Raw genomic sequence first — 124894 nt, forward strand, 5'->3', positions numbered from 1 at the left:
TTTGCTAAACTGTTCACAGGACTGACTCCATTGTTTTTCTTGAAGCGGCATCATTGGCTCACCAAGCTTTTTCCTAGCCTCTACTAGCTCCTTTCTCAGTTTCTCAATAGTTTCCCGTATTTCTTTCTGCAGAACAATCCACTCCGGCTGGTATCCATTGTCTATCAGGATCCTATTCAGATTGTGGGTCATGGGATCAATATGTGGGCAGTAAGAAAATTTCTCCAGTGGCTTTCCTTTACCACTGAGATTATCAAAGTCTCCTCTGGCCATTGATTCCTGAATGAGGTCCTCTACCAAACGTTCGATTGCTTGTGTGATTTTGATCTTTTTACTCTGTCTCACATCCTTGGCCATCATAGCATTCTCAGCATACTGACGCTCTAATTTCTGCCTCCGAAAGTCCATCACTTGATCGGTAGCACGGTCTACTCTAAATTGCACGTACTGTTTCTCTCTTTGACTAGGGGTTCCAAAACCGACGCCTTCAAAGTTCAGATATTGCCTGTGCTGTGGTACTTTGTGCTTAAATTTTTCTTCCTCATCTTTCTCTTCTGGGTCGTCTTCCTTGGCCAGGTGACTAAGCATAGTTCTGTATGCTTCTTCGATTTGCACAAACTTATTTACATCAGCACTAGGAGAACCACTATCAGGATGATACTGCTTGGCAAGCTTTCTGTAGGAATCTCTAACATCATTTAGGGAACACCCTTCCTGAACATTGAGAAGCCTGTAGCAATCTTTGATGATCTTTTTAGGCTTGTATCCTGAGAATAATCTACAGCCAATTACGTAATGATATAGAAGCCTTTGGAGACTGGCTGAAATCATCATTGAATCTGTACAGATCCAACACCGAGGTTTTAGAGTCAGCGCAGTGAATAGCCACTTCATCGTTCCAATGACGTTCCACAGAAAACACTAAACCTGTAACGTTAAAATCATGTTAAAACTATTTTTGAAAATAATAATGCTAGTGTAGAAATATATATGTATCACTTTGGTACCTGTTTCTTTATTCTTAAAACAATACTCAAATAGTATCTTACAAGCGGTTTCCAAACCTTCCTAGGGAGCATGCAGCCAGTTGGGTTTTCAGGATATCTGCAATGAATATGAATGGATAGAATGGAATGCACTGCCTCCAGTACAGTTTGGGAACTACCGCAGTACATCAATGATGTGGAAATATAACTTTAGTCTTGACTCTCCTGCCCTGGGTGCAGCCAGTTAAAACTCTGCAGAGCCCCCTCCCTACCCATCTTCAAATCATTGCTCAAAGCCCACCTCTTCAATGTCGCTTTCGGCACCTAATCACAACACCTCTACTCAGGAAATCTAGACTACCCCAACTTGACATTTTGTCCTTTAGACTGTAAGCTCTTCTGAGCAGGGACCGTCCTTAGTTATTAATTTGTACAGCGCTGCGTAACCCTAGTAGCACTCTAGAAATGTTAAGTAGTAGTAGTAGCAAGCTGCTCAGGGAGTGCGTTGTTCCGTATGAGATCCAACATGGAGAGGGACAGTCTTGCACTTACCTAGAATGTGCAACCCTCAAAATACAAAGGAATGACCACTACTTAACAGTTATCCTCCTAACAGTGACCGGGGGGGGGGGGGGGGGAGGTACTGTGTGGCATATGGAAAGAGAGTCTACGTTCAGGGAATGTGCAAGAGGAGGAAGGAAGTCCTGCAAAAAAAGAAAAAAAAAAGGACAGATCAACAGATGTTTCTTCTTTGGCCCTTGTGCAAAATTCTGTGCTCATTCTGCATAGAAGGGGAATTCTGTGCAAATTATGCAATGCAAAGCAGCATTTAAAAAAACAAGAAGTGCCATATTGGGTCAGAACAAAGGTCAATCTAGCCCAGTATCCTGTTTCTAACAGCAGTCAATCCAGGTCACAAGCTCCTGGCAGAATCCCCCAAAAGTATGAAGATTCCATGCTACTTAACTCCAGGGATAAGCAGTGGTTTTCCCCAGGTACCTTAATAACAGTTTATGGCCTTTTTTTCCAAGAGTAGCCTAGTGGTTAGTGCAGCGGACTTTGAAACCGGGGAACTGGGTTCGATTCTCACTGCTAGTGACTCTGGGCAAGTCACTAAGAGGCAGATGCAGCAACCAAACGTAAAAAAATCTAAATCGTTAAAGTCCCTAACGATTTTAAAATAACGAAAAATGCACCAAAAAAAAAAGTCACACATGCTGAGATCGGTATTGAAACGTACAATGTATCAAAGAATCACAATACACATCGTTAATCGGCCCCCAAATCATGCGCAGAGCAGCCAAGCGTTATGTTAGCTGCTCTGCGCATGCCACAAACAGTCAAAACACAGTCAAATCACAAGCACATGGCTCCCAAATCAAAACAAAAATTTAAAAAAAAGGGTCGGGAGGGGGCAAGGGCGCTCATCAGGAGCGTCCTGTATGGGCGGCCTTGCCCCCCCCCCCCCGCTGCTCCCCACTTTCCGCCGCTCCCCCCACCCCGAAAAAGCAAAATTCTAGCAGCCCCTGCCCCCCTCCCTTCCTCGCTACTCTGTCTCACCTCAGCTCCGCCTCCTGACATCCTCCGCCCTGTGCCCCGCCCCCTCTTGGGGTTGTCGCCGCCATTCCCCTCCTCCATCGGGCCCCCCTCCCTCTTACCGGGCCCGTGCAGCGCCTCTCTCCTCTGTCCGAAGGCGCTGCACGGGCAAGAAGAAAGCTGATGCCTGCCTTCGCCCAGCTTCGGTCGCGCGTCTCTCTCCTGCTGCGTCCGCCCCTGTCTGACGTCAGTAACCTACGTAGGTTACCGACATCAGACAGGGGCGGGCCCAGGAGGAGAGAGACGCGCGACAGAAGCTGGACGAAGGCAGGCATCAGCTTTCTTCTTGCCCGTGCAGCGCCTTCGGACAGAGGAGAGAGGCGCTGCACGGGCCCGGTAAGAGGGAGGGGGGCCCGATGGAGGAGGGGAATGGCGGCGACGACCCCGAGGGGGCGGGGCACAGGGCGGAGGATGTCAGGAGGCGGAGCTGAGGTGAGACAGAGTAGCGAGGAAGGGAGGGGGGCAGGGGCTGCTAGAATTTTGCTTTTTCGGGGTGGGGGGAGCGGCGGAAAGTGGGGAGCAGCGGGGGGGGGGGGGCAAGGCCGCCCGTACAGGACGCTCCTGATGAGCGCCCTTGCCCCCCCCCGATCCTTTTTTTATTTTTATTTTTTTATGTGTTTTCTGACGTCCTTTGGACCAATCACAGCGCTTTTAGCTCTGCTAATGCACTGGGATTGGCTCAAAGTTTGTTTATTTTTTCACTTAATGATTTTTCCTGGCACAGAGCTGTCCTAACGAGAGGTCCAGACCTCTCGTTACATTTCCTGCCTTTTTCCTGCGTAAAGGCAATCGGAAAAGGTTAGTGCATGTCGTTTCAATGGGGTTTTCACACTAATTGCTCATCTCCATTCCGTTTTCGTTAGCTGCTGGCTTCCTCGGTAAAAGCCCTTTGATGCATGCAACGGATCAAATTTTCCTCGTTGGAGAGTCATTAAAGGCTCATTTAGCTTTAGTGCATCTGCCTCTTAACCTTCCATTGCCCCAGGTACAAATAAGTACCTGTATATACTATATAAACCACTTTTAATATAGTTGCAAAAACCACAGAAAGGCAATATATCAAGTCCTGCTCCCTTTCCTTTAAACCTATACATTACTTTAATCTCTTGCTCTGGCAATGAGTTCCAGAGCTTAATGATGCATTAAATGAAAAATTATTTTCTCCTATTTTGTTTTAAATGTACTTATTATTTATGTACTTATTACTTATCCTTTTTGGTCTGTTTGTCCTGATTTAGATTGTAAGTTCTTTTCAGCAGGGACTGTCTGTCTTTCTTCTTCATGTTCAATTGTAAAGCGCTGCGTACGACTGGTAGCGCTATAAAAGTGATTTATAGTTGTAGTAGTTATTATTTAAAACATTGAAGCTATGATATTTAACAAGCAAGAAACATTCTACATCTTCTATCAATTAAAGTAGTACAAACGTGTGCTAGCCTTTTTCGCATGCGCTAACCATGTAGATGCCCATAATATTCCAATGAGCATCTACACGGTTAGCGCACGCTAAAAACGCTAGCGTGTCTTTGTAAAAGGAGCCCAAAAGTCTATATTGAACTACAGTACTATAGTTACTACAGAACTACCCAGGAAAACAGATCACTGACTCAGATCATTTAAATTAAACTAAATGCTTAAGAGAAACGGCCACCTGGAAACAGCAGCATAAAGGGGGAGGGGGGAAGAAGCCAGACGCTCCAGCAAAGTGCAGAATACAGAAGCTGAAAATTTTCGAGACTCCAATACCAAGCTGCATGCTGCAAAGGCAGAAAATTTCAAGGACTCCAATAAAATATAGGGACATATGGAAAGGGGATGGAATTTGATTTGTCGTTCTGTGGTTTTAAGCTACACTGCTGTCTGCCGTGTTCTAGCCTGACACAGCTGCCACTGTCCTTATGACCATGATCAGGTTTAAAAATAACTCTCTCTCTTTAACAAACGTAAATATTATTTCTGATTTTATTATTTTACTATTATCATCAATATTTGTATACATTACCATAAATGACCCTTGACAATGAATATTCACAGAACCCATTCCTTATAAACGTAATATAAACCATTACTGGATGCTTCCGCCTCCCTGGAGGCAGCCATGTTTCCGCTGTGCCGAAAAGAGTCATAGGAAATGTAGTTTTGCAGATATATTGCTGTTAGGCAGTTGTGTGGACGCCACCTGCAGGCTAAACAGGGAAGCGTCGTGGGTCAAAAAGTAAAAAGACCTGTTCTTTTTTTGGTTCTTATTTTAATTGTTGGCACGAAATTTCCATCCATTCAGATTTTAAAGTATTCATTTTTTAGTAATATCTCAGACACAATTTCTATCCATGCCACCCTTCTAGTTACCCTCTCAGAGTGCGAAAAATTAGAAATCTTACATTTTATTTTAGGAAAAAAGGATGTAGCTTTTCGTGGCTATAACTCCATGTATTTCCAGATGTGGCTAGAGAGCTACGCAATTGTGGGGAAAAGATTTTCTTCAATTAAAAAGCCAAATCTTTGCTGTGGGAGTCTCTGATTTTTGTTTGTTTGAGGTTCACGTACAGGTGGTGTCTGGTTAATTATCAAGGTAGGAAGTATGTGGGGTTTTTTTTTATTCTGCTCAACTTGAGCAATTTCTTGTAGAGAAAGAAGTTTCTTGAAGGGTGGAAATATGATGATGTGGCCCTGGTCGGGTTTGCAAGGTTATTGTAGATTTGTGATCCTTATTACCGTAATAATGTGGTTAGTTGTTCTCTTACCCAGTCCTCATTAATGTGGACTTCATGTATTTCCATTACTTTACTTATGGAAATTAGTTTCAAAAGAAATCCATAAGGCAAGACTTCCCTTAGCTAAATCCATATTGACTTTCATTCATTAAACCATGACCATCTATGTGTTCAGTAACTTTGTTTGCTTTGCATAAAATGTATTGTACTGTTCTGGGATCTTGCCAGGTACTTGTAACCTTGATTGGCCACTATTGGAAACAGGATGCTGGGCTTGTCGGACCTTCGGTCTGTCCTAGCATGACAACGCTTATATTGTTATGAATACTAACAGGTATGTACGTGACACCATTCATGAGCAAAAAAAATCAATACTTGGCACTAATTTACACTTACAAGCGTAACTGCACTTAGTCCCTATTCTAAAATGTCAGCACGCAATTTCTATCGAATGCAACTGCAAGGGGGTGTGTACACTGGGAGGGGCATTGGCAGTGGAGGAGTAGCCCAATGGTTAGTGCAGTGGGCTTAGATTCTGGGGAACTGGGTTTGATTCCCACTGCAGCTCCTTGTGACCCCAGAAGTTACTTAACCCTGGAGTATTGTGTTCAGTACTGGTCTCCGTATCTCAAAAAAGATATAGTAGAATTGGAAAAGGTACAGCGAAGGGCGACGAAAATGATAGTGGGGATGGGACGACTTTCCTACGAAGAGAGGCTGAGAAGGCTAGGGCTTTTCAGCTTGGAGAAGAGACGGCTGAGGGGAGATATGATAGAAGTGTATAAAATAATGAGTGGAATGGATCGGGTGGATGTGAAGCGACTGTTCACGCTATCCAAAAATACTAGGACTAGAGGGCATGAGTTGAAGCTACAGTGTGGTAAATTTAAAACGAATCGGAGAAAATTTTTCTTCACCCAACGTGTAATTAGACTCTGGAATTCATTGCCGGAGAACGTGGTACGGGCGGTTAGCTTGACGGAGTTTAAAAAGGGGTTAGATAGATTCCTAAAGGACAAGTCCATAGACCGCTATTAAATGGACTGGAAAAATTCCTCATTTTTAGGTATAACTTGTCTGGAATGTTTTTACGTTTGGGGAGCGTGCCAGGTGCCCTTGACCTGGATTGGCCACTGTCGGTGACAGGATGCTGGGCTAGATGGACCTTTGGTCTTTCCCAGTATGGCACTACTTATGTACTTATGTACTTATCATTGTGAACCCACTAGGGCCAGAGAAAGTATCTGCATATAATAAGTACAGCACTGCATATGTTTCAAGTTTATTTTACATATTATACGCAAGTCAAAAGGAACCTATCAGAGCGGTGTACAGTATGACCAGAAGCGCTATAGAAAGGATAAGTAGTAGTAAGGTAGGGGGCTAGCACTTATGTGCCAACTTTATAAAATAATGTCATTTACATGCACCAGTGCCGCTGTTAGGACAAGCATTTACACCTGTTGCTGACATGGCCTGCTCATGACTAAAATGTTGGTGCAAATATTTATTTATTTACTAGTAAGAAAGGCCCGTTTCTGTTTTAAAGGAAATGGGCGCTAGCAAGGTTTTCCTCGTAGTGTGTATGTTTGAGAGAGTGTGTGTGTGAGAGTGACTGTGTGTGAGAGAGAGAGAGAGAGAGTGACTGTGCGAGTGTGTGTGTGTGTGTGTCAGAGAGAGAGTGAGACTGGGTGCTAGTGTGTCTGTGGGAGAGTGTGTGTGTGTCAGAATGACAGTGTGTGCGAGTGCATTTGTAAGACACAGTGAGACCCAGAGTTTGTTGAACCCCCTTCCCCTCCCCTCTTCCACCCGTCTGAGTTCCTGAAACCTCTGCCACTTGTTCACATCTGAGTTCCAGGACCCCCCTGCCACTTCTTCCCATCCCCCCTCTCCCCTTCCCACACCTTTCAGGACCCCCTCTGTAGTTTCAGGACCCCCTTCCCCCCCCCATGTCATTCATGACCCCCCCTTCCCTCCCCTGTCATTTCAGGACCCCCCTCCCCACCTCCTACACTTTTTTACCTCCTGCACGTAGGGACGTCGCTTCACACAGCCTCTTCTTTCGCTTCTGTTTCAGCTGTTCCTGTGGTCCCGCCCTCAAGGGCGGGACCACACGAACAGCAGAAACAGAAGCGAAAGAAGAGGCTGCGTGAAGCGGGTGACGTCACTGATCTACCAACGGAAGCAGACCACGGAGCCACGGTCCCAGGAAGCTTTTGAACGTTGGAGGTGAGAATTATTATATAGGATTATGATTTATTTACCGCATTTTTGAAGGAATTCACTCAAGGCGGTGGACAGTAAGAATAGATCAAACATGCTGAATTTTGCTGGTAATTATGTAATTGCCATTAATGAATTTGTGCTTAGTGTGAGACAGTTTGAAGCCTAACTTTAGGTGACTTCTTCAATTGACCCCCTAGATGCTCTAATTCTCCCATCTTATTTTTTAGGCTTCTAGAATTTGTATACAGACATATTTTTTTGTTTGTATCTACAACCTACTTAGCAATTGACAGGGATAATTTGCAATCTTTAATCTCTGCTTTTCTCTTAAAGGCACCTAGCTTACTTTTTTGCTGCTTTATTGCAGCCTCTGAATCGGAATGCCCTAATTTCCCTTTATTGATACTATCGTCAAAGATACCTTACTCTGAACCATGTGCTCCTGAGCAATTTCAGCTTTCCCCCAGGTTCCAGTTTAAAAGCTGCTCTAACTCTTTTTTAAACATCAATGCCAGTAGCCTGGTTCCACCCCAGTTAAGGTGGCGCCCATCTTTTTGGAATAGGCTCCCCCTTCCCTAGAATATGATTTTTTTTTAAATTCCATTATTGTTAGTTCTGATAATGCTACTCTGAATCAGGGGTTCTCAACCCAGTCCTTGGCACACAGTCAGTCAGGTTTTTAGGATACCCACAATGAATATGCATGAGATAGATTTGCATACAATCAGTGGCGTTCCTAGGGTGGCTGACACCCGAGACAGATCGCCGATGTGCCCCCCCCCCCTGGGTGCAGCGTGATCCCCCCCCACCCCCAGCGAAAGGACACCTCCCCCTGGCGAAAGGACACCCCCCCGGGTGCATTTTTACCTGCTGGGGGGGGGGGGTGCCGCGCGCCTCTCGGCTTTGCTCGTTCCATGCTCCCTCTGCCCCGGAACAGGAAGTAACTTGTTCCGGGGCAGAGGGAGCACGGAACGAGCGGAGCCAACAGGCGCGCGGCACCTCCCCAGCGGTGTGCACCCGGGGCGGACCGCCCCCACTGCCCCCCCCCTTGGTACGCCACTGCATACAATGGAAGTAATGCATGCAAATGTATCTTATGTATACTCATTTTGAGCATCCTGAAAACCTGACTGGCTAGGTGTGTCCCTACTACTACTACTACTTAGCATTTCTATAGCGCTGCCAGGGTTATGCAGCGCTGTACAAGTTTAGACAAGGGGAAGGACAGTCCCTGCTCAAGAGAGCTTACAATCTAAAGGTAATAAGCTATGTAGTCAGTGTATGTATCTGGAATGGGGAAGGTGGTTAGGCGCCAAAAGCAAGAGAGAAGAGATGGGCCTTGAGTAAGGACTTGAAAATGGGCAGGGAGGGCGCACGGCGTATGGGCTCAGGAAGTCTGTTCCAGGCATAAGGTGAGGCGAGGCAGAAGGGGCGGAGTCTGGAATTAGCGGTGGTGGAGAAGGGTACAGATAGGAGTGATTTGTCCTGAGAGCGGAGGTTACGGGTGGGAACATATGGGGAGAGGAGGGTAGAGAGGTAATGGGGGGCTGCAGATTGAGTGCACTTGAAGGTCAATAGGAGAAGCTTGAATTGTATACGGTAGTGGATCGGGAGCCAGTGAAGTGACTTGAGGAGAGGGGTGATATGAGAGTATCGGTTCACACGGTAGATAAGACGTGCGGCGGAGTTTTGGACAGATTGAAGGGGGGATAGGTGGCTAAGCGGGAGGCCAGCGAGGAGAAGGTTGCAATAGTCAAGACGAGAGGTAACGAGTGAGTGGACGAGAGTTCGGGTGGTCTGTTCAGAAAGGAATGGGCGAATTTTGCTAATATTATAGAGGAAGAAGCGACAGGTCTTAGCTGTCTGCTGGATATGGGCAGAGAAGGAGAGGGAGGAGTCGAAAATGACTCCAAGATTGCGGGCTGAAGAGACGGGGAGGATGAGGGCATTGTCAACAGAGACGGAGAGTGGGGGAAGAGGAGAAGAGGATTTGGGTGGGAAGACAAGGAGCTCAGTCTTAGCCATGTTCAGTTTCAGATGCCGGTTGGACATCCAGGCAGCGATGTCGGAGAGTCCCAAGGACTGAGTTGAGAACCCCTGCTCTAGATGAAAGACAGACTTAAACAGTAAGAATCATGACATGGAACTAGCATCAGTCAATCAGTGGCCAAGTTCAGTGGGAGTGAGAATCATGGAGGTAGCTTGAAGTCTCCTTACAAAGTACCAGCTTCATGAATTTGTTGTGCTGGTCGTTCTTTTGCCTAAAATATACCAAGTCGAAGCCAGCGCTATGAAAGTTCATTCTGGCGCTTGATATTGAAAGGGACAGTGGAACGATTGTGATTTATATCCGGCTTCTGTAATTGACTCTGAAAATGCAGCTTTTGAATTGATAGGATGGTTGACTGCTCCCAGATGTGCCATTATAGTGAAAGTGGGATGGAATTCTCTGACCATTCATGCAACACATTCTGCCTCAGTAATTTTTATGTGAATCCTACCCAGTGCAACCTATGGGGTTTTCATTCCTTCTTATTCTTGGCTTTTGGATCAGCAAAACGGTGCGGAGAAAACGAGTGAAGCTACCGACAAAAAAAGGAAATAAAACAAGAAAGATTTTGAAAGTATTTGGTAAGTGAGACTGAGAATCTCATATCATGATGCTGCAGGGAGGTTTGCATGGTGATGTCTGGGGAAGTACCTAATGGTTATATTACTAAGGAGCCCTAAAGAAAAATTAAGGGTGCTACTCCTCTTTGGAAAGATACTGTCAGGATTTGTAAAAATGGTAATTTTAAAATCAGTAGTATTTGTTCTCATTTGTGATGCAACACCAAAAATACAGAAATTGGAGCAATGGGATGGTCTCCTGGTATGGAGACAGTTTACATGTTTGTTTGTTTTTTTTTCCTGTTGCTTTATGATCAATAAGAAAGGCTAGCCACTGTGCTGTGGCATACAGGCCAAATTACTAACCTGCAAATGGCTTTGCAAACAATGATAAGATGTGGGAAAAGGGCATATAGCACACATAATTGCATTTCTGAATTTTAACATGGGCTATTTGTCATTTTTTCTGCATAGAAGTTTGCACTTGCAAAACCATCAACAAAAGTTATACAGAATCACCAACGAGCTGAAGAGTCATGCAAATCTGCTAATTTGCAATTTTGGAGTAAGGAAATTCCACATGGAAAAATCACACAAAGCATGATACTCCGTGAAACTTATTTGCACCTCGAGGAGATGTGGAGGCTCATTTTCAAAGCATATAGACTTATAAAGTTACATAGGTTTGAAAATAAGCACCATAGTAACCTCTTTTGGTAGCCGAAAGCAGGAGAGAGGCCAGGTTCACACTCTCACACAGGACGAAGAGGGAGGATGGCAACACGGCGAGCAAATGGCTGCGGCAAGTGTCCAATGTGCAGGAGGCGGGTGAGGGCTCGGGGTCGAGGACCACTGGCGACTTGGAAGCGGGGGGAGGGGGGGAGGAAACAGCACTGCCTACGACTCCAGCGCAGCCGTCATCCCATTCACTGAAAACAAAAGAAGCAAACCTATGACATGCTTCAGGACGTTTAATACACAGGAGTGGAAGTGACCCAAGCAACTGTACGGTAAGGAAGGAAGCCCATTGGTTAATCTCTGTTTCAACTCCCCCACGCAGCCGTCATTGCTATACACTCACAAACAAGCAAACCTAGGAGCTGCTGCTTCACATTGTCGTTTTTAAATTGAGGACAAAAGGAGAGGGGACACAGACAGACCCTGCAACTGGGAGGGGGGACCCTGCAACTGGGAAAAAGGGATGGGGGGAACCCCCCTGGAACTGGGAGGGAGGGGGGAATCCCCCTTGCAACTGCAACTGGGAGACAGACCGGGGGGGGGGGGGGGGAGACCCTGGCACATACTCTCATTCTCACACACACACTCGCACCCAGTCTCACTCTCCCTCTGTCACACACACACACACGCGCGCACATTCACTCTCTGTCACACACTCACTCTCTCAAACATACACACTCCGAGGAAAACTTTGCTAGCGCCCGTTTCATTTCTGTACGAAACGGGCCTTTTTTACTAGTAAATAAATAAATAAAATCATGTGGCAGTAAGGTCTCAGACCCAAAATGGACGCGTGCTAATTTTCATTTTGCCGCGCTTCCATTTTCGCCCCCCCCCCCCAAAAAAAAAGCATTTTCTTACAGGTGCCTTGAAAAATGGATCTGCACACATCCAAAGCATGCACCTACACTAGCGCAGGCCATTTTTCAGTGCGCTTTAGTAAAAGGACCCCTTGGAGGCTCATTTTCAAAGCACTTAGCCTCCCAAAGTTCCATAGAAACCTATGGAACTTAGCCTCCCAAAGTGCTTTGAAAATATGCCTGGTAATTTAAGGATTAATGGTTGAATATGCCTGCACTAAACCAATTGTTTCTTGTTGTCTGGAAAGCCTGACCCTTTGATCAGATTCATTGATTGATTATACGTTTGGGAAGCTTGCCAGGTGCCCTTGGCCTGGATTGGCCGCTGTCGTGGACAGGATGCTGGGCTCGATGGACCCTTGGTCTTTTCCCAGTGTGGCATTACGTATGCACTTATGTATCTGTAGCTGGACTTCTTTGGCTTTGTTGTCTGTTGACATTCTTTTTCATTACCTGTGTAAGTATATTATTAAGAACAACAGTGTCAATTTTGTGTTCTTTGCTCCCTGCTTGTAAAAGGTTTCTCGTTCTAGTCACGTCCCCATTGTTGGTAGTAATGGATTATGCTGATCTGAAGAACAGATATGTCCCGGGTATTTCACACTTGATGCCATTTTTTTCATTTTAATGTATTCCTCTGTACGTTTTCTGTTTAATATCCTTCCCCTTTCTTCTGGTGGACTAATGGGAGGGCAAAATAACAGTGTTAAGAAGTAGCAAATCTCTTTCTTTTCCTTTGTTTTGTTTTGGGTTTTAATGCTGAAATGAATTTTTTTGCCCATATTATTGAAACAAGTGGGCTCATTTTCAAAAGAGAAGGACACTTATCTTTCAACATAAATCGGAAGATGGATGTCCTTCTCACAGGGTCGTCCAAATTGGTATAATCGAAAGCCGATTTTGGATGTCCCCAACTGCTTTCCATTGCAGGGATCGCCAAAGTTCAAGGGGGCGTATCGGAGATGTAGCGAAGGCGGGACTTGGACGTGCCTAACATTTGGATGTCCTTGACCCATAATCGAAAGAAACAAGGACGTCCCTGACAAACACTTGGACGCTTTACCTGGTCATGTTTTTCTTACAACCAATACTATATCACAAAAAACGTTCTTCCTTTAAAATATTTAATTTCTTTTATTACAATACATATATCACATAAAACCACTTATGCTGTGTAAGTTCCGGAACTTGCCCAGTCACACCCTTCACTTCACCACCCATTCACATAAACCTTGTGTGGGCACATTTCTATATATCCATAATCTGTGTACATGCTCCCCAATTGTTGTTTCCTCAATTTCAAATCTTCCACTTGTGTCTTAGATATCGTCCTTAAAGGTTAAAATTATAGTCCTTATAAATCATAAAAATCTTCTAAATCACATCAAGCAGGAGCACAGTGTTCACAACAAAGTCTCTCCAGCACTCTTCTGGAGTAGTGTTAGTTCAGCAGAGTGAATCAGTGCAGTGTGTCAAGGGCTTCCTGGAATTTACCTACTGTTTCCAGACTTTAAGCACCTTCTAACTCTTCACACCTTCTCTCTTTTGTTCCTCGATGCGAGACCGCATTTCGAACATTCCTTCTTCAGGAGGAACATTTCCCTTAGGAATCATGAGTCCAGCACAGGACCCTCTGTGAGCGTCTCAGCAACTTAAATGACTCACAATTTCTTACAACCAAGCCACAAAAAGGTGCCCCAAATGACCAGATGACCACCGGACAGAATCGGGGATGACCTCCCCTTACTCCCCCAGTGGTCACTAACCCCCTCCCACCCTAAAAAAATATCTGTAAAAATATTTTTTGCCAGCCTCAGATGTCATACTCAGCTCCATCACAGCAGTATGCAGGTCCCTGGAGCAGTTTTAGTGGGTGCAGTGCACTTCAGGCAGGTGGACCCAGACCCACCCCCCCCTACCTGTTACGTTTGTGAAGGAAACAGCGAGCTCTCCAAAACCCACCGTACCTACATCTAAGTGCCCCCCCTTCATCCATAAGGGCTATGGTAGTGGTATACAGTTGTGGGGAGTGGGTTTTAGGAGAGGTTTGGGAGGCTCAGCACACAAGGTAAGGGAGCAATGTACCTGGGAGCAATTTATGAAGTCCACTGCAGTGCCCCCTAGGTTGCCCGGTTGGTGTCCTGGCATGTCAGGGGGACCAGTGCATTACAAATGCTGGCTCCTCCCCCGACCAAAGGGCTTGCATTTGGTAGTTTCTGAGATGGACGACCAAGTCTAGGGACAACCAAATTTCAGGATTTGGACGTCCCTGAGCATATTATCGAAACTAAAGATGGACATCCATCTTGTTTCGAAAATACGGGTTTCCCCGCCCCTGGATTGGGACGTTTTGTGAGGCCGTCCTCATCAAAACTTGGACATCCCTTTCGAAAATGCCCCTCAAGATGTTCTCATGAAAAAAGTCCTCACTGTTTATTGGCTGCTGCAATGAGTCAGGAAACAGAAAAAAAACCCATAAAGAATAAGAGCTTTCCCCATTTGTTAATACTTCCTGGACTTGCCTACACCAAATAAAAATATCTATCCTGCAGAAAGTACTTTGCCAGTGCTGTGTGATGTGGGTGAGCACTGGACTAGGTCTTGGAGGCTGTTGAGAGAGAAGTAAAGAGTTTGTTGCTGGTTTTTAAAATTATTGAGTACTATGCCTTCTGTGCGTTGTGACCTGGTTGTATCATGCTATTTCTCTTATGTGTTGCCTTTGGATTGAAGCTTTTGGAGTGAATCTTTAGAGTAAAGTGCTTGTTGCTCTATCCTTTGTCAATTTTATTACTAATGCTAATACAGAAACTTATATACCACAATTACTATCCAGGTTCTATGTGGATCATTAGAACTCTAGCTAGATATTACTAGGATATCACAAACAAAAGTTTAGGAAATTATCCAAACCTTTATTAAACCTTGCTAAGCTAAGTGCTTTTATCACATTCTCTGGCAATGAATTCCAGAGTTTAATTACACATTGAGTGAAGAAATATTTTCTCCGATTTGTTCTAAATTTACTACTTAGTAGCTTCATTGTGTGCCCCCCTAGTCCTTATATTTTTGGAAAGAGTAAACAAGTGATTCACATCTACCATTTTCACTCCATTGAGTATTTTATAGACTTCTCATATCTCCCCTCAGCTGTCTCCTCTCCAAGCTGAAGAGCCACGGGGAGGCATTTTTGATAAAACGTCTAAGTCCGATTTTTGGATGTTTTCCTAGAAATGTCCAAAAATTGAGTAGCGATCATAGCCATTTTTGAACCTGAAAGAGTCTTTTTGGTTTGAAAATGGCCTTTTTCCTAGATGTTTTGCCCCTCACACCCTCGGCCACCACCCCTTCCTCTCCCACATCCCCACTTTCACCCAATTCTTCCACTCCTCCTCCTTCTCACCTCAGTTGATGGTTTAGCCCCCTCTGGAGGCAAGGCAGTGTCTGACCCTGCCCTGTGGACCGCTCACTGGCGTCAGAGTCATCAAGGCAGCCAGCTGCTTCTGCCACCGCTGCAATATTTGGCTACCTGACAGAGCCTGCGGCTTCTCTGCTGCCACTGACCACACCCAGCACTGTACTCTGGGTTGCCCCTGGCCCAGCCTTGCTCTGGGACACACTTGGTGTGAAATCCATTTGCCCAAGGTGGGAATGTTTTGCCAAGATGTACACTGTCACACCACCCTGGTTAGTGGCTGGTCTGTTGGCAGCTGTTGCCTGTGCTGTGGGTGCTACTTCCTTTCTGTTGGCCTCCCTGGTGCCAGGTGGGGGGGGGGGGGGGGGGAGGAGCCCGCTAGGTAGGCCGGGAAGAGGTCTGGGCCTTGGGGTTAGCCTGCATGTCCCTCAAGAAACCTACAAACTGCAGCAACAGGTTGTCTCAAGCTTCCCAGGAGTCCTGCTGCATTTGCCGCAACACTTGCAGGCTGTTCTCCTATGCCTCTGAGCTGTAGTCCTGCACTTCCACGCTATGCTTCTGCAGCTGCACAGCCTGGAGGAGCAGCTCGACCTTTTTGCAGCAATAGTCCACCAGCAGCTGGTCCTGTCACAAGGTTCTGCATGCCAGATTGAACACATGCTATCTGTGGTGGGACGCTCCCCTCTGTGACCCCAATGGCTCCTCATCGTGCTCCTCAGCCTCTGCAGCTCCATCTGCAAACTGTGGGGGAAGGGGGGCACTTCCCACTCCCAAGGGTCCACTGACACCGCCTCCTCCATCTGCAATGGCTACTGGTGCTGCAGGTGGCTGGTCCAGGGCAGCAGGATAGGCTGCTGCAGAAGCCTGGGCAGCAGCTGGATGTTGGCCTGTGTGTGAAGAAAATTTGCATTTCAGTTCCATGCATTCCTACATACATGGCTAGCATAACGGTGCAGCTGGCCAATGCTATGCAGGTACAGGGATAACTGGGGGCTGTGTGTTGTAACCTGGGGTACATGTATGATCTCTATGACCAATGAAATGACATGTTGTTTGTCCCCTGAGAGGCTTGTCTCTACAGGTCCTGGGCCTGCTGGAGGGTAGAGGGTGACCAGCCACTGGCCGGGAATGTTTATGCTAATGTGCTGCTGGAGGGATGGTGCCACGGTTCCATGTTTTTTGGTACATACATTCTTTGTGGGATCTGGGCCATGAGAGGACAGCCTTTAACGTGGCATTTTGTGCTCTGACTGCCTTCTGTGGTTACTGTGCTGTCCTTCTTGCATACTCCTTGTCAGGTATATGAACTGTGTGATGTGTTGGTTAGGGCCATGGCCCCTGTACACACGGGACATGAGTTTGAGTCCCACAGCTGCTTGTTGTGATAGTTTTTTTCCTGCCACAGCTGCTGCAATGTGCTAGGCAGCTATATGTGACATGTAGGGTGTTTATCTTTGCTCACTGAGGGGCACTGACCCACTGCCTTCCCCCCCCCCCCCCCCCCACCCCTTGCCATGTCATCTCATTGGTTTGAGGATGGCAGCAACACATTGCTGGGGCATGGTGGTTTTGGCCACACTATGATGATGGTAGCTGCATACCCAGGCCTTGCTCCTGGACATAGTTGTTATAGTGGTGCAATGTAATTGGTATTTACGTTGGTCCCTAAGTCACTCCCTCACGCGCTGGATCAGTGCGGGATGCTCCCTCCTAATTCTGTGATACTGGCACTGGAAGGCCTCCAGTCCCTATGTAGGCCGAAGCACCTGTAACACATAAGTTGATGGGGACAGGATTCAGGCGATGGCCCTTTTTGCCTTGACAGACCAGGTGTTGCAATGACATGTTGTACAATGTGCCTAAAATAGCCAGTGACAGCCAGGGCCAGTCAGAGGGGCCTTGTTAGGGGGATGGGTAAGCTGTACACAGGTACAGTTGCAGCCTGACATGAGGTGGAAATGAGGGTTGATGATGGTTTGGATACTTTCTCTGTGGCATTTGCACTGTTGCTGGAAGGTGGGGCTGGGCAGTGAGGCATGACAGGTGTAACTTTGGGTGCCTGCCTCTACATTTCAGAACTGCTGCCAACGTTCCCATCACTATCTAGGCATGGAGCAGCAGGCAGGGGCTGGGGGGAGGCTCAGAGATGTGCAGCTCCTCCTTTCATCATGGCATGGTTGGGGGGAGCCCCAAGGGACATGGGGGGATATGTTCTGGGCTGTTCTGCAGATGTGGCCCATGGGAGAGTGGCTGATGGTCTTTCCCCCTCCCCCAACGCACTGTATCAGACTCTGCCTACATATGGTGCTTGCACATAGCTGATGCTGGGCTCCTGGGGGCACTGATTAAAACTCACCTTTCCAGGGTCCTCCTGATAAGGTGCCATACCCTCATGGCCACATTGTGGGTGGCAGGTGGTGGTGGCATTTAAAGATTTCTCTTCTGTGCCTCAGGCTCAGGCAGACAAAGAGCTGGGACTCCTTAGGGGAGAAATTGGGCTCTCTCCTCAGAGACATGTTTACCCAGAATAAAGGAATGCCCTTCCACGTGCAGCACTATATATAGACGTGTTACACATGAGGGGAACATCCTTCCGTCAGCAGACAACATTTTTTGCCAGGAGCCCACTTCCGCATTTAAATGTTTTCTGAAGGTAATTTTCCACCGACAGACACAACTATCTGATGACGTCTATGTCACACTGTGGTGTGTCTTAATTGTGGACGTTTTTAGGGCATATTTTCAAACATTGTAAAACAGTTTTCTTTGCAATCCATTATGGCTGCTGTTTTGTGGCCGTTTTGAGATAGGCTTTTTTTTTTTTTAACTCAGACATCGTATTGAAAATGCCCCTCCACGGATCTCTATGGGGAAGGATATCTTAAGGTTGAAATTAGACAGTAAAATCAGGGGTGTAGCCAGACAGCAGATTTTGGGTGGGCCTAGGCAAGAAGTGGGTGGGCACCAAGTGTTCCCTCCCCCCCCCCCCCCCCACCACCAAAAAATATCTCAGCTGGCGGGACAATGCTTCTCTCCACCTTGGCAGCCTGCAGCAGGCATATGCTGAAAAATGAGAATGCGCAGGTGCCAGTATTGTGGAGAGCAGTGTTTTGGTTACCATCAGGATGAAGTCTTCAGCTGGCGGAGCTTTGGATCCCCAACAGCTACTGCTAAACGTGTGCTACTGATGGGTGGGCCTGAGCCCTAACTGGATGGGCCTTGGCCCACCCAGGCCCACTTGTGGCTACGCCACTGAGTAAAATGTTGCTACTTAGCAATATAATTATATTATTGATTTAATCCTTGTTGAGAATGAATGTGACTATGGTGAGGTCATAATAACACCACCACTCTTCAGACTATTGGCGTTGTGTGATATTATGGCATGATGTAGAACTGCCTATATGTGATAGAAATAGAAACAAATTGTCAACTGCCCTGCATGTGATGCCATTGTTCAATCAAATGAAGGAGTGTAACCTGTACAGAGTGGCAGGTGTGGCTCTGGCCATCTTGCTAGGCAGACTGCAGGTCTTTATCTGCTATCATTTACTGTATTACTGTATTCAAAGAGGTCTCAAATGGAAAAATAATACCATTAATATTTAGACTCCTGTGCAATTTTTCTACTTATTTCTTTAGATTCCTGAAAGACTACTACTACTACTACTACTACTTATCATTTCTATAGCGCTACTAGACATAAGCAGCGCTATACACTTGAACATGAAGAGACAGTCCCTGCTCCACAGAGCTTACAATCTAATTAGGACAGACAAACAGGACAAATACGGGATAAGGACAAAGAGTAGCAAGATTCCGTGCAGAATCCCAAAGAGTAGCAAGATTCAGGAATCCCAAAGACTACTACTACTAATCATTTCTTTAGTGCTACTAGACGTACGCAGCGCTGTACACTTGAACATGAAGAGACAGTCCCTGCTCGACAGAGCTTACAATCTAATTAGGACAGACAAACAGGACAAACAAGAGCTAAGGGAATGTTAAAGTGAGGATGATAAAATAAGGGTTCTGAACAAGTGAATAAGGGTTAGGAGTTAAAAGCAGCATCAAAAAGGTGGGCTTTTAGCTTAGATTTGAAGCCGGTCAGAGATGGAGCTTGACGTACCGGCTCAGGAAGTCTATTCCAGGCATATGGTGCAGCAAGATAAAAGGAACGGAGTCTGGAGTTAGCAGTGTAGGAGAAGGGTGCAGATAAGAGAGATTTACCCAGTGAATGGAGTTCCCGGGGAGGAATGTAGGGAGAGATGAGAGTGGAGAGGTACTGAGAAACTGCAGAGTGAATGCACTTATAGGTCAATAAGAGGAGTTTGAACTGTATGCGGAAACGGATAGGAAGCCAGTGAAGTGACTTGAGGAGAGGGCTAATATGAGCATAACGACACTGCTGGAATATTAGTCGTGCAGCAGAATTTTGAACAGATTCAAGAGGAGAGAGATGGCTAAGTGAGAGGAATGATAGCTTGTAACTGATGTGAAAATGGAACATGAAGGATTGGATGGGCGTGGCAGGAAGGTATGTGAGGAGCCAGAAGATAAGAGTATGGTATGGTGTATGAAAGGGAAGAGAGTAGAGTAGATGGGAGGGGGAGAGAAGTGATGAGTGAATACAGGGGCATAAGTATGAGGAGGAGCAGGTGGGCGATCAGCAGCCATTGCAGGAAGAATTTATTCAGATATGCTGCTTGTGCCAGCGCCATGAGTTTCCCTCTGCTGCATCCTGCCAGTGCAGAAAAAGGAAGTGATGTCATCAGCGAGGGCAGAATGCAGGAAAGAGAAGCCTGTGGGGTCAACACAGGGCAGGCAGCATACATGTTTCACAATTGCCGCCACTGACCTCCAGAGGGCAGCACACATTGTAAGGTAAACTGGGGAGTGGAGGGGGTTCAAAGAGAGGGAAAATTGGCTGGACCGTGGGCAGGGGAGGGGAAGATGCTGGAACCGGGGGTAGGGGAAAGAGAAGCAAGACAGAGGGCGAGTAGAGAGATGCACAGAAATTGGACCAGGGCCAGAGGCGAGGGATTGAGTCGGCCGCTGCTGAAGTGTCGTGGCGGCCTGATTGGCCACCAGACTGGGTGGCCCTGCCTGAACCAAGAATAGTTTGACCTGTACCCACCCAGGTCCACCCTAGTTACTCCACTGGCTGGGACTGCATTCTAGACCATTCCCCAAGAAATCAAGCCCTGCCAGAGCTCGAGGCTAGTGTTAAACATGCTAGAGCCCAAGCCATGAATTTGGAAGAGGACGGCAAACCATCCAATAAACTTTATCTCTATGAGCTTTAGTTAGACTTAGGGCCCCCTGTAACATAAGGGCCCTGGGCAACAGCCTTGTTTGCACCCTCCCTTCCCCCCCCCCCCCCCATGCTGGCCCTGCTAATACTGCTGTCATTTACTAGTCTGATATCAATTAGCAGACAGTGATTTTGAGTTTAATGCCCTACGATTTGAGAGAGGACTGCAGAAGGCCTCATTACTGTAATCAAGCAGATGAAATTTGATTTACCTTGTTGCAGGTGTTCTTCCACAGGGGGCTCAGGACAAAAGGCTCCTTTCCTCTCTACGCTATGCTCCCAGCCTCCTCTCCCACTCCATCCCTAGTTTCAACTGTCCTCAAAACAAACCAAAGTTTTTTCAGCTAAACTGAGTAGTTGCTAGGAGACAAGGACAGCCAATAAGATTGCTTGTTTCAAGGAGCCTATGAGAACACGAATTAGAATCATTCTGTTAACAGACAACAGTGGATGTGTGAAAATCAGTGGCAGAACTGAACACTATAGCTGCTAGTTTCTCAGAGACATTTAGTGGATGATATTGTTCAAGTCTAGTTACAGTCTTATTTTTGAAAGAGAAGGGCGCCCATCTTTCGACACAAATCGGGAGATGGGCATCCTTCTCCCAGGGTCGCCCAAATCGGCATAATTGAAAGCCGATTTTGGGCGTCCTTAACAACAACAACAACAATCATTTCTAAAGCGCTACTAGGGTTACTGCTTTCCGTCGCGGTGAAACAGGTGGGAAATCAGGAGACGAAAGGCAAATTTTGGTTCCAAACAAGGCAACTTTATTGCTAGCAAGTGAACAGTACCGAGTAGCCTCGGGACACTGTGTGTCATAAATCATCTGACGCTTACATTTATACTTCCCTACTGGGCCTGCGCATGTGGCCCCTTACACGTCATACCTGTCATGCGCAGTAAACATTTGTAGTTCTTACAGTACAAAATTGTAGTCCCAGTACGTACACACGTCATAACACTGAAATGATACTGGCAAGAAAAACGAAACTTAGCAGCTTATTCTGTACACACACAATGCTCCTTTCTAGCACAGGAGATAAGGTGCGGCTCAGGAATGCAGGGGGGGGTGTCAGCACCCTCCAAGGTCGCCTATTCAGATGGCGTTGCTACGTGCAAGCTGGTCTTGTATAGGCCTTGCAAACTACTGTTACAAGCTATATATCTAATAGCCCTGCATTCTGTCTGTACATTAGTAAACAGCAAACTTGTCTTGTTAGTAAACAGTAAAACTGGATAAGGCACAAATGTCCAGTGCAGTAATAAGGTGTGGCCAAACAGCCAAAAGCAGAGGTAGAGTGCATAAGTAAAAGTCCATCAGTAGGCACAAAACATGAGGTTGTCCTGTTGCTCATTAGTATTCAGGTAGTACCGGCGTTCCACTCCTTCATTCCCCCCTTTTGATACTTGAACATCCATTCTGGTGGAGAGTATCACCTCCATGAACCCTGAAACGGAAAGAAAGGACAAGGATAGTTAGCGAGGGAGGCAACAAGCGAGCCCTAAGCCCTTGCGCAGCCGTTGGTTGCTTCGCCGGGGTTGAGACGGAGGGCCCCTAGTGGAATCCCCCCCCCTTTGTAGCCGGTCTTTTGCTGGCACAAGGGTGATGGCCCATTGAGTGACTCAGGGGGTTCAAAGTGCACATCAGCCACAAGGTGCTTCATCGTCAGCTTCATCAGACTGGGGAATGGGGGAGTACATCTGGAGAGCCATAAGTTGGGCAGCAGCACGGCGGTCAGCGATGCTTTCCATGGTGGAGCGGAGACACCTGAAAACTAAGGGGAGAGACAAAGGTATTATTAGGCAAGACAGCAAGAACAGGCCACCCATGACGAGGAGGCCTTGCAGGCTCCCAGAGGTTGGGAGCCAGCTGGTGAGGGAGGAAGTCCAATCCCATGCACTGTTCCAGGTCTGGACGGGGACGTGGGCTAGTTTGACCATCCGGTCAGTTATCTCCCTGATGACATGGCTCTGGTCATCAATCTGTAAGCAGCAATTACTGAGGTTAAACTTGCCACACACCCCGCCCTCCTGGGCTAAGAGGTAGTCAAGAGCCAAGCGATTTTGGTAGACGGCGGTAATGAGCTTAGTGTTCTGTCGAGCTAGGATATTGAGGGCCAGGGCAGAATCGTTAGTAAGGATTTCGAGTACGGCCTGTAGGCGAATAATGCGATTCAGCATGTAGATAGGGGTGCGGTACCCGTATGTACCATCTTCAGCCCATGTGGCCGGTCCATAGTAGTGAATGATTCGTTCAGGCGGCCACTCGTTGTCCTTCCAGTCTCCAATCTGGACTCTGGGCTTGATGATTGGGAAAGACCGTTTTCGTCGGGTAGGGTTATCAGGCCCCTTTTCCACGTATAGGGGGATTCCCAAAGTTTCGCCGACTTGTATGGGCAGAAGGAAAAAACTAGGTCGGACCGTGCCCAAGAGGCAGGTACCGTACCAGCGGGTCGGGAGTTGTTCATAGGCCCTGCGTCCGCAGATATAGTAGTAGCCCGCCGGGGCTACCCACTTGAGGGAGGCGTTCCCTCCGTATGTCCATGTCGTGTTCAAGGTGGGTTCTGTCCAGATAGGCTCCGGGGCGGGCAGGTTGTCCGTTTGCCACCAGGTCGTCCGGCTGCCATTATACTGAAGAACCCCCGTACAAGCAGAGTCTCCCACTGGTACAGAGTAACGCTTCGATGGCGCTCGACTAGCGCAGAGGGTACCTATGATATTTGTTCTCAGGGCCCATTCGTACGGCTTCGGCCGTTGGGGAAAGGTAATGTTAGTGGTGTTGAGTGCATCCCATGTGTGTTGTCGGATCTCTCTCGCTTCCCAGGGCCATTGTTCACCCATGTCGGTGCCTCCACAGACGAAACAGTTGGCAATTCCGAGGGAGAGGGCGATGTTTTCAGCCAAATTGAGGAACATATTTCGGGCTTCTGGGGAAATGGGGAATTTAGTCTCGGTCTGCTCAGCACGAGCAATTTCATCAAATACGTCCTGGTAGCCGACAACAGTAGTCTGGTAGTGCGTAGGAGGCTTCGTTTCGAGACTCTGATATATGGTAATATATGTCAACGGATCCATCCCTCCGCCGTCAATGCCGAGGCCCCACGTTCCTCTCCAGGGCATGTCGTGTCCTCGGATGGGCCAGTCTAGGGACACATAGTTACCAGAACCTCGACGAAATTCGCCCAGGCCGGCGCATCCGGCATATCCTCCCCCCGTATAAGCACATACTCGGTCCCAGCCCGAGGCTCGAGTGTCGCCGGCGCATGGGAGCCACACCCACGGGGAGCAGCATCTCATGTCTGGACTGAAGGGGCAGACATACTTGTGGTCCTTAACGTATGCCTCTTGCCAACTTTGGCTACCACACTTGCGAGACCAAGGGTGCTTGTCCATGGCGGCACAGACGTCGAAGGTGAGGGTTGCTACAGTTTGGATGCCACCGACAAGGATACGAGTAGAATTAATGTAATACAGAATGCCATCTCCCTCGACTCCCGGAGGTCCGGCCACATACGCAGGGAGTCCTACGCTGAGGGTGACATTGTAATATCTTGGTTTGGTAGGGCTGTGGCAGATAGTGAGATTTCCTTAGAGGCATCTGTGGAACTGTTGGAGGCCATTCGGAGTGATGAGGGCACAAGTCAGGAGAAACTGGCAATCGCCTTCCGGGGGCTGCGTCTGGTGAATGAGGGTAGTGACTAGGTGATATCCTCCCTCTATACGGTGGCGCACGAGGCGCAAACATTCAGTGCAATTCAGGCTCAGGGTGGCAGGATGATAGCTCGGAACTGCACACAGGAGAAGGAAGATGGTCAGCATTATATATGTGGTGGGAGGTATCCGAGCTTTTGCAGCAAGAAGATAATGAGGCCCACGATGAAGGCTGCGATAAAGAGAGAGCCAAAAACGCAGTGGGTCCAGAAACTGAGTTCCTGTTGCTGGGCAGGCATGAATCTGGTGGTTCACGTCTTTCTTAGAGTCAGCCGTAATGGAGCGTCAGGATGTCGGTGCGCAGTCCAACGCTTCAGGGTGCTGCTAGTGGGAGCAGCAGGCTTCAATCGGGTCCAATGTATCCACACTGGGCTTCCTGCAATTTTAACAGCGGTGGAGGTCGTTAGGAGAACAAGGGAGGGCCCCTTCCATTTTGGCTTTAGGCAGTCAGATTCATCCCACTCTTTTACCCAGACCTCGTCTCCCCCCCTGAACCTGTGCGTAGGATTGGTGAGGACCAAGGGAGCTACTCTTTCAGTGTACTGCTGGATGTCTTGCATTACCTGGTGTAAGGCTCTCATCTGTTTCACTAAGGAACTCTCACCCTGTATCTGCAAGGAGTCGGGAAAGGAGGGTAGTGGTGGTGGCCTAGCATACATCATCTCGTAGGGAGTAAGGCCGGTAGCCTTGGGGGTACACCTAAGATGCAGCAAGGCCAGTGGAAGCAGGTCGGGCCACTTGGCTTTTGCTTCTTGGCATAGCTTGGCTAGCTGGTTCTTCAGGGATCGGTTAGCCCTCTCCACTACTCCACTGCTTTGGGGTCTCCAGGCACAATGCAACTTCCAATCGAGACCCAGCCTTGTACTGAGTTGTTGTGTTACTTCACTAGCGAAGGCGGGGCCGTTGTCAGAGTTTATTTGCTTGGGGAGGCCGTATCTGGGTAGGATTTGATGAAGCAGTAGGGAGGTGACTTCTTTAGCCATTTCCGTTCTAGTAGGCTGGGCTTCAATCCATCCGGTGTAGGTACACACGGCGACGAGGATAGCTTTGTAGCCGCGCGCCGGGGGCATGTGTGTGAAGTCAATCTGGCACACGTGGAAAGGGCTGGTGCCTCGGAGAACATGTCCTGGCATAGGGCCGGGCCCCGTTCGAGGGTTGTTCCGGGCACAAGTCGCGCATCGGCTGGAAGCGTTTTTGGTCCACAGGGATAGTTTGTTGATGTAGTAGGTCTTCTCAAGTAAGCGCCCCAGGGCGTCCCTTCCCAGGTGGGTGCGGTCGTGAGCCTCCTTGGCCACCGTCCAGGCCAAAGCTTCGGGTATCCATATGCGCCCATCCTGTAGTATCCACCAGCCATTGCGTGACTGTAGACCCTCTTGTTGGGCCCATTCCGTTTCTTGGGGGGTGTAAATAGGGGTCTCCGTAGGGAGCTGGACGACGAGTACGGGGTCAGGAGGGTGAGAGGAGTAGGGGAGCTGACTTGCCCTTTTTGCAGCGTCGTCTGCCCGCTGATTTCCCCGGGCGATAGGGTCCGTTCTTCCAGTGTGGGCCCTGCAGTGCATCACAGCCACCTTCTTCGGCTTCCATACCGACTCGAGTAATTGGCAGATCTCAGCGGCATTTGCAAGTCCTTTCCCTTCAGCTGTCAGAAATCCCCTCTCCTTGTACAAGGCTCCGTGCACCTGGAGGGTGAGGAAAGCGTATTTGGAGTCGGTGTAAATGTTGACAACTTTTCCTTCAGCCCACAGGAGGGCTCTGGTGAGGGCGATTAGCTCCGCTTTCTGGGCTGATGTTCCGGGTGTCAGAGCCATAGCCTCGATCACATGGTCCTCAGATACCACCGCATAGCCAGCTCTTCGAATTCCCTCTATCACCTGGCTGCTTCCATCGGTAAAAAGGGTGATGCCCCCTTGCCAGGGTTGATCCTTCAGGTCAGGTCTGCTCGAGTGCACAGTGGCCATTACCTCTTCACAGTCGTGGAGTGGTGGTTCAGGGGCCGGAAGGAGGGTGGCAGGATTGAGGTTGGTCGTGTCCAGGATCCGCACCCCCGGATTTTCGCACAGGAGGGCTTGGTATTTGACCAATCGGGAGTTGGTCATCCATCTGGGTCCGTGGCTCTCGAGTAAGCCGCGGATGGTGTGGGGTGTGGTCACAAAAAGTGTTTGGCCGAATGTGAGTTTATTGGCCTCGTGTATCAGGAGACAAGCAGCCGCAATGCTTCGTAGGCAGCCCGGCCATCCTCGTGCCACGTTGTCCATGCTCTTGGAGAGGTATGCTACAGGGCGTTGCCAGGTACCGACCAGTTGGGTGAGGACTCCAAGTGCCAGTCCCTTCTTTTCGTCGACGAACAAGTGGAACGGCTTAGTCACATCTGGCAGTCCGAGCGCTGGTGGGGCTACAAGGGCCTCCTTGAGGTCCTGAAGGGCTTTCAGTTCGTTTTTCTCCCACTGGAGATCCTGGCCCTCGAGTTCAGGTCCTTTTAGCTTGGCGTACAGATCATGGGTCAGAACAGCGAAGTTGATGATCCATATCCGGCAGTATCCAGCGGCTCCGAGGAATGCCCGTAATTCCTTCTTGTTTGCAGGAGTGGGTTGGTTGCGAATAGCTTGGGTTCGGGGGATACCGAGCCTTCGGGTTCCTTCTCGGAGGCGAAACCCCAGATACTCGACTTCGATCTCGCATATCTGCGCCTTCTTGCGACTGGCCCGGTACCCCTGGGCTTCCAGGGTCTTCAAGAGGTAGAGTGTAGCTTCAGCACATTCGGTGTACGTTTCACGGGCCACCAACAGGTCATCCACGTATTGGACGACCGGCCCATACTCGTCCTGATACGTCTTCAGGTCCTGGGCGAGTTGGTCGCCGAAGAGGGTAGGCGAGTTCTTGAACCCCTGGGGAAGACGGGTCCATGTATATTGCTGCTTGGTTCCCGTCTGCAAGTCTTCCCACGTGAAGGCAAACAACTTTTGGCTGTCGACAGCAAGAGGGATGGAGAAGAAGGCGTCCTTCAAATCAATGACACTGTACCACTTGGTCTGAGATGGCACTTGGGCTAGGATGGAGTATGGATTTGGTACGAGGGCAACTATGTCGGCTACCTGGTTGTTGACTTTCCTCAGGTCCTGGACGGGTCTGTACTCGGATGTTCCTGGTTTCTTAACGGGCAACAATGGGGTGTTCCATGCGGATCTGATTGGTTTAAGGACTCCCTGTTGAAGGAGTTTCTGTAGATGTGTATGCATACTATGCCGGGCTGCATAGGGGATGTGGTATTGTCCTTGGTTGACAACTTGAGCATTTGGTTTGAGCTCAATCCAGATGGGGATAGCGTTAACGGCCAGTCCGCCGGGGTTCAATTCTGCCCATACATCAGGCACTTCATCCATTATGGCTCGCCTCTGCTGGGCGAAAGGGGTGTTCTGGTCGTAACGGCAGTCGCCGGGTCCTACAGTTGGGGGAACGTGTAGTCTCCATTCTTCTCTTACTGGACAGATAAGTGTCACTGGCCGATCTTCAAAGCGAGCTTCCACTTCACCCGTAGTCTTGAACTTCAAGGTGGCCTGGAGCTTACAGAGTAGGTCTCGACCAATCAAGGGGACCGGGCATCCAGGGATGTGTATGAACTGATGGGACACCATCGTCCCTCCGATCTGGACTTGGCGCTCTTTGAGGAGGGGGGCCGCAAGGGATTTCCCGGAGGCTCCCACAATTGGTATAGTTTCTTTCGTGGCTGGGGCTATGGCAGTGGTGATAACAGATCGCTGGGCCCCCGTGTCTAGTAAGGCCTTCATAGATTCTGTCCCCACCCGAATTTCCACCAGAGGGTCAGTGGGGACTCTGCCCTCCCGGTTTCTTCATGCTGTGCCGTCTCGGGTAGCGTCCACAGCCATCTGCCATTCCCTCCGGTCATCCCGTCCTCTCTCTCTTCGGCCCCTTCCACGGCCTCGCCTAGGGGCCCCCGTGCGGTCGCCGGTCTCCTCCTCTCTCTGCCGGTCCCATGATTCCTCTTCTCTCGGGTTGTCCCGTATCTCCTCTGGACAATCAGCCCACCCGTGTCCTTCTTGTCGGCAATTTGCACACTGGTTACGCCCTATGGGGGACCGCGTTCCTCTTGTTCTCCTGCCCCTCCCCTTTGGTCTAGACCTCATTCGTTCTTCCAGCACCGTGGCCAACACATCTGCCTTCTCCCGCATCCGTCTGGTCGATTCCTTCCGGGCCTCCACCTTCTCCTCCTGGTCGCGATATCCGAATACGCGATCAGCTATAGCTTTCAGTTGGCTTAGGCTCATCCCTTCGAACCCCTCCGTTCTCTGTAGCTTTCTTCGTATATCCGGTGCTGACTGGCTAACAAAACTCATAACCACGGTTGGGAGGTTCTTGGGGTCTTCGGGATTTATCGGGCTGTGCCTTCTGAATGCTTCCATAAGTCGTTCAAGGAAGTCCCCTGGACTCTCGTCCTTTTGTTGGACTACACTGTGGATTTTTCCCATGTTGGTAACCTTCTGCTTCCCCTTCTTTAAGGCGGCCAGGTACGCCTGCTGGTATCGGCGGATAAAGGTTTGGCCTTCGGCGGTTCGGTAGTCCCACGTAGGGGCAGCGATGGGCGCCTCCGTTTCTATTAGGTTCTGTAAATTGGCATGGGCCGGATTCGCATCCCGGATGGCTTGCTCCATATTTTGTTGTAAAAGGCGGCGTTCTTCAGAGGTCAGGATGTGGGCGCTCAACTGCCTAAGGTCTGCCCAAGTTGGATTATAGCTGTATATAATGCCTTCCACCAGCTCTATCAGCTGCTCGGGTTTCTGGTCGTAGGACGGCCCATGGAATTTCCAGTTATACAAATCGGCACTTGAGAAGGGAACATGGCTATAAACTGTTGATTCGATGGGCTGGCCCCCCCCTTCCGCCGGGTTAGGGGTATAGGTGGTGGACTGTCGAACTGGGAATAAGTGGGAGGTTCCCCCTTTTCGGTTGGACGGAAGGGCCTGGGCCTGTTGCGGACTCGATTGGGGGAACCGAGTAATGTTCTTCACAACCCGTTTACTCTTCCGTGTGGTTGCGAGGCCAGGTGACTCAGGTGAGGCTGGGCGGGACGTCTCCCCGGCATCCGACTCTGACCCGGAAGTCTCGGCGTCAGCGGGGCCTTCTGCTAGGCCCGTAAGGTCAGGGTACATAGGAGCATAGGGCGGCGGCGCAATGTCGTCTTCGTATGCCTCCACCGTAGCAAGTATCGGGGCTTTTGGAGGCTTCTTCTCGGCCGAACCCTGAACTTTCCCTGCGGTTTTCTTTGGGGGTTTTTTTCTACAAAGTGTGTTGGTGGTACTGGGCGTAGTTCCTGCCTTGACTCTGGTAGCAGGGGGCGTGGTCTCAGTGGCTTCAGTGCTAGGGGCGGTAGGCCGTATGGGGGCGGTCCCTGCGGCCTTCGGGACGGCAGCGGTTGCCGAGCTTTGGAGAGCGAAGGCATGGGTCGGCAGGGTTCTAAGTTTGGTTTTCCGGCCTTTTCTCTGCTTTACCAACATAAGGGCGGCCTTTTCTACCTTCCGTTGGGCCCAAGCCGGCGGATCCCGGACTACATCCAACCACGCTTCTATGTATGGAATGTCCTCGGGACAGCCTGGGTTTCCCTCAATTATAACAATATTCATGACCGCCGCCACTTTTTCATACTCGAATGACCCTTCCGGGGGCCATCCAGCAATTCCTAGCCCTGGCCACATAAATTGACATCTCTGTATCATCCCGGCCCTGCTACATTTATCTAGGTCGAACACTTCGCTAAAGTGTTCCGTCATTAAATCTAACGGTGAGGACCCACCCCCGCCCATCCTAACCTGAGTGCCAAAGGACAGGTGACGGACAAAAGGGGGAAAGGGGAGGTGGAGGAGTAAGGGGTCTCGTTCCACCAGACACAGAAGGGTCAACACTCGGCCTGACCAGGACGCGGTCGCCCGGCCTGGAACTGCAAGCCCATTCACACACTTTCATACGCCACAAGAAACCCTCCCGTTCGCCGCTCGGTTTCGTCGTCGGAGCCTAGTGAGTTTCGGGACCTAGTCGGATACCAATAGTCCGTATTAGTCACTGGCTAAAAGAGGGTGATCACGCCTCTTCTTCGGTCCTTACTGGGCCGGTCACTACGTAGAGTATACTCGCCTGTCCGCCGGGGTCGCAGGCTGCGCCGTCGTACGCTTCTCTCTGAAATGGAAAAAGGTGCCTTGTCGGAACCACACAGCCCCCTCTACAGTCAGGCGGAGTGGATCGGCCCTCCTCCGGGAGATGGACGCTGAAATCAGCGGTGGCCACTCACCACCTTCTCAGGTGGGGGTCGATGACCCGATCCGACCGCAGTGGGGGAGGGGAAGAATATAATCCGATTCCCCTTTCTACTTCTGTCCCATCTGGGTCGCCAATGAAACAGGTGGGAAATCAGGAGACGAAAGGCAAATTTTGGTTCCAAACAAGGCAACTTTATTGCTAGCAAGTGAACAGTACCGAGTAGCCTCGGGACACTGTGTGTCATAAATCATCTGACGCTTACATTTATACTTCCCTACTGGGCCTGCGCATGTGGCCCCTTACACGTCATACCTGTCATGCGCAGTAAACATTTGTAGTTCTTACAGTACAAAATTGTAGTCCCAGTACGTACACACGTCATAACACTGAAATGATACTGGCAAGAAAAACGAAACTTAGCAGCTTATTCTGTACACACACAATGCTCCTTTCTAGCACAGGAGATAAGGTGCGGCTCAGGAATGCAGGGGGGGGTGTCAGCACCCTCCAAGGTCGCCTATTCAGATGGCGTTGCTACGTGCAAGCTGGTCTTGTATAGGCCTTGCAAACTACTGTTACAAGCTATATATCTAATAGCCCTGCATTCTGTCTGTACATTAGTAAACAGCAAACTTGTCTTGTTAGTAAACAGTAAAACTGGATAAGGCACAAATGTCCAGTGCAGTAATAAGGTGTGGCCAAACAGCCAAAAGCAGAGGTAGAGTGCATAAGTAAAAGTCCATCAGTAGGCACAAAACATGAGGTTGTCCTGTTGCTCATTAGTATTCAGGTAGTACCGGCGTTCCACTCCTTCAGCGGGGATGACCAAAGCTCACAGGGGCATGTCAGAAGCGCAGCGAAGGCGGGACTGGGGCGTGCCTAACACATGGGCGTCCTCGACCCCTAATGGAAAAAAGAAGGGCGTCCCTGACGAGCACTTGGGCGACTTTACTTGGTCCTTTTTTTATTCACGACCAAGCCTCAAAAAGGTGCCCAAACTGACCAGATGACCACCGGAGGGAATCGGGGATCACCTCCCCTTACTCCCCCAGTGGTCACTACCCCCCTCCCACCCTCAAAAAATTTTTTTTTTAATATTTCTTGCCAGCCTCTATGCCAGCCTCAAATGTCATACCCAGCTCCTTGAGAGCAATATGTAGGTCCCTGGAGCAGTTATAGTGGGTACAGTGCACTTCAGGCAGGCAGACTACTACTACTACTTAACATTTCTAAAGCGCTACTAGGGTTACGCAGCGCTATACAGTTTAACAAAGAAGGACAGTCCCTGCTCAAAGGAGCTTACAATCTAATGGACAAAATGTGCAGACCCAGGCCCATCCTCCCCCTACTTGTTACACTTGTGGTAAATGTGAGCCTTTCAAAACCCACCACATACCCATTGTACCCACATGTAGGTGCCCCCCTTCACTGCTTAGGGCTATGGTAGTGGTGTATAGTTGTGGGGAGTGGGTTTGGAGGGCTCAGCACACAAGGTAAGGGAGCTATGCACCTGGGAGCAATTTCTGAAGTCCACTGCAGTGCCCCCTAGGGTGCCCGGTTGGTGTCTTGGCATGTGAGGGGGACCAGTGCACTACGACTGCTGGCTCCTCCCATGACCAAATGGCTTGCATTTGGCCATTTCTGAGATGGGCGTCCTCGGTTTCCATTATCACCAAAAATCGGGGACGACCATCTCTAAGGTCGACCTAAATTTCGCGATTTGGGTGTCCCCGACCGTATTATCGAAACGAAAAATGGATGCCCATCTTGTTTCGATAATACGGGTTTCCCTGCCTCTTCACCAGGGCGTCCTGCAAGGACGTCCTCAGGAAAACTTGGGCGCCCCTTTCGATTATGCCCCTCTTACTCTACTGGTTCAGAAGAAAACTGAAAACTGGAGATTTTGTGGGTGTTTGTTTATTTATGTATGTATTTATTTATTTATTTGTTTATTGGGATCAGGGCTGTGCCAAGGGTCTGCGGCGCCCCCCCTGCAAGGGATCGGGTGCTGCGCCCCCCCCAGACAAGCGGTTGGAGCACGCGCGCACCCCCCCTCCCGTGAAGATAATCGCTGTCCTCTCTCCCCTGCCCTCCCGCTCCCATGTCCCAACTGCCCGCCCTCTTCTCCCCCCCAACAAAATCTCTTTTAAATTTACCTCCGTCCGGCTGGCAGGGCAGCAAAGGCGCAGCGTCAGTGAAGGAGGCGGCGCTCCCGACGTCTCTATTAGTCTTCCCTTCGCTCAATGTCCCGCCTTCTTCTGACGTCAAGGAAATGACGTCAGAAGAAGGCGGGACATTGAGCAAAGGGAAGACTAGGAGAGACGTCGGGAGCGCCGCCTCCTTCACTGACGCTGCGCCTTCGCTGCCCTGCCAGCCGGACGGAGGTAAATTTAAGAGAGATTTTGTTGGGGGGAGAAGAGGGCGGGCAGTTGGGACATGGGAGCGGGAGGGCGAGGCAAGCATGGCGCGGCGGGGCGCCCCCCAGAGGACGGCGCCCCCTGCCACGCTTACCTCGCTTACCGCGTTGGCATGGCCCTGATTGGGATTTATGAACCACCTTTATGAAGAGATTCTCCCAAGGCAGTGTACATCAGGTACAGTTTAAGATAAAACTCACAATTTTGTTAACAGCATAACAATAGTAAAATGACCAAGTATAAACATAAATACAGCAAATGAGGCAAACTTGAAAACTACTACTACTACTACTATTTAGCATTTCTATAGCGCTACAAAGCATACGCAGCGCTGCACAAACATTAGAAGAAAGACAGTCCCTGCTCAAAGAGCTTACAATCTAATAGACAAAAAATAAATAACAGCAAATTGAAACCTAATAATAGGACTAACATGAAACAGGATAAAAATAATATACACATTTAACAGCACTGAAATTCAAATAACAGAGATATAATACGACATCAGCATAATACTAATGAAATATCTAATAAGCACACATTAGAACATTCAAATAGCATAGCTACCATACTAATGCTTTTGTACAACAGTGTTTCCCAGTGAGAATCTCTTGTCCAGTGCAAGAAACTTGGCAGGTCTGCCAAAGATAATGTGTTGTAGTAGTGAATGAGCTTTTTAGACCAGTCAAATGCCAATAAAAATGTGTACTATATATATCATGTTTTAAAACAATCTTTCCCAAGTCAGTCCTGGAATACGCCCTTGCCAGTCAGGTTTTCAGGATATCCACAATGAATATACATGAAAGAGATTTGCATATAGGCAGGCTCAAGGGACCTGTTGTGAAGGCACAGGAGGGAGGACTGACCCTTCCTTAAGTACACCCAGGCCCCGCCCAGGTTCAATGACTTTCTCCAGCGTTTCCCACCGCAGGCTCTTTAAAATTTCAGGCCACGGTGTGACTGGCAGGACTATGGGGTCCGCAAGGCCTGAACCTGGCACCCTCTGCCCGGGAGAAATTAATCGGATCGAGTCATGGTGGTGGCTGTGACTTATTCTAAACATTTAGACACAAGGCTAGTTCAGTATATGGCACTGAAAAAAAATCGGCGCTGGATGATATTCTATAAAAGACGCTCCTGCCTGCTTAAATCGCTCCCCACTGCCAAAATGGGGAGTTGTAGATGCATTATTTTGCGAAGCCTTAGGTTGCTCTTTCCTCTGCTCCAGTTTGGTGTTACTTGCCATGTGCCTTATGATTGTGTACTGGGCGGGGGGGGGGGGGGGGTTGTTTATTTCTTATTCCTTTGTATAATGTGTGTTCCCTTTGCATAAATACTTCTTTAAATTCAAAATGGGGATATTCAGTGGCACTTAATCAGAGAGTACTGCTGAATATCCCCACAGACCGCCCAAACAAGAAGTGGGCAGGTGAGGGGCAGCACTGGGGAGGAGCCGGAGGTTATTCCAGGTGCCAGCACTGAAAATTGCTGGCACCCACATAACTTGTTTTTAAAAACCCTAGAGCCCCCTCCTGGCCCTCCGACAATGCTCCCTTCTTCCCTCCCCCTAGCCCTCTCCAATAAAATGCCCCCCACCCCCCAGCCATACAAGTATTGCGAGCTACCGTGCGATGGCGGGGCAGCTATTTTGCATCAGCGCCGCAAGGGGCAGGAGCAAGGGGACTGTGCTTCTGCCCTAATGACCACTGCTGGACCACCAGGATACAGGTAGGCCCAGGGAACAGGGGCCTGTCTGAACAGTTGGGGGGGGAGGAGTTCCGGGGAGGGCTTCTTATTGGTGAGGGCTAGGGGGAAGGAGGGGGCTCCGGATACCTTTAAAAAAATATAACAATTTTTAAAAATTATGCGTGTCATGGTCCAATATTCAGCTGGACTGCACAACTCTTATGTGGGCCCCAACTGAATATCTGCTGGACTCACTTAAGTTTCGGTGCCCCCGATATTCAGTGCCGGTGGTGTCCAGACATAGCCCGGTAGTGAATAATCAGGGGGATAATTTGTCCGGTGACTACCACCGCCAGCTGAATATCGGAGGGGGGGGGGGGGGGGGGGGGGGGAGGGGTTAGGCACCATTCTATAACTGGAATATGTAAGTAGTTCCACATACACCTGCCATTTTTTGGCCATTTTGGCACCTTTCTTCCATTATAATGCTTTTCCATGCTGAAAAAGCAGTGTAGAAAAAGCGCATAACTCTAGGTGCCATACATAGAATTCCCTAGATAACACACATTAGTGCTTCTTTTATAGAATTGCCCCATATTGTCCTGACCTAAGGACCAACTCCTGCCTTAAAAAGCTAGTCAAAAATGTATTTAGTTCAATGAAAAAGTTATCTTATTTTTCTTTGTTTTGTTTTATTTCTATGTATTAAACTTTTAAAGTGGAGTAACACAGCAACCACACTACATTATCCAGGAGTAACACCGTAGGGCATTTTCAATGTTCAAATTTATTTATTTATTGCATTTGTATCCCACATTTTCCCACCGTATGGCAGGATCAATGTGGCTTACATATTGCTAAAAAGGCGGTTACAACATTTAGATTTGTAGAAGTCTAGTATATAATACAGAAGTACAATAAACGCTTAGGTTGATATATTAGCATATTGTGAGAGAGGTTAATATTATTGTTTTCCATTTCAATTTGAACACAAAGCTTGGCTGAAAACATGCATAAATTCATGTGGTCCCCATATCACTGAATATTACCTTCAATGTTTATAAATCATCCAGCAAAAGGTTAAATCCTCCATCCTGTGACATGTTGTGGTCATTACTAGTATAGAACGTTTATGATTAAAGCTCTCTTAATATTTTGAATATTTCATGCATAAGAAGATTACCAAATGCCATTGTGTAGTCCCTTAAAGGTCATATTCAGAGAAAACGTCATATTTTACATTTGTCAATCTCTGTATAGATGATGTAAAGTAAAATTGTTCTGAGATCAGTGTGCAGAAAGTGCCAGCCCACAAATTTTAAAGGATCTGAATGCATCAGAGCTGTGTGCCAAGGCAGTGGCTGTAGCCAGAAGGATGCTAGGCTGCATAGAGGGATAACCAGAAGAAAGGAGGTGTTGATGCCTCTATAGAAGTCATTGGTGAGGCCTCACTTGGAGAACTGTGTTCAGTTTTGGAGGCCGCATCTTGCTAAGAATGTAAAAATTTGAAGCAGTTCAAAAGAAGATGACAAAAATGGTATAGGGCTTGTGCCAACAAACATATGAGAAGAGACTGTAAGATATGAATATGTATACCCTGGAGAGCAATGATCTTCTCTAATTGTTAAGTTGAAACCACTCTGGAACCAAATGAGCTGAAGGAAAGTGCCAAATATCTTCCTATATGGGGCCTAAACACTGCTGGCAAGTGTGTGTCTGTGACATCCATCCTTTCCAGCCCATCTTCAGACTTATCATTGGTGGTATCCTCAAGAAGGTGGGCATTTCCAAATGCATTCTCTTCATGTGTTGAGAAATATCTTGTCCTTCAAGCATGCACTTCTTCCTACCATCCACTTCCCTCTTTCTGTTCTGAGCTTGCATGGTAGAGAGGTAGAGAGTAGCGGGGAGGGGGGGGGGTATAACAGATTGAGGATGGAGGCCACCCCAGAGGTTTCCAGGGGCTGCTGTTGGCCTCCAGGCCATGCATTGAAGAACACTTCCCTAGAGAAAAGAAGGGATAGGGGGAGATATGATACAGATTATTAGATACTAGAAAGGTATTAATATAGAAACAAAATCTTTTCCAGAGAAGGGTAGTGGGGTTGTAGTAATGTCAGGAAATTCTTTTTCACATGAAAGGGGTTGTCGATGCCTAGAATGCCCTCCTGAGGGAGGTGGTGGTAAGGAGAAGTGCTGCTACTCTGTCTGGAGAGTGCTGAGTTTGAGGATTGAATCTGGCTTTTGGGGAAAGTTCTGCTATAAATCCCCTCTAGCCCTACCCCTGATGCAGCCTGTTGAGGCGAAACGTGGCCACATCGGGTGCTTTGCTTGACTAAATTGCACTTTTCTACATTTGCTGGTCTGCTCTGTGTTGTTTCCTGCTGGACGATCAGTAGTCCACTTTGAGATGTTGCTCAATGTGTTCCATTTGTCTTCATTTCTCCATGTTTGGGGCTCTGGTCTCAAATTTATCCTCCAGTTTGGCTAGGCTCTTGGACTTCTTGTCTTCTTTAGACAGATGGAGGGAGCATTCTGGTACTTTTACCTCCAACAGCAGTGTTTGTGGCAGTCTGTCAAGATATGTTTTCCTTCGGAGTTGCAGGAAGAACATTCTAGTAGAGGGTGAGTGAAACCAGAGTTTTCGATTTTGGCTGAGAACTGAATACCACCCCACCCCACCCCACCACCCCCCCAGCAGAGATTAGGTTCCCCGGACCTCTCCCATCCAAGTCCCTACAAACTCCGCCCTCCCCAGGCTACCTTTAGAAGCCCTGGTGGTCTAGTGGCCTCTTTGGGGCAGGAGTGATCCTGAATCGCTCCTGTCCATGCCAACTCTGCAGTCAAAATTGCTGCTGCAACTTCCTCCGGCGGCTTCACAAGATTGCTTCGGGAGGTTGTAGCAGCCATTTTGAGAGTGGAATCGGCATGCCAGTTTAACTTTGACTGCAAAGCCAGTATGGGCAGAAGTGACTGGAGATTGATCCTGCCCCAAAGAAGCCACTAGACCACCAGGGAGGGCCATTGATTGGTCGGAGGGCAGCAAGCAGAGTGTGGCCATGGATTGGGGGGGGGGGGGGGTGAGGATTTTATAATTCAGCTGAAAATGCACTGGCATTTTTAGCCAAGACTGAAGCATGGCCAAACCCAGATTTGGGACCAGTTTCAGTGCTTAAGCCAAAATAAACTTGGTTGGCCTCTACATTCTAGGTCCCTGCTCCAGAAAGGTGCCAATCAAATCTGAATAGTAAGAAGTCGATTCTGAGAAAGTGGCCCAATATCATTTAACCGTAAGCTTCTAGAACAGCATTGCCCCTTCCTCCCTGGAGGTGGCCCAGAATGGAGCACTTAGAACATCAGCAGGTGTGTTACCTCACATTGGGGCTCATCTGGACCGTCGCTCCCTACTCTTGGGGTTAAGGGGAAGGAGAAACCAGTAAAGGAGTTGCCAATCCAGTCCACAGCAGTCCTCTGAGGCACAGTGTGCCCTAAAGGCGGGGAGACTGGTCATTGAGGGTACCTAATCCTGATCTCTGAAAAAGAGAGTAACAGAGTGAAACTGCTGCTGCAAAATAGTCCTTGCCAGGGAAAGGATCTGAAATCTGGAAGTAGTGGGGCCAGTAAGTGCTAATACATTAAAGCAACAGGAAATAAATATTTTGTTATATTTGTACCCCACGCTTTCCCACTCATGGCAGGCTCTATGTGGCAGGCAATGGAGGGTTGAGTGACTTGCCCAGAGTTCACAAGGAGCTGCCTGTGCCGGGAATTGAACTCAGTTCCCCAGGACCAAAGTCCACCACACTAACCACTAGGCCACTCCTCCACTCCAAATAAAAGCCATCCAGGGCCTTAGCCACTATCCTATTCCACACAAGGGAAGCCTAAGCTCTGGAGAACATCAAATATATAAATGGCAAGTGACCGACTCACTTGCAAATGCGCAGTAGAGACTTCCCTCTCTGTCCTGCCCCCGCGTCAAGACGTGATGACGGAACAGAGAGGGAAACTGCGCTGAGGAGGGAACTGCCGAGGTCGCTACCGCTCCCCCCCCCCGAGGTCGCCACTACTGCTCCCTCCCCCCCGGGGTCTCTGCCGCCGCCGCACCCCCCCCCCCCCCCCCGAGGTCGCCACCGGACCCTCTCCACCCGGGCCGGGCCCTCTCTTCTCCATTGAATTTACAGCACCGAAACAGAAGCAGGGAAGCCTGTGTCAGGGAAGGAAGGCTGATGGGAGGCAATCTGCCTGCTGCGGTTTCGGCGCTGTAAGTTCAATGGAGAAGAGAGGGCCTGGCCCAGCCCGGGTGGAGGGGGGGGGGGGGTGGTGACCTCGGGGGGGAGGGGCAGCGGCGACCTTAGGGGTGGGAGGGCAGGAGAAATGCTGGACATGGGAGGTCTCAGGAGGGGGCCTTGGAGCTGGCTGGGAGGAGGGTGGGCCTTGGAGCTGGGAGGGGAGGGGGCCTTGGAGCTGGGAGGGAAGCAGAGGATGCTGGACATGGGAGGTCAGAAGGAGGGGGGCCTTGCAGCTGGGAGGGATGGACAGAGGGGGCCCTTGGAACTGGGATGGGAGGGGGCCTTGGATCTGGGAGGGGAGGGGATGGGGGGAGGGACTGGGGCCTTGGAGCTGGGAGGGAGGGACGGAGGGGGGCCTTGGAGCTGGGAGGGAGGGACAGAGGGCCTTGGAGCTGGCAGGGAAGGAGGGAGGGCGGGGGCCTTGCAGCTGGGAGGGGAGGGGGGAGGGAATGGGGCCTTGGAGCTGGGCGGGAGGGAGTTACATATCAAAATAAAACATACCAATACTAACGGCTAGTAGAGCCATAAAGGAATGATAGAGTCAACATCAAAGGAATTAGAGCACAGAAACTCTCTTGCCATATACAACAGAGGGAGAAGTGAAATACTGGGCTTGACCAATGCCCAAGAGAATACACTGTTACAGCAGATTGAGGGCTACTGACAAATATCCAGGAGGAGAAAAGTACCATAAGGAGCAGTGATTCTACCAGTACTCATCTTACTACTACTACTAATATTTAACATTTCTAAAGTGCTACTAGGGCTACGCAGCGCTGTACAATTTAACATAGAAGGACAGTCCCTGCTCAAAGAGCTTACAATCTAAAGGACAAATGTACAGTCAGTCAAGTAGGGGCAGTCAAATTGGGGCAGTCTAGATTTCCTGATAGGTATAAAGGTTACAATAAGTGCCGAAAGCAACATTGAAGAGGTGGGCTTTGAGCAGGGATTTGAAGATGGGCAGGGAGGGGGCTTGGTGTACGAGCTCAGGAAATTTATTCCAAGCATAGGGTGAGGCGAGGCAGGATGGGCGGAGCCTGGAGTTGGCGGTGGTGGAGAAGGGTACTGAGAGGAGGGATTTGTCCTGTGAGCGGAGGTTTCGGGCGGGAACGTAAGGGGAAATGAGGGTAGAGAGGTAACGAGGGGCTGCAGACTGAGTGCATTTGTAGGTAAGAAGGAGAAGCTTGAACTGTATGTGGTATCTGACCGGAAGCCAGTGAAGTGACCTGAGGAGAGGAGTGATATGAGTAGAACGGTTCAGGCAGAATATAAGACGTGCAGCAGAGTTCTGAACGGATTGAAGGGGGGATAGATGGTTAAGTGGTGTGAATGTGTAGAGAAAACTGCTTAGAGGAGAGCAGGGGGTTTTCACTCCACTGAAAATATCATATTATTTTTGTAATTAGATCATATTATTTTTATGGACAATTTGTCTTATTGTTTTTTTTCATCCCTTCTTCTATTTGCACAGGTCTGAGAAACTGCACATCATACAAACAGCACTACTGTGAAGTTTATAATTTAAGAAATATAAAGGAAAGTAAAAGAAAAGAAATTACAATATTGGTACAAAGAGAAAGCAAGGCAAAAATGATATATACTGGAGGGGGTTTTATTTATAAACGGAAACTGTCTCCCAGTCACTTCTTAAGCAAAACTCAGCATGGAAGAGATAAAGCATTAGGGCTTCAGATTGGTGAGGCTGAGGGATACCTCAGAGGCCAATGTATAACATCATTTGTAATATCCATGGACAAACAAAAAAAGCAACACTGGGCCTTCAAGATTAGGACAACAGGAGTACTTTATTAACAGGTGACCTGACACGGGCCGTGTTTCGGCGTCAAAAGACACCTGCCTCAGGGGTCAAAATTTGATTCTGCAGTGTATAAATCATGCAAGTCAAATGCCTCAACACATCAAAGTGCTATCATTCGGAAATGTTCGCCACAGCGCGAAAAAAAATGCTCCTGTAAAAGCTGTCTCTGTAAAAGAAAGTCGGAGGGAGGGAGGGAGGGGACGACCCTGAAAGTCGGAGGGAGGGGATGACCCTGGAACCGGGAGGGAGGGAGGGGGGAGAAGGAAGGGAGGGGGGGTCCCTGGCACACACTCTCATTCTCACACACACACTCTCTCTCTCACAGACACACTCGCACCCAGTCTCAATCTCTCTCTCACAGACGCACTCGCACCCAGTCTCACGCTCTGTCACACACACACACTCGCACAATCACACTCTCTCTCTCTCTCACACACACTCTCTCAAACATACACACTCCGAGGAAAACCTTGCTAGCGCCCGTTTCATTTGTGTCAGAAACGGGCCTTTATTTACTAGTTTCTATATATTTCTGCCATATTTTCTTGGTCTCTGACTGCTTTTCTTGGTAGCTGAGGATCTTTTCTCTTGCCACCTTATTTACTGAATAAGTTTGGAACTGACATTCTACAATCAATGCTCTTCCAATGTTTTTCCCCGTTACCAGTATATCCGATTTTCTTGCATCCAACTTTATATTGGTTGGAATAGGAATGAACCAGGTGATCACAAACTCTTTATTCTCCATCATTCTCTTACAATCGTGATCCCAGTGCTTTTATGATACGGCAATGCTGTAGTGTTTTCAAAGTTTCATTGGATGCGACATGCCAGCTTATTGTGCCTTTCTGTGTGCAATTTTTCTGCCTTCAGAACTCAGCATTATGAATTACTTGTGTTCTTGTTTTCACGTATAGCAATGGCAGATCGAGTGCTTGTAATTGGCAGTGGGAGCAGAGAACATGCTCTGGCCTGGAAGTTGGCAGCATCTCCACAAGTGAAACATGTCTTTGTTGCCCCGGGAAATGCAGGAACAGCTAATCTCGGAAAGATCTCCAATTCAGGTAAGGAATATTTGGCACTCATTTTTTACCTCTACAGTACAAAGTGAATTAATATTTTAGGAAATGTAATTATAAGGGCAGGGGATCCCTTGTGTATGGGGGATCCACTTACATAACAAAAATGTATTAGTTCAGGAATAGGGCTGGGCCTGACAGATGACAGGAGGCTGTAAGTAATTGTTCCACGCATACTGTATTCATTACAGTCAGTAAGACAAAACACTCCGATTGGTGTTCTGAACCACTAGATTTACTTAGAGGCGAATTTTCAAAGCACTCACGGGCAGATGTTCAAAAATAAACTCGGGCACTAGAGGCCATTAGCGCTAGCCTAGCACCTGCATTTTCCAGTGTTGGATGTTCGGAGGCCCAGAGCATGGGACCGAACAAGCACGGTAAGGAATAACACAATGAGCATACAGATGCATGCTGATTGCATCATTGGCTATTCCTTCCCAATGCTCAGCAGGAAGCACATCAAAGAAGGGCACCCCAGCATTAAGGTTTGCGAAGCAACCTGGCCAACCCCCCTCTCAAACACTCTAAAAACCATGGTGGTCCAGTGGGACCCCAGCCCTTTCCCCAAGGACATAGGGACCTGGAGATCCAGTGGACCCGCACCTGCCCCTCCCCCCCAAAAAATAAACCTTGGTGGTCCAGTAAGGCCCTTGCCAGGCCTAGCCCAGCCCAGCCTACCCCTGAAAGCTAGCCTAGTGGTTAGTGCAGTGGACTTTGATCCTGGGGAACTGAGTTTGATTCCCACTGGAGCTCATTGTGACTCTGGGCAAGTCACTTAACCCTCCATTGCCCCTGGTACAAAAATAAGTACCTGAATATATGTAAACTGCTTTGAATGTAGTTGCAAAAACCTCAGAAAGGCCGTATATCAAGTCCCATTTCTCTTTCCCCTAGTTTCTCTCCCAAGCCTCCAAGGTCCCTCGTACCTTAAAAAAAGTGACCAGTCTCAAACAAAAGGAGGGACTAGTACTCCCCCCTTCCTCCTGCAGAGGCCACCTCAAAATGGTGGTGTGGTGGGTGGGGCTTAACTGCTGTGTAAAGGATGTTGATTGGGGTATCCCTACTGTGGGATCAGATTGGCTGTATGACTGCAGGGGTATGTTCTTAAAAATGACACAGTGTGGGCTATGGGAACTGATGCACTGAGACCCATGCTTTCTACTTTGTTCTTCTTGGCTCATGGGTCGGGGTCTCACTCATGTTATACAGGCTATTTGATTGTTGTTTCCTGTAATTTGTTTTGCCTTGGGAGGTGGTGGAGATGAAAACGGTAATGGAATTCAAACATGCGTGGGATAAACATAAAGGAATCCTGTTCGGAAGGAAGGGATCCTCAGGAGCTTAGCGGAGATTGGATGGCAGAGGCGGGGCTGGTGGTTGGGAGGCGGGATTAGTGCTGGGCAGACTTATACGGTCTATGCCCTGAAAAAGACAGAAACAAATCAAGGGGCTGGTGGTTGGGAGGCGGGGCTAGTGCTGGGCAGACTTATATGGTCTGTGCCCTGAAAAAGACAGATACAAATCAAGGGGCTGGTGGTTGGGAGGCGGGGCTAGTGCTGGGCAGACTTATACGGTCTGTGCCCTGAAAAAGACAAATACAAATCAAGGTAAGGTATACACAAAAAGTAGCACATATGAGTTCTCTTGTTGGGCAGACTGGATGGACCGTGCAGGTCTTTTTCTGCCATCATCTACTATGTTACTAGGTTGGGCCTGATGAGTTATCATTTGTTTTTGACTGTTTCCACTCTACACTGTTTCTTTCTAAATAAATATATATATTTTAAAAGCAGGAAGATCCCGGATTCCCTACAGGAAGAACTATTCCAGCAGGTAGCAATGGAACCCAAGTTGGATGGGGCCATACTGGACTTAGTGCTTACTAATGGGGAGAGTTTTTCTGATGTTATAGTAGGTGATCATCTGGCATCCAGTGATCATCAGATGGTGCAGTTTAATATAAAGATAGGTGTGGAGAAGATGCATTCAAAAATGAAGGTTCTAGACTTTTAAAAAAACTAAGTTTATTCAGATGAGGGATTACTGTCTAGATGGAACATCTGGAAGAAGTCGGAAAGCAGTGGGCAAAACTGAAAGGAGCTATTATAAGGGCAACAATTTTTTTTGTAAGGAAAGTAAATAAAAGTAAGAGAAAAAAGAGGCCACTTTGGTTCTCAAAAGTAGTGGCTGAAAAGATAAAAAAAAGATTAGCCTTTGTAAACTACAAGAGATTGCAGTAACAGGAAGACAGGAAACAATACCTGGAAAAGCTAAGAGAAGCTGGTAGAGTAGTCAGGAAAGCAAAGATGCAAATGGAAGAGAAAATAGCCAATACAATAAAATGGGGGGACAAGACATTTTTTTTAAACTATGTTAGTGATAGGAGGAAGTGTAAAAGTGGCACTTTGAGACTCAAAGGTGAAGCGGAGGAATATGTAGAAGCTGATAAAGACAAAGTGGCATTGCTTAACATAGTAACATAGTAAATGACGGCAGAAAAAGACCTGCACGGTCCATCCAGTCTGCCCAACAAGACAAACTCATATGTGCTACTTTTTGTGTATACCCTACTTTGATTTGTACCTGTCCTCTTCAGGGCACAGACCGTATAAGTCTGCCCAGCACTATCCCCGCCTCCCAACCACCAGCCCCGCCTCCCACCACCGGCTCTGGCACAGACCGTATAAGTCTGCCCAGCACTATCCCCGCCTCCCGCCACCAGCTGGCTCTGCCACCCAATCTCGGCTAAGCTCCTTAGGATCCATTCCTTCTGAACAAGATTCCTTTATGTTTATCCCATGCGTGTTTGAATTCTGTTACCGTTTTCATTTCCACCACCTCCCGCGGGAGGGCATTCCAAGCATCCACTACTCTCTCCGTGAAAAAATACTTCCTGACATTTTTCTTGAGTCTGCCTCCCTTCAATCTAATTTCATGTCCTCTCGTTCTACCGCCTTCGCACCTCCGGAAAAGGTTCGTTTGCGGATTAATACTTTTCAAATATTTGAACATCTGTATCATATCACCCCTGTTTCTCCTTTCTTCCAGAGTATACATGTTCAGGTCATCAAGTCTCTCTTGATGACCTGAACATGACCTGAACTATTTCTGTTCTGTGTTCACAGTTGAAGGACCGGGAGTGGGATCACAGAAGACAAACACAAATAGGAATGGAGGGGTGGTAGTCCCTGAATGATTTTCAGAGGACTGTGTTCATAAGGAGCTGGCTAAACTAAAGGTGGACACAGCAATGGGGCCGGATGCCATACATCCGAGGGTACTGAAGGAACTTAGAGAAGTTCTAACGACTCCTCTAGCTGACCTTTTCAATACTTCTCTAAAGTCGGGAGTGGTCCCGGAGGACTGGAGAAGAGCAGATGTGGTCTCTCTTCTCAAAAGCAGAAGAGGTTGGGAACTTCAGGCTGATAACTCTGACTTCTGTGGTAAGCAAATTAATGGAAACGCTTTAAAAAAACAGAGAATAGTAAAGTTTTCTCATCCAGTGGATTACAGGACCCAAGGAACATAGTTTCACTAGAGGCAGGTCTTGTCAGACAAATCTGACTAAATTTCTATGACTACGACCTGTGCCCTGAAAATGGCAGATACAAATCAAGGTAAGGTATACACAAGAAGTAGCACATATAAGTTTATCTTGTTGGGCAGACTAGATGGACTGTGCAGGTCTTTTTCTGCCGTCATCTACTATGTTACTATGGATGACTAGAGAGTTGGATCGAAAGAAAGCACTAGATGTGGTGTATTTAGATTTTAGCAAACCCTTTGACATGGTTCCGCATAGACGACTTATAAATAAACTGAGTGTCCTCAATATGGGCCTTGAAGTGACTGACTGGGCTAGGAACTGGTTGAATGGAAGGCGACAAAGGGTAGTGGTAAATGGAACTCATTCTGAGGAAAAGGATGTTTGTTGCCAGAGGTGTGCCGCAGGGTTTGGTTCTTGGGCCGGTTCTTTTTAACATTTTTCTAAGCGATATTGCTAAAGGGCTGTCTGGTAAGGTTAGCTTTTTTGTGGATGATACCAAAATCTGCAATAGGGTAGACAGTCGTGATGATGTGGATAATATGAGGAAGGACTTAGCGAAGCTAGAGGAATGGTCTGGAATTTGTCAGCTTAGATTTCATGCTAAAAACTGCAGAATCATGCATTTGGGCTGCAGAAACCCAAGGGAACAGTACAGTTTAGGGGGTGAAGAACGTTTGTGCACGAAAGAGGAGCAGGGCTCGGGTGTGATCATATGTGATGATCTTAAGGTGGCCAAACAGGTAGAAAAGTGACAGTGAAAGCTAGAAGAATTCTTGGGTGCATAGGGAGAGGAATGACCAGTAGGAAAAAGGAGGTGATGATGCCCCTGCATAAGACTCTGTTGAGACCTCATCCTCATAGGCGCCCCTTATAAGAGGCTTGGGGAGGCTAAGCCTCCCCAGGCCAATCGTGACCATCTCCTTGTGTTTCATCTGCTGCGCGCCGTCTCCATCGTCATTTTTACTGCCCTGAAGAGTTCTACCTCAGCACTGGCGATTCAATCACAGTCAGCCTTCTGCCAGTGTCGGGACTTTCTCTTTATGTAGGAGTGGAACGCCGGATACTACTCGAATACTATGAATACTACTGACCACCAGAACAACCTCATGTTTTGTGCCTACTGATGGACTTATACTTATGTACTCTACCTCTGCTTTTGGCCTTTTAGCCATACTTTATTAATGCACTGGACCTTTGTGCCTTACCCAGTTTTATTGTTTACTAATGTAAGACAGAATGCAGGGCTATTAGACATATAGCTTGTAACTGTAACTGTAGTAGCAAGGCTTATACGAGATCAGCTTGCACGTAGGTGCCACGTGAACAGGTGGCCTTGGAGGGTGCTAACACCCCCGCCCTGCATCTCTGAGCCGACGAACCTTATCTCCTGAGCTAGAAAGGAGCATTGTGTGTATGTAGAATAAGCTGCTAAGTTTCGTTTCTCTTGCCAGTATCTTTTCAGTATTATGACGTGTGTATGTACTGAGAACTACAAATATGCACTGTAAGAACTACAGCTGTTTACTGCGCATGTCAAATGTGATGTGTAAGGGGCCTAATGTGCAGGCCCAGTAGGGAAGTATTTTCCATCTCACAGATAGGCTGCAGAGAATACCTTCTCCTGCTTCCACCCACCCTACCCCTCTACCCACCCACCCCTAGAGTGACATGTCTTATATAACCTCCCTATCAACCCACTCATTACTTTACCTCACCCATTTCTATTCTTCTATCACCTTCTCCCACTACTCCAACCAGAGTTACACCTAATCACACTGACCACCCTTCAACATCTTCTGTCCTTCTGTGACTGTTCTCTTGTGCTTGACTGCTTAAATATTTTAAATTTAAATGCTTTACTTTTTGTCTATTAGATTGTAAGCTCTTTGAGCAGGGACTGTCTTTCTTCTGTGTTTGTACAGCGCTGCGTACACTTTGTAGCGCTCTAGAAATGTTAAATAGTAGTAGTAAGTATAAATGTAAGTGTCAGGTGATTTGGGACACACAGTATTCTGAGATTGTACTCGGTGCTGTGTGAATTGCTAGCAATAAAAGCTGTTTTGTTTTGGAACCAATTTGTCTTTCGTCTCCTGAATTTCGGACCCGTTACATTTAGGCGCGTCTCACTCCGAGTCCTACCTCTGCGGAAAAGAGGAAGTTGCGTTAGAGTAGGCGGGAGTCCAGGATGCCCCTGAGGAGAAGCCCCGACGCTGGCAGAAGACTGACTCTGAATCGCCGGTGCTGAGGGAGAACTCCTGACAAGATGGTGGTGGCGGGCCCAAGCGCTCCAACGGCGCTGGGCAGGAACAGCATCCGCAAACCGCAGTGGAGCGGCCGGGTGACGGCGGCGCTGTTGCGGACCCCGAAGGAAGCAATGGCGGTGCTAGAGCCCGGGGTGAATGGCGCGCTCTCGCTGGAGGATTCGGTGTGCCCCGTCTGCCTGGAGATCCTGCTAGAACCGGTGACCATGCCGTGCCGGCACTCGCTCTGCCTGCCCTGCTTCCGCTGCACAGTGGAGCTGGTCAGCCTACGCATCTCCGGCTGGGGCTGCGCCCGCGACAACACGCTGGTGGACGGCGAGCTGTGGGAGCGAGTGCGGCGCAGCCACCCCGAGTGCTGCTGGCGGCTGTTGTTGCAGCAGGAGAAGGAGAGGACCCAGGGGCCTGGGCTGGAGATGCCGTCCGACGAGCCAGGTGCCACCCCCTTTTAAACTTGAGTCTCCCAGGAGAAAGGGCCACTCAGGGCCCCGGGCGGGAAAGTGTCGATAGCGGCCCAGGGTTTGGGGAAGTGACTCACTCATGGTCCGTCCAATTTGGAGAGGGAGGAGGGAACTTATGTCGTTATGTTTTTTGTGTTGTCAGACAATTATGGATATAAGCCCCGCCCCTAACCCTGCCCCCTTTAGCATCCCCAAACAGTTGGGCCACCGACCGCCTATGCTCATCCTATATAATAAAAAGCACCTCCAACATTCTGAAGCTGACTCCGTGGCACTGTGGCAGTGTAGGGTTGTAAGTCTGTAGTTCAGTGTTTCATTGGCTCTCACTGTCAACGAAGAACCAATCAGACAGAACGGAACTTGGAGGAGGGAAGTGGAGTGGATTGAATCGCTAACAAACAATCATATACAGGGAGGTACTAACATCAGTGGAGGCAAGTACACAGAACGGAAGGGAAGACAAATATTTAATCACTTTGTCACTCACACACATCACACACACACACACACACACACACTCAATCAATCACTCTGTGTATCTCTCTCTTACACTGTCTATAAAACACACTGTCACTCTCAGTCTCTCACATGGGCAACTGTATGTTGCATTCTCACGAGTAAGGAGCTCTTCTGATGTGATTGTTAAACTGATTGAAGGGCTTGAACAAGGAAAACTTTTACCACATTGTAACACAGTTTACACAAAAAATATTGTATATAAAGAAACCTTACACATGTAAACAACAATTATATTCAGAATACAACCGTGGAAACATTAATGGCAGGAACTCATTACATTGCTAGCGCCCGTTTCATTTCGTTAAGAAACGGGCCTTTTTTACTAGTTTAGAATATTGTGTACAGTTCTGGAGACCGCACCTTCAAAAAGATATAAACAGGATGGAGTTGGTCCAAAGGGCAGCTACTAAAATGGTCAGTGGTCTTTGTCATAAAGTGTAGGGGCACACACTCACAGATCTCAATATGTACATTTTTGAAGAAAGGCGGAAGAGGGGAGATATGATAGAGATATTTAAATACCTATGCACTTAAATGCCCAGGAGAAAAGTCTCCTTCAATTGACAGGAAGCTCTGGAACGAGGGGGCATAGGATGAAGGTGAAAGTAACCTGAGGAAATACTTCTTCATGGAAAGGGTGGTGAATTCATGGAACGGCCTCCCGGTGGAACTGGTGGAGACAAAAACAGTATCTGAAGTACATAAGATCTCAAAGGGAGTGATAAGGAGAGTAGATGGCATGGATGGATAGACTGGATAAGCCATGTGGTCTTTACCTGCCTACATTTTCCTATGTTTCTTTAATAGCCAGCAGTAACAATATGGTCATATTGATCCATACATTAATCTTTCAAATTTGTAGAAACTGATCAGATGTCAGCTAATCTCTTCTTTTTCAAAGTGTTTCTAGCTGCTCAGTCTTAACTCACAAAGGGCCCCTTTTCTAAAGGCGTGCTAGCATTTTTAGTGTGCGCTAAAAATAAGTACGTGCTAAACGCTAGAGACGTCCATATATTCCTATGGGCATCTCTAGCATTTAGCGCACGCTAAAAAAGCTAGCACACCTTTGTACAAGGCTCCTACAATAAATTGTCCAGCTGTCTGACCTCTTTCTTCTCTGTGCCTTTTTAGATCCGCTATATCCTTATTATGAAAGAGACCCCGGCATTTGTACAGCTTCTTAATAAGTTGCTTATGTTTGTTTCCCCTCTGCAGCTGTGCTAGTCAGCAACCATACTATCCTCACCCAGTTCTGCGTAGACCACAATATTGGAATGGTGGTGGTTGGACCAGAGGCTCCCCTTGCTGCTGGTAAAGTTAGCACAAACTGTTTGCTTAGAAATATCCAGACTGTTAACAAATGGATTACTAAGCCCAACGGGTTAGTCTTAGGTCTGGGCCAACAGAAGAGGTAGCATCACAGCCCATACAACAGCGACATTACTATCAACTGACTCATGAGTACATTTTTGGCAGGCTCCAGAGGGTCTTCGGCCAAAGGATTGGTCGCTGCAGTAGCTAGGACAGAAGAGAATTGACAGAGGAAGTAAAAATAGAAAATGAAAGCTCAGATGATATTGTCATCTATTTATTTAAAAATGTATATTCCGCAAATATCGTCAAAGTTCTAGGCGGATTACAATAATACAGTTCATACACATTTCACAACATAACTAACAAACTCAATACAGACATGATTCACTCTTTTTTTAATATAGATTATTCTCAACGCTCCAGCACCGAAATATATCAACGTGTTGTGCTTTTAATATTGAACAAGTTAGGGTCCATCATAGGCCTTAATAAATAGTAAAGTTTTACTTTCTTTCTTAAATTCAGTCAAACTCTGAAGCGCTCTCAACCGTTTTGGGAATGTATTCCAAACATTGGACCAACTATAACGAAGTTCTTGTTTTTATATTCCTCCAATCTAATGACATGGTAGGAAGCCACATCAAACAAGTATTGCTCTCCAGTTCTCAATGATCGTCTAGGCTTGTATACATGTAGCTTTGATGCCAATACAGGAAACACTAGTCTGTTTTGTACCTTAAAAATCAAACTTAGGGGGAGGGGCAGAGGGCAGGTTCTGGGTGAGTTGGAAACCCAAAAGCACAAGGTGAAACTGCTGTGCAATCTCACCCCACCCCAGGAAAAAATTGACAATATATATACAGAAACATTATTTAAAACATTGTATTGATGTTGATCTGATAAATTATGTGATGAAAGAAATTTCCTAATGCATTAAATATTGTGAACCAGCACTTCTAAGTGGTCCTTTTACTAAGGTACGCTAATGGATTTAGAATGCACTAAAAATGTCGCTCAGCCTATTGTATCCCTATGGGCTATTTGGCACTTGACGTACACTAATTCACTAGCGCACATGGGCTCATTTTCGAAAGAGAAGGATGCCCATCTTTCGACATAAATCAAAAGATGGAAGTCCTTCTCCCAGGGTCATCCAAATCGGTATAATCGAAAGCCGATTTTGGACGTTCCCAACTGCACTCCGTCGCAGGTATGGCCAGAGTTCAAGGGGGCGTGTCGGAGGCATAGCGAAAGCCAGACTTGGGCGTGCCTAACACTTGAATGTCCTTGACCCATAATCGACAAGCACTTGGACGTTTTCACCCGGACCTGTTTTTCTTACATCTAAGGCACAAAAAGGTGCCCAAAATGACCAGATGACCACCAGAGAGAATCGGGGATAACCTCCCCTTACTCCCCCAGTGGTCACTAGCCCCCCTCCCACCATCAAGAAATATCTGTAAAAATATTTTGTGCCAGCCTCAGATGTCATACTCAGGTCCAAGACAGCAGTTTGCAGGTCCCTGGAGTAGTTTTAGTGGGTGAGTATACTTCAGACAGGCGGACCCAGGCCCATACCCCCCCACCTGTTACGTTTGTGTAGGAAACAGCGAGCCCTCCAAAACCCACCAGAAACCCACTGTACCCACATCTAGTTGCCCCCTTCACCGTAAGGGCTATGGTAGTGGTGTACAGTTGTGGGTAGTGGGGTTTGGGGGGCTCAGCACACAAGGTAAGGGAGCTATGTACCTGGGAGCAATTTATGAAGTCCACTGCAGTGCCCCCTAGGGTGCCCGGTTGGTGTCCTGGCATGTCAGGGGGACCAGTGCACTACAAATGCTGGCACCTCCCATGACCAAATGGCTTGCATTTGGTCATTTCTGAGATGGACGTCCTTGGGTTCGAAAATCGCTGAAAATCAGAAACGACCATGTCTAGGGACATCCATCTCTAAGGACAACCAAATTTAAGGATTTGGATGTCCCTGACGGCATTTTCGAAATGAAAGATGGACGTCCATCTTGTTTTGAAAATACAGGTTTCTCCGCCCCTGCATCAGGATGTTTTGCAAGGATGTCCAAATTGAAACGTGGACGTCCCTTTCGAAAATGCCCCTCCACATCTGTTAGCACACCTTATCAAAGGACCACTAAGACGTCAGTCTTGCAAAGTTCAACATTTCTTCTGGCTTTTGCCAATTAGTAATCCTATAGTGGAAGTGCGAGTGTAATGTGTATTATTTGGTTTTGCTAACTCGAGTCAGTAATGCTGCAGCCATGGTGGGATTGTAATTCAACTCTCTTTACTCTTTCTAATTCTGTTATAAAGTGCTACAGAGGCTGTGTTAAAGAATAATAAATAGAAATAAAAAGAAGATAAAAATTGACTAACTTAGGGGCCCTTTTACTAAGCTGCGGTAAAAAGTGGCCTTAGAATGTGCTTATGCATGTCAATCCTGCACGCGAAGACCATTTTTACCATGTGGGTAAAATGGCCGATTTTTCTATTTCCAGCATTAACTTCCACACATGGCTATTAGCACATGTGCGCTTAACTACACTTTTTTTGTGCTAATCAGTTAGTGCATTGCTAACCAATTAGCACAGTACATACCTACTCTCTGCCCCGACCCGCCCCCAGCACTAAAAAGTAAAGTTTCTTTTTTGGTGTGTGGGAATCATGCGCACATGAAAAAAAGATCATGGGACACCTGTACGCATCCCATGGTAAGCACTCTTTTGCTGTTGTAAGCATGCGTTAATGCTTACCGCAGCTTAGTACAAGGGTCCCTCAAAACATTTTTTGACTAGCTTTTGAAAGCAGCACCTTACTCCTCAGATCAGGACAATAAGAGCAAAAAAATGACAATGTTAGAATATATAAGTGAAACATAAAACATTCCAGTCAAAGTAGCAATCGAGCAACATAAGATGTCTAAAATTAAGGTGATAAAAATACTTTAAAAAAAAGATATAGCGGAATTAGAAAAAGTTCAAACAGCGACCAAAATGATAAAGGGGGATGGAACTCCTCTGGTATGAGGAAAGGCTAAAGAGGTTAGGGCTGTCCAGCTTGGAAAAGAGACAAATGAGGGGAGACATGATTGAGGTCTACAAAATCCTGAGTGGTGTAGAATGAGTAGAAGTAAATCGATTTTTTTACTGGTTCCAAAAGTTCAAAGATTAGGAGATACTCGAGGAAGTTACATGGAAATACCTTTAAAACAAATAGGAGGAAATATTTTTTCACTCAACAAATAGTTAAGCTCTGGAACACTTTGCCAGAGGATGTGGTAACAGTGCTTAGCGTATAGGGTTTAAAAAAGGTTTGGACAAATTCCTGGAGAAAAAGTCCATAGTCTGCTATTGAGACAAACTTGGGGAAGCCACTGCTTGCGCTAGGATTGGTAGCATAGAATGTTGCTACTATTTAGGTTTCTGTCAGGTACTTGTGACCTGGCTTGGCCACTGTTTGGAAAACAGGATACTGGGCTAGATGGACCATCGGTCTGACCCAGGGCCAGATGCACTAAACGAGCCAGCAATGTGGTTTTTAATCATGAACTAATATGCAATACCATAACATTTTCCTCTTTACCATGTATGTATGCACCTTAGTGCAATGCCTTTTGTAATTCTGTTACCCGGAAATGGCACTCGCCATTACGGCTAATGTAAGCCACATTGAGCCTGCAAACCGGCGGGGAAATGTGGGATACAAATGCTACAAATAAATAAATAAACCAGTTCTAGCCAGTCTAGCGAGCAAGTAGTAAAACAAGACATGCACAAAAGGGTTCTCCAAGCATTTTCATGTCATGGTAGCAGCTAACGAAAACAGAATGCAAATGATCTACAGGTTATTATAATGAGCTAATTAGTATTATAATGCGCATGCAAGGCAGATGCACAGCCGTTTTCCGACCCCATGCACCGTGGAAAACCTAATGGAAGGTCTGCACCTCTCGTTGGGGCTGCTTAGGACCCATGTAGAGGAGGACGCCCATCGCAAAAATCGGAAGAAAAAAAAAAGTCCAAGTGCTCATCAGGGATGTCCTTTCAAGTGCCTAACACTTGGATGTCCTTCTCTCAAAATAAAAAAAAGGACGTCCCTGACGAGCCCTTGGACATTTTTCGCTTCAGATTTTGTGAGAAGGTCACCCATCACAAAATCTGAAGAAAAAAATGTCCAAGTGCTTGTCAGGGACGTCCTTTTTTTTTTGAGTGAAGGACGTGTATGAAGCCGTCTTGGCATAATGCTTGGCTGCTCTGCGCATGCTCAGCTGGCCGACTGGCTTCCCCTCCTTAGGAAGGAAATCGTGTGCAAATGAGCTAACAGCGAGCAGCTCATTTGCATGCGATTTTCTTTATGCATGCCTGTTTTTTACCGATTCGCTAAGGGATCGGTAAGGGAAGTGCTCTTTCCGTGGAGTTAGTGCATCTGGCTCCCAGTATGGCTACTCTTATGTAAAATTGCATTGCTTTGTCCACCTGCTGATCACCCAGCCATCTCTCCCTGTTTCTCACTTCCTTCCCCCCCATCTTATCCCTTGAGACTTGTCATTGAAATGCGTTTGTGTTTTACTTCTATATTCTGATATTATGTTTTGCTCATACTATCCTGACCTGCGGAAGAAGTTTCTGGCCTTCTAAAGCTAGTCAAAAATTTAAGTTTGTCAAATAAAAAGGTATATTTTATCTTTCATTTTTTGTTTTATTTCTATTTATTAACTTGGTTCTGTTAATACATGTGCAACTGAGGTGTGCAGAATTGCTAACTTTGGGCCAGATGCACTAAACCTTAATGACCCTTTTAACGACCCTTTACTGACCCTTAACGAAGAAATTTTCAACCGTAGCATGCATCAAAGGCCATTTTCCGACGAAGCTAGCAGCTAACGAAAACAGAATGCAAACGAGAAACTACCATTGAAATGTGGACAATTCGGAATGCACTAACCATACCGACGATTGCAACGAATCATCTACCGTCTGAAATTTAACGTGAGCTCAGACCTGTCGTTAAGGCCTGAGCTGTCATCTCCACGCTGGCCCCTGCACCATAAAAATCATGTTTAAAAAGAAAAGTGAGCTCCCCGCTTCCCTCTGCCTAAAATAAAAATGAAACTAACAACAAAAAAGGATCGGGAGGGGGCAAAAGCACTCTTCAGGAGCGTCCTTCACGGACGGCCTTGCCCCTGCCCCACCCGAATTCGCTGCTGCTCCCCACTCCCCCCCCCCCCCCGCTTCAAAACCAAAATAAAAATAAAACTAACTTTTAAGGCTGCCCTGGCCCCCCCCTCCCTTCCTGTCTCTTTCCCAGCCCCGCCTCCCGACATCCTCTGCCCTATGCCCCGCCCCCTCTGCCCCCTCCTGGGGTCGTTGTTGCTGCCATTCCCCCCCTCCACCGGGCCCCCCTCCTACCGGGCCCCTGCAGTGCCTCTGCCTCTGTGTGAAGGCGCTGCATGGGCAAGAAGAACAGCTCAGCTGATGCCTTCGCCCAGTCTTCATTTGCGTCTCTCTCCTCCTGGGCCCGCCCCCGTCTGACATAAGTAACCAACGTAGGTTACTTACGTCAGACAAGGGCGGGCCCAGGAGCAAAGGAGGACGTCCTTTTCTCTTGGGCCCGCCCTTGTCTGACGTAAGTAACCTACGTAAGTTACTTACGTCAGATGGGGGCGGGCCCAGGAAGAGAGAGACGCAAACGACTGGGCGAAGGCATCAGCTGAGCTGTTCTTCTTGCCCGTGCAGCGCCTTCACACAGAGGCAGAGGCGCTGCACGGGCCCGGTAGAAGGGGGGCCCGGTGGGGGGGGGAATGGCGGCAACAACCCCAGGAGGGGGCAGAGGGGGCGGGGCACAGGGCGGAGGATGTCGGGAGGCGGGGCAGGGAAAGAGACAGGAAGGGAGGGGGGCTGGAGCAGCCTTAAAAGTTAGTTTGATTTTTATTTTTATTTTGGTTTTGAAGCGGGGGGGAAGCGGGGAGCAGCGGCGAATTCGGGCGGGGCAGGGGCAAGACCGTCCGTGAAGGACGCTCCTGATGAGCGCCTTTGCCCCCTCACGATCCATGCAACCTGTTTGGGGTTTTTTTTGGTAGTTTTGACATTTGTGGCATGCGCAGAGCAGCCAGCATAACGCTTGGCTGCTCTGCGCATGCGTTAGGGGCCGATTACCGACGGGGATTACACAGGTTCGATGCATTGTACTTTACAGTACCGCACTGAACATGTGCGACTTTTTTTTTGGTGCATACTTCGTTTTTTTAAATTCGTTAGGAACTTTAACGTTTTAGATTTTTTAACGTTTGGTTGATGCATCTGGCCCTTTTTCTGGTTAACTGCAGAACTGAGATGTAATATCTTGTTTATTGCTAGGGCTGGTTGACGACTTGACCTCAGCAGGTGTGAAATGTTTTGGTCCCACAGCCAAGGCAGCACAGCTGGAGTCCAGTAAGAGTTTTGCCAAAGAATTTATGGATCGTCACGGGATCCCAGGTGCCCGCTGGAAAGCCTTCACCAATCCCCATGAAGCATGCAGTTTTATTACTGGGTAAAGCATGGTCTACCCGCTAGAGTTTCACATTCTAAATTTGTTTTGGGATCTTGCCAGGTACTTATGACCTGGATTGGCCACTGTTGAAAACAGGATACTGGGCTTGATGGACCTTCGGTCTGTCCCAGTATGGCAACACTTATGTACTTACGTAAATGTCAGTCTCTCTGATTTTGGCATAAGTGAAATAAAATCGTTGGTCTCTGTCACACATTACTACATGAGAGGAGTGTTCTGACATAGCTGGTATTTCATTGAATTACATATTGGACTAGATTCTATATATGGCGCCTGAAAATTCTGCACGTAAAAAAAAATATACCTAGGCATAATCTCTAAAGTACGCCTAAATTTTATAGAATAGGCATACATTTCTGTGCGGTATATAAAATACACCAAGCGCCTCTCCACACAACCAAATTTTGTCATGGTCAGTTACACAAACAAAAAAAGCAACACTGGGCCTTCAAGACTGAGACAACAGGAGTATTTTATTGATAAATGACCCGACATGAGCCGTGTTTCGGCGTTAAATAACACCTGCCTCAGGGGTCAAGGTTCAATTTTAAATACTGTTGTTTGTATCTGTCCAATGCCGAGATTCGGTTGTAAAAAATGTGTTGAACTTGTGTCTATCCAATGCCTCCAAAACAGGTGGTAGAAAAAAATCTAGTGAGGCTGTCAGAACCCGACAGCCGCTATGTAGGAGAAACTCCTGTATTAGCCTCGTCTTAATGCGAAATCAAAATTGAGGCAGGCGTTATTTAACGCCGAAACACGGCTCGTGTCGGGTCATTTATCAATAAAATACTCCTGTTGTCTCAGTCTTGAAGGCCCAGTGTTGCTTTTTATGTTTGTGTACTTTCGATGTATGCTGATTAACCTCTCTGTTTGGCTTGGTCATGGTCAGTTATGTCATGTTTTACTTGGCATAGAGCAGGTATATTCTATAACAATGTGTATAGATTTTCGAAACGCCCATGCCCCGCACATGGCCACGCCCTCTTTTCAACTATGCGACTTAGAATTAACCACACCATGTTACAGAATTCGCTTAGCAAGTTGTACGCGTAAACCTTAATGCCAATTAGTGCTGATAATTGCTTGCTAACATCCAATTGACAGCACTGATTGGCTAATCAGCCAATTAAGTTATGCGTATTGTTATAGAATATGCTTCGATGTCCACGTGGAAATTAAGACACAGTATATAGAATCTGGCAGATTATGGGGATAATTTCTAAAAGATTTTCTGTATGTGCAGCTGGTTCAACATGCGAAAAAAGACCTTTCATAACATTGTGTGGTTATTTACTTACCTATATGTAGGCGCAGCTACAAGATGGGGTCCTTTTACTAAGCCGCTCATAGATCAGCACATAGGTTTCCCATGCACTGTAGTCACTTTTAGCGTGGCAGTAAAATGGCTGCTTTCGGGGGTATTTTTTATTTTGGCAACGCACTAATTTCCCCATTAGCGCGTTGCCATTACCACAGGGAGCCCTTACTGCCACCTATTTAGGAGGTGGTAAGGGCAGAGGGAATGATGCTGGAGTGTAGGGGGTAGAGAGAGATCAGAGGTGCTGAACCTGCTGGGAGGAGAAAGGCAGAAGCACCTAATCATAATGCCAGGTGAGGCATTGGCCATGGAATCAGTGGCTGGGGATTTTGGCGCCCTTTATGGCTGGCAGCCTGAGGCAGCTCCTGGTTAAATGGTTAAGCCGCTTCTTTTGGTCATGGTGTTTTGCATCCTTGACTACAAGTGGAATCTCTTATCTCTGCTTATAGTGCGGACTTCCCTGCCTTGGTTGTAAAGGCAAATGGTTTGACAACTGGAAAAGGTGTTCGTATTGCAGAGGATAAAGATGGGGCCTGCAGAGCTGTGCAAAGTCTAATGCAGGTGAGTCACTCCCTGCCATCACTTGAAAGAGTTTTCACCATTCTACTACTAGAAGTATCTGGGTTTTCATAGCATGCTAAGCGTTGGATTGTTTCCATCTGAGCAATATGCAAGTCTGCTGTAGAAATTATTTATTTATTTATTTGCTACATTTGTACCCCACATTTTCCCACCTATTTGCAGGCTCAATGTGGCTTACATTATGTTGCAAAGGCATCACAATTAACAGCTTACAAGCATAGTTACTGATTAATGTATAAGAATTCAGGTAAGTAGGGATAGTAGAATGATAATACATAACCTATAATTGAGAGCAGGTTAAGATATAATGATCAATGATGATAATATGATGAATTAAAGGGATCAGTAATAGTTGGTTCTGGTATAAATTGGAATCAAGTCATTAAGGAGGATTCTTTTTGTAAGTCTCTTCGAACAGGTGCGTCTTCAGTAACTTCCGGAAGGTTATGAGAATGAATCAACAATATCTTTGTATTCTTTCCATCCCAACAGAAGTTGGAAAGAATTATACAGAAGGAGTCAGGAATTCTCCGTCTGTCTGCCTGCTTGAGGGCAAAATAACTCTGTGTCAGCATTAGTGTGTGGCTTAGAAAACGGGGGGGGGGGGGGGGGGGGGGGGGGGGGGGGGGGGGCTAATTGGACAGAGTTCCAGAGAAATCCCCCCCCCCACACACAAAAAAAACCTGAGTCTAATTAATTTCTATGATAGGAGTTCCAGCTTCTTTTACATAGAAAATTTAACAGAATAGGCTGAAACTTGGTGTGTAGAGAAAATCAGTAAAAGGACACATCTGATTCAAAAATGGACCACATGAAATGGGTGGTGGGATGGGGGGGGGGGGTTCCACAGAAATAAGCCCTGCCCCAACAAAATGCAAATGGCCCAATGCATTTCTATGGGAAAAGGAGTTCTAGTATACAAAAAGTGAAACATATCTTTAGGGAATTCCACCTTTCGGATTTCCTTGCCTCATTCTTTACTTTCCCAAACTGCATCCCCTCAACTGCCACATCCCTCAAAATTGCCCCTAAAGTCCAAAAGCTATCTCCATTTGCTACAGCCCCTCTACCCCTTACCAAAAACTACCCCTTTCAAATGCCTACCACCCAGTAAACTGCCCCTCACCTACAAAATATCCCCTGCAACTGACATACCACCTATACTGCCCCCACTTCCTGATATTTAAAACCAAAAACAGAGCTGCCACGTTACCCATCTCTAGGAGGGAGGCTTTTTGCAGAGATGCCCAGTTACCTAGTTCCAGGCTGGAGATGTTGGGACAACCCTAGTTTTGAACTTACATCCCAAAGCAATGTGGGTTTTGTAGTGCCTGATCCTGCCCATTGATATTAGTGTTGTCAGTCCCATAATGCATCAGGATAAGGTGGTCAGAATTCCAGAACTGATCCAAGATCTCCAGCCTAGAACTGATTAACTTGGCATCTCTGTTTTTGATGAGTCCTGATTTTGAAGTTACATACCAAAGCAGTGTGTTATGTATGTTATTTTAGCCCCTGGTTTTACCCATTGTAATCAGTGCTACAAGTCCCATAATGCAACACAATGGGTTTTGTCAGAAATCCAGGTTTTCACAATGATTTTTTTCAGAGCTGCTAAACACCTAGTTACCACAGGGCCAACAGCCCATGATAATATAAACCCTGAAAAAAAAAAAGAAATCTACTCCTATTTTAAAGAGCTTTATACTTGCAGTAACTAGTAGATATAGCTTAAAACAGCGATTCCTAAACCTGTTCCTGGAGGCAGTCCAGCCAATCAGGTTTTCAGGATATCCACAATGAATATCCATAACAGACTACATGTCAAATCCCTCTCATGAATATTTATTGCGGATATCCTGAAAACCTGACTGACTGGGGTGCTTCCAGGATCAAATTTGGGAACCATTGGCTTAAATAACACTGTTATCACTAGATGGAAAATTGTAGTGATGTGGTAACTGGAGATTACTTTTAATGCAGGATAAGAAACTTGGATGTGCAACAGAAATCTTCCTTGTGGAAGAGCGCCTTGAAGGGGAGGAGCTTGCAGTAAGTAATAGCGGTCTCTTAGCTGAGCCGTATGGACACTGATGCTGGGTTATTATAGTACTTCCCAAACCTGCCCTAGGGACCCCCACAGTCAGTTGGGTTTTCAGATTATCCATAATGCATATATATATGGGATAATGTTGCATACCTTGGAACCCAGTGTATGTAAATCGATTTCCTGGTCCTGGAGGCACCCTAGTAAGTCAGGTTTTCAGGATATCCACCATGAATATTCATGAGTGAGATTTGCATGCAGTGGAGGCAGTGCATACAAACAGCTCTCATTAATATTCCTTGTGGATATCCTGAAAACCTGACTGGCTGGGGTGCCTTCAGGACCAGGTTTGGGAACCACTGGCATATACAATAACCACAAATACAATTACCACAAATAAGTGAAATGTCTTAAGAACATTTGTAAACTGAAGATAACAACAAATTCTTAAAAGAGAAGAAGGAAGAGAATTCCAAAACTGTGCAGCCTGATAGGAAAAAGTAGATTGAGAAAAATCCTCTTTGCCTTTACATGGCGAAATGAGGGAAATTTTAGTAAAAATTGATTTCTTGTAGATCTAGAAATAAAATCATTTAGAAAAACAAGATGAACACCTAAATAAGCAGGAGTCGGTCCATACAGTGCTGGATAGGTCAAAGCTAAATTCAAATCTTGCCTCCAATGGTAACCAATGCAAATGGAATAACAAAGGAATACTTCAAAAATAACTCTTGCTGCTGCATTTGTACTTGTAATTTAGACTTCACCAAATTTGTGCAACCAATATAAATAGTTACAATAGTCCAGTTTTGAATCAACAATCTAAAGACAGACAAATCAAAATTTCCGAATAAGCGTGGGATAAACATAAAGGAATCCTGTTCGGAAGGAATGGATCCTCAGAAGCTTAGCCGAGATTGGGTGGCAGAGCCGGTGGGGGGAGGCGGGGCTAGTGGTTGGGAGGCGGGTCTGGTGCTGGGCAGACTTCTGCGGTCTGTGCCCTGAAAATGGCAGATGCAAATCAAGGTCAAGTATACACATAATGTAGCACATATGAGTTTAAATTGTTAGGCAGACTAGATGGACCGTGCAGGTCTTTTTCTGCCTTCATCTACTATGCTACTATGTTACTATATCTTAAAAACCCAACTGACTGTAGGGTTCCTAGGGCAGGCAGGGGGAAACCCCTATGTTCTTGTATTCTCTCTATTCTAGGGATTCTCAGTCCATTTCTTGGGACACACCAATCCAGTCTGGTTTTCAAGATACCCACAATAAATATTAATGAGATCAACTTACATACACTGCCTCCTTAATATGCAAATCTATGTCATGCATATTTATTGTGGATGTCCTAACAACCTGACTGGCTGGAGTTCCCCCAGGGCAAGTTCGGGAATCATTGATTTATAAGGTGGATTGGTTGCCCTGCCTCCATTCTATGCAAATCTATCCAATGCATATTCATTGTGTGTATTCTGATAATCTGACTGATTGTGTGTGTGCTGGGTTGGAAACCCCTGCTGTATTTGCTATTCTTGCCATATATCAATTCTGGTGGAACTGTCATTTTTTTTATTGCAGTGCTTCTCAACCCAGTCCTTGGGGCACACCCAGCCAGTCATGCTTTCAGGATATCCACAATGAATATGCATGAGAGAGATTTGCATACTGAGAAGGCAATGCATGCAAATCTCTTTCATGCATATTCATTGTGGATTTCTTGAAAACCTGACTGACTGGGTTGAGAAGCACAGTTCTAGTCCAGAGTATCAATATCAATATGATTTTATAGTCCACTCTTTCCCCGACATGGGTTCACAAATAAAGTTACAATTCGAAACTATAAAAAATAAAGTCTGAAAAAAATGAACAAGCAGCATAAATATTACTTATCAAGCAAGAAGATTTTAACCATATTGTGTAATTACAAATAATTTTCCCATCCTGACATAACAAAAAAAGTAAACGTATACTAAAAAGTGTGGCTTATAATCTCATCTCAAAAAGTAATTTTCTTGGAGATATTCAATGCAGAGTACCCATGTGACCCAGTTTCTGAGGGAGACTTTCTTCCATTAGTGAGGTTTTTATACTGATATTTTCTAGCAAAGTACTTATTAATCTTTTTGTGGCTATGACCCCATGATAGTAGCAAAATAAAGCTGTGTGATCCCCCCTCCCTCAAGATGCAGAATAATGATGTACCTATGAAAGCTCCACCCAGGTCATAACCCCAAATGTGTATTTTGTGATCCCATTTGGAGTTCCAACTCACAGTTTGAGAACCTCTGCCCTGGTTCGTTGTGATATTTTTGACAGAGATGCCAAGTTACCCAGTTCCAAACTGGAGATTTTGGGACAGTCCTGGTTTTGAACTTACAGTCCAAAGCAGTGTGGGATTTGTAGTGCCTGTTCCTGCCCATTGGAATAAGTGCTCTAGTACCATAATGCAATAGGATGGAGGTGGTCAGAAATTTTATTTTTATTATTACATTTGTACCCTGTGCTTTCCCACTCATGGCAAGCTCAATGCAGCTTACATAGAGCAATGGAGGGTTAAGTGACTTGCCCAGAGTCACAAGGAGCTGCCTGTGCCTGAAGTGGGAATCAAACTCAGTTCCTCAGGACCAAAGTCCACCACCCTAACCACTAGGCCACTCCTCCACTCTAGGGATGTCCCAAAATCTCCTGCCTGGAACTGGATAACTTGACATCTCTGTTATGATCTGCTTCTTCCATTAAGGGCAGCAGTTCTTAGCCCAGCCGTAGGGCTTGTCCAGCCAATCTGGTTTTCAGGACATCCACAATGAATAGTGCAGTGGTTCCCAAAGCTGATTCTGGAGGCACCCCAGCCAGTCAGGTTTATAAATATTCTTGAGAGAGAGATTTACATGCGCTGCCTTCACTGCATGCAAATATTTCTCATGAATATTCATTGTAGATATCCTGAAAACCTAACTGGCTGGGGTGCTTCCAGGATCAGGTTTAGGAACCACTGGAATAGTGTGATAGAATTTACATTCCATCCTGGAGAAAAGCAAAGAGGGAATAATCCCCCAGAGCAGGAGTTTTCAATGTAGTCCTCAGGACTCACTCAGCCAATCAGGTTTGCAGGATGAAATCGACAATGAATATGCATGAGATACATTTATATATATATATATATATTACTTCTATTGTATGCAAATGCATAATGAATATGCAGGGAATAGATATCCTGAAAACCTGACTGGCTGGGTGTGTCCTGAGGACGGGTTTGAGAGCATCTGCCCCAGAGCAAAGGAAAGGATCAAATCTGCTAAAACAGGGATTCTCAACTCAGGCCCAGATGCACAAAACCTAACGAGCCCACAACTTGCGTTTTAAACTGGTTCCAGCCAGTTTAAAACGCAAGTAGTTCACCCCGGGCATGCACTAAGGGCATTTTCCCTGCCACGGTAGCAGGCAACGAAAACAGAATGCAAATGTTTGAAAAGCTATTATAATGAGCTGCAGTACCGTTGCAGCCCATTATAATCAGATGCACTACCGTTTTTCCGATTCCCTTACCATAGGAACCCTAACGAGATGTCTGACCTCTTGTTAGGGCTCCTGTGAGAGAATCGGAAAGGAAAAGGGCCCCCAAAAAGGTAAAAAAGAAAAAAGCAGGGAGCGCATGTGAGGGGCGTCCTTTAAGGACGTACTCTCCCTGCGCTTCTAAGAGACGTCTTTTTTTTTTTTTGCAGTTTTTTGTTCTGCCGGCGCTCGTGTTTTTTTTCCCCCTTCGCCACTTACCCCTCCACAGCGAAATTTTTCTATTTTCCTGGTTGCCGGAGAATCGGGACGTCCCTTTAGATTAGGCTCCTCTTCCTGGTCTCTTCAGCCAATCAGAGCGCGTTTCGCTGACAACAGCCAGCTAAGCCCGCTTTGATTGGCTGAAGAGACCAGGAAGAGGAGCCTAATCTAAAGGGATGTCTCGATTCTCCGACTCAGGTACCGAAGGACTAGAGAATGCAAGTGAGCTACAACGAGTAGCTCATTTGCATTCCCTATCGTTGATGCATTCCCGTTCCCTACCGATTCGCTATGGAATCGGTAGGGAACGGGAATTACCAATGTCTTTCATGCATCTGGGCCTCAGTCCTTGGGACACACCTAGCCAGTAAAATTTTCAGCATATCCACAATGAATATGCTTAAGATATATTTGCATACAATGGGGGTAGTGCATGCAGATTTATGTCAGGCATATTTATTGTAGATATCCAGAAAACCTGACTGGGTGAGTGTGTCCCGAGGACTAAGTTGAAAATCCATGTGCTAAAATGAAAAGAGCTAGGAAAAAAGGACGTCAAGTCCCAGGAGGCAAAGGGGCTCTGGTCCCTAAACTCTGCTTCCAGGAACTTGAACAGAGGCAGGTGATTGCAGAACGGGAAGTAGAGTTAGGAGGAAGCAAACTGTCTGACAGCCATCCCAACAAGTTTTGAAGGGAGAAGCAAGCTAGGTAGGACCCTGCTGGAGGATGTTGGTGACTGGATATTCCCTTAAGGATAGCATTGTATAGAAAGGTAGAAGATTGTGGGTAAAACAAACTGTTTACAAGGGAGGGAGCCCTGGCCACCAGGGTGAGGGGGTTTAGAACCCATTAGAGGTTCTGCCCCAGTCTAAGCAAAACCAGCCTGGCTATACGAGAGAAAGAAGGACAATTATTCTGCTATTTGATCTTTGCTACAGAGTGCAGACTGGGGGAAAGCCTGAATGACAGCATGCTAAAAAGTCTACTTGGGAAGGGGAAGAAGAGGGTTGGTCATGTTACCAGTACTGATACTAATGCTCTGTGTTCCCTTGCAGTGCTTATGTTTCAGTGATGGCACCACTGCTGCCCTCATGCCACCTGTCCAGGATCATGAGCGATGTTCAGATGGAGACACAACAAGCATGGGAGCTTATTGCCCAGTACCTCAGGTGTAGTGCTGTTAAATAAATCATTAGTTTACTAGGAAAAAATGCCCGTTTCTGAGCGCAATGAAACGGGCGCTAGCAAGGGGCCTCCTCCCTCCGTCCCTCCGAGCTACTTGCCTTGTTCGGGGTTCGCGTCGCTGTGTGTGGGGAGGGTTTTTTTTTTTTTGCTGCGCCTCCGTGGCCGTGCCTGTGGCGTTTCCGTTTCTGCCCTCGAGTGTCATAGCTCCGCCCTCAACGCCATGACGTTTTGACGCGAGGGCGGTTCAGACACTCCAGGGCACACCGGATATCTCGGGCGCCTCAACTTCCGTGGAGGCTTCAGAATGTTGGGGTTGCCTTTTATATAGAGAGATTATTAAACATAATCCGTAATTACAGATTTCCTGTTCTGGAAGCTGCAGACTTGGTGGAAGGCTAGAACTGCTTTTATTCTGGAAGAGTTTTGAAAGTTCTGGTACTGCTGCACAGGCAGAACCTTAGCCAAGTGGAAAGAGAATGGGCTGACATGAATGGGCACCCAACTGAGCAGGTTTATTTTTTAATAATAAACATCAATGCTACCAAAGTAACAAGAAACTTTATTTGAACACCCTTCCCTTTTGATGTCCTCCATTAGGTTTCCAAAGCTTTATTAGAGAATATTCACAGCACTATTCTTCAACAAGCTATTGATGGGATGAGGCAAGAGGGCTCGTCATACATAGGTAAGAGAACATGTGTCAGGGTGACTCTAGAATTATGCACTAGAAAACCTCCTGGTCCCATCTAGAGGTGGGATCAGGTCATTGCAAACAGATTTAGTTCTTTTTCAATGGGAACTATGAAGCTAAGCCAAAGGTCTACAAGTTCACACATACTGTGGGGTAAAGCAAGGATGGACTACAATCAGTTCAAAATATATATATAAAGCACATTTGTCAGATCATATCTCCCCCTCCTCTGCAACGTTTTCATTGGTTACCAGTGATACAGTTTCCTGTGACGCACCAGAGGAAAGACCCTCGATGCTGCTCAACGTTGCCTGTGTGAATCGGAATCAAAGTAAGGAGGGCTGCAGGGAGGAAGGGAAAGGTAGAGACACAGACACCAGATATGTATCCAGCTGGAGGACTATGGGAAAGGGGAGAAGGAGAAGAAGGGAAAGGAAAAGAAGCCAGATCTGGCCAGAGGACTGTAGGGAGGGGGTGGGGAAGGAGAGGAAGTGAAAGTGAGAGATACAGATACCAGGAGGTGGCTGGCTGTGCTCACACATATAGCGAGGAGGAGGATCTTAACCTTGTGGAGTCTTGGGCATCTGAATCTAGACTAAAACTCAACCATGATAAAACCAAGTTCTTAGTAATAGCAAACCCTTTTGATCATACCCTATGCAACTGCTTCACAATTGATCAAACCACCTACCCAATGGAAAATACACTAAAAATACTTGGAGTAATTAGAACCACAAGTCTCTTCGGTTGTTTCTAAAACTTCCAAAACTCTTTGTAAGCTAAAATGCATAAGGAACTACTCCTCAACCTAGACCCTCAGACTCCTGGTACAACCCTTTGTACTAACACAACTGGATTACTGCAATGCAACATATGCCGGTTGTAAAGTACAGTTAATCAAAACTCTCCAAACAGTTCAAAACACAACAGCTCACCTTATTTATAATATAACACGTTTTGACAGTGCAACCCCTCTGCTAATTAAGCTTCATTGGTTACCTATAAAAGCTAGAGTCAACTTCAAGATATGTGCTTTTATTCATCTTATAATTTATGGAAAAACCCCAAGCTACATGCGACCACTCATAGAACTTCCCCTGCGTAATGCAGTCCCAGAAGCAAGAGATTATCTTACACTACATTTCCTAAACTGCAGAAAAGTTGTGTATAAATCTACTCTGTCAATTGACCTCACTTATCTGGGCACGAAATGGTGGAACTTATTACCTAAACCTATCAAACACCAACATAATTATCTAATATTCCACAAATCTTTGAAATCCTATCTATTTAATAAATTCTTGACAACAGATTGTCAATTATTACTACTACTACTACTATTTAGCATTTCTATAGCGCTGCAAGGCGTACGCAGCGCTGCACAAACATAGAAGAAAGCCAGTCCCTGCTCAAAGAGTTTACAATCTAATAGACAAAAAATAAATAAAGTAGGCAAATCAAATCAATTAATGTGAACGGGAAGGAAGAGAGGAGGGTAGGTGGAGGCGAGTGGTTACAAGTGGTTACAAGTCAAAAGCAATGTTAAAGAGGTGGGCTTTCAGTCTAGATTTAAAGGTGGCCAAGGATGGGGCAAGACGTAGGGGCTCAGGAAGTTTATTCCAGGCGTAGGGTGCAGCGAGACAGAAGGCGCAAAGTCTGGAGTTGGCAGTAGTGGAGAAGGGAACAGATATATGTTTAATTCCTACTATTGCTGATCTATAATTAATGTATCCAACTCTTGACCAACTTTTTGATTACTTTCATGGTATTGTACTTAAAACTACCATCCTTAATCATTTTTTCAACCCACAATTAACCAATTACACCAATACTGTCTGTTACACTCCTTCCATAATTATTTTGATTATCCAATGTAAGCCACAGCCACATTGAACTCAAGATTCCTTGGGATAATGTGGGATATAAATGTCATTAAAAAATAAATAAAAATTGCTGCCATGCTGTACTGTTATAAAAACAAGATGTCAGCTTTAAAAGATTTTCAATGGTTCCCTCGCCGCACAAGCGGGGTCCCAGGTCCAAAACTTACTGCCATGCCGTAATGTTATAAAAGCAAGGTCTCAGCTTAGAACTTCTTCAATGGTTCCCTTGCTGCTCAAGCGGAGTCCCAGATCCAAAAATTATGTTCCCTTGCATAGAATCATGATCTAAAAAAAAGAAATTAATGCATGAAAGCATGCTCTCAAATAAAAAAGAAAACCAATTCCCTCGCTGCAAAAGCGGGGTCCCCGATCCAAAAAATTAATGCATAGAAGCATGGGCTGAAATCACAAACAGGAAGAGAAGCCGTACGCTTCTTAACTCAGATGAGGAGTGCATAAAAGAGTACCAGCCCAGGTTCCCTTGCAGAGAAGCACGATCTCAGCTCAAAAACATGGCTTCCTGGCATCGTGTGAATCCAGAAAACAGGAAGAGAAGCTGCGTGCTTCTTAACGGCAACGCGATGATGTCACGGTGGGGGGGAGTTCTGTATAATATGCCGGATGGTCAGATTAGCGGAGGTTGGATAGTTGATACTGTACTTTATATGGAAATAGATTTGCCTAACGCTCAGGGAACCATCAACCTAAAAGAACTGACCATCAGTGACGGGGATAACAGACACAAATAACGGAGCTGTATGATGACTGCCTACCTCATGCAGTACGATCTCAGGAAAGAAAAACTACCTCAAAGCAGAAAGTTTTTTACAAGTCCTCAGTTAAGTTATTTGGAGCACACTGTATCAATATATGCATATTTGTTGTAGTAGAAAAACTACACCTGGGCCTTGAAGGGAACTCCCTCCTCCCACGTCAGAGAATGTGCTTCTTTGGAGAAGAGTGAAGGAAGGGAGATAACGAGAAGAAGATAAATATTCTGAGGGCCCTTGAGGGGAGAGCCGCATGATAGACTGCCCTGAGACAAGATACCCCTTAGAAATGTCTAAATGTCTTAGTCCACTTTAAAGTTGTAAAAAAAGTTGTAAAAGCTTGAAGTATAAATCAACATACGCGTCACGTTTCTCTTACATATGCACAGAGCTCTGGAATTCTCTACCAAAACGCCTGAAATCTACGAATCATCATCTAGAATTCCGAAAAAAAAAACCTAAAAACCCACCTGTTCAAGAAGGCATACCCCACAGTATGTGACATAAATACCGAATGATGAAATATGGCATTTTAATCAGGAAACGGACAGTTTTCAACCCTGACATATGATCTCAAAGCCACACAACAATCCATCCCACTTTGCCAGCACAGCACATCCCCCAACCCCCCACCCAAAAAACAAAACAAAAAAAAGACACACATCAACAACCTGCACACACACCCCACACTCACACTCACACTCACACACACACACACACACACAAAATAACTCTGTGACACATACACACACACACACACACACACACACACACACACACAAAAACACATGCTAGTGCCCGTTTCATTGGATTCGGAAACGGGCCTTTTTTACTAGTAACAAATAAATAAAAAATAAATAAAGTAATAAAGTAATAAATACAAATAGAAATGTGTTCCCAGGAAGTTCTTGAGCTCTGTGTGGAGTGATGTTTGTTGATGGGCTTTCTTCTCTCTGCCCAGGTGTGCTCTATGCTGGATTAATGCTCACCAAAGATGGACCCAAAGTATTGAAGTTTAAATGCTGTTTTGGAGAGCCAGCGTGTCAGGTGACTATTGACTATTTTTTTCTTCCATTTGCATCTTTGCTTTCCTGACCACTCTACCAGCTTCTCTTAGCTTTTCCAGATATTGTCACCTGTCTTCCTCTATCTGCGAATTCTCTTGTAGTTTATAAATACTAATTGTAGTTTTTCTGCCTGTCTCAAGTGTGTATGTTGTGCACCTGGATACCCTGTAATAGTAAGTCGATTGCTTTTCATTAATTATTCCTAGCCCACACACTAAATCTTGCTTATTTCATGAACTGCGTGATGATGAAATGGTAATACCTGTAGTAATAAACAGCACCACGGGCCTTTAAAAATGGAACACAGTTCTTTAATGAATGAGCCTTGACAGAAAGACCCGACACAGGCCGTGTTTCGGTGACTAGCACCTGCGTTAGGGGTCACAGTGATGACGTGGAAAACTTGGGGAATAACTCGAATATATTCCTCTACAATATATTATTCCTTACCCCACGTCTCATCCATTTGGATACAGAAAGTGAAAGTGCCTTGGTGCTTTGTAGCTTTTACTATATGAGACGTGGGGTAAGGAATAATATATTGTAGAGGAATATATTCGAGTTATTCCCCAAGTTTTCCACGTCATCACTGTGACCCCTAACGCAGGTGCTAGTCACCGAAACATGGCCCGTGTCGGGTCTTTTTGTCAAGGCTCATTCATTAAAGAACTGTGTTCCATTTTTAAAGGCCCGTGGTGCTGTTTTTTTTGTTTGGACTTTAGTTTGTACTTCGTTCCCTCTCTTTTGTTATAATACCTGTAGTAATGCCATGCATCTGAAAAAAAATACAGTAGGTCGATATTCATATGCTAAATTGTTTTATTCCTGTTATCCCTGTAGACCACTGAACACCTGTTCTGCTTTCTTCCTATAATGCTTGTTGGCAGGTCATTCTTCCGCTCCTGAAAAGCGATCTTTATGAGGTGATTTGGGCCACACTAGAGAGCAGGCTTTGTAGTTCTATGCCAGTGTGGTTGGAGAACAGAGCTGCTGTCACCTTGGTAATGATGAATGACAAGCATCCAGATGACCTTGTCAAAGGACAGGAAATAACTGGTAAACTTTGCACTTTTTATTTATTTATTTTTTTGGCCCGGCAGATTATTCTTGTTCATTTTGGAACTGGTGTCTACTAGGCGACAAAACTGAGCCTATATTCAAAGCCACCATAGGGGGGTTTTGGTCTCATGTTGTAGCTCTTGGAGTAACAGTCCTTATCTGGGGACCAGAAATCACTGCTTTCGCTGCGACCCAGTCTGCCCCCCCCAAGCCTTGCCACTATGAGGGAGATTCTATATATGGCACCTAAAATAATTGGCTCTGAAATCAGTGCTGACAAAGCATATTCTACAACCGGGCACCCCGAAATAATAGATCATACCAAAAAAAAACCGACAAAAAACCCCCAACAAAACAGATTAAAACCAAAACAGACCTTGACAAAAAAAAACCCCACAACAAAACAGATTTATGATTCTCACTAGATACCAAGTGTGGATAGTGAAGTCAAGCCGTAGGCAGGTGCCAGGACTTTCAAGTGACAAGCTGTGGACTTTCTCAGTAATTTATGACTCCTCCGCTTCTTTGTACCCTTCAAATTCGTACCATTCAAAAATAAATCTATTTCATCAGGCCCTTTTGTCAGGGGTCTATTTTGTCAGGGACTTTTATGTCGGGAACTTTTTTTGTTTGGAACTTTTTTGTCTGGTTTCTTTTGACCGGGTGCCCTACAACCATTGCCTAGATTTAGGCGCGGTATATAGAATACACTTAGTTGATATATCAGACCCTAAAACTAAGCGCATCCATTTACACCAACGAAAACCTGGCATAAATCCGTGCACGTAGATTTAGGCGCACTGGGCCATATTCTAGAACTATGCGCGTAAATTTTGGAACACTCATGAAAAACCCATTTCCCCGCCCATAACTCTTTTTACGTGTACATGTTAGAAATTAGGCTTACTGCATTACAGAATACGCTTAGCGAGTTGTGCGCATAAATTCTAATCTGTGCGAATCGGTGCTCATTATTGCTTGTTAAGTGCTGATATCAGTGCTGATTAGATTGTTAAGCCAATTAAGTTATGTGCGGTATTATAGAATCTGCTTGGATTTTAGCGCAGATCTCTAGGCACGCTATATAGAATCCGGGGTATATGTTACTGCTATGCCATGGGACTCCACCCTCCCCCTGTCAGCTGGTGCCGGGAACGATTAAAACCTGGTCTTCGGCACGGCAGTGCACAACATTACTTAATTTTTAAAAATGTAAATGTCTTTGATGTTCTGGTAATGAAAAGACAGTGTAGCAAATAACATAACTTGTATTTTGAGCTAACAGCTGGCCCAACTTTGTTCTTCCAAGCTATGGTACATAGAGACCTCATCAGTTTCTAATTATTCAGAGATCTTTAGTGCAGCCTGTGTACATATGTATATAATGTGGGTTTCTATAGGTGCTAAGCACAAAAACAGATGCATTTGTATCTCACATTTTCCCACCTATTTGCAGGCTCAATGTGGCTTACATTATGCCATAATGGCGATCACCATTTCTGGAATGAGAAATGCAAAGTGGTATTGCATTAAAGTTCATAAGTGACATAGTAGATTAAACAGTCAGGTATGGAGAGTTCATTGCCGTAATGAGAAATAAAGTGGTATTGCGTTAAAGTTCATTACATACTACTTATCATTTCTATAGCGCTACAAGGCATACGCAGCGCTGTACACCATACACAAAGACAGTCCCTGCTTAAAGAGCTTACAATCTAGATAAGACAGTACACAGACAGAACAATTAAGGGTAAGGGAATAGAGAGGTGAGGATAAGGGACAGGGCAAGTAAGTTAGGAGTCAAAAGCAGTGGGTTTTGAGTTTTGATTTGAAAGCGGCCAAAGACGGGGCTAGACGTACAGGCTCGGGAAGTCTATTCCAGGCGTGAGGTGCAGCGAGATAAAAGGAACGGAGTCTGGAATTAGCAGTAGAGGAGAAAGGGACAGATAAGAGAGATTTATCTACAGAACAGAGTACTCGAGAGGGGACGTAGGGGGAGACAAGAGTGGAGAGGTACTGGGGAGCGGCAGAGTGAATGCACTTATAGGTCAATAGGAGAAGTTTGAATTGAATACGGAAACAGATAGGGAGCCAGTGAAGTGACTTAAGGAGAGGGCTAATGTGGGCATAGCGACTTTGGCAGAAAATGAGTCGCGCAGCAGAGATTTGGATTGGTTGAAGAGGAGAGAGGTGGCTAAGAGGGGGCCCGGTGAGAAGTAGGTTACAATAATCAAGACGAGAGGTGATAAGAGTGTGGATAAGGGTTCTGGTAGAGTGCTCAGAGATGAAGGGACGGATTTTACTGATGTTATAGAGAAAGAAACGACAGGTTTTGTCATTGGTGACAAAGAGGCATATTTTCAAAGCACTTAGCCTTCCAAAGTTCCATAGAAACCTATGGAACTTTGGAAGGCTAAGTGCTTTGAAAATATGCTTCAAAGTATATAAGCAATCAAGTATAGAGCGTTCGGTTTTGTTCAGTTCTGGTGTAAATTTTGTTGTCTGGTAGTTAGGATGGATCGCTGTGGTAAGCTTTTTTGAACAAGTTGGGTTTTAGTGATTTTCGGAAGTTTGTTAGGTTGTGCATTGTTTTTATGACATTTGGTAGTACATTCCATAGTTGCATGCTTATGTAGGAGAAGCTGGATGCATATGTCGATTTATATTTTAGTCCCTTGCAGCTGGGGTGGCGGAGATTCAGGAACGTGCGTGCTGACCTTTTTGTGTTCCTGGTTGGTAGATCTATAAGGTCTGACATGTAGGACAGGGCCTCACCGTGGATGATTTTATGAAACAGGGTGCAAATTTTGAACACAATACGTTCTTTAAGTGGGAGCCAGTGTAGTTTTTCTCTTAGGGGTTTGGCGCTTTCATATTTCGTTTTTCCAAATATGAGTCTGGCTGCTGTATTTTGGGCAGTTTGGAGTTGCTTTATGATTTGTTCTTTGCATCCGGCATAGATGGAATTGCAGTAATCTAGGTGGCTTATCACCATTGATTGTACCAGGCTGCGGAATATTTCCCTTGGGAAGAATGGTTTTACTGTTTTGAGTTTCCACATTGAATGGAACATTTTCTTTGCTGTATTTTTCGCATGGCTTTCTAGTGTGAGATTTCGGTCAATTGTAACTCCGAGAATTTTCAGGCTATTTGAAACAGGGAGGGTGTAGTCTGGGGTGTTTATAGCTGTGGGTTTGTTCGTGTTATATTGTGATGATAAGATGAGACAATGTGTTTTTTCTGCGTTGAGTTTTAGTTGAAATGCATCCGCCCATGAGTTCATGATTTGTAGGCTTTGTTTGATTTCATTTGTGATTTCTGTTAGATCATGTTTGAACGGGATGTAGATCGTGACATTGTCTGCGTAGATGTAAGGATTCAGGCCTTGGTTGGACAGCGATTTGGCAAGGGGTGTCATCATTAGGTTGAAAAGAGTTGGTGAAAGCGGTGATCCTTGGGGTACTCCACAGTCTGGTTTCCATGGTGATGATGTATTCGAATTTGATATCACTTGGTTTGTTCTTGCGGTAAAGAAGCCTTTGATCCAATTCCAAAGTATTCTAGGGTGTTTAATAGTATTTTGTGGTCAACCATGTCGAACGCGCTGGACATGTCGAATTGTAGGAGGAGTACACTATCGCCAGCTGCAATTGCTTGTTTGAATTTGGTTAGGAGAGTGATTAGTACTGTTTCGGTGCTGTGGTTGGATCGAAATCCTGATTGTGATTTATGTAGTATTGAGAATTTCTCTTTTTCCATGTATATATGTGGATGTGAGATTATATACATACACTAACACGAGAAGGAATGATTTAATATAATTTAGTGATCTCTATTACTTTTTCCACAAGCCGGAAACTTTTGCATGAAGTATTTTCTGTGAATAGTAGTCAGGGCTGGAGTGGGGGCAGAGGGGGTAAAACAGTGTTGTGGCACATTGTGCATTATTATTATTATTTATAAAAGGTATACCCTGCTTAAACCCAAGCGGTTCACAGCATAACATACATAATCATAAAATCAAAACAAAAACATACAATATAACCAACATCATTTTTTTTGTTACATTTGTACCCTGTGCTTTCCCACTCATAGCAGGCTCAATGCGGCTTACATATTATATACAGGTACTTATTTGTACCTGGGGCAATGGAGGGTTAAGTGACTTGCCCAGAGTCACAAGGAGCTGCCTGTGCCTGAAGTGGAAATCAAACTCAGTTCCTCAGGACCAAAGTCCACCACCCTAACCACTAGGCCACTCCTCCACTGTTGCTACTATTTGAGATTCTACATGAATGTTGCTATTCCACCAATGTGGCCGCGCAGGCTTCTGCTTCTGTGAGTCTGACGTCCTGCAACCCAGTGCAACTTTAAGACTGTACTGATATATGGTGCCAGAGCTTTAAATGCTACCTACTTGGTAAAAGGGGAGAAGAGAAGTAGGAGACTATTGCTGCTATTTAAACAAAGGGCTTTATATTCCCTAGCCATGGTACTGTAGAGCAAATCAACAAGCACCCTGCCAGTTCTCCTTTGCCGCCTTACTCTGGTAGTGCATGAATCATAAAAAGAGAGCCTCAAATCTAATACTATCCCTTGCTGTCAGTGCTCAGGCTGTTTAAAGAGAGCTGCACAAATTGAGAATATTATCGTGCCTTTGTACCGCTCCATGCTACGACTGTACCTTGAGTATTGTGTGCTTTCCTGTTCATAAAGTTTTTATCTCAGGATACTAATTAATTTCAGCATTGCCATTGACAATCACAATACTGCACTAGCTGTAAAACTGTTTTCTTGCTTTGTAATCTTCAAATCTCACTCATTGTCTTTCAACTTTTGTAATGTATATAAGCCACATTGAACTGAAATTGTTTTTTGGATAATGTGGGATACAAGAACCACATTTTTTTATTACTACTTTTATATTAATATGTAAACCGTTTTTGCTTTGTAACCACAATTTGAGACAGTATAGTAAAATGAATAAACGATAAACCAATAAATAAATAAATAAATAAGATACTAAGTAGCAAATTTAAAACAAATCGGAGAAAATACATTCAACATATAATTAAACTCTGGAATTTGTTGCCAGAGAATGTGGTAAAAGCAATTAGCTTAGCAGGGTTTAAAAAGGTTTAAACAAAGTTCCTAAAAGTCCTTAAACCATTATTGAAATGAACTTGGGAAAATTCACTTCTTATTCCTGGGATAAGCAGCATAAAATCTATTTTACTCTTTTGGGATCTTGCCACGTACTTGTGACCTGGATTGGCCACTCTTGGAAACAAGATATTGAACATGATGGACCTGTGGTCTATCCCGTGTACGTGTTGGAAATGCAACTGTGAATCATTTAGGATTGCCCACATGGAATGAGTTCCTCACAGCACATGAGTGCATAGAATCTGATATTCAAAAATGTTATAACAGCCTCACTGCGTATAATGATGTATTTTTTTCATTTTGACTTTGTCAAGGATATCAATGTGAGCACTGAGCAGTCACAATATAAGGCAGCTGAAAATTTATCTTTTAGTTAAGAACATATGGAGGCCCATTTTCAAAGCACATAGACTTCAAAGTTTACATAGGTTACTATCCCCCTGATATTCAGCCAGTGGCAGGCAGCGCAGTTAGCTGCCGCTGCTAACGCTGACCCGGATATTCAGTACCAGGCCATTTCCGGTGATTTTTTTGGCCAACTTTAACTTAACCGGCTATCAGGCTCATTTTCAAAAGAGATGGACGTCCAAAAAGTGACATAAATCGGCACTTGGACGTCCATCTTACAGAGACGTCCAAATCGGTATAATCGAAACCCGATTTTGGACGTCTTTCTCAGAAGTCCGTCGCAAGGACGTCCAAATCTCAAGGAGGCGTGGTCGAGGCAGGACTCAGGCGTCTTTCAGCTATAATGGAAAAAAGCAAAGACGTTCAGGACTAAAACTTGGACGTTTTCACCCAGACCTGTTTTTATTACGAATAAGGCACAAAAAGGTGGCCAAAATGACCAGATGACCACTAGAGGGAATTGGGGATGACCTACCATTACTCTTCCAATGGTCACTAGCCCCCTCCCACCCTCAAAAAACATGATTAAAACTATTACTTGCCAGCCTCAGATCCATGACAGCGCTTGCAGGTCCCTGGACTAGTTTAGTAGTAGGTACAGTGCACTTCAGACAAGTGGACCCAGGTAACACCCCTCCCCCAGCTGTTACATTTGTGGAGGAAACAGTGGGCCCTCCAAAACCCACCAGAAACCCTCTGTACCCACATATAGGTGCCTCCCTTCAGCCGTAAGGGCTGTGGTAGTGGTGTACAGTTGGGGGTGTTGGGTTTTGGGGGGCTCAACATGCAAGGTAAGGGAGCTGTGTACCTGGGAGCAGTTTATGAAGTCCACTGCAGTGTCTCCTAGGGTGCCCGATTGCTTTCCCGGCATGTCAGGGGGTTCAATGTACTAAAAATGCTGGCTCCTCCCACGTCCAAATGGCTTGAATTTGGACGTTTTAGACTTGGATGTCTTTGGTTTTGAAAATGGCTGAAAATCAAAGACGTCCAAATCCATGGACATCCAAGGTATTTTCAAGCACAAAGATGGACGTCCATCTTTTTTCAAAAGTGACCTTTTCCCTGCCTCCGAATTTGGACGTTCTACAAAGTCGTCCAAATTCCAACAGACGTTTCTTTCAAAAATGCCCCTCTATGTGAACATTCAGCCCTGGCCAGCTAAGTTAATAGCAAGCAAAGGGGATGTTTAGCACATCGCGGTAGTATTTTAAGCTTGCGGTAGAAATCAGCTGGCTGTAAATGCCAAGATGCCCATTTATATTCGAGTTTACCACCAGCTGATTTCTACTGCGAGCTAAAAATGCTACCGCAGCTTAGTAAAAGGACCCAAAAGATAGAACTTCTATTTAGACGGTCCGATTGCCTTCAAAACTTAGCCAGCCAGCACTTGAATATTCGCAGACAGCTGGCTATATTATGCAATATAGCCGATTAGCTGCTAAACGCTAATATTCAGCGGACATAACAGGCTATCGCATGCTGAATATTAGCTGTCTTAGCACTATTTAACTGGCCAGGAGCTGTTCCTGGCCTGTTAAATAGTGCTGAATATCAGGCCTGTGTAACTTTGTAAGTCTAAGTGCTTTGAATATGAGCACCACAAGGTACAGATTAAGAAAAAGGTGCATCACCTTTACTCTGTAATCATAGAGTTATCTAATCTATTTTCTGAATGTTGTAGGAATTTTTCAGGCTGACGAATTAGGTGTTTTGGTTTTTCATGGAAAGACGGCAATGAAGGATGGTAAATTGGTGACGAATGGAAGAAAGGTTCTTGCAGTAACAGCTGTTAAGAGCGATCTATCATCTGCTCTGGAGGAAGCCAACAAAGGAGCAGCAGCTATCCGGTACCCTGGGGTGACTTATAGAAAGGACATTGGTTATCGGGCTGTAGCCTGCCTGAAGCAGCCCAGGTGGGTATAACTAAAAAATCATTCAGAAGCTCAGCAGAGCAGTACATGAGGGTACTGAAGTATTAATGAGCATGAAACGAGACAGGGATCTGGAATTGATCATATCTGATTATCTTTTGGTGAGTAAATTTATATAAGAAGGCAATGGGAAGAATTAGAAGCATTTAGGAGGAACTGAGTTTGATTCCCACTTCAGGCACAGGCAGCTCCTTGTGCAGGACGTCAGACTCACAGAAGCAGAAGCCTGCGCGGCCACATTGGTGATCTGCAAAGGCCGACTTCTACATGGAATGTTGCTAGTGGAATAGCAACATTCCATGTAGAATCTCAAATAGTAGCAACAGTGGAGGAGTGGCCTAGTGGTTAGGATGGTGGACTTTGGTCCTGCGGAACTGAGTTCAATTCCCACTTCAGGCACAGGCAGCTCCTTGTGACTCTGGCCAAGTCACTTAACCCTCCATTGCCCCAGGTAAGCTGCATTGAGCCTGCCATGAGTGGGAAAGCGCGGGGTACAAATGTAACAAAAAAAAATGCAAAGAATGTATAAGAAAAGGAATTAAGTGATATGTCTGTACCCCTCATTGGTAAGAGCTTTTCTAGACTGATATGCCCATTTCTCGAAGTTATAGTTCTAGAGAAGCTTAGAACAGAGCCAATCAAGATGGTTACCAGAATGGACAAGAATCTGTCCCTGATGCCTTTATGAGATGAGACTGAAGAACTTCTCTATATCCTGAAATGAGAAGGCAAAGGGCCACATTTCAAAATAACAGAATCCCTTTTTTCTTGTTCTTTTTTAACTTTAATCTTTCTTAAACTCATTTTTTTTAAAGAAGGAATAATATCATAGAGAATACAAGCATAGAGCCACATCAATATAACAAAGAAGTGGATGGGTTCACAAGTAGAGTATAATACAGCTATAAAATGATCATGCAGTAAACTTCACTAATCAAATGAAAATGGTAAATGTAAATGTTAAGAACCTTGGGCTAGATTCTATATATGACGCCTGAAAAATCCACAGGGAAAAATAATACGCCTAGGCATATTCTGGAAAGTATGCCTAGATTGTATAGACTAGGCTTAAATTTCTGCACAGTATATAAAATGTGCTGAGCAGCTCTCCAGTCGCGTTCATTTAGGCCACGTTTTACTTAGTGTAAACCCACTGCCTAAATTAGATGCACATCAGGTGTATTCTGTAATTAATGTGCATAGATTTTAGAAATGCCTATGCCCCACCCCCCTTTTCAACTATGCAACTTAGAATTTAGGCGCATCACTTTATAGGATACACTTAGGGGTTCTGTATACTAAGCCGCGCTAGTGCCGACTCAGCCCATTCATTTTCAATGGGCTATGTTGGCACCAGTGCAGGGATTGCCTCTAGTGTGGCTTAGTTAACCGGAGCAGTGGCGTAGCTACTTGGGGCCATGGGGGGCCTGGGCCCCTGTAGATTTGGCCCTGGATCCCCAGCCGACGACCCTCTCGACCCCCCCTCCCGCCGCCAACCCTCCGTCACCTACCTTTGCTGGCAGGTGACCCCAACCCCTCCAGCCGAGGTCCTCTTCTTCCGGCACAAGCCTTCGTTCTGTTTCTGAGTCTGGGACGTCAGACCCAGAAACAGAACGAAGCCTTGCGCCGGAAGAAGAGGACCTCGGCTGGCAGGGGTTGGGATCCCCCGCCAGCAAAGGTAGGCAACGGTGGCGATGGGGGAGGGTTAGCAGTGGGAGGGGGATCGAGAGGGTCGTCGGCGGGGGGGGGGGTCAAAGTTGTTGGTGGTGGTGGCGGCGGCGGTCGGCAATGGCAGGGGGGTCGGTGGCCCTGGGGGGGGGGCTAAAATGTGCCCCCTCACCTCGGGCTCTGGACCCCCCTCCTGCCGAAGTCTGGCTACGCCCCTGAATCAGAGCGCTAGTGAGTTGTGCATATAAATCTCAAATTAATGCCAATTGGTGCTGATCATTGTTAACATCCAATTAACAGCGCTGATTAGCTAGTTAACCAATTAAGGGGATCTTTTACTAAAGATTAGCTTATCTGCAGCAGCTCCCATAGGAATAAAATTGGCCCTGCTGCTGATAACTCAAGCTAATCTTTAGTAAAAGACCACCTATGTTGTATGCATTGTTATAGAATACGTTTCGATTTTCACGTGGAAATTGAGGCGCCATATATAGAATCCCAGAGGCTATGCTCAAAATCAATTTACCTACAAAAATATGCCGAATTTTAAGTTATTTGCACTGACAGTTTTAAAGTGTATGTTTGAAATGCTTTTGCATGGAGTGGGTCTGCAAAGTGTCCTCCTAACTTAATACCAGATATACAACATCATTGTAGCAAGAGGGAAAATGTCTAAGTCCACATGAATGGAGAGAAAAAGGAAAACAAGCGATAATAGAAATTATTTTCTTTGATATCTCATAATATAGGTACTTATATTGCCTTAAACTCTTTATAAATTTATATTGTAACAATCCTCCCAGCTTACCAACAAACAGAGAAAAATTATCTAGCATCTCTGTCAATCAATAACCTTTCCAACTGGGATGGATCAAAGAAAACATAGCTAATATCAGGAAATTTAATTAAACATGCACAAGGGAACTTCAAAAAAAAGCTCGCACCCACTGCAAGAACCTGTGGTTTCAGCTGCAAAAAAAAAGCTTTTCTGCGTTTCTACATGGCACAAGCCACATCAGAAAAATTTACAGCTTAGCACCACAAAAGAGGAAATCTTTTTTTCTTAAAATCTCTGAAGACATACTTCTTTAACAAAGCCTACAATGAGATCTGATAACCGGCAGCCTCACTAATATACCTCACCAACCCAATCAGTTACGGAAGCCCACCCTCTATAACTACCCTAATCACTCCCTTCCTTCTTCTACCCTCCCTTACTTAAACTATGCACAATTTTACTGTATCTGATATCCTGATGTTAACATAATCATGTAAGCCACATTGAGCCCGCAAATAGGTGGGAAAACGTGGGATACAAATGCAATAAATAAATAAAAAATTATTTTTATCTTTTTCAGAAATAAAGGAAACCAATAGAGTGGTGCACTCTGATATCTTGTCTTGAGATGTTTCTAAAAATGTCACATTAAAGGACTTAATTGAGCCCAAAACATCAGGTTCACGTTCACCCTCCTCTTGATTTACCTTAACCACATTTTTAGGCAAATAATAACAACAAGAAAAAAATCGGATTGTTGTCAGATTCTGGAATCACTGACTGCCTTGAGATATTGTCTAAATGATATCTCAGGTGACAACAAAGAACAAACTGGCAAATTTAAGATATGAAGATTTTTACTTCTATCCTCATTTTCTATAACTGTCTATGTACAGACAAACTGTCTTTAATTGCAGAAGTCTTTATAGCATGAAAAGTCTCACACTGAGCTTCTAGAATTGTCGAACAGCTGGAGGAGTAGCCTAGTGGTTAGTGCAGCAGACTTTGATCCTGGGAAACTGGGTTCACTTCTCACTGCAACTCCTTGTGGCTCTGGGCACTTTAATCAAATTTTTTTTTTTTTTTTGTTACATTTGTACCCCACACTTTCCCACTCATGGCAGGCTCAATGCAGCTTACATGGGGCAATGGAGGGTTAAGTGACTTGCCCAGAGTCACAAGGAGCTGCATGTGCCTGAAGTGGGAATCAAACTCAGTTCCTCAGAACCAAAGTCCACCACCCTAACCACTAGGCCACTCCAATCATAGATATTTTTTTTTTTTTAAGCCATTTAATATGTCATTAAGGGGGTAATTCCATAAGGAGCTATGTAGATTTAAACAGCAAATATGCATGTAAATGCAAAAATTGTGTTCATTTATACACATATGTGTATATGTGTGTCAATGGTAATAATCTGGCTATCTGCTATTCTGTAAGTATGCACATATTTGTGGTAGCCTGTACTTAAGAACATAAGAATAGCCATACTGGGTTAGACCAATGGTCCATCTAGGCCAATATCCTGTTTCCAACAGTGGCCAATCCAGGTCACAAGTACCTGGCAGAAACTCAAACAGTAGCAGCATTCCATGCTACCAAATCCCACGGCAAGCAGTGGCTTCCCCATGTCTATCTCAATAGTAGACTAAGGACTTTTCCTCCAGGAACTTGTCCAAACCTTTTTTAAACGCAGATACGCTAACTTCTGTTACCACATCCTACGACAACAATGTCCAAAACTTAAAAGCTTAACATTAACTGTATGCCTCACCCATTGCTCCACACAAACCACACCTTATAAATGCCCACCTTGAGGTGGGCATTTACAGGGTGGAGTCCATGTGGAGCAATGGGCGAGCCATATACTTATGCACATAACTTATAGAATAGTATGTTACATATGTATGTCCTGTTTGGGCCTGTTGGTGTTGGGTCTCAGAACCAGCAACCTGATACCCTTCCCATACAAATTCCCCAACTGATTTCTTAGACCCTCCGGCTTGATAAGTACCAAAAACAACTATACAAGAGAAGCTTCTCACATTACCAAAGTTTTATTCTTACCCAAGAACATGAAAAATAAGAAATAATAGAACGTTAGGAGTAGCACATAAGAAGCAGGGCAGTGGAGGAACATAAAAAAGGGAGGAGCCGTGGAGATAGTCGCATATTCCTTAAACTATTGAGATAGACTGAGGAAGATTTTCATGGACTCCCTTTGTCTTCCAGACCAGGCAGGTATATAGGCTGTAGTACAAAGAACTGGTTCTCAGGTACACATCATACTATGGACAATCTTCCAGACATCTACCAAAGTTACTTCCCCAGAAGGAACAACTTCCTCAGATGTAATTTTCTCAGTTTATTGAACTGGCTTAAGAGAGTTAGGCAACTCAAGTGTATATAGACCAGTGGCATACCTAGCACAGTTGCCACCCAAGGCAGAGCACTCCTCCTCCAGGCGTGACATCCCCCCTCTCTCCTTCAAGCAAGGGGGTGTACTTAGTAGTCACATGGCCCAGCTCTGGATATGCAGGATATGCCATTTGTTTCTTACAATTGCCCACATAAAAATATATATTGCATTTCCTTAAAAGTTACATCGTCAGCACATCCTCAAATAAAAGCAATCTGTATCTCACTTCAAAGGAGTCAGGATTCCTTTCCCATAGACCCTACTGCAATTATGCCATTCTCCTATCCTGTCCTGAATTGCAGGATTTTCTGTCTCTCTCCTCTGTCAGCCCCGCCCCCTTGTCACCTGGAACTTGGCTTTGATCTGCATCCTAAAAGTCTCTCAAAGGCTAATTGAACAGCTCATCTTAAACAGTGAATGGCAATGACTCATTGTATTTCACTTGCCTGTCAGAGGAAGGTAGGGAGGAGGGTGGGGTACTTGCTCCACCTGGCCTGCTCAATATCATTGTAATTTACAGAAAAAAAAGAAATCTCCACTTCTCATAGTCTGTATATTAATTCTTAGATATTAGATATTTAGCAGTACTAAAACTGCTTGGTCTAGACCTTCATAAGTACAAAGTACACCTCCACCAACAGTCCCCAATCTAGGCCTGAGCATTTATACCTGCTCTGTGCCTGACCGTTTATAGTTTTTGGGGGTTTATTATACTGCCATTAGTTACCTTGCAGATCACAACAGTGTACAATTCTAAAAACAAAGGAAAAAAAAACAGAAAAGAACTACAAACATGGATAGGACAGTGATCGAAGATCCCAATCATTTAGCCTTGCAAACATTAATGGAGGGAAGGGAAGAGTGAGGGGGGAGGGAAGGGAAGAGTGAGGGGGGAATATTACAGGAACTGGGTGGGAAAACAATAGCACTTTATGCGGGATTAAATGCTTGCTGAAAGAGCCGTGTTTTCAGTAATGTTCTGAATCTTTTAAACGATAATTCTGCATGAATTGAAAGGGACTTAGAATTCCAAAGGAAAGGTGTAGTAAAGAAGGCCCAATGTCGGGCGGATTCCAGGTGAGCAGAGTGGGGGTTAGGAAGGTATAGTCGATGGTCATTTATTGAGCGAAGGAGATGTGCAAGGGAATAGGGAATAGTGAGGTTAGAGAGATATGGGGGGGGGGGGGGGGGTAACCTGAACTATAAGCTTTGAAAGCGAGTGTAAGAGTTTTTAAAACACCTACATATATATTTGGGTATCCTAGTATTCTTATGCGAGAAAGTAGACGCTTACTTTCTTTTATGGACTAGGCGTCCAATAGGCACCCGTTTATAGAATTACCCTCTAAGGGCCTGTTCTTCCGTTTTGTGTCTATGGGCCTAAATCTACATTATTTCAAGAATGTGAAATATAAATGTTGATTTTTGTAATTACCTGCAAGAGAGTATGATTTCTTGGCTGCATTGTATGCCTGGTACAGTTTTTGCTAATTGTACTTCATCGACTGTTTGCTGAATTTTTTCAGATGTCTGGAGTACCAAACCAGCAGTGAGGACCCAGCTGTCACAGATATTACCACAGATACTCTTAAACTATTGTTGCCAGCCGGTAAGGTTTAAGACCTGCTGTGTTTAGTATGTTAAAAAGCCATGCCAAGTCTCTCTCTTCGCTGGGAAGGTCATGGGATGTACCGTATTTTTCAGACTATAAGACGCACCGGACCATAAGACGCACCTAGGTTTTAGAGGAGGGAAATAGGAAAAAAAAATTTTCCTTTTTCCCTCCTCTAAAACCTAGGTGCTCCGGTGCGTCTTGTCCGAGTTCGGGATCGCCCTCCCCCCGGCCCTGTCACCACTTCTCCCTACTCACGTCACGTGATCTTCCCTGGTGGTCTAGTGACGTCGGGGCAGGAAAGAGCCCCCTCTTTCCTGCCCAGCGCGCTGCTCTCCATCCTCCTGTATGCTGCCTGACGGTCTCGGTGAGATTCAAAATGGCCGCCGAGAATTGAAGTCTCGGTGGCCATTTTGAATCTCGCCGAGACCGTCAGGCAGCATACAGGAGGACGGAGAGCAGCGCGCTGGGCAGGAAAGAGGGGGCTCTTTCCTGCCCCGACGTCACTAGACCACCAGGGAAGATCGCGTGACGTGAGTAGGGAGAAGAGGTGACAGGGCCGGGGGGAGGGCGATCCCGAACTCGGGGGGAGGGCGGGAGGGAGGGAAATCTCTACCTTCGGACTATAAGACGCACCCCACATTTTCCTCCCAAATTTTGGGGGAAAAAAGTGCGTCTTATAGTCCGAAAAATACGGTATGTACATCTTTCACACTGGCTCTTGGACTGATGATCCACCAGAGCAGAGAGCTGGAGCAGTATTAGGGCAGATTCAGAGTAAGCAAAACCATGCTTCACTCGCCATGGTCACCCCTTCTCTTTTCCTTCCATGGGCACTTCTTTCATATCATTAGGTGTGAAAGGCACTTTCATTGTCCCCCACCCTGCTGCTGTTTCAACCTAATTGCCTGCCCTTCGGATGGAGGGAGAGATGAAGGGTTGGAAGACAGAGGCAGGTTTGGGGGGGGGGGGACTGCAAGGAACAAATATAGTGGGAACAAAAAATGCACTACAGAGGAGATCATAGTGCAGTGGGGCTGGATATGTATTTTGCATGTTTAGGTTACAGTGAAGTGAGATTGTTCGAGCAGCGCATTCACACTGCAGTGAAAGTGTAGTGCACTGACAATACTGCCATTTTTCTCAATGTCTTGTCAGTATTTTACATAACTTAAGTACATAAGTATTGCCATACTAGGACAGACCGAAAGTCCATCAAGCCCAGCATCCTGTTCCCAACAGTGGCAAATCCAGGTCACACAAGTACCTGGCAAGATCCCAAAACAGTGCAATACATGCTGCTTATTCTAGAAATAAGCAGTGGATTTTCCCTAAGTCCATTTTAGCAGTGATCTATGGATTTTTCCTTTAGGAAGCAATCCAAATCTTTTTAAAACTACTTTTACTACATTCTCTGGCAATGAATTCCAGAGTTTAATTATATGTTGAGTGAAGAAATATTTTCTCCGACTCGTTTTAAATTTACTACTTTGTAGCTTCATTGCATGCCCCCTAGTCCTATATTTAGAGTAAACAAGCGATTCACATCTGCCCATTCCACTGACCCTCTATCTGCCGCATTTTCTTTATGTTTCAACGGGTTTTTTTTCTTTATAACATTTTAATATACATAATAATATTCAATCAAGAATAATAAAACACAATACTGAAAAAGCATAAGGAAAAAGGTAATACGAAATTAACGAAGTGTTATCGCCCACAAATAAGGTAAATGATCCAAGAATTAAGAAATATTAAACAAGCTATTTAGTACCCAGCTTATAATCAATTCTGTTAAACCAAGACTGCGCCATGTTCTGCCGACTTACTCGAAGCTGCTTTACAGTGTTACATTCGGGTCTAAATTTTCACAATAATACTCTCTTTACCTTTCAAAAAATCATCCAACTGTTTGGGTTTTGTGTGAAGGAGAATCCTCCACACACAAGGAAATTTCAAAAGAAAATTTGCTCCATGTTTCAACGGTTTTTATTGATGATTCAACAGAGTAACATATCCATAAGATTCAACCTATGACTGTTTAAATAACATAACGTCCTTCTGTACATTAGTCATAAACTGCGATCATCAAAGTTTTGTTACCGTTTTCGCCCCATGCCCTTACAAAGCCCTTTATATTCCCATAATTTTATTGATGGTTTCACATATAAACACATGTATTTGCTTAAGTACCTGACAGGTCTGAACTTTGTCAAACGTATATACAGTAATCCTATGCTGCTATCATCAAATTTTATTTTATTACATTCCACCCCCCCATCCCCCCTTAATCTTTATTTCCTTTAACATTTCCTTGTGCGAATAAAGAAACAGTCTACAACACTGAACATTAAACTCGACCATGAATTCCAATAGTTATTGCTCATATGTTATTCTTGTTTGATCACCTTGTTAAATATTATACCCCCCCCCTCCCACTCATCTCCGTCCCCCCTTTCCCTTCCTTTAAAAGTACCTCACCGCGCTTCATGGTCTCTCACGCTCATCCTCTTCACCTTCCTACTCTTCTGCTATGTGTGGTATGGTACATTACCCCCCCCCCCCTTTTTTTGTGCTACTGACAACTTTATCTGCCATTATCCTCACTGTCTTGTGTTCCCTTTTCAACCCCCCCCCCCCCCCACCTTTACTCTGTCTTCTATTGTGTTGAAAGTTTATTTAACCTGCCGCATTTTCTTTAAAATGGCTGCCGAGACTTCCAGTGGCGGCCTCGCAAGACTTCAGTGGAAGTCTCGGCAGCCGTTTTTAAAGAGCGATGTGGCAACAGGGAGGGTCAGCGCCGGCAGCGGGCAGGAAAGACTGGGGATCTTTCCCGCCCCAAAGACTCCACTAGATCACAAGGGTGGCCTTGAGAATGTGCTGGGAGTGCACTCTGCAGCTCAGGGGAGGGGAGGTAAGGAGTCAGATCGTGGCAATGGTGGGGAGCAGGAGAGAGTGCCACGGGTCCCCTGGCGGTGCGGGGCCCTGTGCAACCGCTCCTGTCGCCCCTGCCTAAGACCAGCCTTGCTTAAAATCATCTCCCTTCAGTCTTTGCCTGGACAACAGCACTCATAGACTGCCTGAGATCTGCACCGGTACTTTCTCTGTGAACCGTCCCACCCTTTCTAACGCAACTTCCTGTTCTGTGAACGGAGGGATGGTTCACAGAGAAAGCGCCAGTGCAAGCTACAAGCAGCCTAGGAGTGCCACTGCCTGGGTGAAGACTGGAGCGGAGCAGGAGATCTTAAGGTACCGGGGGGGGGGGGGCGCAGGGCAGCATGCATCTGTTAAAAATTTTTGCCTACACCACTGGTTAGGGTGGAGCAGGAATTTACCTGGTTAGTGGCAATATTCAATTTACTAACCAGAATAAGTCAAGGGATAAAGCTAGGACAGCAAAATGTCCTAATTGTATCTGCCAAGCTACCTGAGCACTGAGTTGAATATTGGCCAGTGCCTGGGTAACTTCTGGGTAGCCCAAACCTGGCCTGGGCTTAATTCAGTGGCTTAAAAACTGCTGATTGTCACAGGCTGAATATTGGACCCTCAGTTTATTTTAGCCTTTTTCGTTTGCTTGTGCATGTGGAAACTGGGTATCCATGTTTCTACCAATGGGCATTATTCAAAAATTCTATTCCCTATTTGTTTGGGGCCTATGAGGAAATTCTTGTTGAAGTTCCTCATAGGCCCCTTATACATATTGCCAGTTTCTAAATAACAAGAGATAACAGATCCCACCTTGTCTGCACTGTCAGAAAGCTGTGTAACCACTATTTGTCCTTGACAGGTTGTCACAGAGAGCTTGGACGGTCAACTGCTATCTTTGACTTGAAAGCAGCAGGTTACAGGGATCCCATACTGGTGTCCACAATGAATAGTGTTAGAGACCAGCTGAAGGTAATCCAGTGCTTTATCATTTTGTAATCATTGTGGTCCAAGCCAGTCCTGCAGGCACACCTAACCGATCTGGTTTCCAGAACTGCAACCATAAATGTGCATGACATAGGCTTGTATACATGTCTTTCTCTCTCCTCTCTACATACTTTGCCCAATGTCTCTCTCCGTCATAAGTACATAAGTAATGCCACACTGGGAAAAGACCAAGGATCCATCGAGCCCAGCATCCTGTCCACGACAGCGACCAATCCAGGCCAAGGGCACCTGGCAAGCTTCCCAAACGTACAAACATTCTATACATGTTATTCCCAGAATTTCCCTCATACTCTGCCCATCATCTGTCTGTCTGCTGCCTGTCCCCTGTTCCAGTGGCATACTGAGGGAACGGCAGGAGGAGGCCATGGCTCCTGTGTGCCAACCTAAGGGGGGAAGGGGAGCCACGACACAGGAACTAAGGGGAGAAACAGAGTTGTTGCCTGGACGGGACAGAGAAGATTGGTCAAGCTGCTGACAGAGATAGCAGCAAGAGGCTCTGGGGTGATTTTTCTTCCCCTTCCTTCTTTCATTAGCCCTGACTCAGCTTTATATTTAAGCCTGGCTGGGGGAGGGAAGAAGGAATAAACAGGAGCTAAGGAGGCTAGAGACTGGAAAGGAGAATGAAGGAAGAGGCAGGAAGCAGGAGGTGAGGTTGAGGAAAGAAAGGTGGTAGAGAGGAAAGAAGGGAGCAGCAGGAGATGGGGAGAAAAATGTTTCTTTTCAACATTTTTGTAAGCAATATTGCAGAAGGGCTATTTGGGAAAATGTTTTTGTGGGCACTACCAGAATCTGCAACAGGGTAGATACCATGGAAGGTGTGGGAAACATGATGAGGGATCTAGTGAAGCTTGAGGAAAGGGTTAAGTATCAAGTTATCTAGTTTATTTGATATACCAGTCATCAAGCAGATCATCTGAGCAGTTTATATGCCAGAATTTAAAAAAAATAATACAAATTAAAACATAAAATACACAATTGCATATTAACAATTTATCACAATAAAATCAACAATATACATGTGAAGTATAATATGTATGAACAATTAACATAAAATAATGTAATGCAGGTCCTTATTTAGGGAATTAACAGATGCACTCTTTCATGTATATTCATTGTGGATATGCTAGAAACTGGACTAGAGGGCGTCACATGATGGATAGCCATTATTTCAAAAACTGCCCTCCCTCCCTCCAGTTCCAACCTAGCCAAACTCTTTCCCTTCCCTTAACTCTGACCTAGCCCCACTTTTCTCCTTGCCCCAACCCAATCTGGCTTAACCCCACTTCTGTTCCATCCCCTTCTCCTGTCTTTCAGCTTGTTTCATTCTGTCTCTAAACATCTCTAAAGTGCTATCACAGTTTCTCCATCTCTAGAGTACAGTCACAGCATTTCCTCTTTTCTGTCTCCGGTTGTGTCTCTGTTTCTGATCACTTTGCTACTGTCTCTTCTTTTTCTGTCCCGCCTTGTTTCTTTCCACCCCTAGAGCACTGCCACTCTTTCTTCACATGTCTCTATGCCATCTTACGTTCTTTTCACATTTTGACCACCTTTCTCCTCCCGAAAATGTCCCAGTTTGTGTCTCCATCTTGAGCATCATCACAGCTTCTCCTCCCCTCTCTCTACAGATTGCACAGGTGTGTGGTAAGCATGACACCGTGGGCCAGGATCTGGTTGCGATGTGTGTTAATGACATCTTGGCTCAGGGAGCAGAACTTCTCTTTTTCTTCGATTACTTCGCCTACGGGAGACTGGATGACGATGTGGCTGGAGCTGTTGTAGCTGGAATAGCAGAAGCCTGTAAAATCGCAGGATGTGCTGTCCTGGGTATGATTATTTATTTATTTATTTATTTATTTATTTCTGCATTTGTACCCCACATTTTCCAATCTAGATGTCGGTTCAATGTGGCTTACAGTTTACTTCGGATAGACAACTTACAATGTTGTTTGGAGTAGTTGAGAGCTTAGTTCATGATCTGTTGGTGACCAAGCAGCAAGGTGTGTTGGTTGTTGTTCAGGCCGACTGTGTGGGTTCATCAAAGAAAAACTTTCTGAAGAAGTGGGCCTTCAGGTGTTTGCGGAAGGTTGTGTAGGAATTCGTTTAGTTTGGTGTATTTGGTATTGTGTTCCAAATCTTGGGGCAAATGTAAGTGAAGCTGGTTGAGTATGAGGATTTGTATTTTAGTCCTTGGCACTTAGGGAAGTGTAGTGCTCCCTTGACACAATTTTGTCCCTCCTGCCGCCCCCTCTCGGCAGGGCCGCCGAGAGGGGGGGGGCAGAAGGGACAAAATTCCTCGGGCACTGGCCTCCAAGGGGGGCCCGGCACCGCCCCCCCCCTCCGTCCACCACCAGGCCAGGCCCCCCTGAATTCAAATCCTAGCGCCTCACCTCGACCTCGCTCCGTGTGAAAGAAGCGCAACAGCGGCAGTCTGCAGATCGCCTCCCATCGGGCCTTCCCTCCCTGTGTCCCGCCCTCATGGAAGTTATGTCAGACGAGGGTGGAACGAAGTCAAGGTGAGGAGCTATGATTTGAATTCAGGGGGCCCGGCCCGGTGGTGGACGGAGGGGGGGCAGCAAGGATGACCTCGGGGGGGGGGGGCGGCAGCGGTGGTGACAGCGGGGCCCCAGGGGCGACCTTGCCCCGGGTCCGGCCCAGTGTCTCGGCAGCCCTGGATATAGGTAATTCAATTAGGTTTGACATGTATTTTGGTGCTTGATTGAAGATTATTCTGTAGGCCAGTGAGCATAACTTGAATGATATACGTGATTTGATGGGTAGCCAGTGTAGATTTTAGAGCTCTCCCTTTTCTCAGTTCCTGGACCAGTTGCTCCAAAAAGCAGTCATTTATTATGTCTAGGAGCTTTACCTCTCTAGCGCTCCCTAAAGTAACATTTATCCAGTCAATATTGGGGTAATTGAAATCATGCAACGTGTTTGAGGGACACCTTTAATAAAACAAAAAAGTGGAGAAAAAAAGAGACCTCAGGTCACTCGGCTAATCCTCGTTCTTAAAGGACAAGCCTTTTGTATAATGAGGAGGCCTTATCAGTCATGGGTCTCAAAAAAAACTCCACTGAATTACTTATAAATTTCTAGTCCCAACAAACAGATGCATAAGAGACACTGTTTTCAAATACATTCAAGCTTGGCAAGAATGTCCATGTGGACATTGTTCTGTGTGCAATATTATGATACAGTCTCGCACTTTTACGGATCCCCATTCAAAGAAAACGTATATGCTACATGCCAATACAAACTGTGCTTCATCGCATGTAATATACGTTATTACATGCCCGTGTGGTTTATGCTATGTGGGACAAACTTCACGGAATTTAAGAACACGGTTAATAGAACACCGACATTGCATACATACGGGTAAGATTTATGAGCCCATGGTTACACATTGTCTGAAATATCAACATCAATTTTCGGCTTTAAAATGCATTGTATTAGAACAAATAAAAATAACGGAAAGGAAGGGAGACATTAGACGAATTTTAAGACAAAGAGAACAACGTTGGATATTTAATTTACAGACTGTCATTCCCAAAGGTTTAAATGTGGCGATTGAGTGGAAAGCGTTTCTTTGAATAGTGCACGTCTGATTGGATGAAAATGAGATGACGTCAGACGCTGAGTATTTAAACTTTCCACGGGTTTAGAGAAGCTGTCCGCCATTTTCTGTTCCAGTGAGATTGGAGACGGAGATATTTTACAGGCTTGGGATTGTGTACATTGTGAAAGATTCCCCTGAAGCAGCTACTATATCTAGCGAAACAGGGCTTCCCTGTCGGGACCTTTCGAATGTCAAAAGAACACATTGAACACGGCTGGACTTTCTAAATATTCATATATTGAGATAAGTACTCTTGCCAAGCTTGAATGTATTTGAAAACAGTGTCTCTTATGCATCTGTTTGTTGGGACTAGAAATTTATAAGTAATTCAGTGGAGTTTTTTTTGAGACCCATGACTGATAAGGCCTCCTCATTATACAAAAGGCTTGTCCTTTAAGAACGAGGATTAGCCGAGTGACCTGAGGTCTCTTTTTTTCTCCACTTTTTTGTTTTATTAAAGGTGTCCCTCAAACACGTTGCATAATTGGTAGGAGAGTGACAAGATTATTGAAAATAGATCCTACTTATTCCGGATTATTATAGTGGTAATTGAAATCACCCATTATTATGCTGTTGCCCAATTCACCAGCTTTCCTAATGTCTGTAAACACTTCTTCACCTGTCTGTTCGGAGTGGAGGAGTAGTCTAATGGATAATGTAGCGGGCTTTGATCCTGGTGACCTGGATTCAATTCCCAATGTAGCTCCGTGTGATCTTGGGCAAGTCATTTAACCCTCCATTGCCCCATGTACAAAACAGTGGCGTAGCTATGTGGGGCCACGGTGGCCTGCAGTGGTGTGCTGGAGCAGGCTCTCACAGGCTCTCGAGAGCCGTTTGTTAAGTTATTAAGAATTTTGGGAGCCGGTTCTCCATGGCTACTTTAACAAATGGATCCCAAAATGTGGGCTTGGGCCCCTCCTGAATTCTCTTTTACTTTGCTGGCGAGAGAGAGCCCCCTGTTAGCAATTTACCAGCACACCCCTGCCTGGGCCCCCGTAGATTTGGCCCTGGACCCCTCTGCTGATGACCCTCTCAACCTCCCCTCCCGCCGCCAAGCCTCCCCCGCTGTCGCCTACCTTTGCTTGCAGGGACCCCATCCCCCACCAGCCTTGGTCCTCTTCTTCCGGCGCAAGGCTTCGTTCTGGTTCTGTGAGTCTGACGTCCTGAGTTTTTAAAAAAAATCTTATCCTCACAGGTGGAGAGACTGCAGAAATGCCGAGCATGTACTCCCCTGGAGAATACGACCTTGCTGGGTTTGCGGTTGGCGCAGTGGAGCGTGGGCACATGCTCCCACAGCTGGAGAGGATACGCGATGGGGATGTTATCATTGGAGTAGCTTCTTCTGGGCTGCACAGCAATGGCTTTAGTCTCGTGAGAAAGATTCTTGAAAAGTCTTCCTTGACGTACTCCTCCCCTGCTCCTGAGCGTGGAGAGCACCATACTTGGGGTATGCTGAGTGATCATCTCTACTTAGCTTTATAGAGTATGGGACTTAAAATAGAGTGCCACTTTGTGGTACTGGGCAGAAGAGGCTACGCTACAGGACTGGATGAGACCTGTTCTGACACAAACAGTTTGACATTCACTCACCATTATGAACTGTACTAGGATAACAAAACTCACAAAGAAAAAAAAATGTTCATTAGCCTGGCTGCTTTCTCTTGCTCCTTGTATGGTTTATGGTAGAGCTTCTCAACCTGTAGGTCAGGACCTCAAATGGGGTCACAAAACCCACATTTAGATTTCAGTCAATACTGGGGTAATTGGAAATCACCCATTATTATATACTACCCTGTTTCCCCGAAAGTAAGACATCCCCCGAAAATAAGACCTAGTAGAGGTTTTCCTGACTTGGTAGATATAAGGCCTCCCCCAAAAGTAAGACCTAGCAAATTTTTGTTTGAAAGCAGGGCCGCCGAGAGCCAGACAAGGCCGCCCCCAGGCTGCCCCCCCCACCCGAGGTCGCCGGGCCTCCCTCCACCCAACCCTCCGTTGCTCCCAGAACTAACCTTAAATGCCTCCTTTCACCTTCGCAGCAAGCAGCAGCAGGGCAGACCTCTCCTTCCTTCCATGCCCCGCCCTCGCGGACGTTACGTCAGGCGAGGGCGGGACACGGAAGGAAGGAGTGGCCTGCCCTGCTGCTGCTTGCTGTGAAGGTGAAAGGAGTCATTTAAGGTTAGTTCCGGGAGGGCAGGCGGGCCAACCCCGATCCAACCCCGATGTTTGCCCGAAAAATAAGACAGCCCCTGAAAATAAGACCTAGCACATTTTGGGGGGCAAAAATTAATATAAGACAGTGTCTTATTTTCGGGGAAACACGGTATTGCCCAATTTACCAGCTTTCCTAATGTCTTAAACATTTCTTTATCTGTCTGTTTATTCAGCCAGTGTGAAAGAGTAGCCTAATGGTTAGTGCAGTAAGTTTGATCCTGGTGACCTGGGTTCAATTCTCACTGCAGCTCCTTGTGACCTTGGGGAAGTCACTTAGCCCTCCATTGCCCCAGGTACAAAACCCACATTTAGGGCCATACAATATTGGGGTAACTGGAAATCACCCATCATTATACTATTGCCCAATTTACCAGCTTTCCTAATTCCTAATTAGCGCATGCTAAACGCTAAAGATGCCTGTATATTCTTATGCAAATTTCAAAATTAATCCCAGGCACATACACCCTTCATCACTGTAATATGCACATGTGGTGTACTTAATATGTTGTATCATAGGATCTTCAGAGTTAGCTGCATCAGTACTGCTTAGCGAACTTTCATCAGGCAGTAAAGTGCAAATCGTCATTGATCCATTGATTCACTATGGGCATTAGTTATCAACAATGCTCAAACCACATAACTCTTATTCAAGAATTTACTTAACTGGCAACTGGTTCCCACTCCCCCTCCCAACAAAAATTTTAAAAAGAAAATCACACTTAATTAGCGTGCACAAAGAGTCAATATACCGTAAAACACCTTAACACATTTTGCAATAACCATTTTTTATACGCTAATTACATGTTAGGGCTTATCACCCTTTAATGAAAGGACTTCAAAATCTCAGGTTCGGGGGGGGGGGGGGGGTCTAGGGCCTGAAAGATAATTGAAGGGGTGCAGGGCTGAAAGTTTGTTTACAGAACCTAATATCCAAATCAATCAATAAATAATAAAATCCTCGCGCTAGCCATGCCACTAGAACACTCCTGTACTATGATCTGTATTTGTATAATCTTGTATATTCACAGGAGAACTCCTGCTAACCCCAACAAAGATCTACAATAAGACACTTTTAGCTGTCCTCCGGTCGGGGTATGTAAAAGCCTACGCTCAAATCACTGGGGGAGGCTTCCTGGAGAACATCCCCAGAGTTCTGCCAGAGTTTCTCGCTATACGCTTAGGTAAGGTTTTGGATTGGGCATTCCATGTTTACTTCTAATTTGATTTGCAAATAAAATCAGAACTAAACAAGGCATGCCTAGTCCAGAAGATATATCATATCTGTATTTACCTGTATATTCGTGACCTAATAAACCTGCTCATTCATGTCTTTCCATAAAAATCAGCAGATGGCCTGCATGGGCCCAATAATATCAACTGATGTGTCTGACCTAAATTTACAGATGCCCATCACTGGAAGATCCCTGAATTCTTCTCCTGGCTGCAAAAAGAAGGTGCGCTCTCAGAAGAGGAGATGGCCCGGACCTTTAACTGTGGCATTGGCGCCGTCCTGGTGGTGGAGAAGAAGATGGCAGAGCAGGTTCTGAGGACTATACAGAAGCACGAGGAAGCATGGCTGATTGGGATGGTGGAACCACAGCAGAAAGGTTACTCATTGTTTTACAACTGCACGATAACCTTTACCCTCCCCTAAACTTATCTATCAGGTTTAATGAATAAACTGAACATTAGCAGATACGAATATAAAGATAATAACTATTTTAGGGCCCTTTTACTAAAAAAAACGTTAAGCCCTTAATGTATGATTCACGCACATGAACAGGCTACAAAACAAAAAAACAAAAGGCGTACGACTGCTTATAAAACAGTAAATATAAAACAACAAAGTAGTAGGATCAATGCATTTATTGGAACAATACCCGACGTGGCCACGTTTCGCCCTCAGGCTGCGTCAGGGGTATAAACTATGAAAACAAAACAAGAATATAAAAACATATATAGCCATACATAATAACAATATCATAAGCATGATTCAACATATATAAAGCAGTAATTACAAAAAAAATGTCATAGATATGATTCAGCATATATAAAAAAAAGCTTAAAAACATATATAGCCATACATAATATCATCTGCAAAAATCATCACAAAACATCACATATAAAATTTTATCAAAACATCTATGGTTCTCAAATCGCATATATATCTCTCAATAATAATAAAATTAAAAAAATTATTTATTAAAATGTTTAAATAATAACAATAAGAACTATAGATGTTTTGATAAAATGTTATATGCGATGTTTTGTAATGATTTTTGCAGATGATATTATGTATGGCTATATATGTTTTTATATTCTTGTTTTGTTTTCATAGTTTATACCCCTGACGCAGCCTGAGGGCGAAACGTGGCCACGTCGGGTATTGTTCCAATAAATGCATTGATCCCACTGCTTTGTTGTTTTACATGAACAGGCTACTGCATAAACAAGTTACTGTGGTATTTTGCCTGTTCACACACACTAACCTATGTGTTACTGATTTTTTTTTTACAAATATTTTGGGGAGGGGGAATGTCATGGGCAGAGAGTGGGCGTGGAAGCATTAACCAGGTAGCATGTTATACTTAATGTTCACTATCTGGTTAACACAGAGTTAACATTAAAACACTTACAGGCCAATGCTCAGAATCAAACACGGATCCTAGAGGCGATTAGCAGCAAACTTAGCACCCGCATTAGTAAGCGCAGAATGCTCAGAGGGTCTAGCGCGAGAGACAATGAGCCTGCCAAAGATTAGCGCAAATAGCATTCTAATGCAGTCGAATCGAGGTTAATGAGGCCATTTCCTATTCCCTCCCAATGCTCCAAGAACAGCGCACAGAACAAAGCCACCTTACCGCTGAAATAAATGACGCCAGCTCAGAACAGGCATCAGGGTGTTTGGAGAGAAGATTCTTTCTTGAAAATCTGCCGGGTTTTATATAATTTGGAAGCAGAAGGAAGCCCACGCAAGCCCCTAAGCACTGGAAGCGAGAAACAAATGTGTACGAGTCAGATCAAACCCTCTGAATATTCTGCACTCGCTAATGCGGGCGCTAGTCCGATGCTCATTGCCTCTAGCACCCGTGTTTAGTTCTGAGCATCGCCCTGTCAGAGATGCAATTGGTGAATAGAAGGAATGTGCACAGAAAAAAATGTTTGGTTCATTTGGGGATTTTTTTTTTTTTGCCTGATTTCCAGATTCTTTTTGTACATTTCAGAAATTGCGTGTAAAAATTGAATTAACACACAGATTTTTAAACAATGCAAATCAATTCTATGCATATTAATTCAGAGTTCATAGGCACATGAAGTTAATTTAGTGTGTGCTCTTTATACACAAAACAATTGCCAAATTGGAAACCAAATGCACATCCCTGATAAGTAGTAACATTTGTGTTTCTTTATATACTACTCTATCCTTTTCTCATTTTGTCTGAAGGTTCTCAGCGTGTTGAGATCTGTAATTTACTGAAAGCATTACAAGCAAATGAGTCCCAGGCAACAGCTTCCAATAATTACCTGTCAGGCAGAGTACAAGAGAGGAAAGCAAGGGTGGCAGTTCTTACCTCGTCAGGAACAGGTAAATTTACATAGCCCACTGTGCACAATATCCCTTAGGCCCTGATGCTGAAAACTCCAGTGCTGTTCCGAATAGCACCATAAAAGTACTGCCAGAACAATGCAGAACGCCCTAATGCTCAACACTAATGAGATGCAAATATAGGCACGCTCATAGCATTGAGCATTAGAGAGTTCAGCGGGAGGATTGTGCTGGTGTTACGTGTTGGGAAGAGGTAGGGTTACCATATTTTGTCCTCTCAAAAAGAGGACACATATCCCGCCCCCTGCCCTGCACATACCCCGCCCCTGTCACATATTCCCCTCCCCCCAGGTCACATATTCCCTTCTCCTGCCCCCCCCCCCCCCCGTCACCTCCCCTTACTTACTATCTACTGCCCTGGTGGTCTAGTGACCTCTTCGGGGCAGGAAAGAGCCCCCTCTTTCCTGCCCGGATCTCTGTCCTTGCCCTGCACCCTGTTGCTGTGACGGTCTCGGGATTCAAAATGGCCACCGAGAGTTGAAGTCTCGCGAGGCCGCTTCAACTCTTGGCAGCCATTTTGAATCCCGAGACCATCACAGCAACAGAATGCAGGGCAAGGGCAGCACTCCGGGCAGGAAAGAGGGGGCTCTTTCCTGCCCCGAAGAGGTCACTAGACCACCAGGGCAGTAGATAGTAAGTAAGGGAAGGAGAGGCTAGGATAGGCCCACTGCCCGCCCGCCTGTTTGTCCAGAAATCCGGACAAACGGGCGGACTGGCAAAAACCCGTCCAGACGCCCGGGCATGTCCTCAAAAAGAGGACATGTCCGGGTAAATCCGGACATATGGTAACCCTAGGAAGAGGTCATTTATCTTTAAAAAAGACTGTTCCAGTTGTACTTCGATACAGCAGTTGTTCGGTTCTTAACAGGACATGTCTTGCAAACATATGCATCAAGCTGTGTACATAGATGGCAGGGAGAAGAAAGAAGCAGGCACCTTTTATAAAGCTTGGGCTGCCACCTGTCTATTTTACCTCTTTATTAATACATGCACAACGCATCCTTTCTCCTAAAGGAAAATCTTGCAGCTACATCTTAAAAGGTATTTTACCTGGCCTGGATTATTATAGGGAATAGAAAGAGAAAAAGAAATCGGGCTTCAGCAGCTCAGAAAGAAACGGAGAAGCCAGCTAACTTTTGAGGGCTGGATCCCCCTTACCGGCAGCTGTTCCTCCTCCTTCTCTGGCTTTTCTGGGCATTCGCTTAAGAGCTGTGCTTGACGCACAACTCTTCAGCGCATGCTCCACGGACAATCCTCCTCCTTAACTCCCTAATGCTCAACTTTAGCAAAACACCCAAATTTGCATGTCATTAGCATTGAGCATTAGGGAGTTCCTTCCTCCCGCTGTTGTGGTGGCATTTTTCTGGCACTATTTAACGGGGCAGAGTCAATATGGATTCAGCCAAGGAAAATCTTGTCTAACCAATTTCCTACATTTTTTTTGAAGGCGTGAATAAACATGCTACTTTCTCCAATACTTCTAACTATAACCTAAAAACAGGTCCCCATGGGGCTCCTTGGTGCACAGGGCTGCTGAGAGAAGGGGCAGGGGGACAAAATTCCCCGGGCCCAGCATCAGCAAGCTTCTTCCTGCCTGCTTCCGGGTCTGTCCTCTCCTGCGGTGCTGCCCAGGACCTGGATGATTGCATTAATGTGATATTACGTTAATATAATCATCTGGGTCCCAACTCCCAGCACAGACAGGAACAGGAGAGGACAGAGCGAGGGAGCAGACAGAAAGGTGCTGGGGCAGCGACCCAAGTGGGGGGGGGGGGGGCAGGGGGCGACGCAGCGCTCATGCGGCGGTCTAGTCCTGCCCTGGGCCCGGCTGTGTCTCTCGGTGGCTCTGTAGGTGCATACATATTTAAGAATGATAGCTCAAATTGATCAGTCCTTCCTGCAGTGCTTTTTTTGTGTGGGAATGCGCTGGTAAGGCGTACCGGCACCTTTTTTCTAAAGTCAGGCTCACCTGCCTGCCCTCAGCTCCCAGACTTTTCATTCGTGCCGCCCTGCGTTGGAATCTTTTATTTTACCTGAAGTCGCAGTGGCGAACCGGCAGTGAAAGCAACAGGCAGTATCACCTCCAGCCTTCCCTTCTCTCTCAGCATCCCACCTTCCTCTGATGTAATTTCCTTTCCGCTAGGGCAGTACGCTGAGGGAAGGGAAGTGAGGAGGCAAGCCTACCTGCTGCCCTCTCTGCTGCTGCCGATTTCGACTTGAAGTAAAATAAAAGATTTCAAAGCAGGGCGGCAGGAACAAAAAGTCAGAAAGCTGAGGGCGGGCAGTTGGGGCTGGGGTTGGAACTGGAACTCGGGGACAAGTGGAGGCTGGGGTTGGAACTGGACATGGATGGGAGGGGTGGATAGGGGGCAAAGGAGAATCACTGGACATGGAAGTGAGGGCAGAGGAGAATCGCTGGACTTGGATGGGAGGGCAGAGGAGAATCACTGGACATGGAGGGGAGGGCAGGGGAGAGGAGAGTGGCTGGACATGGATGGATGGAGGGGAGGGCAGGAGAAATGCTGGACATGGATGGAGGAGAGGGAAGGCAGGAAGGAGATGCACATGGATGGAGGGGAGAGAGGAGAAATGCTGGACATGGATGGAGTGGATGGCAGGGAAGAGAGGAGAAATGTTGGAGGGAAGGAAAGAGAGGAAGGAGATGCACACAGATGGAGGGGAAAGGAGAGAGGAGAAATGCTGGACATGGATAGAGGAGAGGGAAGGCAGAGGAAGTAGATGCACATGGATGGAGTGGAGGGGGGAGAGGAGAAATGCTGGACATGAATGGAGGTGAGGGAAGACAGAGGAAGGAGATGCACATGGATGGAGGGGAAGAGGGAGAGGAGAAATGCTGGACATGGATGGAGGGGAGGGAAGACAGAGGAGGAGATGCACATGGATTTAGGAGAGACTAGAAATTCTGGACACGGATGGAGGCAGTGGCGTACCAAGGGGGGGGCGGTGGGGGCGGTCTGCCCTGGGTGCACGCCACTGGGGGTGCCACGACGTGCGCCTGTCGGCTGCGAATTTGAATCGCTACACTAAATTCTCTCATTCGCTGCAGCTCTCTCCCTCTGCCCCAGAACAGGTTACTTCCTGTTCCGGGGCAGAGGGAGGGAGCTGCAGCGAACAAGAGAATTTAGCGTAGTGATACGAACTCGCAGCCGACAGGCGTGCGCCGCGGCACCCCCCCCCCTAGCAGCGTGCACCCGGGGGGGTGTCATTTCGCCGGGGCGGGGGCATCGGCAATCCGCCCCGGGTGTCGTCGAGGCTAGGAACGCCACTGGATGGAGGGGAGGGAAGAGAGAGGAAGTGAGATGAACATGGATGGAGGGGAGGAAAGAAGAGAAATGCTGGACATGGAAGGGGAGAGGAAAAATGCTGGACATGGATGAATGGGAGGGAAGAGAGAGGAAGAAGATGCATATGGATGGAGGGGAGGGAAGAACAGGAAGGAGATGCATACTGACGGAGATGAGGGAAAGGAAAAAGAGGAGAAAAACTGCACATGGATGGAGAAAATAGGCAAAAGCTGGATCCACTCTATATCTCCTCCAGTCAAGTCTGCGGAGGACCCAGCTTTTACTTATGGATGTAGGGCAAGAAATGAAGAAGAAAGGAGGAAAGTAAAGAAGTAAATGGAAAGGAAACCCTGGAAACGGAGTTAAGGGAACAGGTAGAGAGCAGCAGAATCAGAGACTGGGAACAACATGATCAGAAAAACAAAGTCGCCAGACAACAAAGGTAGAAAAATCATTTTATTTTAATTTTAGTGTTTGGAATATGTCCAATTTGAGAATTTACATCTGCTGTCTTATTTTGCACTGGAGCTGTAACAGCTTACAGAAATTATTTAAAAAGAAAAAATATCACAAGTTATTTTTTTTCTCCTATACTGGTATAGTATTTTCAATGATACCTGTTTATATACTCCATGGCTGGTATAAGGGGTGTGGCTACCACAGGGGTGGAGCCATAGATGGTGACCCCGCCTATAATGAGCACCAGTACCTTTTTTCCTACAAAAAAAGCACTGCCTTCCTGTGACCCATATCACCCTATTGTGTCAGTGTCCTTCTTCATTATGGCTACCGCCCTTTTAAAATTCAGTGTTTTGTGTTGTATTCCTGTTTTAAGTGTATTGGTATGATGCCTGCATGGGGTTCTGATGAAGATTAGAACAGCAGATTCCCTGCCATTGACTGAGCATTTTTAAAGCTGCCCCACCACTAGGTAATGCCTGTGGTTAAAGAAGAAAAGCAGGTATCATCCAGTGTTCACACATCTCTCCTTGTTTTTCTTTTTCCTTAAGGTACAAATCTCGAAGCGCTCATCATCTCCACCAAGGAGCCTGGCAGCAGCGCCCATGTATCTTTGGTGATCTCTAATGAGTTTAGTGCACAAGAACTGCAGAAAGCAGCAAGAGCAGGCATACCCAGCAGAGTAAGAAATCTTTGTGCATGCTCCAAGCAAAGCAAGTCCACAAGTATAAAGCAGGAGATTTAAAAAAACTCTACGCCAAAGAGCAGGGATGGACCAATGGATTTCCACAAAAAGAGGGCTTAGAGGTACATAAGTGCATAGAAGTACATAAGTGTTACTGGGACAGATTGAAGGTCCATCAAGCCCAGTATCCTGATTCCAACAGTGGCCAATCCAGGTCACAAGTACCTGGCAAGATCCCAAAACAGTACAATAAATTTTATGCTGCTTTTCCTAGAAATAAGCAGTGGATTTTCCCAAGTCCATCTTAATAATGGCTTATGGGCTTTTCTTTTAGGGAATTATCCAAACCTTTTTAAAACCCAGCAAAGCTAACGGCTTTTACCACATTCTCTGGCAACAACATAGTAACACAGTAGATGACGGCAGAGAAAGACCTGTACGGTCCATCCAGTCTGCCCAACAAGATCAACTCATATGTGCTACTTTATGTGTATATCTGACTTTGATTTGTATCTGCCATTTTCAGGGCACAGACCGTAGAAGTCTGCCCAGCACTGGCCCCGCCTCCCAACCACTAGCCCCGCCTCCCACTGCCAGCTCTGCCAACCAATCTCCGCTAAGCTTCTGAGGATCCCTTCCTTCTGAACAGGATTCCTTTATGTTTATCCCACGCCTTTTGAATTCCGTTACCGTTTCATCTCCACCACCACCAAATTCCAGAGTTTAATTGCACAAAATCTACACTACAGCTGCAAGTAATTCTGCAGAGTGTGCTGGAGAGACGGCTAATACTCTATTACCTCGTCCACTACTGCCATTGTTTTGTGAACTGTTACCACTCAGGCAGTGGCGTACCAAGGGGGGGGCGGGGGGGCGGTCCGCCCTGGGTGCACGCCGCTGGGGGGTGCCGCAGCGCGCGCCGGTCGGCTGCGACTTCGAATCGCTACACTAAATTCTCTCGTTCGCTGCAGCTCCCTCCCTCTGCCCCGGAACAGGTTACTTCCTGTTCCAGGGCAGAGGGAGGGAGCTGCAGCGAACGAGATAATTTAGCATAGCAATTCGAACTTGCAGTCGACAGGCGCGCGCCGCGGCACCCCCCCTAGCAGCATGCACCCGGGGGTGTCATTTCACTGGGGGGGGGGCGCGCTGCACCCAGTGGGGGCGCATCGGCGATCCGCCCCGGGTGTCGTCGACGCTAGGAACGCCACTGCTCTCAGGTTTTGATGTCTGATTACCAACTGCTAGGTTGTAACCATCAGCAGGGCTGCCGAGAGCCAGAGCCAGGCCCGGGACAAGGCCGCCCCCGGGCCCCCCCACCCCCCCCCCCCCCACCCCACCCAAGGTCGCCGGGCCCCCCCCTCCACCCGCTACCAGGCCCTGAACTAACCTTAACGCCTTAAACGCCTCCTTCTTTTCCTTTCACCACCTTCGCGGCAAGCAGCAGCAGGGCAGACCTCTCCTTCCTTCCGTGCTCCGCCCTCGCGGATGTTACGTCAGGCGAGGGCGGGACACGGAAGGAAGGAGTGGCCTGCCCTGCTGCTGCTTGCCACGAAGGTGGTGAAAGGAAAGGAAGGAGGCGTTTAAGGTAAGTTAGTTCGGCAGCGACAGCGGGCGGGCCTGACTGCGGTGGCGCCGGGCCCCCTCCGGAGGCCCGGGCCCGGGGACTTTTGTCCCCCTTGTCCCCCCCTCTCGGCGGCCGTGACCATCAGGTTTGGATGTCATGACCCCTGAAGCAGGGATTTGTCTGAAAACACGAATCTGTGTTGGGTCCTTGATCTCCATTATGGTATCTTCTGGTGGACACTACTTGTTGGATTGTATCAAACACTGAATACGTGATTTTTGTTTTCAATAAAGTCTGTTTGCATGCTACCTCTAGACCCTCTTTTTGTGGAAATCCATTGGTCCATCCCTGTTCTGAAGATTTTTTGGTCCAAGCAAAACAAGAACATTTCCTACACATTTGCAGCAGAGCAAAACTCTTCATGCATGCTCTGAACAGAATGATGACGCTGCCTACATATGTTCCTAGCAGAGTAAAAATACTTCACACATGTATTGACTCAATTCTTTTACTCCAAAATGCTTACTATTCAATCATTGTTTAATAATCTTCCATTACTAATTCTTTCAGGCTTACAGTCAAATAAGAAATCAACTTTGGCTATAAGCAGTTTATCGACTTTTTCTATGTCCTCATCACAGCTGCACACAACCCAAAGCTTGGGATATAACTCTTATCCCCTATATTATACAAATGATTCAATCAAGTCTTTAGTACCAACAACGTGGAAAAAAAAGCCATTATAATTCCCAGGCTCAAAGATGCATCAGGTAACACCTCACTAGCTTCATCCAGTAGCTAATCTGCCATTTATATCTAAACTAGCAGAACGTATAGGAGCTCAACAACTTGGCAGTCAGTCAGACAAAACAAATGTTCTTCATCCTAACTAATCTGGATTTCATAAAGGCCACAGTACTGAAACAGCACTTCTAGCTCTACTGATTTATATTCAGTCCCACTGTGATACCATGGCTAGTGGACAGCTGGGAGCCCTCACAGACATAGTCAGGATGCAGTGTAAATCAAAAAGGAAACTTTATCGCTGAGCAAACAACCAAATAGCAATCTGTTTCTGTCACAGACTCAAGGCTTAGCATAGCAACAGTCACATCGAGGGATGGGAGGGGGGGCCGATCCGCCCCGACTGCACGTTGCTGGGGTGTGCCGGCTCCACGCTGGTTCACTGCTCTCTCTGTCCCGGAACAGGAAGTAACCTGTTCCGGGGCAGAGAGGGCAGTGCACCAGCGCGGAGCCGACACCCCCCAGCGGCGTGCACCCGGGGCGGACCGCCCCCCCCCTTCCTATGCCACTGCAAGTCACTCATGCTTAAATTTGGGTCTTGTCTAGTTATAACACTCAGGTCTGAGTCTTCACAAATAAAGAAATACACTATTTGCCATGGCAGTCTTCTGTTCCTTCTCTTGTAAGCTCTGGGGGGTTAAGACAAAGGAGGTTAGATTGAGAACAGGAGACGGTACGACTCAAGGCTATCTAGTCCATTATTTTATTTATTTATTTTATTGCATTTGTATCCCACATTTTCCCACCTATTTGCGGGCTCAGTGTGGCCTACAATACATTGTAATGATGGAAGTACAATTTGTTACAACACAATTATGGTTACATTGTGAGGAGTTAAGTTAAAACAAAGTCCAAGTATCGTTAAGGGGAACAGAACAATGGAGAAGAACGACTGAACAATAGAAGAACAACGGATACTGATAGGGCAACAGAACAATAGCAAGAGAACGTTCGGGTATAATATTTTTTACCTGTAAATTGAGGTTTAAATGTGTTAAAGTTACGGGGGATAATAGTACAGAAGAGAATGTATTGGTGCATTGCTAACAGTGTGTGTGGACTTCATGTGTTTTGATCTTTTCGATAGATTTTTTCAAAGAGATGAGTCTTCCATTTGCTCCAGGTCTCTAGCTCTCTCTTCCCTCTCCCAAGGTTCAGCATCCCCCCCCCCCCCCTTCCTTCCTCCTTCACCTCCAACCCTAACCCCTGTAATCTGGCATCTCTCTCTCCCTACCTCGACTGATCCAGCGTCTCTCCCCTTCTCCATGTGACCCAACATAAAACCCACAGAAAGGAGAGCAGGCTAAGGAGCCAATGCAGAAAGCAATCGCAGGCTTAGCTGCAGGGCTCCATTCAGCTGAATGCTGATTCTATACACCAGACAAAGCAGAGAGGACAGCATGGGTGCTAATTCGTGAAGAAAACACAGCTGTAAGATTATTACAATGTATTCTGATGAGCTACTGTAGGCATTCAATGCTTTGCAGAGTACATCACCCACTTTTGAGGCATGTACAAAATGAGAAATTTAATGTGAGGCTTCAGGGTAACGTAGAAGGTTTTGCAGAGATGATTTCTTGTTAATCTTTCACATTTAAGTGCAGGTTTTGGCTTCTTATGCAAGCCGAAAGAAGCCCGTGCAAGTTTTAAAGGCAGATACAGTGGTGATCCTAGGTCGGCTGCCACCCGGGGCGGATCGTTGTTGTGCACCCCCCCCCCCCCCGGGTGCAGTGGTGCCTGTCCCCCCAGGGTGCAGCATGACACCCCCCTCCCCGGCGCATCAAGTCCCCTCCGGGTGCATTCTTGGCTGCCGGAGGGTGCAGAGAGCAGTCGCGCCTGTCGGCTCCCTCTGCTCCCTGTTCCGGGGCAGAGGGAGCAGGGAACCAGCAGAGCTGACAGGCGCGCAGCTGCTCTCTGCACCCTCCAGCAGTGTGCACCTGGGGCGGAGTGCCCCCACCGCCCCGCCCTTGCTACGCCACTGGGCAGATAGTAACAAACGTGCATGTGTCTGAACAAAACTGGAAGTGAAAGCACACATCACTGCCTGTTCTTCTGTACCTAAATATGAGCCTCCTAAACATTTAAAATGTGTACAGTTTTTGAAAGGTTCAGATTGAGGCAGGGCCACCGAGAGATTGAGCCCAGAGCAAGGCCACTGCTGCTGCTCCCCACCCCCCCCCCCCCCACCCCCTCTGGACAGGACCTGCATAGCCAGACATCAAAGATGGGGGGAGGGGGGGCAGAGCCCAAGGTAGGGAAGGCACATTTTGCCCCACTGCAACTCCATATACCTTGGCTGGCGGGGCTCCCCAAGCCCCGCCAGCAGAAGCCTTCCTCCAGCGCTGTTCTCCGCCACATTGCCTGCCCTGCAGCTGCTCCTCTCACTTCATCAAAATTGAGCATTTGTTTATTTAGATTTTGCTCACACCGTTTTCAGTAGTAGCTCAAGGTGAGTTACATTCAGGTACATTTCTCTGTCCCAGGAGGGCTCACAATCTAAGTTTGTACCTGGGGCAATGGAGGGTTAGGTGACTTGCCCAAGATCACAAGGAGCAGCAGTGGGATTTGAACCGGCCACCTCTGGATTGCAAGACTGGTGCTCTAACCACTAGGCTACTCCTCCACTAGCAACATTCCATGTAGAAGCCTGCCCTTGCAGATCAGCAATGCGGCCATGCAGGCTTCTGTTTCTGTGCAGGACGTCAGACTCACAGAAACAGAAGCCTGCGCAGCCGCGTTGCTGATCTCCAAGGAAAGGCTTCTACATGGAATGTGCTAGTGGAATAGCAACATTCCATGTAGAATCTCAAATATTTATTTATTTAGATTTTGCTCACACCTTTTTCAATAGTAGCTCAAGGTGAGTTACATTCAGGTATACTGGATATTTCTCTGTCCCAGGAGGGCTCACAATCTAAGTTTGTACCTGGGGCAATGGAGGGTTAGGTGACTTGCCCAAGATCACAAGGAGCAGCAGTGGGGTTTGAACCAGCCACCTCTGGATTACAAGACCGGTGCTCTAACCACTAGGCCACTCCTCAACATTCCATGTAGAATCACCAATAATAGCAACATTCCATGTAGAATCTCAAATAGTAGCAACGTTTAGTGTTCCACTGCACTAACCACTAGGCTACTCCTCCACTAGCAACGTATGTGCAGGACGTCAGACTCACAGAAACAGAAGCCTGCGCGGCTGCATTGCTGATCTGCAAGGGCAGGCTTCTACATGGAATGTTGCTAGTGGAATAGCAACATTAACATTCCATGTAGAATCTCAAATATTTATTTCTTTATTTAGATTTTGCTCACACCGTTTTCAGTAGTAGCTCAAGGCAGTGGTGTAGGAGGGAGGGTGGTCCGCCCCGGGTGCACGCCACTGGTTTCCCTGCTCTCTCTGCCCTGGAACAGGTTACTTCCTGTTCCGGGGCAGAGAGAGCAGAGGAACCAGCGGAGCTGACGCAGCTCCCAGCGACGTGCACTCGGGGAGGACCCATCCCCTTTTCTATGTGAGTGATAAGAGTGCGCTCAGGGGGGGGGGGCCCGCCGTGCTACACCCCGGGGGGGGGGGGGGGGGTGCAGCAGCAACCTGCCCCGCTATGGCACTGGCTCAAGGTGAGTTACATTCAGGTACACTGGCTATGTCTCTGTCCCAGGAGGGCTCACAATCTAAGTTTGTACCTGTGGCAATAGAGGGTTAAGTGACTTGCCCAAAATCACAAGGAGCAGCAGTGGGATTTGAACCAGCCACCTCTGGATTACAAGACCGGCGCTCTAACCACTAGGCCACTCCTCCACTCCAACGTGAGTGGAAGCAGCTGCAAGGCAGGCAATGTGGTGAACAGCACTTGAGGAAGACTTCTGCTGGCAGGGCTTAGGGACCCCCTGCCTGCCAAACCAGGGGCTCTGACACCGAACCCATTTTAGAATCCTTTGTGGCTGTCCCTGCTCCTCCCCGCCCCTGGGGGGTCCGGCGTAGAGGTCTGCTGTCTGGACCCAGGTGATTGTGTTAACTGAAGCTAGAGTGCAGATGTCCACATGAGTGCTTGGAGTCATCCTTGACTCCTCCTTATCATTCACATCCCATATCAACGCTCTATACATATAACGCTGTATACATCATATCAATCCAACAAGAATGTATTTATCCATTTCCTTACTTATAAAATTGTAACTGTTGTTCTAGTAAACCGCACTGAACCCTCAACAGGGGATATTAGTGGTATATAACACCTAAATTGAATTAAATTGAGTTAATGCAATCACTCAGGTCCCATCAGGAGCAGGAGACAGATCCCGGCACTGGGCCCCCCCTCGGAGGCCTGGCCCGGGGGTATCCTGCGCCCCTGTCCTCCTCTTGGCAGCCCTGGATTGAGGGGCAGAACAGGCACCGATGTATATTGACACTTTCAGTTTTGGTTCAGACATGCACACAAGCAGCTGGGCTTACTGCAAAACCTTATGCGCACGCATACAGCATACTCCCCCCATTTTTGTCACAAATTGCCGTGCAGCAAATTTGCATATGATTAACTTGCTGCATGCCGTGCTATTATGCTCGCGGTAGAAGCCATGCGTTCAGACATCCATGTGTGACTGTACTGCGAACCTTCCTGCATCTCCCTCTAGGTAAGTGAAAGAGTAGCCTAATAGAGCAGTGGTCTGAGAACTTGAGTTGATACCCACTTGGCGTCACTTGATTATGAGACCATTAGGGACAGAGAAAGTACCTGTATAAAATACAAGAGAACCCTTAGCCTTACAAAATTACCTCACCAACCACCCAGTTATACAAGCCCACCTTCTATACTAACCTACCTAACACCTTCCTTCTAGCTTCCTACTTAATCTTTGGACATTGCCATTGTATCTGATATCCTGGAATGACTATGTCTTACCAAATCTCTGTAAGCCACATTGAGCCTGCAAATAGGTGGGAAAATGTGGGCTACAAATGCAATAAATAAATAAAATATAAATGTACACAGTTTTGTTTGTACCACAAAAGGCTGTATAGCAAATGCATGACCCTTACCAAGGTCAATTTTACACTTTAGACACAAATTTGAGTTGAAACATTAACCCCAATGAATATGCAGATATGTCTCTTGCATACATATTGTGGGAACAGTGGCATTCCTAGGGTGGCTGACACCCGGGGCGGATCACTGATGCGCCCCCCCCCCCGGCGAAACGACCCCCCCCCGGGTGCTTTTTACCTGCTGGGGGGGGGGTGGTGCCGCACGCCTGTCGGCTTTGCTCGTTCCATGCTCCCTCTGCCCCAGAACAGGAAGTAACCTGTTCCGGAGCAGAGGGAGCACGGAACGAGCGGCGCCAACAGGCGCATGGCACCCCCCCAGGGGCGTGCACCCGGGGCGGACCGCACCCACTGCCCCCCCCCCCAGGAACGCCACTGTGTGGGAACCCTGCAAACCCAACTGACTTGCTGCACTTCCAAGACAGAGTTGAGAAGCACTGCTGTATCACACTAATTATATAGATCATCAAACGCCAGTATCAATGGCCAGTGGCAACCACTAGACCACAAGGACTTTAAGCTTTGGCTGTGAAATGAACTATAGTCTGCTCTCTTTGCCCTTTTTTAGGGAGAGGAATAAGTGGCTCAGAGATTTCCCTTTGTTTTTGCTCGTTTAGACTGTCCCTGCTGTATTCAGGTTACCATGATTTCTTTATTATTTTAGGTGATTAATCATAAGCTGTATGGAAGTTGCTCAGAATTTGAGAACACAATTCATACCATCCTTCAGGACTTTTCAATTGACTTCATCTGTCTTGTAAGTTTTAAAAGGATTCTGTCAAGTTCCTTCATCCAAAAATGGAAAGGTAAGAGTCTGTGAATAATGAAACTCCGCCATAGCTTCTGTTACTATGCAATACATAGGCTTTAACCCTGTGCTTTAAACAGCTCAGTGATCTCCCTGAAACTGCTGTAGTATCTGTGGAGTCACAAGGTCAGTCTGTTATTTCTTCCTGCTGTAAAATGCGTGATCATCTTTAGGAAGGGCATTATACACTGGGACACAGGACAGCAACTAAGGAGCAACTCTAGCCAGGACCTAGCACTCTGAAAAAACTGTGCTTTGGTAGGGGGGGGCACATTGAGGTACTGGCACTTCTTGTCCCCTCCCTCCATCTTACCCGAGAGGTCTGTGGTCCTTTGCTAGGCTCTGCATCAAGCATTATGCAGACATATTTTATCTATTTATTGGGATTTATTAACTGCCTTTATTGACAAGATTCATCAAAGGCAGTGTACAGCAGGTACAATTTAACATTAAAACTTACAATATTGTTGACACCATAACCAAACATAAGCATAAACACAATCGGAGGCAAACTTGGAAATAACAAATTGAAACCTAGTTATATACATTGAACAGCACTGTAGAACAATCATAACAGAAATATGTTAGTTCAATACAAAGGATACCATAATAGACAGCATGGAAGAACATTTAAATAACAGGTATAATACAACTGGCAGCATGTTAAGAAAGTACATATACTTTCAATCAGTCAAAAACTCACTGACTTAAACCAATTTTTTTATTGTGTGGGTTCACTGTATTTACTTCTTATCTTTGTCATACGTGTAACAGCAAAATATCTCTGGTCCATTTTCAGCACATGTAGTGGACCTCTCAGAGTAATGAGGCTGAAGAAGACCTCAGAGGTCGATCTCGCTCATGGTTCATAGACTGTTAAAGAGTTCCCTGAGAGCAAGCTTAAAAATGGTAGTCAATAAAAATCAGGCACAGTAAATTCAAAGGCAAAAAGGTAATTGGAGACCAAACCCTTTTTAATGGGCTGTCCAGTATATACAAAAGAAAGGATAAGAAAACAATGAGGCAAATAAATAGTCCATAAAAACAATGTGAAATGCTTAGAAAATACATTTTAAAAAGTTTCAATTGTCCCTTAACTTGGTCTCCTTTGGATAGAAGACTTCACTTTAGACTCAAGCATCTTTCACACTTCTTTGCAGACTAGATAGTTGTAACATCCTTATTTCATTTTAACATAGTAACATAGTAGATGACGGCAGAAAAAGACCTGCACAGTCCATCAAGATAACTCATATGTGCTACTTTTTGTGTATACCTTACCTTGATTTGTAGCTATCTTTTTCAGGGCACAGACCGTATAAGTCTGCCCAGCACTAGTGTAACCAGCAACCCCTGAAATATTGTTGGAATGTAGTCATGAATGGCTGACCTTTATCACCTCACCTAAGCCAGCCTAGAGAAGCTGATTCACTCCTAGTTTTGTTCTGTTGCATGCACAGAAACGACAGCCTACAACACCCCTACAGCTCCAAACACATAATAGACCAAAGAACAGGACTAAATTAGAGAAAGGAATTTTTGATTTAGCCCACACCTTTTCAGATCTAGCTCAACTCAAATTACATTCAGGTACATTAGGTATTTTCCTGTCCCCATAGAGCTTAAATCCAAGGGACTGATGCAGTAAACTGCAACATGCTTTAACTCAGTGGTTTACTGAAGATTGTCTCATGCTAGTCTTACTCCCCAATGCAGAAAACCTTCTAGCAAAAGAGAATAACATAGTAACATAGTAGATGACGGCAGAAAAAGACCTGCACGGTCCATCCAGTCTGCCCAACAAGATAACTCATATGTGCTACTTTTTGTGTATACCCTACTTTGATTTGTACCTGTGCTCTTCAGGGCACAGACCGTATAAGTCTGCCCAGCACTGCCCCGCCTCCCAGCCACCAGCCAGGTGCCTTTATTTGCCTCAGTGTTGTTCGGTAGTTATCAGGCAGTGGTTAAACCCAGAATTCTTTTCCTCTTTCTCTCAGCAGTAAACTGTGCTCCACTCACTTATTTTTCCTCTTTATTTATGTTCCTGAGTGCTTATTCTCCCTTTAGGACAGGAAGGTTGATATAACCCACTCAGGCCCTTTCCCCACTATATCCTGGAGCAGCAGTTTCACTTCCTTACTCTCTCCTTCTAGAGCATCATGATCAGGTCTCCCTGATGACCAATCCCTCCTCCTTTAGGGCCCTCTGTGGCAGGGAACAGCTGTAGATCAAACTGGCAACCCCTGATTTGTTCACTTGTTTGGGGAACAGGGCTCCGTCCTCTCAGTTTGTACCAAGGGACAGCTGGGACCAGATTAGCAACCCCTATGCTGGTTTCTTCTCTCCAGCCCCTATAGAGCAGGGAACCAAGGCTCCTATGGGCCACCAGAGTAAGGTAACCCAGTTAACTGTAGTTTTATATGCTCCTCAAGGAAAGAAGGGACAAGACTCCTCAACTCATAGTTTTATATTTCCCTCCAAAAACTTAAGCTACCCCCATTCAGATTTGATTGGAACATTTATGGAGCAGGGGCCCAGAACATTCTCTCTGCAACTGCAAAGGAAAGCACATTTTGGGAGCCTGCTACTCATAAAAATGGACCAGGAAAAACCTTTACATTTCCTCTCATTCCTGAGTTTCAAAGAACTTTCTTCCAGAAACGGTGGGCATGCCCACCAAAAATCTTTTCCTGTTCTGTGCATTCCTCATGGTATTTTAGATATGCAACTGACATTTTGGTATTCCTCTTCCTAGGTAAAATATTGAATGTTCATCCATCCCTCCTTCCATCATTCAGAGGAAAGAACACACACCAGCAGGTCCTGCAGGCTGGCGTTCGCCTCACTGGCTGTACTGTACATTTTCTGCTGGTGAGTAGCCTTTTTTTGCACTAAAGAAAGAGGAGTAAGTCATTCTGCTTCTCCCTTCAAATCAAGACCTACAAAATGAATGTGCAGTTTTGTTTGTGTGGCATATTCAACAGAACACGCTTCAAAAGTGCCAAACCTCTTTGAGAAAAATTATACTGGTTCCCAATCAAAGAACGGATCACCTTCAAAATCTGCACCTTAGTCCACAAAATCATATACAGCATAGTCCCAGGATACATGATAGACCTTATAGACATGCCAATAAAAAACATAGTCAAATCGTCAAGATTCTACCTAACCCTACACTACCCAAATTGTAAAGGACTGAAATACAAAACAACTTACGCATCCGGCTTCTCCTACATAAGCGCAAAACTATGGAATGGCCTCCCAAAAGCTCTGAAAACAATACATGACCATCTGCACTTCAGGAAATCACTAAAACCAACCTCTTCAAACGGCCTACCACAATGACCCCACGTAACCTCTTCACCCAAGCAACACAACATGACTATAATCAGAATGGACAACATGCAATCTTCATCCCTTGCGACCCTCCACTTATAACTCATACGATCAATATACAACCTTGTATCTGCTATTAACCGACTGGGCAAACGCCTGCCGGTACTATGTAAGCCACATTGAGCCTGCAAATAGGTGGGAAAATGTGGGGTACAAATGCAATAAATAAATAAATAAATATGTTAATTAGCATTTCTGAAGTTGATCCATATATGACTTGGAAGAATAGAAGGTCGTTTGAAGAGGATTCTTTTCTGAATAGGAAGCCAGTGTAGTAGTTTCAAGTAGGATGCGACTGTTGAATTTTCACAATCTGACGATCAGGCGGGCTGAAGTGTTCTGTATAAGCTGGAGCTTGGACATCAATTTTGTTGACTATGCCTAGATATATAGCATTACAATAGTCTGTGTGAGAGAAATTTGAACAAGTAAGGCAAAGGAGGATTATTTGAAATAGGCTCTGATAGTCTTGTAAAATATTTTTTGCCAAAGATGATTGATTTGTGGTTCGAAGGATAGTGAGGAATCCAGGATCACTCTTGGTGTCTCTCATTTTTCTCTACCAGTAGAGATAAACTAATGGAATATGGCTAATGTGTTTGGAACGAGGTCAGTTTGAGTGTGAAACCATAGCAGTTTGGTTTTGTTGTGTTATTTGTCTATTTTCGATGGCCCAGTTTTGAATGCTGGATATCCTAGAGGAGACAGGAATGGTCATCTAGATATTTGAGAATTGTTTGCCGACATAAGATTCTATTAGTTTGGTGACGATTGGTATTCTTGCCACGGGGCAGTAACTGGCAGCCATTGGTTGGGTCTAAGCCAGTTGCCTTTGGGGTAGGGGTCAGAGCTATTTGGCCCATCACTACAGGTAAGATGTCCTTGTCCAACAGCTTATTAGCCATTTCAGTTAACCAGAAGGTCAGGGAAGGAGGGATTGAGGAGATTGTAAGCTCTTTGAGCAGGGACTGTCTTTCTTCTATGTTTGTGCAGCGCTGCGTACGCCTTGTAGCGCTATAGAAATGCTAAATAGTAGTAGTAGTAGAATAGGTGAGGGGTCCCCAATGTGCAATGGGAGTGTGCAAGGAATGGACTTGTAAGACTGAAAGAAGCTGAAAAGAGTGTTGGAGGATAAAGCAAATGTGCTAAACAAATACTTCTGTTTGGTGTTCACAGAAGAAAATCCTGGAGAATAACTGTGGTCAGCTGCCGAGGATATATCTGGGAATGGAGTGGATATTGCACCCTTTACAGAAGAAAGCGTTTATAAACAACTTAAAAATCTGAAAGTGGACAAAGCTATGGGGCCAGATGGGATACATCCCAGGATACTGAGGGAGCTCAGAGAAATCCTGGTGGGACCTCTTAAGGATTTATTTATAGATCTTTAGAGAAGGGAGAGGTTTCATGGGATTGGAGACAAGCAGATGTGGTCCCTCTTCACAAAAGCAGGGACAGGGAAGAAGTGGGAAACTACAGGCCGGTAAGCCTCATGTCAGTGGTAGGAAAAATAATGGAGTTACTGCTGAAGGAAAAGACAGTTTACTTTCTAGAATCCAACAGGTCATAGGATCTGAGGCAACGTGGCTTTACCAAAGGAAAATCCTGCCAAATGAATCTGATTGATTTCTTTGGGTGACCAAAGAACTGAATAAAAAAAACATGCACTAGATGTAAATAAAATCTTTATGGATTTCAGCAAAACCTTTCATACAGTTTCTCACAGAAGACTCTGGAATAAGCTAAAGTTGGTTGACAGGTGACAGCGGGTGCTGGGTGAATGGAATCTGCTCAGAGGAAAGGAAGGTGAGTAGTTGAGTGCCTCAGGGTCGTTACTGGGGCTGATCTGTTATTTGTGAGAGACATTGCTGAAGGGTTAGAAGGAAAGGTTTGCCTTTTTTCAGATGACATGAAGATAGCCAATAGAGTGGGTACCCTGGGAGGGAGTAGAAACCATGAGAAGAGATCTACAAAATCTAGAATTGTCAAAGGTCTGGCAGTTAAAATTAATGCAAAGAAGAAGTGCAGAAATCCAAAGGAGATGAACAAGATAGGAGATTGATCAGCAGAGCTCAGGAGGGGACCTTGAGGTTCGTGTGAGGATCTCAAGGTGATGAAACAATGCAACAAGGCAGTGGCCACTGCCAGATGGATGCTAGGCTGCATAAAGAGGGATATAGCCAGCAGAAGAAAGGAGGTGTTGATGCCCCTGTACAAGTTGTTGGTGAGGCCCCCACATGAAGTATTGTGTTCAGTTTTGGAGGCTGCATTTTGCCGAGGACGTAAAAGACTTGAAGCAGTTCAGAGAAAAGTGACGGAAATGGTATGGGGTTTGTGCCACAAGACGTATGAGAAAGACTTGATGAACTGAAGACAAACACCTTGGAGGAGAGACGGGTGGATATGATACAGACATTAAAATATTGAAAGGTATTAATGTACAAACTTTTCAAAAGGATGGAAAGGTGGTAGAAATAGGGACATGAATTTAGATTGCAGAGGGACTGACTCAGGAATCAGGAAGTGCTTTTCACAGAGAGGGTTGTAGATGCCTGGAATGCCCCTCCCACAGGATGTGGTGGAGATGATGGAAATGAAAACACAATTCAAAAATGTGTGGGATAAACACAAAGAAATTCTATATGGAAGACATGTAACCAAACAAGCTTAGAGGCGATTAGAGGGAAACACCAGTAATTGAGAAGCGTAGCAATGATTAGATGGCACCAGTAATTGAGAAGCAAAGCCAGTGCTGGGCAATCTTCTACGGTCTGTGCCCTGAATGTGGCTGGACAGACTCAACTTCAGTAGTTGGCGAACAAGGCAAACTTCTATGGTCTGTGCGCTGATCATGGCTGAAGAAATTTGGATAGGCTGGAGTGGGTTTCGATGACAACTTCAGTAGTTGGAGAATACCGGGCAAACGTCTATGGTCTGTGCCCTAAAAATGGCAAGGACAAATCAAGATGAAATATGCATATGTAGTATTACATCACACCTTTTGCTATGAGTTTATCTTGTCGGGCAAACTGGATGGACTGTACAGATTATCTGCAGTCATCTACTATGTCATCTACTCAAAAAAGATGTCAGGAAGTATTTTTTCACGGAGAGTGTGGTGGATGCTTGGAATGCCCTCCCGCGGGAGGTGGTGGAGATGAAAACGGTAACGGAATTCAAACATGCGTGGGATATGCATAAAGGAATCCTGTGCAGTAGGAATGGATCCTCAGAAGCTTAGCCAAAATTGGGTGGCGGAGCAGGTGGGGGAAGAGAGGTTGGTGGTTGGGAGGCGAGGATAGTGGAGGGCAGACTTATACGGTCTGTGCTAGAGCCAGTGATGGGAGGCGGGACTGGTGGTTGGGAGGCGGGAAATACTGCTGGGCAGACTTGTACGGTCTGTGCCCTGAAAAAGGCAGGTACAAATCAAGGTAAGGTATACACATATGAGTTTATCTTGTTGGCAGACTGGATGGACCATGCAGGTCTTTTTCTGCCGTCATCTACTATGTACTATGCCACCTTTCTTACCCTGAAATTTAACAAAATCTAACTGGCTTTTTAAAACTTCTTCATACAGGATGAAGACAGTAGTGCAGCCATACTTGTCCAAGAAGCAGTCTCGGTGGAAGCAAGTGACACAGTGGAGACACTGGCAGACAGAGTAAAGGAAGCAGAACAGAGAGCTCTCCCCAGGGCTCTGCACCTAGTGGCCAGCAGAACCGTGTATCTGGGAAAGAACAACAAAATCATCTGAAAGACCGCAGCTGATATTGCAAGCTACATCATCACAGAACAAAGCCTGGATATAATCTAGCATGTTGTCATGTATTTTTTGAAGGTAATGAGAATAAGTTAATACTGTGAAAATGGTATTGTAGGTTCAGTTTTGAACCTGCTTTGTCTGACTCTCTCTAAAGACTTGAAATTAGGGCTGCATTTCAATTAAAGTTTTAATCATGATTAATCGTGCCATTAAAGGTATGTTATTTTTTCCCCCCACTGCAGCTCCTTGTGACTCTGGGCCATGGAGTGTTAGATGCCTTACCCAGAGTCACAAGGAGCTGCAGTGGAGGGGGGTGGGGGGAATAAACATAGCTTTAACCGCAGGATTAATCGTGATTACAAATTTTAATCGAAGTGCAGCCCTAACAGATAAATCTGTAAAACTAGTAAAAAAAAGCCCGTTTCTTGATGCAAATGAAACGGGGGCTAGCAAGGTTTTCTTCTGTGTGCATGTGGGGAGTGTTTGTGTTCCTGCCCTCTCCCCTCTGAGTCCTTCATTGTTACAGAGAGAGCGATTTGATTTCCTGCTTTGCTGTTTCCTTCACTGTTTGTGTTAGAGAGAGAGCGAGGGCGGGGCAGACAATCATGGGGAAACCGGATATCTCTCCCCCTTCACACTTCCGGCTGGAGGCTTCATAGAACGTTGGTGTTGCCTTTTATATATAGAGATATGCACTTTGTGAAATCTGTGCTTACATTTTCTTGGAATCTCTCTCATTCCTCAGTAATCTCTCTGTGTATGTCCACGATCCAAATGTTATCAGTGTGAGAGGAGGCTTGATCTTTGGCTCAACATTAGAATTACTCAAAGATGAGAATGTAAATAAACCCAGCTATGGTAATTACATAAATCCAATAAATATCACTGAAATAAAAGTTTTTGTGGATTTTGCATCATATCACTATAACCATGTTTTGTTGGAAATAAAATGCTCCCATAACAGTTCATATAACTGAGGGGGGGGGGGGGGGAGACGTGTTTTGGTGACCCCTACAAGGTTTGTTTGGGGTTTTTCTTTTTGGAAAGAAGATCTACGGTGAATATGCATAAAATAAATTTGAATGTATCATCTCATACACATTCATTGCAGCCTTACCAGAACAGGTGTGTCTATTTTACACACTGACTGGCCAGAAATATCCTTCCTTTTATCCAAGGTAAGTATTTCTAGCTATCCTAGTCTTGGCCTAAGAAATAAGGCCTATTTTCCTAAGTTAAGGAGTGGACTAGTGGTTAGAGCAATGGGCTGATTATCAGGATTTAAATCTTACTTCTGCCATTAATGTTCCTTGTGATCTAGAGCAAGTCACTTTTGTATGCTCTGTGGCAAAGGTAACTCATAACTGAAAAATGCAAATGGTCTTCAGTTGAAACAGGAAACATGGTCTATAAACAGCAATTATTACAGTAATCATATTACATTAACTAAACTTTTCACCTCAATGTTCCTTACCAGGACATGGTAGAGTTATACAGTAATAAAACCCTCAGGGATCACAGGTCATACCCCTGCTCTATTTGGTGCAGCTCGACACTCTATACCACTCTTTGATTCTAGACCTTTAGATTTCTCATATCCTATGTTCTGCATGGGACAAAACACAATCACCCAGACCCACTGTTTCATTAACACATTTGGCTCTGTGGTTCAAATGGCATGGTTAATAACTCACGCTGAAAGTACTGACTATAAGCAGCTTTCATGTCTCTTAAATACAGATAAATATATATATATATGTATATATTATACACACACTAGTAAAAGATGCCCGTTTCAGGCTGAAATGAAACGGGCGCTAGCAAGGGGATTGCAGAGGAACTGCTCCCCCTTTCCAACCCCAAGCAGGTCGTGAAGGTGCTCCTCCTCTGGCGTGAGGTCGCGTTTTGTGGCGGTTGGGAACGGTCGTGTTGCCGCGGCCCGCCCCCCCCCCCCAAGCCACCCACCGTCGCGTACCTTTGCTGGCAGGGGACCCGAAACCCCGCCAGCACAAGTCCTGTCTTCTGACTCCGGCATGATCTTCGGCATTGGTAGCCTGTGCAGGCCTGTGCAGGCCTCTGCAGGCCGGGCTTCTGTGCGTCTGACGTCCTGCACGTGCAGGACGTCAGATGCACAGAAGCCCGGCCTGCACAGTCTAGGAATGCCGAAGATCATGCTGGAGTCAGCAGACAACAGAGGACTTCTGCTGGCAGATTTTGGCCCCCCGCCAGCAAACTTACGCGACGGTAGGTGGGTTGGCGCCGGAGGGGGCGGTGACGGCAGTCTTTAATCACACCCGTCATCTGGCAGCGCATCCTTCCCTCTTTTTCAAAGCAGAATCCCCCCCCCCAACTGAACTATACAGGACACATACTCACTCAGTCACTGACATCTGGCAGTGCTTGCTGCCGTTGCTTTCGTGTCGTTCGTCGCCTCGTTTGTGTAAATTGGAACTCCCCCCTTTCCTTGTCGTTCATCGAAATAGCTCCACTCGCGACGTCATGACGTTCGACATGAGGGCGTGACAGACAGACATGGTGAGTGGAGAGGCTTCACCACCATGAACTAACGAACCCTTGGCAGAAGTGGCTGGAGCTTGGAGCTTGGGGCCTGAATAGAACGTTCAGGTAGCGAATTATGTCCGGAAGGGGCGTGTCTGGGGGTGTGGCTGAGGGCAGGTGTATGAGTGAGAGTGAGTGGTGGCTGACAGGCTACAACAGTACAGGGCTTGAGTGTTTCCCCTGCCACACTGTGAGCTGAGGTGAGAATTATTAATATAGATATAGTACTTCCTTGTAACCAAAGCACTGGCTAAGCACATTCACATAACAGCTGGATCCTGCAGTGATGTTACCACTAGAGAATGACACGGAGACAGGGACAGAGCCCATGAGGACAGGGACAAACTTCATCCCCGTGTCGCTTTCTACTTTGAAGCCTGCTAATGAACTGGACTGTTATTTATGTTTGATTGGTGCAGGTGACAATCATGCTGGCCACAGCTAGCAAAATTTGCATGGGAGATCCTGTACATCCTGCTACTAGCACATCTTCTAAGAGGACATCTTCTTTTGCAGGAGGGACTGTGAAAGACAAGAGAGCTAGACTCCTCGCCCTGCTGGCCGTGGGGGCGGTGTTGGACTACTTCTCTCTCCCTCCTCCAGATTCAACCCCTTCTTCCACCTCAATCTCACTGTTTCCCTCCTTTGAAGTCCACTCTATCCGCCTTTTCTCTCCTCTGCCTCTTCGAATAGCGCTCATTTATCGTCCCCCTGGTAAGTCCCTTCATCCTTTCTCAGTGACTTTGACGCCTGGCTTGCCTTCTTCCATGATCCTTCCTCCCCCTCTCTCATCCTTGGTGACTTTAATATTCCTGCTAATGATCCTTCCAACTCTTATATTTCCAAGTTACTCGCTTAACGTCGTCCTTTAATCTCCAACTATGCTCCACCTCCCCCACTCATCAAAATGGTCACTGTCTTGATCTCATCTTCTCCTCCAACTGTTCACCTTCTAGTTTCCTTGCCTCTGATCATCCCTCCTCTGATCACCATCTTATAACTTTCACACTTAAATCTCCCCCCTCCCAGTCCCGTCCTATCCTGTCTAATTTATCTAGGAATCTTCACGATATTGACCCTTCATCTCTATCCTCCCATGTTTCAAACCTCCTCTCTACTGTGGCACCATCCACGTCTGTCAACGAGGCTGTTTCTTCTTACAACAATACTCTATCCTCTGCCTTAGAAACTCTTGCACCTTTGATGACCACCCTGTAAGGCGTACAAAAACCCTAACCTTGGCTGACTTCTAATATCCGCTACCTACGTTCCTGTACCCGCTCCGCCGAACGCCTCTGGCGGAAATCTCAGGCCCTTGCTGATTTCTTACACTTTAAGTTCATGCTGACCTCCTTCCAATCTGCTCTTTTACATGCCAAACAGGATTATTATATCCAACTGACCAACTCTCTTGGCTCTAATCCTCGACTTCTCTTCACCACATTGAACTCTCTCCTCAAGGTGCCCCCTCCCCCAACTCCCCCTTCATTATCTCCTCAGACCCTTGCTGAATTCTTCACAACAAGGTTCAAAAGATAAACCTTGCTTTCTCTACCTCACCACCTCTCCCTCCACTAGTCCGTTCCCTCTCTCTCCTTCCCCTCATTCCCTTTCCTCCTTTCCTGAAGTTACTATTGAGGAAACTACACTTCTCCTTTCTTCCTCAAAATGTACCACCTGTTCCTCTGATCCCATTCCCACCCACCTTCTTAATGCCATCTCTCCTACTCTTATTCCTTTTATCTGTCACATTCTCAACCTCTCACTTTCCACTGCAACTGTCCCTGCTGCCTTTAAACATGCTGTGGTCACACCTCTCCTTAAGAAGCCTTCACTTGACCCTACTTGTCCCTCTAATTACCGACCCATCTCCCTCCTTCCTTCTCTCTCCAAATTACTTGAGCGTGCTGTTCACCGCCGCTGCCTTGATTTTCTCTCCTCACATGATATTCTTGACCCATTACAATCTGGTTTTCGCCCTCTCCACTCAACCGAAACTGCGCTTACTAAAGTCTCCAATGACCTATTACTGGCTAAATCCAGAGGTCAATATTCCATCCTCATTCTTCTTGATCTTCCGCTGCTTTTGACACTGTCGATCACAGCATACTTCTCGATACCCTGTCCTCACTTGGATTCCAGGGCTCTGTCCTTTCCTGGTTCTCTTCCTACCTCTCCCTCCGCACCTTTAGTGTTCACGATCTGGTGGATCATCTTCTACTTCTATCCCTCTGCCTGTCGGCGTACCTCAGGGTTCTGTTCTTGGTCCCCTCCTCTTTTCTATCTACACTTCTTCCCTTGGTTCATTAATCTCATCCCATGGCTTTTCCTACCATCTCTATGCTGAAGACTCCCAAATCTACCTTTCTACCCCTGATATCTCACCTTGCATCCAAACCAAAGTTTCAGCGTGCTTGTCTGACATTGCTGCCTGGATGTCTCAACGCCACCTGAAATTAATATGACCAAACCGAGCTTCTCATTTTCCCCCCCAACCCACCTCCCCGCTCCCCCCATTTTCTATTTCTGTTGATGGCTCTCTCATTCTCCCTGTCTCCTCAGCTCGAAACCTTGGGGTCATCTTTGACTCTTCTCTCTCCTTCTCTGCTCATATCCAGCAGACTGCCAAGACCTGTCGTTTCTTTCTTTACAACATCCGTAAAAATCCGCCCCTTTCTTTCCGAGCACTCTACCAAAACCCTCATCCACACCCTTGTCACCTCTCGTTTAGACTACTGCAATCTGCTTCTTGCTGGCCTCCCACTTAGTCCCCTCTCCCCTCGGTTCAAAACTCTGCTGCCCGTCTCATCTTCCGCCAGGGTCGCTTTACTCATACTACCCCTCTCCTCAAGACCCTTCACTGGCTCCCTCTCCGTTTTCCGCATCCTGTTCAAACTTCTTCTACTAACCTATAAATGTATTCACTCTGCTGCTCCCCAGTATCTCTCCACACTCGTCCTTCCCTACACCCCTTCCCGTGCATTCCGCTCCATGGATAAATCCTTCTTATCTGTTCCGTTCTCCACTACTGCCAACTCCAGACTTCGCGCCTTCTGTCTCGCTGCACCCTACGCCTGGAATAAACTTCCTGAGCCCCTACGTCTTGCCCCATCCTTGGCCACCTTTAAATCTAGACTGAAAGCCCACCTCTTTAACATTGCTTTTGACTCGTAACCACTCGCCTCCACCTACCCTCCTCTCTTCCTTCCCGTTCACATTAATTGATTTGATTTGCTTACTTTATTTATTTTTTGTCTATTAGATCGTAAGCTCTTTGAGCAGGGACTGTCTTTCTTCTATGTTTGTGCAGCGCTGCGTATGCCTTGTAGCGCTATAGAAATGCTAAATAGTAGTAGTAGTAGTAGTAGTAGTAGTAGTAGTAGTAGAATCCTGAGATTGTTAAGTACAAAAGTATTGCCATACTGGGACAGACCAAAGGTCCATCAAGCCCAGCATCCTGTTTCCAACCGTGGCCAATCCAGGTCACTTCTTATTCATCCACAGATTTAAAAAATCATAACAGTGCTTCATAGGGCTTATTTCTCCCCTCTAAGGCATGCAAAACGGGTTGTATTTTGTACCCCTGGACATTTTAATAGGGTGAATTAGGATTCCTTAGGGTAGAAGAAGTCAGCTATTGTTGGGGTTGGAAGGGTAGATTATAGCTGCTTATTATTATTGTTTTCTATTTGTAATTTATGAACAGTTGCACAGTATATTGTTCCTTTTTATACTTTAATAAAAAGATCTGAATATAAAATCATAAGTGTTCGAGGCTTCTGCATATGAGAACAGAGCCCATGGGGATGGGGCAGGGACGGAGACAGGGCCTGCAAGGATGGTACGGGGATGGAGATGGGGCCTGTGGGGACGGAGACAGAACCCACGGGGACAGGGACAAATTTTATCCCCGTGTCACTCTCTAGTTACCACAAGACCAAAGGAGATATAGTCCAACTCCTATACCTTTTGAATAGTCCTTGCAACAAAACAAGGTTAAAGAAGTCTTCTCCAGAGTTTCTGATGAAATCTAAAATAACCAGTATACTTGCTTATCTACATATATTTGACATTAATAAGTATTTGTTTAAGCCATAAAGCTTTATTAACTAATTAGGATAGAGAAGGGGAAGGGGATGGGACTTGATACTTCCTTTCTGTGGTTACAGTCAAAGTAGTTTACATGGTATATACAGGTAATTATTTGTACCTGGGGCAATGGAGGGTTAAGTGACTTGCCCAGAGTCACAAGGAGCAGCTGTGGAAATTTAACTCAGTTCCCCAGGATCAAAGACCGCTGCACTAACCATTAGGCTACTCCTTCACTCCAAATATTGTCAGTTATGAGGTAAACTGGCATGCCATTGCTA

At 46.0% G+C, this 124894-nt stretch overlaps 2 protein-coding genes across 2 annotated transcripts in view; one reads left to right on the top strand and one right to left on the bottom strand.

Annotated features, from left to right (window-relative positions):
* The window catches only part of DNAJC28 (DnaJ heat shock protein family (Hsp40) member C28), a 5301-nt gene extending 620 nt beyond the window's left edge, over positions 1–4681 (bottom strand). Inside the window, exons 1-2 of the mRNA XM_030199666.1 lie at positions 4585–4681; positions 1–927 (exon numbers count right to left, since the gene is read on the bottom strand). The exon at positions 1–927 is cut by the window's left edge and continues 620 nt beyond it. Of these exons, the coding sequence (XP_030055526.1) occupies positions 1–894 (894 nt within the window). The 5' untranslated portion in view covers positions 895–927; positions 4585–4681. The remainder of the gene's footprint in view (positions 928–4584) is intronic.
* A 36895-nt stretch (positions 4682–41576) lies between these two features.
* LOC115469740 (trifunctional purine biosynthetic protein adenosine-3-like) lies at positions 41577–117956 on the top strand. Its single transcript, XM_030202526.1, has 21 exons — positions 41577–41721; positions 49740–49835; positions 56210–56384; positions 58176–58287; positions 60292–60360; positions 65188–65301; positions 65915–66002; positions 69623–69708; positions 70616–70784; positions 78043–78274; positions 84685–84767; positions 88558–88667; positions 90329–90527; positions 93515–93766; positions 95559–95711; positions 95934–96137; positions 97976–98116; positions 102453–102583; positions 110657–110798; positions 113559–113674; positions 117780–117956. Exons 1-21 carry the CDS (start codon positions 41577–41579, stop codon positions 117954–117956), a joined length of 2994 nt encoding a protein of 997 aa, XP_030058386.1.
* The last annotated feature ends 6938 nt before the right edge of the window (positions 117957–124894 follow it).

This window comes from Microcaecilia unicolor, chromosome 4 (assembly GCF_901765095.1).
Source record: "Microcaecilia unicolor chromosome 4, aMicUni1.1, whole genome shotgun sequence".
NCBI lineage: Eukaryota > Metazoa > Chordata > Amphibia > Gymnophiona > Siphonopidae > Microcaecilia > Microcaecilia unicolor.

Excerpts from the sequence above, each read along its gene's own strand:
- LOC115469740 (XM_030202526.1), top strand. The coding sequence starts at position 41,577 with ATGGCAGATCGAGTGCTTGTAATTGGCAGTGGGAGCAGAGAACATGCT. Across the intron at positions 41,722-49,739 it reads CGGAAAGATCTCCAATTCAG|CTGTGCTAGTCAGCAACCAT; the intron begins GTAAGGAATATT and ends TCCCCTCTGCAG. Across the intron at positions 56,385-58,175 it reads GCATGCAGTTTTATTACTGG|TGCGGACTTCCCTGCCTTGG; the intron begins GTAAAGCATGGT and ends CTCTGCTTATAG.